This window comes from Ovis aries, chromosome 1 (genome assembly GCF_016772045.2).
Source record: "Ovis aries strain OAR_USU_Benz2616 breed Rambouillet chromosome 1, ARS-UI_Ramb_v3.0, whole genome shotgun sequence".
Classification (NCBI taxonomy): domain Eukaryota; kingdom Metazoa; phylum Chordata; class Mammalia; order Artiodactyla; family Bovidae; genus Ovis; species Ovis aries.
In genome coordinates, this window is record NC_056054.1 from 263,299,366 (window position 1) to 263,436,862 (window position 137,497).

The 137,497-nt window shown below is 47.4% G+C and overlaps 4 protein-coding genes across 5 annotated transcripts in view; 1 reads left to right on the forward strand and 3 right to left on the reverse strand.

Moving 5' to 3' along the window:
* Window positions 1-134, reverse strand: part of TFF2 (trefoil factor 2) — a 3,258-nt gene extending 3,124 nt beyond the window's left edge. Inside the window, exon 1 of the mRNA XM_004003362.5 lies at window positions 16-134. Coding sequence (XP_004003411.1) covers window positions 16-106 — 91 coding nt within the window. The 5' untranslated portion in view covers window positions 107-134. The remainder of the gene's footprint in view (window positions 1-15) is intronic.
* Window positions 135-12,331: 12,197 nt separating this feature from the next.
* TFF1 (trefoil factor 1) lies at window positions 12,332-16,767 on the reverse strand. Its single transcript, XM_004003363.4, has 3 exons — window positions 16,643-16,767; window positions 12,956-13,099; window positions 12,332-12,523 (listed from the first exon to the last, which is right to left on the reverse strand). The coding sequence occupies exons 1-3, from the start codon at window positions 16,716-16,718 to the stop codon at window positions 12,510-12,512; spliced, it is 234 nt and encodes a 77-aa protein (XP_004003412.3). The 5' UTR covers window positions 16,719-16,767; the 3' UTR covers window positions 12,332-12,509.
* A 27,855-nt stretch (window positions 16,768-44,622) lies between these two features.
* On the reverse strand, window positions 44,623-69,344 carry TMPRSS3 (transmembrane serine protease 3). 2 transcript variants are annotated; one of them, XM_060405839.1, is made up of 13 exons: window positions 68,793-69,344; window positions 67,311-67,455; window positions 61,996-62,106; window positions 61,047-61,163; window positions 60,543-60,666; window positions 57,695-57,820; window positions 56,274-56,317; window positions 55,533-55,698; window positions 54,665-54,834; window positions 52,410-52,505; window positions 51,196-51,338; window positions 50,403-50,555; window positions 44,623-47,343 (listed from the first exon to the last, which is right to left on the reverse strand). In XM_060405839.1, exons 1-13 carry the CDS (start codon window positions 68,808-68,810, stop codon window positions 47,326-47,328), a joined length of 1,431 nt encoding a protein of 476 aa, XP_060261822.1. In that variant the 5' UTR covers window positions 68,811-69,344; the 3' UTR covers window positions 44,623-47,325. The 2 variants fall into 2 exon arrangements, with proteins under 2 accessions (XP_060261822.1, XP_042093403.1); XM_042237469.2 differs by lacking the exon at window positions 68,793-69,344 and adding an exon at window positions 67,902-68,091.
* An 11,961-nt stretch (window positions 69,345-81,305) lies between these two features.
* UBASH3A (ubiquitin associated and SH3 domain containing A) lies at window positions 81,306-121,601 on the forward strand. The gene is made up of 14 exons (XM_027960765.2): window positions 81,306-81,436; window positions 83,614-83,667; window positions 88,038-88,224; window positions 90,725-90,923; window positions 95,366-95,535; window positions 97,004-97,212; window positions 106,673-106,799; window positions 110,000-110,099; window positions 111,645-111,767; window positions 112,750-112,842; window positions 115,094-115,238; window positions 115,852-115,958; window positions 118,398-118,507; window positions 119,958-121,601. Exons 1-14 carry the CDS (start codon window positions 81,324-81,326, stop codon window positions 120,093-120,095), a joined length of 1,875 nt encoding a protein of 624 aa, XP_027816566.1. The 5' UTR covers window positions 81,306-81,323; the 3' UTR covers window positions 120,096-121,601.
* Window positions 121,602-137,497: the final 15,896 nt, after the last annotated feature.

Genomic DNA, 137,497 nt, shown 5'->3' on the forward strand with positions numbered 1-137,497 from the left:
TGAAGCTCCGCTTACCTGGTTTCTGGGCCCCTGCCAGGGCGCACAAACCCAGCATGAGAAGCGTAGCCAGGAGCCAAGTGCCTCGGGGTCCCATGTTCACGTTCATCTGCACCCCAGGGCCACCAGAAGAGCGCACACTCCCCGCTGCCAGGGGTGTCTTATAAGCTTCTCTCTGTTTGCTCAGCAAGCAAGATAACCTCGTCTCTGCCTGTGGCACAATTTGTGGCCTTTGTTAGGAAAACGAGTTGCGTTGCGATAGCTTGGCCAGCAGGTGGGGGGGGGGGGGGTAGGAGTGACAGAGCAGAGCACTGGGCTCCCCGCAAGCACAACCAGGCCACCCCCCTGCCCCAGGCAGGGAGCCAGGTCATGCCAGGATGCCGACGTGGAAGATAGCACATGTGGCGCTGGGCACTCGCGGGGTTCCACCCAGGAAGGGAGAAGTTAGGGATTTCTCCTGATAAAGCACGCGGCTAACACCACAGGAATTTTTAAGTCCTGGGCCCAAGGCTCCCAGGGAAAATGAGCCAACTGCAGACAGAGCAGACCCCTTCTCCAGGAACGGGAGGATGGCAGGAGACCCTCCTCCAGGGCTCCTGGTCCCTGGTCTGTATCTCTGTCTTGGGGGAGGGATGGATCTCCATGGAGATGAAGCTGACGGGGTAAAATGAACAGCCTCAGATGAGTATAAAAGTGACAAGCTCATGTCAGCAAAGCCTGCATGCATGCTAAGTCACTTCATTCATGTCTGACTCTTTGCAGCCTTACGGACTGTAGCTCACCAGGCTCCTCTGTCCATGGGATTCTCCAGGCAAGAATATTGGAGTGGGTTGCCATGCCCTCCTCCAGGGGGTCTCCCCAGCCCAGGGAGCAAACCTGTCTCTCAAGTCCGCAGCTTGGGCAGGTGGGTTCTTTTCCACTGCTGCCACCATTTGTTTTCTTCCATGAGAACTGTCTGTTTTCTGAAAGATGGCACCTGTTAACCAGCCTGTGCTCAACATAAGATGCTCCAGGGGAAAGGGAAGTCGCTCAGTCGTGTCCGACTCTTCGTGACCCCCTGGACTGCAGCCTACCAGGCTCCTCCGCCCATGGGGTTTTCCAGGCAAGAGTACTGGAGTGGGGTGCTCCAGGGGAAGGGGTCTGAAAGTGGGACCCAAAGAGGCAAAAGAGAAACGGGGGGATGCACCCCAGGGGAACAGAGGGGAGATGGGGTGAGGTCAAGGAAGCTCACGGGTCCCCCAACTCTGGGGCACTTCTGGGAGCCACCAACCTGTCAAGCATGGCTTGAGCAGCCGGGAACTCGAAGATGTATGGGGTCTGGAACTCTGGGTCTTCGAGTCCGGAGAGCAGACCTGCATGCTCGGGGCTTCTGCCAGCTCCAGTTCCAGCGCCTACAGACTGGACCCCTGCCTAGATCCCTGCCGAGCAGCCCTGGAGCTCTGTCTTATCGAACTTTGAAAAAGTCACCTTTCCCCACCTGTGTCTCTGCCACCCTTCTTCACTACCAGGACACAGGACTCTGAGTCTTCTCTTCCAGCTTCTCAGCCCCACTTTCGTCTCTGCTTCTTCCCTCTTCCCAACTTCCCACTGTCCCATCCGGGCCTTTTCAGGATTCCTGCTGAAACCAGCTGATCCATGCCAAAGAGACGGCTCACCAGTCCCTTGGTCTCTGGCCTGCATCCTCCTTGGGAAGCTCCTTCTGCCTCCATCTGAGGTGGAGCTGCTCAGGCTCCCACCCAGGGCACCATCCGTCCACATGGTGTTTTTGCTTTTAGAAAAGGGCACATTTTCTTCAAGACAAGCTACTTCCACCTGTGGGGAAGTCATTATGGAAGATGCAGTGTCTACTGTGTGAGCGGCACCCACCTGAGTGTGGACCGTGTGCACAGAACAACCTCTAAGCGGTGCTGGGTGACTCTGATGGGAGTTGGGTGGCTCCCATCACCTGGGGTCAGGCTGGGGGTTGGACGCTGACCTTGAGCCACAGTGTCACCTAGGCTGTTTGAAGATGCATCTTAAAAAAAGATCCCGCATTCTGCAACTAAGTCAAACAAACAAGAAGAAAAAGAAAAAGTTTTACAGCACCCGAAGACGCACCGCAATCAGGGGAGCATGTTAAGAATTACAAGTGATCTCTCATCTGAAACAATGCAATATGGAAGGCAACAAAATGATATTTAAGTGCTAAAAGAGAAAACCTTGTCAAGTCAGAATTCTATACTCATGGAAAATTCCTTCAAAAATAAAGGCAAAATACTTTTTAAAAAATGTGTATATATATATTTAGAGTGGGTCTAGATTCACAGCCGAATTGAACAAAACAAACAAAATATAAATTTTTTTTTTAAGTCTTTTAGACAAAAGCTGTAGGAAGCTGTAACTTGCCAACCTATCCTCCAAGGAATCCAAAAGTGACTGAAGCTGCGGTGGTCTCTTGGTGCAGGGCATGAGTTCTCCTGTCTGCTGCAGCCACTGCCCACCTGGCTGGGTTTATTTAGCTCTGGCAGCTGTTGGTCTCTGTCAGCATTTGTGTTTGCAGCCCAGTCCAGTCTCGTGATATCTCCCTTGGTTTGTACAACTGTCTACTAACTAATCGCTCAGCCAGAGCTTTGTCCCCATCCAGACGTAAGTCTGCTGCCTTGATTACCTTTATAAAGGGACAGTACATGTCACTCCTCTGCCACCCCCTCACACCTCTCAACCTGAAGGGTAAAGCCCAAGCGTTTCCTGAGCGTGGAAAGCAAGACCCTTTATGAACTGGACTCCTCTTAGCCCCCACCCTCTTCTGATGTCAGGTCTCCTTCCTAATGTAATTATCTAGCCCTCTTGATGCAGCCTGACCTCTGACCCTTTGCCTGAATGTCATTGTTTCTCTGCACAACTCTTCCTCTACTCTTTGCCTTCCTAACTCCTGTCCATCCTTCAGCTCTTGCCTCAGGAGCCACTCCATCCAGGAAGGCCTCCTTCCCCTGAGAGAAGACAAGTGCCCTTCACCCCTCCCCTAAGCTCACTAGAGTCACCACACAGCCACATCTGCATTTTAAGTGGAGTTTTACTTTTCCGGCTCCTTTATTCTTTGTACTGAAGGTAACAGCTAAACCTGCAGGTTAATTTTGTGCCAGCTGGTATTCTGATGATTTCACATGCTACATCTCATTTAATTCTTACAACAATACAAAGGAAGGGTTAGAAAGATCAGCCCCATTTTATAGTCTATATGGAAAATTAGTTTTCCCAAACACACAGAAAGTATAGGGTGACATACAGAATGGGACCTATGCCTCTTTCATTTGGAAACCCCAGAACCTAACCCAGCATCTATACAAACTAGACCTACTTAATGAGGGTACCTGGCACCAGGGAGATAAGGAGCAGGAATCCACCACCTAATATCATGGATCACCCAAATTTCCTCCTGAAATTCTTAAAATAATATTTAGACCTGGGTATATGCAAATAAGCAAGGCAAGCCTCTTCTCCTCTCTGGACTAGTTTTCTCATCTGTGAAACAAGAGCTGAAATGAGGGTGTATTAAATGATCTCCAATGTCTCATATGCCTGGTTAAACCCTCACAAGGATGCTGACTAGGATAACATCTCACTTTGACACTGTCATTGGGGGAAAAAGAAAAATTGAATTACCAACACTTGCATGTTCAGTGTTTCTAATGCAATTTCTCTCCCCACCATTCCAACTTTCTGGAGTTTGACTGTGCTGATCAATAGAGTGGGTAAGTCACAGACACTTCCAAAGCCCAAGACTTAATTTATTTACTTAAAATAAAGTGGCCAAAGTGGGGAGGAGAAAGAAATAGATAAACCAACTATTGAGAATTTGGTACTGAGTTTGGGAGGGAGTGAAATTAGAGACTTTGATGAATTATATTTGGGGACATAATCAGATGGACATAAACCTTAGCATTTTTCTATATATTGTGCAGTGGAATTCCTCCTTGTACTACTTTGAAGGATTTTAGTCAAGATTTACATTCTTTCAAAATGTCTTTTTTGTATCCCTTTTTTATCTGAGTGGGAGCTGGGTAGTATTAAAACTTAAAGATACTTAAATAATTTAGGTTACCACATATCAAGGAAAAAAAATATAGTAGAGTTGGCAAATAATGACCCATGAGCTCATTGCCTATGTTTAAATAAAACTCTGTTAAAACACAGTCATACCCATTCATTCACACGTTGTCTGTGGCCACTTTCTAGCTACAATTGCAGAGCTGATTACCTGTGGCAGAGACCGTATGGCCCAGGAACCTATAATATTTACTCTCTGGTCTTTTAAGGAAAAAAAAAAAAAGTCTTTTCCTGTACTTTATTACAACTCTAAAGATAAATTTTAAAAAGTGGAAAGAAATCATTGTATTTTATTTTATATATGAAATGCTACAGAAATGTGCCTTAGTGTTTTTTTTCCCCTCTTCTGTTGTGAAAATGGTGTATTCAGTATTCTGGTTGCTGGGAGACAATTCCCTGTGAGTCTCTCATGTTTCCACATCTTGTGAATGAGGCACTAACTGTCCCAATGGTATAGGACCTAAAATTATAATTGAATGTTAAGTGCTGCCCTGACATCTGGTGAAATTGAGAGGCCTCGAGTGGCCTAACCACGAGTTCTCTGCCCCACTTGGCTCCCATAGATAGGGCCCCTTAGCCAAACAACCTCCTTATCAAGGGGTTGGGCACAGTTCCTGCTTGTCCCCAAGTAGCGGATTTTGCTTCCTTGCCAGGCTGCAGACTTACTCAAACAAGCCAATCACATCCTCTTGCAAGAATGAGTGGGCACCCCACCCTCCTGATACTACACGGCTCCTCCTGCAGCCCCTGCGGTTCACCTTGTTTCTTGTGCAACCCCCCATGGCCCTGCATGGCAGGAGGGCCTCCACTCCTGGGGTGAGCAATATGTGACTGGTAAACTGCTATCGTTCCATCTTTCCAGTGTCAGGCGTAATGGGTCTCACCATCCTTGTAGCCTTGGGTGGAAATCCCCCCCTCCCCAGTGAGTTGAATAGAGGGTGATCCAATCTGTCCTTTCTTCCAGGCTGTCTTTGCAAGGATGTTGGTGTGGCAACAACCTTGGAATATTTATAAGGTATCTCCCTCTGGAGCAGCAGGCAGGCAAGCTTGCGTACATGTGTGCTTACTCACTTAGTCCAACTCTGCAGCCCCATGAACTGTAAGCCCGCCAGGCCTCTCTGCCCATGGTATTTTCCAGGCAAGAATACTGGAGTGGGTTGCCATTTCCTTCTCCAGGGGATCTTTTCGATCCAGGGGTAGAACCTGGGTCTCTTGTGTCTCCTGCATTAGCAGGCAGGTTCTTTACCACTAGTGCCATTTGAGCTCCAGGAGAGGTCAGGCTTCCTCCCCTGTGATGCGACTCCGTGTGTGCTGACGTCCATCTGAGCTCATCTGTGTCACCCCTGGAGGATGTGGGGACAAGGGAACCAAACACGCTGCTGCTTACATTGCTAGCTATGCAGTGTAGTGAGGTCTTTATCTCTGAGCCAAGAGTCTCCTGTCCTCTGCCAGCATCCATAAAGCCATTAATCTGCAAATAAGGTGAACCCTCAGCCCTTCTGAGTTTGCCACACTGATGTGCTGCTGCTGCCGATGCTAAGTCGCTTCAGTCGTGTCCAACTCTGTGCGACCCCATAGACGGCAGCCTACCAGGCTCCTCCGTCCCTGGGATTCTCCAGGCAAGAGTACTGGAGTGGGTGGCCATTTCCTTCCCCACTGATGTACTAGATTAGATTTAAATGTAGAAAGTTCCACCAATATTTGCCTTCAGCATACAGGTTTCCTACTTAGAGGTTTACTAAGCTTCCCTGGTAGCTCGGATGGTAAAGAATCTGCCTACAATGCAGGAGACCTAGGTTTGATCCCAGGGTTGGGAAGATTCCCTGGAGAAGGGAATGGCAACCCACTCTAATATTCTTGCCTGGAGAATTCCCGTAGTCTGAGGAGCCTGGCAGGCTACAGTCCATGGGGCCGCAAAGAGTTGGACACAACTGAGTGAATAACACTTTCAAACCTCACTGTACCACATATATATGCTACATATATGTATATGTGAGTATGTCTCGTTTTTCCTAATTTAATCAGTTTGCTAACCCCAAAATGTCCAGCTCGGGGCAATATTAAGAGCTGAGAACAATTAAGAAATACCTTTAAAATTATACAATTTAGTTTTTCTATGTATATCTATGATGTGCCCGCTCGAACCTTTAAACCAGTGACTGTTTGATCCCTTCCATTAAGTCCCTATGCTGGGATTGGCCTGGGACATGTCTCTTCTTGGGTGATTATTCCTATCAGGCTCACAAGCTCTGAGTATTTCCACAACCTGTCCCTGCCCACACGCACAAAGAAAGGTGAGGGAGTTTCCTTAAGCTGACAGGACCCTTCCCAGTGACCCTACAAATAGGATCTGAAGCCACAACTTGGCCTCAGCAGTTGGTTCCTGGTCTGATCCTTAGTTCAACATATTCTGAACAGAAGTCTGTTGTTGCGAGGGCAATCATCTGTCAGCAGCGATAACCTCCATGCACACAGCCAACCGCAGGGTGGGAAGGCTTGCAGGTCCAGTTATGGTGTTTGAGCCACGCTTTTTAGTAAATCAGTCTCCAGCACGTGGCAAAAAGTGAGGGCCAGAGGTGGCAGGCTTGCACTTTGTGTGGGGTGCAAGCGGGTGGAAAGACTGGATCCCGAGTCCTGAGATGTCCTGTTCCTCTCTTGGACTTTCCATCAGTACATGGTGACAAGGACCAGAACTGGGGTCTGAGCAAAGGGCTAGGACATGGGCAGGGCCACCACACTCAGGCTCTGTTGGAGAGACTCTGGGCAAGCAGTGCTGGCCCAGCTGTACCCTCAGTGACCCACAGAGCAGCAATGTTAGTCTGTGTTTCTGGGGTGACACACAGGGCCTTAAATTGGACCAGCACAAGGGTCACCAGTGGGAACTTGATCAGGGATGATGGCACAGTCAGCCTGGAGATGAGTGGTCGGCTTCTGATGGGCTGGGTCCAGTCCCACCTGTGATGACATTCTCCCTGTTGCGTCCTCTTTGTCACGTAACACATCCCACGTGTGACCCACTCCCTCTCTGTTCTTAACACACTATGTCCTTTGTCCTTTGTGGTCACCGTGGTGGCTCAATAGTAAAGAATCTGCCTGCAGGAGATGCAGGTTCAATCCCTGAGTGGGGAAGTTCCCCTGGAGAAGGAAATGGCAACCCACTCCAGTATTCTTGCTGGGAAACCACATGGACAGAGGAGCCTGGCGGGCTACAGTGCACAGGGTCACACAGAGCTGGACACGACTTTATGACTGAACAACAACAACAACGACACACCGTATGAGTGTCACGCATGTCTCACTGTCTCCAGGCTCGCTCACTGTCTGTACTTGACATGCTCTCCGGCTCATGTAGTCCTTTTGTTTTCTTACCACCTGGAGCAGAACTGGCTAGTCCCAAGAGCAAACAGTCATGATCTCTGCCCTTTGGTAATTTTCATTGACTGGGGTTCCTTGGTTGCAAGAGATACCAACTGTTCTGGGTTGAATGATCTCCCCTAAAGTCACATGTGGAAGTCCATTAATTCCTTGGTTTACCCCAGGACCTCACAACGTGATCTTATTTGGAGATAGAGTCTCTGAAAGGTAATTAAGTTAAAATGAAGCCAGTAGGGTGGACCTTGGTCCAATAAGACTGGTGTCCTTCTAGAATGAGGAGGAGATTGGGACACAGGCTCACAAAGGCAACGCAGAGTGAAGACGGCTGTCTACATGACAAGGAGGAAGCCCTCAGAAGAAATCAACGCTGCCCACACCTGACCTTGCACCGCCAGTCTCTAGAACTTTGAGAATAATGTCTGCTGTTTACGCCGCCCCATCTGTGGTGTTTTGCTTGGCAGCCGACGAGAACACCAATGCAAGCTGATGAGGAATGGGGAGGGGGTGCCACTGGAACCCCAGGCTGGGGGCACAGCCAGTCCTGGGAGTGAGGACTTGCACCCCTGCCTTCCCTGCCAGGCCCCTCAGGCTGTGTGGAGAGCTGTGCTCTAATGGGCTCCTGGGTTATACACTATCACCCATTCCACTGACAGAGATGACCCCTCCCACCCCAGCTGTCCACCAGAAGACCCCCAACTTCCCCCGCCAAACACGAATCTCTCCCATGAGAGACTTCCTAAACTTTCATCTGAAGCTCTTCAAGGACATGGAAAGTTCTAGAAAGTTCCCCAAGTTGGCGGCTTCCAGGATGGAGAGAAAGAGCAACATGTAGGATGTCACTCAGCCATGCTGACCGGCCAGTTAGCCTCATCGTTTCACATGCGCAAAAGCCAGGAAAACTCTACACAGACACATCACTCCGTTGTACTGTTCTCGAGTTGAAGGCCTATCTTGAAAAACAAAGAGAAAACATAAAACTTCCCACTAACAAGTGATGTGTTCAGATGCAGGAAATAGTAAGGTGGCCTTCCCTCTTCTGGCAGAAATCCAGTGGGTTTGAGGCACAAGAGAGCTCATCCCCAACCGGTGTCCAAGGTTGGGGGCTGGAGGCACACAGACCCTTTTAGAGCCGTGTGTTTCTAGCTCTGTGTGTGCACACGTGCATGTGTGCGTGCATGTGAGAAGGTCCCCAAACTGTTAAAGGCTCCTCGGGCCTTATCAGCAGGGCTGTTTTCATTCAGGCACTTTATCAAGCAGCCTGCACTTTTCCCACCACCCCCGGATGCTTCAAGGCCTCCACGTTGGCTGTGAGAAGGCGCCCATTGCTCCTAAGACCTGCCGTCAGCTCTGCTTCCCTGGCCGTGGACTCCTGGCTGCAGCAAGGTGTGGGGCGGGGCAGTGGCCCAGACTCCCGGGAAACCCAGACTTCCCTCCCTGGGACCAACCAATCACCTTCATGGGGCAGGGGGTGCAGGTGGGTGCATGATGGGAGAGGCAGATGATGGGGGACCATGATGGGAGGGGTCACAGGGGCAGGCCAACCCTTGTGGGTTGTGGTCACTTCTTTACACTCCTTTACAGTGGTGAGAAGATATTTCACTCTCATAGGACCTCACCCTGTTCTGCCCCCCTATCTCCTCCCTCGTCTCCCACATCCTGGCTGTGAACATAGGAAACACTTGGCACCTCAGCTCCTGCCTCCCTCCCTCCACAGCCTCCCTGAGCACTGGGACACACTGGGACCTCCAGGACAGCAGAGGCTGGACAGCGTGGGCGGGCACGGGCTTGATCCCCTTCTAAGGACACCTGGTTTCCCAGAGCATCCTGCATCTATTCTGACAGGTCCTCCCAATGTGCTGTCTGGGTGCCTGCTCTCAGCTGCCTCCACTGTCAGAATTCTTATGGATTTTGTGATTCTTGGGGAGGACAGTGTGGCAGGAGCCAAGTGGAATCCTCTTTCCTGCCGGTGCATGGGGCTGGGCCATGTGGGGGTGCCTCTGCCGGAGTCCCCCACTTTGTCTTCCTCACACTGGTGAGCCCGAGAGGCTTGGTGTCCAGATGAGAGAGCCTCGAAATCACACATCCATGCAGGCGGACACCAGAGGAGGTGGTCCAGCCATCGTGGCTCACAGATCTCAGGTTTTTTCCGTGTAACATGGTGGGAGTGGGCAGGGGTGTTGGTTGAAGGCATTGGCCCTCTGTCATTCACTTCCTCAGTGGGCAGGAGACCCAGCTGGCCTCCTGTCACCTGGCCTCTGCTCCACAGTCTGGCGTATATGCCGGAAGGAAGGCACTTTCCTACCGGAAACCCTGATGCCAGGAGTACTTAGGGTTAAGGACCCCCAACCTGTGCATCACAGCCCCCTGGAAAGTGGTGTAACCCACATGGTGCTGTGCCTGGGGAAAGGAGTGTGCCTAGGTCATGTCCCAGGCCCCATTCTTGGCTTTCTGTTGATTGCATCTTTGAAATTAATAAACTTGGATTCAGGTGGCTCTCCATGTCACAAGAATCTGATGTGGCAGTCTGATCTGTGTGTCTTCTCACTTGGATGAGTTATTCAATGTTTCTCAGCTTCCAAATGGGGATGAAGATCAGAGTGAGACAACATGTGTAGTGGGGTTTGCTTTGAAAACTAAAGAAATGCCTTTAATTTCTCCTCACACGCATCTCCCTTTGCTCCTGATCACTCCTGATTCTGAGCCTAAGGTTCCTCATGAGATCCTAAGACGGGCAGATGGTAAATGAAAAGTTAATGACGCACTAAATGTGCTGGAGAGAGCGGATTGCCCACATCCCTTTAATAGATGAAGGGCCCAGGCTGAAGGACTTTGGATGAGGACATTTACCTTTGGTGAGAATTTGCCCCTATCCATGGTAGCTGGGATGAAGGCTCACTGCTCTAAGGTACAGGGAAGACACAGGCCTTGGTAAAGCACTGACAAGGAAGAGAATACTCAACCAGCGTTGGTTTAATCCATAAGAATATTCAGATTTACTTAACATGAAGTCTGGGGATGGGTGATGCTGGGGCCAAGTCAGCATTTCAGGGATAACAAGTTTCCAGTGCTGTGACATTTCCTCATTGTCACAGAATGGCTGCCTGAAGCGTTGCATCATGCCCTCGTATCACACAGCATCCAAAGACAGGCTGCAGAGGCCGTCCAGGACAGCTAGAGGGAGCTCTCCTCTCACCAAGGGGTAAAGCCTTTCCCCAGAGCCTTTAGGTAGATGCCCCCTTTGTCTCATGGGCCAGAAAGGAGCCCTGCTTCTAACTGAAAGAAAGGTTGGGAAAATGAGTCTTTCCATCATTCTTTATAGGGTGGAGTCAGGGAAAAAAGAGGGAAATAATGGATGGTAGTCATGCGGAAATGGGCCTGCTGTGTCCTGGGAGAAAGCCCTTTTCTCAGGGGCTGGGGGATGTGGGGAGAACAAGGAGCAGGGGACGGACCGGCCAGGCCTCAAGAAGGGTCTGACGAGGTCCCAGATAGGCCAGTGGAAACCCAAAAGTCTCCCTCAGTCCACAGCTGTGGGTGCTTGGTCCACTCCTCATCATCCACCCAGCTCTAAAGAGGGGCAGGAAAGTGGGGCAGGGAGAGGAGGAGGAGACTGGCTACTTACCCCCAGGGACCACAGTATTACCTACAGAAGCTGCATAATTTACAATCACACACTGCATTTCCAAAGGGGCCAACCGAATAGTTGTTTTTTACCTCTCTCTAGCAGGCAAAGAAGCAACTTAGCAGCAGCAGCAGCAGCAGGCAAAGATGTTGAAAAAGATCAGAGATGCTACAGATTAAAAGGAACAAAAGCCAACATGTTTCTGCACGTTCTCCAGTGAAGGAAGGCTACAGTGACCCTCACAGCACATTTGCTAGTGCAGGCACATGTCTGCTGCTGTGTGCGTGTGCTGGGGCCGACCTTGGCTGTTTCACGCATGCAGCGCATCTCCTGGCCCCCGGGACATCTGTGCTTGCTTGTCCTGGTGGCCAGGGCTGAGGGTGGGTGACAGCTCTTCTGGTAAATTTGGAAACAACAGATCAAGCCAAGAGCACTACCCCTACATCCCAGGAACCAGCTGGCTGTGGAGGGCCAGAGAGCTCCCAGGGCCCCACGGATCCCAGGGTCAAGCACCTGGGAGGGGTGGTGTCCAGGAGCGGGACTGGCTGGGCTGAGCTCCCTGGAGCAGGGCTGACTGCCCAGGGTGGATGGGAGGTCGGGGGGGAGTTTTTCTTGTTCCCACTGAGCAAGTGGGGCTGGGGGCACCAGAGGCTACTCAGGCAGCACTGCCCACCTGGGTGGGGGCGTCTGCTCAGGTCCAGGCAGGTCCAATTGGCTCCCCTCCATCTTTCTTGTGTCGGTGACGAGGGATCACTGGGGACTCTCGACCCTTCCCTTTTGTCCTATTTTCCAACTCGGAGCTCAAGTTTGGGGAACCAGGTGGGTGGGGGAGTTTCCTCAAGGGGTCAACTCATGCCGTCCTCCTCAATTGTTTTTATTATGAGTATGTTCAGGCACTTTGCTGTGGGTTTTATCTCCTAAGTCAGTTTCCATGTGAGGGACATGAAGAAACTGCAAGGCAATTTTTGTTACCACAATGAATATGTAAAGAATGTGATTGAATTGGAGCCTGTTTCCATGATTTGACAAGGGCGTGGCTTCTCTGAGGCTTTTTAACCCGATGGCCTGGTGCACGGACCCCGATGACTGACATCCACCGAGACAACCTAACAATGTTACAAGCCGCGGTCTCTGGCCCAAGATAGCCCGAGTTAATGTGTAATCCACAGCGAGAACCCAGAGGCACAAGTATCGCATTTCTCTTTCAAAGAAAGGAAAATTGTTTACATTTTTATAAGAAGCGCAAGCAGAGAGGACCATTCATCTCTTTTAATTTTTAGGCTAATTTGGAATACAGAGAATCTGAGCAGTCAATCCAGGCAGGGAGTTCAGGTTCATAGGACCCCAAGACATCCGGCCAGCGATGGGGCTGAGCCCCTGGCACCAGGCAGACGTCCTTCTCACTCCAATGCCATTTCCACCAGAAAAGTATCTAAAACTCGCACTCTGCAAGGGTGAAGTGTCCAAGAGAAGAGATTAGTAAGAAAAAGCATTTTCTTTCACTTTTAAATAATCACAGAGAATTTACTTAAAAACATCACTGGGAAAATTCTTTAGAAAACAAGGATGGTCTTTGTATCATAATTGTCACCCTTTGCAAGCCCCCACCCCAGGTGAGCCACGAAGCATTACCAAGGACAGTTCCTCACAGATCCCTGATTAGACATGTGAAGAAAAGCCAGGAAGAGTAGGGTGCCCCACCAAACAGGTCTTTCAGCTCTTTCCATCCCCCAGCCCTGGATTCACACTGATTTAGGCAAAACTACATCTTCCTAGTCACCCCGAGGCCATTACTCTGGGTGAAAACACAGATGGCAACTTGAATTAGGGTTCCGTGGTCCCGTGTATTCAGACTCTGTGGTGTCGACAAGGCCCTACCTTCCTCCACGGGCGCAGTTTGGAAGCACCATGGGACTCCGCGGACAGTGCTGTCAAAGCAGCAGCCTTTATCTTTGCACTCCTTAGCCGTGATGCCGGGGTGACCGCAATTCGTTCTTTGATGGGGTTCCACCTGACACGTCTCTGAAAGAATATGGGCCACGAGGTGAAAGTAAGTCATGGGCTGACTCCTTCCCTATTATGACCCACCCTCCACGTTGCTTCCTTCCCCAGTTAAATCAGCCATCAGACGAGCAGCCCATGGAGACCCAGAGCTCACTTACTGGCGCGGAAACACTGAAACTCAGGAACAATGCAAGGTGTCCGAGATTCATAGACTTTGCACCCACCCAGGCAATTTACCCATTTGCTCATTAACGTCAATGAACAATTATTAAACTTTAGTCACTAGATGAGTAAATATCTGTTGAGCACTGTTTGTGGGTGCTAGAAACTGGAGCTAGCACGGGACACAGACAGGAATCTGTTTATCCCCTCAAAGATCAAGTTCACACCAGGCCACGTGCTGGGTAACAGGGACCTGGAAATTGAAAATAGAGAAGCTGTTGTTGAGAAGCTAACAGTCTGATGGAGAAGGAAGCCAAATAAACATACGAAACAGCATAATACAGCCAGCCACAGGGCAAGCCCAGCAGGGATGATTGATTACAGACTGAATAAAGTGAAGAGGGCTTCCTGTTGGAGGAGGTTGGCCAGGTAAGAACGAGGCAATGGTTATTCCAAGGAGAGAGAGAGCAGAGTGTTCAAAGGTGGCGCAGAAAGAGAGCAAGGTGTGTTCCAGGCAAGAGGGGGAGGCGGGTGGGGCGGTATGGGGAAGGCAGGCTGAGGGCTAGGAGTGGATGATTGCAGCTCTTGAGCAAAGGGAGCCACTCAGACACTCTAGCCAGGTTTGTGAGGCCATTGACCCAAGGCATAGAACATGCAGGGAAGATGGGCAGCAAGTGCCCACGTGATCTAGATGCAAGACCTGTGGGGTCTGGACTTGGGGCTCTGAGAAGGAGCACTGCTCAGATCTGGTAGTGGACAGATTGAGGCAGGGGCAGAAGAGTCTGAAGCCCCTTCTCTCTCTTGGGATGGGAATGGAGAATGGGGGGCTCTTCTCCGCACCTGGTCTCAGGGTGCCCACGGATGAGGGCCATCAGCCAGGTTCCAGAGGGAGGCCTGGCTGTGCAGGTGCTCCATCCACTCCCAGACAAGTCTGTCCCCGGGGCTAGAGGGACGTGCAACGAGGCGTTAGGAGTGTGGGTGGTAAAGAGACGGGGAGGGAAAGAGCCCTGACCGAAGAGGAAAGAGAGTTAGAGAGGAGGGCAGGACCAAGATCCAGAGCAGACGCTGTCATGGGCTGGCCTTGACCTAGGGCATCGCGCTCGTTCTGAAAGACAATCCAGTCAAAGACAGGTAGGTGCAGGGCCTCTCCTAGACTGAGGGGCAGGAAGCCGCATTTGTCCCCCATGGAGTCCAGCTGAATGTCCTAAGTCAGGGCTCATCACACAAGGCGTCTGTCTTGACACAGAACAAAGGTGGTTATCACACACTCCACTGGGCAGGGCGGTGGGAAAGGTCAAGACGGGCTGTGTGTGCAGAGCTGGGACCACAGTTCTCATGTCCTTTCTCTCCCTAGAGGAGGGAGAGGGGCTACATTGCTGGATAACTGGATCCCCCCCACCGCCCCCGCTGTACCTGCTGCTATCCTAAATAGAAATTGAAGGTTTCCAAGGGTTCTGTCCACAGGAGTCTACCTTGCCCACCATTTTCTGTTGCATAACAGGACTAGACAGAAATGACTTCCATCCAAGGCTACACTTACACTGGCCCCCCACTCCAGTACTCTTGCCTGGAAAAGTCCATGGACGGAGGAGCCTGGAAGGCTGCAGTCCATGGGGTCTCTAGGAGTCGGACACAACTGAGCGACTTCACTTTCGCTTTTCACTTTCATCCATTGGAGAAGGAAATGGCAACCCACTCCAGTGTTCTTGCCTGGAGAATCCCAGGGACGGGGGAGCCTGGTGGGCTGCTGTCTCTGGGGGTCGCACAGAGTCAGACACGACTGAAGCGACTTAGCAGCAGCAGCTTCACTACAATTGGATGGAGTTTTCCGTTGTCACAGGATGGCTGACCTGTGAGATCCACATAGAAAGGCTGAGCCTTGGGCCCTAGGGCAGGGCCAGTGGGCAGCCAGCAGCAGCCTGGATGGTGGGGAACAGGGCTGGGCTACACAGCCTCCTGGAGCCAGGCTGTGCAGTGGGCAGAGCTAGGTGCTAGGCTGGCAGGGAAGACGCAGACGGGCCAGTGGGTATGGGCGGCCAGGCACAGACCACCTCCTCCATCCCCACAGCAGGTCATACCTCCTTTCAGGTCCAGCTCTCTCCCTCCTCCTTGCCTTAGACTGTGGCGCCCCCTCCCCTGAACCCCTGTGCCTGATCCTCTGTTCCTGAGTCGTGAGGTCCTTGGAAGGAGCCCAGAGACACATGGGAAACATTCTTTCCCTCACTTCAAACCTCTATGGGAATCCTCATTCCAAAAACTTTGGAAAATTCTTCTCCTGCCCCCTCCATTTAAAAATATATCTACCAGTAATAAATAACGTTTATATGGCACTTTGTAGCTTTTCCCAAATACCACTTAATTTTGTAACAACCCTCTAAAGCTGAAGACTGACTCCGTTGTGCAGACACAGGATTTGAGACAGACACATTCAGAGGAGGCAGTGGGACCTCCCGCCTTAAGTCCCTCACTTGGTGATGCCCATGGACTAGGCAGACAGGACACACACACCAGTGGGACAGGGTCTGGGTTCCACAGAGCAGAGGGCCCAGGAGCCCACGGAACCTGTTGGAGGGGTTCCCAGGGACGGCGACCCTCAGAATAGGCTCTTGGACGTTTGTGTGGACCTCGAGTGGGTCCAGCCCCAAGGGGGCAGAGTTTGGCTCAGACATCTGGAAGAGCTATTCTTATTCCCAACATTAAAGACAGCTCTTTGAAATGTGATACTTAAAAAGCAGTAGTACGTTCTAGCAGCGGTTCTGAAGACAGGGCTTTCCTGGGGGCTCTGTGGTAAAGAATTCGCCTACCAATGCAGGTGATGCCAGTTCAGTGGTTAGATAGTATCACCAACACAATGGACATGAATTTGAGCAAACCTCAAGAGTTCTTCCCTGCCACTCAAATGGTCAAGAATCTGCCTTCAATGTGGGAGACCTGGGGTCGATCCCTGGGTTGGGAAGATCCTCTGGAGAAGGGAATGGCAATCCACTCCAGTATTCCTGCCTGGAGAATCCCACTGACAGAGGATCCTGGCAGACAACAGTCCATGGTCTCACAAAGAGTCAGACTGAGTGACTAACACTACTACTACTACAGGAGATAGTGGAGGACAGAGGAGCCCGGCGTGCTGCCGTCCATGGGGTCGCAACAAGTTGGATGTGACTTAGCGACTGAACAACTAAATGCAGCCATCATTGCTTTCTTACCCCAGTTCCCAACACTTCCATGGACCCCTCTGCCCTCCCACTGTCCTCTATGCCATCCAAAATCTCTCCAGGGCTTAGAACAGCTCCTGGCACAAAATAGCACTTGGCTCAAAAGTACGTTATGAAGCCCTGACTGCTCCCAGAGGTGGGCCTCTGCCCAGCATGCACATTGTGGAGCAGGAAGGGGCTGTCTTACCGGTCTCGACCTGCGCCAGGCTGCTGAGAGCCAGTGAGAAGACCAGCACCAACACGCAGATCACTTTGGGCTCCATAGCGGCCGTGACCTTCCTGCTCTGTCCAGAGGGGCCCGCAATCCAGGATGAGAGTGGGTCCTGGCCCTCGATCTTATACCGCAGGCTCTGTTTGCTTTCTACAGAGGGCCAGATAACGTTTGCCTAAGGAGGGCCCCGAAACCTTTCATTCCAAGTAATCTCCGCTGATTAAAAGGTGTTTTCCAAATGCGGCCAAGCCAAACTGACAGGTTTGCTGATAGAGAATAATGCATTATCGTGCGGTCATCGTGACTGAAGGATTGGAGGTTCAGAAAGTTCCTCTCTTATCCTGTGGGAGTCTCCCTGGTCATGACCTCGTCCAGTGCCTGAGCTGTTCAGAGACCCTCCTGCTAAGCAAACAACATACTCACTGGAGGGTGATTCAGAGAGAGACGCCCACACCACACCAGGCACAGGGTTAGCAGTGGCCATGGGCTTCCCTCATCATGGTCCTACCAAGTCAACAGCACACTTACTTGAGGGTGATGCACAAGGAGAGATGCACATACCATGCCAGACACAGGGTCAGCAATGGCCGTGGGCTTCCCCCACAGTGGTGCAGGGAAGGGCAGGGGACAGGTGAGCCCCCCCACCCGGCCTGGTGTGGTCCTTTTCAAGTGAGCGTGCAGCTGTTTTCAACGATTTTCAAGATTCATGTCTCATGGAACAGCTGCGCCTGGACAAGAAGAGCAGAAAATACTAGGAGCTGGACTTCAAACTTCTTTTCCCCATTTGTTTGTCTTGTCAGACTTTCCCCTGGGAAAGTGGTGCATGCGCAAAGCACCCATAGGCTCTTTGACCTGGCCTTGTCCTGAGGGGCCCCTTTCCTGCTGGCATCCACATTGAAAACTCACATATGGTCAACCTCCTATTTACACTGTGGCATTGTAGGAGCATTTGTGCTTATTTGATCTTAATTAATTAAGGATAAATTACCTTATTTTTCTTCAAAATTATTTAAGATGATTTATCTTAAAAATCAGGCTTCTCTGGTGGCTCATTGGTAAAGAGTATGCCTGCCAGTGCAGGAGATGCAAATTCAATCCCTTCCTGGGTTGGGAAGATCCGCTGGAGGAAGAAATGGCAAACCATTCCAGTATTCTTGCCTGGGAAATCCCATGGACACAGGAGCCTGGCAGGCTACCGTCCATTGCAAAAGTTGGACAAGACTTAGAGACTAAGCAGCAACAAATCTTAAGAACTAATTAGCCTAGAAGAAATAAAAAAGAGTCAATATATAATGAATCATGCAATAAATGAGATCAGAAACATTCTGGAGGCAACAAATAGTAGAATAGCAGAGGCAGAAGATAGGATTAGTGAAATAGAAGATAGAATGGTAGACATAAATGAATCAGAGAGGAAAAAAGAAAAATGAATTAAAAGAAATGAGAACAATCTCAGAGACCTCCAGGACAATATGAAACGCTCCAACATTCAAATTATAGGAGTTCCAGAAGAAGAAGACAAAAAGAAAGACCATGAGAAAATCCTTGAGGAGATAATAGTTGAAAACTTCCCTAAAATGGGGAAGGAAATAATCACCCAAGTCCAAGAAACACGGAGAGTTCCAAATAGGATAAACCCAAGGAGAAACACCCCAAGACACATATTAATCAAATTAACAAAGGTCAAATACAAAGAACAAATATTAAAAGCAGCAAGGAAAAAACAACAAATAACACACAAGGGGAATCCCATAAGGATAACAGCTGATCTTTCAATAGAAACTCTTCAGGCCAGGAGGGAATGGCAAGACATACTTAAAGTGATGAAAGAAAATAACCTACAGCCCAGATTACTGTACCCAGCAAGGATCTCATTCAAATATGAAGGAGAAATCAAAAGCTTTACAGACAAGCAAAAGCTGAGAGAATTCAGCACCATCAAACCAGCTCTCCAAAAAATGCTAAAGGATATTCTCTAGATAGGAAACACAAAAAGGGTGTATAAACCCAAACCCAAAACAATAAAGTAAATGGTAAAAAAAATAAAAAAATAAAGTAAATGGTAACAGGATCATACTTATCAATAATTACCTTAAACGTAAACGGGTTGAATGCCCCAACCAAAAGGCAAAGACTGGCCGAATGGATACAAAAACAAGACCCCTCTATATGCTGCTTACAAGAGACCCACCTCAAAACAAGGGGCACATACAGACTGAAAGTGAAGGGCTGGAAAAAGATATTCCATACAAATAGAGACCACAAGAGAGCAGGAGTGGCAATACTCATATCCGATAAAATAGACTTTAAAACAAAGGCTGTGAAAAGAGACAAAGAAGGCCACTACATAATGATCAAAGGATCAATCCAAGAAGAAGATATAACAATTATAAATATATATGCACCCAACATAGGAGCACCGCAATATGTAAGACAAATGCTAACAAGTATGAAGGGAAATTAACAATAACACAATAATAGCAGGAGACTTTGACACCCCACTCACACCTATGGACAGATTAACTAAACAGAAAATTAACAAAGAAACGCAAACTTTAAATGATACAATAGACCAGTTAGACCTAATTGATATCTATAGGACATTTCACCCCAAAACAATGAATTTCACCTTTTTCTCAAGTGCTCATGGAACCTTCTCCAGGATAGATCACATCCTGGGCCATAAATCTAACACTGATAAATTTTAAAAAATCGAAATCATTCCAAGCATCTTTTCTGACCATAATGCATTAAGATTAGATCTCAATTACAGGAGAAAAACTATTAAAAATTCCAACATATGGAGGCTGAATAACACACTTCTGAATAACCAACAAATCACAGAAGAAATCAAAAAAGAAATCAAAATATGCATAGAAACGAATGAAAATGAAAACACAACAACCCAAAACCTGTGGGACACTATAAAAGCAGTGCTAAGAGGAAAGTTCAAAGCAATACAGGCATACCTCAAGAAACAAGAAAAAAGTGAAATAAATAACCTACCTCTACACCTAAAGCAACTAGAAAAGGAAGAATTGGAGAACCCCAGAGTTAGCAGAAGGAAAGAAATCTTAAAAATTAGGGCAGAAATAAATGCAAAAGAAACAAAAGAGACCATAGCAAAAATCAACAAAGCCAAAAGCTGGTTCTTTGAAAGGATAAATAAAATTGACAAACCATTAGCCAGACTTATCAAGAAACAAAGAGAGAAAAATCAAATCAATAAAATTAAAAATGAAAATGGAGAGATCACAACAGACAACACAGAAATACAAAGGATCATAAGAGACTACTATCAGCAATTATATGCCAATAAAATGGACAACGTGGAAGAAATGGACAAATTCTTAGAAAAGTACAACTTTCCAAAACTGAACCAGGAAGAAATAGAAAATCTTAACAGACCCATCACAAGCACGGAAATTGAAACTGTAATCAGAAATCTTCCAGCAAACAAAAGCCCAGGGCCAGACGGCTTCACAGCTGAATTCTACCAAAAATTTCGAGAAGAGCTAACACCTATCCTACTCAAACTCTTCCAGAAAATTGCAGAGGAAGGTAAACTTCCAAACTCATTCTATGAGGCCACCATCACCCTAATACCAAAACCTGACAAAGATGCTACAAAAAAAGAAAACTACAGGCCAATATCACTGATGAACATAGATGCAAAAATCCTCAACAAAATTCTAGCAATAAGAATCCAACAACACATTAAAAAGATCATACACCATGACCAAGTGGGCTTTATCCCAGGGATGCAAGGATTCTTCAATATCTGCAAATCAATTAATGTAATTTACCACATTAACAAATTGAAAATAAAAGCCATATGATTATCTCAATAGATGCAGAGAAAGCCTTTGACAAACTTCAACATCCATTTATGATTAAAAAAAAAAAAACTCTCCAGAAAGCAGGAATAGAAGAAACATACCTCAACATAATAAAAGTTATATATGACAAACCCACAGCAAACATTATCCTCAATGGTGAAAAATTGAAAGCATTTCCCCTAAAGTCAGGAACAAGACAAGGGTGCCCACTTTCACCGCTACTATTCAACATAGTTCTGGAAGTTTTGGCCACAGCAATCAGAGCAGAAAAAGAAATAAAAGGAATCCAAATTGGAAAACAAGAAGTAAAACTCTCACTGTTTGCAGATGACATGATCCTCTACATAGAAAACCCTAAAGACTCCACCAGAAAATTACTAGAGCTAATCAATGAATATAGTAAAGTTGCAGGATATAAAATCAACACACAGAAATCCCTTGCATTCTTATATGCTAGTAATGAGAAAGTAGAAAAAGAAATTAAGGAAACAATTCCATTCATCATTGCAACGAAAAGAATCAAATACTTAGGAATATATCTACCTAAAGAAACTAAAGACCTATATATAGAAAACTATAAAACACTGATGAAAGAAATCAAAGAGGACACTAATAGATGGAGAGATATACCATGTTCATGGATTGGAAGAATCAATATAGTGAAAATTAGTATACTACCCAAAGCAATGTACAAATTCAATGCAATCCCTATCAAGCTACCAGCGATATTTTTCACAGAACTAGAACAAATAATTTCAAGATTTGTATGGAAATATGAAAAACCTCGAATAGCCAAAGCATTCTTGAGAAAGAAGAATGGAACTGGAGGAATCAACTTGCCTGACTTCAGGCTCTACTACAAAGCAGACAGTATGGTATTGGCACAAAGACAGAAATATAGATCAATGGAACAAAATAGAAAGCCCAGAGATAAATCCACACACATATGGACACCTTATCTTTGACAAAGGAGGCAAGAATATACAATGGAGTAAAGACAATCTCTTTCACAAGTGGTGCTGGGAAAACTGGTCAACCACTTGTAAAAGAATGAAACTAGATCACTTTCTAACACCACACACAAAAATAAACTCAAAATGAATTAAAGATCTAAATGTAAGACCAGAAACTATAAAACTCCTAGAGGAGAACATAGGCAAAACACTCTCAGACATAAATCACAGCAGGATCCTCTATGATCCACCCCCTAGAATTCTGGAAATAAAAGCAAAAATAAACAAATGGGATCTAATTAAAATTAAAAGCTTCTGCACAACAAAGGAAAATATAAGCAAGGTGAAAAGACAGCCTTCTGAATGGGAGAAAATAATAGCAAATGAAGCAACTGACAAACAACTAATCTCAAAAATATGCAAGCAACTTATGCAGCTCAATTCCAGAAAAATAAATGACCCAATCAAAAAATGGGCCAAAGAACTAAATAGACATTTTCCAAAGAAGACATACGGATGGCTAACAAACACATGAAAAGATGCTCAGCATCACTCATTATTAGAGAAATGCAAATCAAAACCACAATGAGGTACCACTTCACACCAGTCAGAATGTCTGCGATCCAAAAGTCTGCAAGCAATAAATGCTGGAGAGGGTGTGGAGAAAAGGGAACCCTCCTACACTGTTGGTGGGAATGCAAACTAGTACAGCCACTATGGAGAACAGTGTGGAGATTCCTTAAAAAATTGCAAATAGAACTGCCTTATGACCCAGCAATCCCACTCCTGGGCATACACACCGAGAAAACGAGAACTGAAAGAGACACGTGTACCCCAATGTTCATCGCAACACTGTTTATAATAGCCAGGACACGGAAACAACCTAGATGTCCATCAGCAGATGAATGGATAAGAAATCTGTGGTACATATACACAATGGAGTATTACTCAGCCATTAAAAAGAATACATTTGAATCAGTTCTAATCAGATGGATGAAACTGGAGCCGATTATACAGAGTAAAGTAAGCCAGAAAGAAAAACATCAATACAGTATACTAACACATATATATGGAATTTAGAAAGATGGCAGTGATGACCCTGTATGCAAGACAGCAAAAGAGACACAGATGTGTAGAGCAGACTTTTGGACTCTGAGAGAGAGGGAGAGTGTGGGATGATTTGGGAGAATGGCATTGAAACATGTATACTATCATGTAAGAAACGAATTGCCAGTCTATGCCCAATGCAGGATACAGGATGCTTGGGGCTGGTGCACAGGGATGACCCAGAGAGATGTTATAAGGAGGGAGGTGGGAGGGGGGATCATGTTTGGGAACGCATGTACACCCGTGGTGGATTCATGTCAATGTATGGCAAAACCAATACAGTACTGTAAAGTAAAATAAAGTAAAAATAAAAATTAAAAAAGAAAAAAGAGAATGATGAGCCATGTAGGAAAAAAAAACTAATTAATACATTTTTTTGCTTTGTTCTTTTCTTTACAACGGAGTCCTTTTCACAGCGAGGTTGTGGATATAAGAGCTCATGTGACACTGATGACATATCGGGCTCTCCCTTAAGCGGGAGACCCGCATCTGGGAGGAGCTCCTTTGCTCGGGTCCTCCAGGTGTGGCCTCCTCTACTCTACACCCAAGGGGCCTCCTCTAGCCCCCGTGTCCCAGGTCCCTACCCTGCGCTGGCCTTTCCTGCCCTGCAGCTCTCACTACCTTCTAAGGGACACAGGGATTTGCTTGTACCCTGGGCTTGTTATTTATCGATCCTCTCCCAGCCCTCCAGCAGAGCAGAAGGTCCGTGACATGCAGGGCTTCACCTACTTGGTGTGCTCAGGTGGACAAGCACCTGGGGTGCCTTATTCAATAAATATCTGTTTAGAATGAATGAATGAATATCGGAGAAATGTTTTCTCTTCATTGAAAGAGTAGGCTCTGCGGAAAAAGTCAGGCCTTGGAGAGAGACTGATTTTTCTTGGGTGACCTGGTAAGTTTGCCCTGGTGGTCCCTCTGGGAGAGGAGTAGAGTCAGAACCGGGGCAGCCACGTTCTGAGTAAGGCTCACCCCCAGCCCACCCCCCTGGCTCCGGCTGCCAATCCCAAGACAGGGTGTCCAGGAGAGGCTCAATGTGCAGGATACACGGCTGTGTGTTACTCACTCCTTGTGCGTGTATGACTTTGACCTCCCGTGTAGGTGGTATGGCTGGCAGAGCCCCTGTCACTCTCAGGTCATCTCAGACTTGCAGCAATGACTCCAAGACTCCTAGAAGATGGGGCTAAATAAGATCGCAGAATTATAGGATAATTTATGGTTCTATTTTTCTTTTTTAATGACCACGTGTTGAAAAAGACAAGGCACTGAATTGAGTGTTGGTCTGCTAAGGGGTCGTGTCATCTTGTGTAAGTCCTCTGGGTTTCACTTTTCTTACTGGAAAATAAAGTGGATGGACCCCAAGGGAGCTGGAGCCTGATCTAACCTGCCATCCTCTCGTGCTAGGGTTCTGGGGTGGAGGATGCCCCTGGTTTTGCATACCTAGCAGATCTTCCTGCTTTGGAGATAAAGTTCTCCATCTCTGGGCCCCCTCCACCACCCTCACTGCCTGTGGTGTGACTTGGCCTGACTTGTCCCATCTCCTCACCCCAACACTGGTTCTGCTCAAGGGTCAGTGTCTGAGTTGGGAGAGCTGGGTGTCCTCTGACTGCCCATCCCATCAGCTCTCTGAGCCCCTGGGGGGTGGCGCTGCATTGGCTGTGTCCTGCCCTCATGCCCTCTGGCTTCTGGCCACTGTGGTGGAGCCAGCAGGACATGGGTCCTTGGGAGGAAGTCAGCAGGGTCACCCTGGATGGGCCGTGATCCCAGGTCCACCTCCAGCCCCAGTGGGCAGTGTTCTCCACACAGTGGTCTTCTCCAGCCCCCCAAAACTGATCCCTCTCCTCACTCCTCTGGCAGAGAGGTTCACAAGCCCTAAAGAGTGGTCAGCACTGTCCATCTAACTTTCCTTTAATTTCCTGGATTGGGAGTGACAGGCTGGCTGATTGACACAGAAATTGCTACCAACAGTGACCCTCTTTCTTAACAGATCCTGAAAATGAGACCCAAGTTTGGCTCCCCAGGCAGGTCTCCAGGCACAGGTCACAAACCCACCAAAGGTGGTGTGGAGTGAAGGCAAGGCAGGGTACCTGAGGAGGTGAGGCAGGGGGTGTGAACAGGGGGGCATCTGATTTCCCTGGTAACAGTCAAGTGATAAAGATGGGGTCAGTTGGCTTCTTCCAAGAGCTACACAACATTCAACAAGGAAAGAAGAAATGAAGGGCTGAGAGTGTCCTCCTGGGAAGGGACAGTGGAAAGGCTTTCCTGGCTAAGCCCCCAGAGTGGTAGGGCAGTGAGGGTGGGGCTCAGGTCCAGCCCGGATACTGGGTTTACAGCACCAATTAGATGCCCATCATTTCCTGCTTCCTTACACCAAAGCCTTGACACTGGAGAGCAAAGAGTTAAACTCTAAACATGAGATTGGGATGCTTGGGCAGAAAGATGAGAATGACAATTTGGGATACTGAGCAAACACCCTGACCCTTTCCCCCAGCAGAGGTGTTCCCTCTACCCTCATCTGAGACTGAGCATCTTTCCTCTCCATAAACACTTCCACTGACCATTGCCCAACCACAGACCCCACCCCCGCCCTGTACCAGCTCACACGGGATGCAGCCACAGGATGAGATCATCTCTACATCTCTGCATCACTTCCAGGTGCATGAGGCTGTGATGCCTCATAGCCCAGACAGAGGTACAGCCTGTGTCCAGGAGAGTTGCAGTGGGGCATCAGCAGGACTCTGGAAGGACAGGGTGTGGGGTGGTGGACCGCAGAGGATGAGGTGCCATGCTCAGAGGACTGGCATCATAACACTCCCCAAGATTTGGGAGAGATGTGCTGACCAAGCACACAACAGGCTGTGACCGTCTTCAGTTCAGTTCAGTTGCTCAGTCACGTCCAGCTCTTTGCAATCCCGTGGACTGTAGCATGGCAGGCTTCCCTGTCTATCACCAGCTCCTAGACTTCGCTCAAACTCGTGTCCATAGAGTTGGTGATGTCATCCAACCATCTCATCCTCTGTTGTCCCCTTCTCCTCCTGCCTTCAATCTTTCCCAGCATCAGGGTCTTTTCCAATGAGTCAGTTCTTCACATCAGGTGGTCAAAGTATTGGAGTTTCAGCTTCAATATCAGTCCTTCCAATGAGTATTCAGGACTGATTTCCTTTTAGGATTGACTGGTTGGGTCTTCCTGCAGTCCAAGGAACTCTCAAAAGTCTTCTCCAGCACCACAATTGGAAAGCATCAATTCTTCAGTGCTCAGCTTTCTTTATAATCCAACTCTCACATCCATATATGACCACTGGAAAAGCCGTAGCTTTCACTAGACAGACCTTTGTTGGCAAAGTAATGTCTCTCCTTTTTAATAGGCTGTCTAGGTTGGACATAGCTTTTCTTCCAAGGAGCAAGTGTCTTTTAATTTCATGGCTGAAGTCACCAACTGCAACAATTTTGGAGCCCAAGAAAATAAGGTCTCTCACTGTTTCCATTGTTTCCCCATCTATTTGTCATGAAATGATGGGACTGGATTCCATGATCTTCATTTTTTGAGGGTTGAGTTTTAAGCCAACTTTTTCACTTTCATCAAGAGGATCTTTAGTTCCTCTTCACTTTCTGCCATAAGGGTGGTGTCATCTGCATATCTGAGGTTATTGCTATTTCTCCCAGCAATCTTGATTCCAGCTTGTGCTTCATCCAGCCCAGCGTTTCTCATGATGTGCTCTGCATATTAGTTAAACAAGCAGGGTGACAATATACAGCCTTGATGTACTCCCTTCCCAATTTGAAACCAGTCTGTGACCATCCTGCTAGTGGGTAACCAAGTCCTGGGCTGGAAGTGGCCAGGAATCCATGCTGCAGAAATACTGGAGTCCCACCCTCCACCCCTCAAACAGGGCAACCTTGCTACTCAAGGTGGTCTTGGGTTAGCAGAATCCCACGCAGGGATCTCAGCAGACATGCTCCCGCCCAAGCTTCATGAGGTCAAATCTGCATTCTAGAAAGTTCCAGGCACTGCACAGGCACGTTAGCTGTGGGAAGATCAGAGATGAAGCAGGTACAGGGGTCCCAGGCTCAGGGAGGTTTCACTATTGGATGGACCTATGGTGTGAACCCTTCTCAACCACCCTGGGGTCCAACAACCCTCAACTCCACCCTCAACAATCCTCCCCAGGCTCCTGCTGATGCAGTACTGCAGTCTTTTGGGTACACCTGTCACTCAGGTGTTCATAACTGCCCTGAGGGGACACCAGCATCCTTCACAAGACCCATGGCTCCTTAGGGCTTTGTAGTCCAGAGTTGATGTGGAATCCAGAGTCTCTCAACAAGAATAAAGGCCAGTTCCCCTTGAGGAAGAGCCTCACAGTAAGGCCACAGATGCAAGTGCTGAGCCTTCCCCAGAGTGATCTGAGCCATCCAGTAGGCTCATTTGCTAGAGATAAATTATGTCCCCTCAAAAGATGCTGCAATCCTAACCCCTAGTACCCGTAAATGTGACAGTATTTGGAATTGATTTGCAGATAATCAAGTTGGGATGAATTTATTAGACAAAGTATTAAAAAGCAGAGGCATCACTTTGCCAACATAGGTCTGTATAGTCAAAGCTATGGTTTTTCCATTAGTCATGTACAGATATGAGAGTTGGAGCATAAAGAAGGCCAAGTGAGAAGAACTGATGCTTTTGAATTATGGTATTGGAGAAGATTCTTGAGAGTTCCTTGGACAGCAAGGAGATAAAATGAGTTAGTCCTAAAGGAAATTAACCCTGAATATTCATTGGAAGGACTGATACTGAAGCTGAAGCTCTAGTACTTTGGCCATCTGATGGGAAGAGCCAATTCATTCAAAAAGACCTTGATGCTGCAAAAGATTAAGGGCGGGAAGAGAAGGGGATGACAGAGGATGAGATGGTTGGATGGCATCACTGACTCAATGGACACGAGTCTGAGCAAACTCAGGGAGATAGTGAAGGAAGCCTGACAAGGAAGCCTGACATGCTGCAGTCCATGGGGTTGCAAGGAGTCGAACATGAGAGTGACTGAACAGCAACATAATCCATTATGACTGTGTTCTTATAAAAAGAGAACATTTAGACACAGATATACGCAGAGGGAAGGGGATGTAAAACATAGACAGTTAATACCATTTATGGCCAAGGAAACGCCTGAGGTTGACAGAAGCTGGGGGAGAACCAGGAACAACAGTCACCCTCAAAAAAGGAGCTGACCGCAGTGACAGCTTCATCTCAGACTTCTAGCCTCTAGAATGAGAGACAATAAGCTTCTGTTTTAAATTCAGTTTGTGGTACTTTATTACAGCAGTCTCAGCGACTAATACAACCAGGGTGACTATGTATTGGAGAAGGAAAAATAAGACTTTCTGAAGGTCATTAAATATTGGGTTTGAACTCACACCAATCCTCAGAGCCCAAACATCACGTGGTTCACCAAAGATGGAGCCAGTGGATTTCAGGTGCTGGTTGAGGTCTTGGCCCAAGTCTGTCTCACTGTGGGTCCAGCAATGTGACACAGGCATCCTCGGAGATCTCCGCAGGCCCAGAATTGATACATTTAGTAGGCACCTTGCTTCTCCGATTTTTGGAGAGGGTTATTATAGCAGAAGTCTCTCTCACCAAGACAGGGAATCAAAACCACTATCACAGTCCAGGAAAGAATTATAGAAATCAATGCCATTATCAAGGAACTGAAAAATTCAGGAGTGGTCACTGCACATGCCCTCTGAGTCCTGTGTTGAGCCAGTACTCAAGCCAGGTGAGTTATGGAGAAGGACTACAGAGCACACGCTCCTTATAAAGGGCCAGCCAGTGGATATTTGAGGCTTGAAAGTGAAAGTTGCTCAGTCGTGTCCAACTTTTAGCGACCCCATGGATTACACAGTCCATGGAATTCTCCAGGCCAGAATACTGGACTGGGTGGCCTTTTCCTTCTCCAGCGGATCTTCCCAACCCAGGTCTCTTGCATTGTAGCCGGATTCTTTCCCAGCTGAGCCACAAGGGAAGCTCTGTTTGAGGCTTAGTGGGCCACATTTGGTCTCTGTCACATGTTCTTTTTTAAATTAATTTTTATTAGGGTATAGTTGCTCATATGCTGTTTTTCATTACCCTTAAAACAAGTAGAAACCATTCTCAGTTTGCAAGTTGTATAAAAACAGGCCACAGGCAGAGTTTGGCCCACAGAGTGACATTTATCACGTGCCCTTTGTATAGAGTATCATACATTTATCTAAGTGTGACAATTTGCTGTTGAGGTTCTGGACATGATATTGTTCCTGGAACAAATGCCGTGGTATTTGACATGCAGCTACTGACCTAGAAAATATTTGATTTCCCCCCATTTCTTAGAAAAGATAATCAGAAGTACATTGCCTTTGCATGGTGGGAGCAGCAATATACTTCTGCTGTGTGAGCTTCGGTTATGCCAGGTCTCTCTGACATAACTAACACATTCAGAGGAAACTTGAACATTATGCTAAACATCCTGCTGGCTCATTACATTGAAGATTACATTGACGACATGATGCTACGTTGATTGGATTTGGAAAATGGGAAGTTAGAGGCCTTGTTAAAACACACTTGCAGCAGAGATAGGAACTGGAAAGGTTCAGGGACTATGAGTGAGGTGTTTAGGAGGTCTGGGGCAATTCTCTTAAAAGAAAAAGATAAATTTCTGCACTTTGTACCACTCATTCCCTCAAAATACTCATGGGGTTTTGAGGTAATATACATGACATTGGACATATTGTTCTGGCTTATTTTCCAGCTCACCAATAATTTTTCAGTTCTCAATGGAGTTCAGAGTCATAGAGAGTTCTGCAGCAGTTGCTCCAGGCTGTAATTCAAGATGCCTTGCCACTGGGCCCAGAAGTTCAATGGCTTGTGAAATATTCATGGCAGGCACAGATATTATATAACACATTTGGGAAGTCCTACTAAGAGAAATGGGCTTCCCTGGTGGCTCAGTGGTAAAGAATTCACTTACAATGCAAGAGACACAGGAGACTTGGGTTCAGTCCTTGCATCAGGAAGATTCCCCTGGAGAAGAGCATCAGAATCCACTCCAATACTCTTGCCTGGAGAATCCCATGTATAGAGGCCTGGCGGGCTACAGTCCATGGGGGTCACAAAGAGACGGACACAATGGAAGTAACTGAGCACACACGCATGCACCAGGGAAATAACCACATCCAGCTGGAGTGACAGCAGGTGAAAACAGGACATGAAATGGGAAGGAAGTTAAGACAACCCACTCTGACATCTTGACCAGCAACCAAAGCAGGTACTGTAGCAGCTATGTTTAATGAAAATGACAGAAAATGATAGTAGATATTCAACACATTTCTGGAAAGTTTAGGGGTTTCTAAGCCTTCTAACCATCCCCATGGAAAAGAAATGCAAAAAAGCAAAATGGCTGTCTGGGGAGGCCTTACAAATAGCTGCGAAAAGAAGAGAAGCGAAAAGCAAAGGAGAAAAGGAAAGGTATAAGCATCTGAATGCAGAGTTCCAAAGAATAGCAAGAAGAGATAATAAAACCTTCCTCAGCAATCAATGCAAAGAAATAGAGGAAAACAACAGAATGGGAAAGACTAGAGATCTCTTCAAGAAAATTAGAGACACCAAGGGAACATTTCATGCAAAGATGGGCTCAATAAAGGACAGAAATGGTATGGACCTAACAGAAGCAGAATATATTAAGAAGAGGTGGCAAGAATACACAGAAGAACTGTACAAAAAAGAGCTTCACGACCAAGATAATCATGATGGTATGATCACTCACCCAGAGCCAGACATCCTGGAATGGGAAGTCAATTGGGCCTTAGAAAGCATCACTATGAACAAAGCTAGTGGAGGTGATGGAATTCCAGTTGAGCTCTTTCAAATCCTGAAAGATGATGCTGTGAAAGTGCTGCACTCAATATTCCAGCAAATTTGGAAAACTCAGCAGTGGCCACAGGACTGGAAAAGGTCAGTTTTCATTCCAATCCCAAAGAAAGGCAATGCCAAAGAATTCTCAAACTACCGCACAATTGCACTCATCTCACATGCTAGTAAAGTAATATTCAAAAGTCTCCAAGCCAGGCTTCAGCAATATGTGAACCATGAACTTCCAGGTGTTCAAGTTGGTTTTAGAAGAGGCAGAGGAACCAGAGATCCAATTGCCAACATCCGCTGGATCATGGAAAAAGCAAGAGAGTTCCAGAAAAACATCTATTTCTGCTTCATTGACTATGCCAATGCCTTTGACTGTGTGGATCACAATAAGCTGTGGAAAATTCCTCAAGAGATGGGAATACAGACCACCTGACCTGCCTCTTGAGAAATCTGTATGCAGGTCAGGAAGCAACAGTTAGAACTGGACATGGAACAACAGGCTGGTTCCAAATAGGAAAAGGAGTACGTTAAGGCTGTATATTGTCACCCTGCTTATTTAACTTATATGCAGAGTACATCATGAGAAACGCTGGACTGGAAGAAGCATAAGCTAGAATCAAGATTGCTGGGAGAAATTTCAATAACCTCAGATATGCAGATGATATCACCCATATGGCAGAAAGTGAAGAGGAACTCAAAAGCCTCTTGATGAAAGTGAAAGAGGAGAGTGAAAAAGTTGGCTTAAATCTCAACATTCAGAAAACGAAGATCATGACATCTGGTCCCATCACTTCATGGGAAATAGATGGGGAAACAGTGGAAACAGTGTCAGACTTTATTTTGGGGGGCTCCAAAATCACTGCAGATGGTGATTACAGCCATGAAATTAAAAGATGCTTACTCCTTGGAAGAAATGTTATGGCCAACCTAAATAGCATATTCAAAAGCAGAGACATTACTTTGCCAACTAAGCTCTGTCTAGTCAAGGCTATGGTTTTTCCAGTGGTCATGTATGGATGTGAGAGTTGGACTGTGAAGAAGGCTGAGTGCCGAAGAATTGATGCTTTTGAACTGTGGTGTTGGCGAAGACTCTTGAGAGTCCCTTGGACTGCAAGGAGATCCAACCAGTCCATTCTAAAGGAGATCAGCCCTGGGTGTTCTTTGGAAAGAATGATGCTAAAGCTGAAACTCTAATACTTTGGCCACCTCATGTGAAGAGTTGACTCATTGGAAAAGACTCTGATGCTAGGAGGGATTAGGGGCAGGAGGAGAAGGGGATGACAGAGGATGAGATGTCTGGATGACATCACTGGCTCGATGGATGTGAGTCTGAGTGAATTCTGGGAGTTGGTGATGGACAGGGAGGCCTGGCGTACTGTGATACATGGGGTCGCAAAGAGTTGGACATGACTGAGCGACTGAACTGAATTGAACTGAACTGAAGTCTTATAACAATAAGATAAATGATCTAAATGTATATAAAAACATAGGTAGAGACCAATTTGACTATGTAAGATGTCTTGAACTTTGAGTATAAAACATTTTTAAATGTAAAATGTTTATAGTATATATGATAGACAAAGGTTTAGAAACTTATGAGGCTTAAAACTCTTACACAGAATGATGTTTAAATCCTGGAATCTTCCCACAAAGAACCAGAGAATATTAACACAAAATTTTTAGAAGACAATAATGAAATGCCCCCAAACTACAGGAAAAGTGAGAAAAGTTATTAACAATCACAGAAATAATTTGAAGCAACAATAGCAATATTCAAACCAATCAAATAGTCAGATTTTGTTTTTTTAATCAGGAAATTCAATGCTGGTGAATGACATTCTGGTGGAATGAATACTTATATCCATAATAAGTGGAAATACAGCATCACCTCTGTGGAAATCAACATGGTTCTTTGTACTTAGACTTTGAGAAAGCATAAACTCTCTGACTCAATAAATCTACTCTGAGGATGCCCTGAAGAAAGAATTCTAAGCACAGAAAAATCGATTTTTCCCCCAGGAAAAATCATTTTGCATGAAGATGTTCATCAAAGGAAAGCTTAGTAATAATTAAAAATTATAAACAACCCAAATTACCACAATAGAGAAATCACTAACGTGTTGGTTACAGCTGCAAGGTAAAATATCATGCAACCATTACTATTGGGTGTGCTCAGTCATGTCCGACTCTTTGTGACCCCAAGGACTGCAGCACTCCTGTTTCCTCTCCTATCTCCTGGAGTTTGCTTAAATTCATGCCCATTGAGTCGGTGATGCCATCCAACTGTCTCATCCTCTGTCACTCCCTTCTCCTTTTGCCCTCAATCTTTGCTAGCAATGGGTTCTTTTCTGATGAGTTAGCTGTTCACAACAGGTGGCCAAAGTATCGGAGCCTCATCTTCAGCATCAGTCCTTCCAATGAATACTCAGGGTTGATTTCCTGAATTTGGAAATTAGTAATCATGGAATTAGTAATCATATACAGAATTTTCATCTTGCAGTGTTAAATGAGAAAAAATGAGATCACAAAGCTTTACAAGAGCTCAGTAGAAAAAAAGAGAAAAAGGAAGCTGTGCCAGTGGGCGTCCCTGTGAAAGGATGAGTTCCATTGCTCTCCTTGGATTCTGCCTTCCTGGTCATTGAACTGTTTCTGCAATGAGTATAATTAACTTTTATGATTGAAAAATACTATATTTAAAAAACAAAGTGTAATGATTTTGCCCTCCCCAAAAAGAGAAAAAGAGGGGAGTTTCCATGCCTCCCCAACTCATCAGTGAGTCAGTGAGTGAGTCTAAGTGCAGGTATTTGACACTGGGGACACTACCCACAGTCCATGCCCCACTTACCTGCTGGCCCCCACCTTCCCTAAAGTTAAACACAACTCTGGGGGTTAGTGTGGACTGCCTGTAATCTCTTAGATTTCAGTAATCCCGCTGTGCAAATCTGCCCATGCCTGCTGCCAGAGTCTAGACCCACCTGGCAAACTCCAGAAGCCTCTACACAATTCCCCTCCCCTCTCTGCCCCCTTGCCCCGTGGGTCTCCCCCCACAGCCTCTGAGCCCAGGAGTAGCCCTCACCACCCTTCCTGTTCAGGGAGGTGGTCTCAAGACACAGCAATCTCTTTCAATGACCAAGGCTCCAAAAACCAACGACGTCCTAACCATGGCCTCTAAGTCAGGGAGCCCAGTACCTAATTCCTCACCCACAAGCCACCCTTCCCAGCCTCCCTGACTCTGCCAAGCAGCAGTTAAAACTTCCACACTCGTCTCGGCACCAGCCAGGTCTGTGCCTCCCAGGGAGTACTTCCGGATTCATCTGCCGCTTCCTCCCCTTGGTTCCAGGGAGCCTAGGGTGAGTGCAGGCCCAGTACATACACCCCCTGATCTGCACCTTAGTCCCCACAGTGAGCACTGGGCCAGCCCCTCTGAGTGATGCTTATTCTGTTCTTTTTCCTGCCAGCAGGCTCTGGCTGGAGTCTCACCTCCGTGGGCCTCGGTTTTGCTCCTCTCCTGACCAAGAGCGCTGACTGGTCCAGCCCAATGACTCCAGCTCCTGTGGTCCACCCTGTTCCCTCCTGCATCGCATTCCCCAGACTCCCAGATGGAGCCCTTTGATATGATCCTTTGGTTGATTTCAATCCCTGTCCACCCCAGACAAAGATGTGTGGTTGTTATTTCAGGCATGAGGACTTGCCATCTGGCTGGAACTGGTAAAGAACTGTCTTCACTTCAGCAAACCTAGCAGCATATTAAAAAGTAGAGATGTTACTTTGCCAAAAAAGGTCCATATAGTCAAAGCTTTGGTTTTTCCAGTAGTTGTGTATGGGTGTGAGAGTTGGACCATAAAGAAGGCTGAGCGCCAAAGAATTGATGCTTTTGAACTGTGATGTTGGAGAAGTCTCTTGAGAGTCTCTTGGACTGCAAGAAGATCAAACCAGTCAATCCTAAAGGAAATCAACTCTGAATATTCTTTGAAAGGACTGATGCTGAAGCTGAAGCTCCAATACTTTGGCCACCTGATGCAAAGTGTCAACTGATTGGAAAAGACCCTGGTGCTTGGGAAAGACTGAAGGCAGGAGCAGAAGGGGATGACAGAAGATAAGATGTTTGGATGGCATCACTGATTCAGTGGACATGAGTTTGAGCAAGCTCTGGGAGATGGTGAAGACAGGGAAGCCTGATGTGCTGCAGTCCATGCAAAGAGTCGCACATGACTGAGTAACCGAACAACAGCGACGAAAAGCACAGAACTACATGTAAACTGCCCTTAAGTAGAGCTGCCCAAGGATGGCAGTTACTGCCCCTGAAGCTGCTTCTGCGACACTATTTCACAAGCCCAAGATTATCCTGTGGTTTAGTGATCGGTCACAATTGATCAGTGTGGAGAGATTCATTTACTAGACCAAGGTTCTAGATTTGATCATCTCTAAAGTGGCTCAGGTGGTAAAGAACGCACCTATCAATGCAGGATATGTAGGAGGCGCAGGTTCAATCCCTGGGTTGGGAAGATTCTCCTGGAGGAGGAAATGGCAACCCATTCCAGTATTCTTGCCTGGGGAATCCCATGGACGAAGGAGCCTGGTGGGCTACAGTCCATGAGTTCACAAAGAGTCAGACACAACCAGATGATAACACACATGGGAGAACACATGTCTAAATAATTCACAGGTTAAAAAATAAGTTTCAAAAGAAATTTAAAAGTACATAGAGCTGAGTGAAAGTGAACACAATATATCAAAATTCATGTGTTTGTGTTCAGTCATTCAGTTGTGTCCAACTCTTTGTGACCCCATGGACTGTAGCCCACCAGGCTCCTGTTTTCATGGAATTTCCCAGGCAAGAATACTGGAGTGGATTGTCCTTTCCTTCTCCAGGAGATCTTCCTGACTCAGGGTTTGAACCCGTGTCTCTTATGTCTCCTGCATTGACAGGCAGGTTCTTTACCACAAGCACCACCTGCTAAAGCAGAGCTGAGAGGGAAATTCATTGCATAGACTTATTAATATATAAGAAATGGGAAAAGTTTTTAAATCAAAAAATTAAGTTTCTTTTTTAACATATTTAAACATTTTTTGACCATGCGGCTTGTAAGATTTTAGTTCCCCAACGAGCTATGGAACCCCATGCCCCTTGCTGTGCCATGCAGAGTCCTAACCACTGACCTGCCAGGGAATTTCCAAAAAATTGTTTCTACCTCAACAAATTAGAAAAAAATAAGAGCCAAATAAGTCCAAAGCAATGAGAAGGAAGAAAACAAGAAAGACAAGAGCAGAAATCAAAGAAATGGAAAAATAGGAAAACAATAGAAAAAAACTAATGCGCTCAGAAGCTAGTTCTTCAGAAAAATAGGCAAAATTGACAAACTTCATAGCTTCCCTGGTAGCTCAGGTGGTAAAGTGTCTGCCTACAATGCAGGAGACCCGGGTTCTATCCCTGGGTCGAAAAGATCTCCTGGAGAAGGAAATAGCAACCCACTCCAGTATTAATGCCTGGAAAGTCCCATGGACCAAGGAGCCGGGTGGGCTACAGTCCATGAGTTCACAGAGAGTCAGACACGACCAGGTGACTAACACACATGGGAGACCACATTTCTAAATGATTCACAGGTTAAAAAGTAAGTCGCAAAGAGTCGGACATGACTGAGCGACTTCACTTCATAGCAAAGCTGACAAAAATTAAAAGCAAGAAGGCACAAGTAACATCAGAAATGAAACAAGGGATATTACTACAGACCTTGCAGACATCTAAAGGATAATAAGAGAATTCTGTGAAAAATTTTACACTTATATATTTGACAACATGGAAGAAATGCATTAATTCGTCAAAAACCATGAACAACCAAAATTCAGTAAAGATGGACTAGACAATCTGAATAGCCCTATAAACATCAAAGAATTCTAATTTATAATATAAAACCTCTGAAAGAAGTTTCCACCCAGTTTTAAAAGAATAACAACAATCTTACATAATCTCTTTCAGAAAATAGAAAAAGGATAAATATTTCCCAGCTCATTTACGAGGCCGGTATCACCCTGATACCAAAACCAGTCAATGACAACACACACACAAAAGGAAACTAGGAACCAACGTCTCCTTTGAGTTTAGATGCAAAATTCCCCAACAAAATATTAGCAAACTTAATTCAGCAATATAAAAAAGAGCATTATATACTGTGGACAAATAAGGTTTATTCCAGGTATGCAGGGCTGGTTCAACATCAGGAAATAATCAATGTCAAGGTAAAGAGGAAAAACCATGTAATCATAACAACTAACACAGAAAACAAATTGACAAAGTCTGACAGTCATTCATAACAAAACCTTTCAGCAAGTGCAAAATAGTAGGATATTACCTCAGCTTGGAAAATGGAATCTACACCTAGAGCTGAGGTCAACCTTGAAAAAGCTTGATGCTTTCCCCCTAAAACTGTAGCAAAGCAAAGCTATCTGCTCTCATCACTACTATTTAATATGTCCTAGATCTTCTAGCCACTGAAATAAGGGAAGAAAAAGAAATTAAAAGAACACAGATGAGAAGGGAAGAAAAAAATCATTCATAGATGGCATGGTTATATGTATGAAACCCCAAGGAAACTAAAAACAAACTCTTAGAAATAATAAGAAAGTTCAATGAAGTCATAGGATTCAGGATCAATATGCAAAGATCAAAGGTATTTCTACACCTCTCAGTTGTTCAATCACTAAACAGTGTCCAGCTCTTTGAAAACTCCGTGGATGGCAGCATGCCAGGCTTCCCTGTCCTTCACCACCTCCTGGAGCTTGCTCAAACTCATGTCCATTGAGCCAGTGATGACATCCAATCATCTCATTCTCTGTCATCCCCTTCTCCTCCTGCCCTCAATCTTCCCTGCCTTCAAAGTCTTTTCCAATGAGTCAGCTTTTTGCATCAGGTGGCCAAAGTATTGGAGCTTCAGTATCAGTTCTTCCAATGAATATTAAGGGTTGATTTCCTTTGGGATTGATTGGTTTGATCTCCAGTCCAAGATACTCTCAAGAGTCTTCTCCAGCACCACTATTAGAAAGCATCAATTCTTCAGCTCTCAGCCTTCTTTATGGTCTAACTCTCAGTTAACATACACAAACTAAAATTAATGTGATACTATTATAACCACTTAAAATAAAAGAACACTTAGGTATATGTTTAACAAAACACTTTACAGAACTGAATGCTAGAAATGACAACATTCTGATGAAAGAAATCAAAGAAAATCTAACAGATAGGTTGGAAGACTCACCATAGTCAAGATGTCAATTCTCTCCAAATTAATCTATAGGTTTATGCAATTCCTATCAAAATCCCAGTAAGGCATTATAGGCATAGAGAAACTTACTTTAAAATTTATATGGAAAGGCACAAGCCCTTGAATAGCTAAAACAATCTTGAAAAAGAACGCAGTGAGATGAATCATTCTACCTGATAATATGGCTTTCTATCTAGTGGCGGTAATTGAAACAGAGGGATAGATGAATAGAACAGGACAGGGGACCCAGAAATAGACCCACATAAATATGCCCAAATGATTTTTGACAAGGGAGTAAAAGCAATTCAGTGAAGGAAAGACAACCTTGTCAACAAATGGTGCTGGGCAAATGGACATCCACAGGGGGAAAAAAGTGAACTATGACTTAAATCCACATCTTATACAAAAAATTTACTCAAAATACAGCATAGAATCGAATGTAAAACATAAACCTATAAATCTTTTGGAAGAAAATAAGTGAAAATCTTTGGGACCAAGAACTAGGCAAGAAGCTGTTTAACTTCGTACCATGAAAAAGACAAATAAAAATGGTGATAAATGGACTGTGTAACCCATTCCCCAAATTTAAAACTTTTGTTCTCTGGATGTTTGTGAGAGGAGAATGAAAAGACAGGCTACAGACCGAGGGGAAATATTTGCAAGCTACACACCAAACAAAGGACTTGTATCTAGAAGGTATAAAGAACTCTCAAGACTCAGCAGTGGGGAAACAATCCAATTAGCAAACAGGCAAAACGGGAACAGACACTCCACCAAGAGGATGCACAGATGGAAAATGATCACCTGAAAAGGTGTTGAACATCAGCCCTCTGGGAAACGCAAGTTAACTCCACGATGAAATACTGCCACACACCTATCAGAACATCTCCAATAAAACACAGGCACAATAGCAAATGCTGTCGAGGCTTCAGAAAATCAGAACTCTTGTGTATTTCTGGGCTTGTCAAATGCTGGAGTCGCTCTGAGAAAGAGGGCAGCATTTTCTAAAAATCTAGTTATGTGACTGGAGGATCCCCCAGCAAGTGCACGTCTGGGCATCTATCTGAGGGAAATGAAAACTGTCTGCTTCCTCTATGGGACATTTGGAAATGACTGTACTTTGGAAACGAAGAACAGACTAGTGGTTGCCAGAGATTAGAGAATAGGTCTGGGGTCGGGGGTGGGGGTGGTAGATTCATGAGGGAATTATTAATAGGTGGGGTTTTTAAAAGGGCAGAGGGGGGATCCTCACAGCCTTGAAACTGTTCAGTGTCTGCACCGTGGTGTTGGGTACACAGACCTACACAGGTTCGACAAGGTGAACAGAGCTGAGTACACACAGCACACACAGGCACACAGATACACACCACGTACACAGACACAGACACAGCCTGAGTATGCACCACCAAACACACATACTCACTCCACATACACACATATGCACATGAAAACACATAAACAGACACACGACACGTTTAACCAGAAATACACACATGTACAAACACATACATGTACACCCAGACACACCGCACACACACACACAAACCACAAATACATACATACATACACACATAAGCAGACACACCACCTGCACACACGCATATGTTGTGGCAATTCGAGCATGGGTTGGAAAAGAACTTCTAGACACAGAGGGAGTGAGTTTATTAAGAGCAAAGAGCAGAGATAATGAGGGCGCTGCAAGCACACCAGGTCGACCGCCTGCTAGATCAGGCAGAGCCAACCCCTTTTGTGGATTAGTGGCCAATTTTTATTGGGGAAGGAAGTGACAACCCACTCCAGTGTTCTTGCCTGGAGAATCCCAGGGACGGGGGAGCCTGGTGGGCTGCTGTCTCTGGGGTCACACAGAGTCGGCCACGACTGAAGTGACTTAGCAGCCAATTTTTATAGCCTCAAGACAAAGCAAATTCCTGCTAGAAGAGTAGGGTGTTATAGGGTGATTACCAGGGTGGACAGTTTTGCCTAATTTGAGGTCAGGAAGCTGGTTGTTAAGGATCGGGGGGTGTAGCCAGTGGTTACAGTGGGGCTCAGCCAGTTCCAGGGATGACCTTGGTCATCTCTGTGGCGCTGGGATAGGATTCCATATTATACATACCACATATACACAGAAACACACAAAACACATGCCACATACAAACACACTCAGGAGTATAAGGAAGTCTGGACACATCCAAATATGGTCAATGCACTTGCTCACTGTCCACATCCTGCCTGAGATGGGGTCCTATAGGTTTGTAAAATGTCATCATGAGGGAAAATGGGGCCACATTCACAAGAGACCCCTCTCTGCCTTACTCCTCATGCCTGCACATGATGCTGGAATGATCTCAATAAAGATTTCAGTTAGAAAATATTAGCCTGATAAGAAAGTTTTGGGAGGGACTTCCCTGGAAGTCCAGTGATTAAGATTCTGCTTTCCAATGCAGGGGATGCTGGTTCCATCCCTGGTTGGAGAGCTAAGCTCCCACATGCCCTTTGGCCAAAAAATCAAAACCCAAAACAGAAGCAACATTGTAACAAATTTAATAAAGACTTAAAATGGTCCGCATTTTAAAAAAGGGCTTCCCTGGTGGCTCAGCTGGTAAAGAATCTACCTGCACTGCGGGAGGCCTGGGTTTGATCCCTGGGTTGGGAAGATCCCCTGGAGAAGGCAAAGGCTACCCACTCCAGTATTCTGGCCTGGAGAATTCCATGGACTGTATAGTCCATGGGGTCGCAGAGAGTCGGAAATGACTGAGCGACTTTCACCACATTAAAAAAAAAAAAAAACCCTTTAAAAAGAATGTTTCAGAAATCATGGTTCTGCGGCTTCATTAAACCAAACACAACTAAAATATCATTGTCACAGTTATTTTTGTCAGCAACGCTCTGTGTGGTTGGCCATGGGAAAGTAAACGGAAACACCAGCGCTCCACCCAGCCCCACGCACGTGACTGCACCGGTAGATAAGGCCCCCCAGCACCCCCCACAAAGGCCCACGGGGGAACTCTTCCCTCAGCCTCAGGGAAGCTGGGGGCTGTGGGGGCTTCACGGCCGAAGGCCTGACTCAAGCCCTGGTTGAAGTGGGTGCAGACTCCCGAGTCCCCCCTGGGCCCTGCCATCTTCCAGCATCCCTTCTGGCTGGCTCTGACTGACAAGGGGCACCCCAGGGGTGGGGCGGGAAGCAGCTCTGGCCTGGCCGCCCTCTCACAAGCCAGGAGGAAGGTGAGATGTGGCACCATGGCCACAGGCCCAGCAGGCTCCTCCCCGGGGTCTGGGAGAGAGTCTGGAATTTCCCAGTGATCAGGAGTGGAAGAGAGTGGCTGCACTCCCCAGAGCCCCACCTGGCGGCCAGGCCAGGGAAGCGCCCAGGTTTCCTTTCCAGGAGGCTCTCTGAGGGCGGGTGTGATAAACCAGCAGTCTGGACCCAGGACAGCGCCTTGCTCTGTCCCTTCCCTTTCCTGGCCTTGTCCTCTGGGGCTGCGGGAAATGAGCACTAACTTCAGATACTACGCTGGGAACCAGTGATGTTACACATTACATATAGTGTGCCAACCTGGGCCCCCCGCCCCCGGGCAATCCCCTGGGCTTGAGGAGAGAGCAAGGGGAATCGTGCAGAGGTGGGTCTGCAGCCACTTCAAGGGAGGGGGAGTCAGCAGAGGGCAAGGCACTTCAGGGGGAACACAGCAGACCTCAGCTCTTCCTGCAATCCTCCCCCGCTGCTCTGACCCCAGCAAGGAAGCAAGGGCCAGTGGCCCTTCTAGTTTGCACCTAAGATGAAAAGGAAAGAAAGAGGGAAAACAGTAAAAAGATCCTGATAGAAAAAAGAAATCTGAAGTCCATTTCTTCAACTCTGAAAACGTGACATCAGAGCTCAGCAGATGGATTTTAAAGAGCACCAATATTGTTTCTTTTCATTCTTAGAGTAAATCCTCTATTTTGCCATTTCTCGCTGCTTGATAGTTTTTCTGTGAACTAGACTTGGAGTCATAACTTTTTACAGAATTATGATCATGCTATAGCACTCCACGATACAGCAGAGACATCTATGAGGATTGAGTCTTCACACAATGGGTGGTTACTGTGTACCTTTAAGGGGAGAGAAACGGATGGTTTTCTAAAGAGTCATAATTTTCAGTTATGAATGTAACGATTAGGTTGATTTTCACCTACTTTCACACGTATACGTCCTGGTTTATCACACAGGGGCATTCAGGCAGAGTCCGTAGAGGTGGCGTGTTTATTTCATGGTATCACTCAGTCCTCTGCTGGTGTCCTTGAGCAGCTTCTGGGTTCTGGGCTGGATGCTGAGATGTGCAGGTGAAGAAAACATAGCCTGAACTTCAGCCTAGATGAGAGGCAGGCTCAGAAACAAGTGAGTTTGTTGCTGTATAAATATGCTTCCATCTACGTGTGCACGCATGCACACACACACACACAGAGTGTTACAGGACCCCTGAAGAATGACCTCTCTCTACAGGTCCATGAGCTTTGGGGAAAATTCAGACCATTTCGGAACCCAGAAGAGGCACATGAACCAGAAGGCAGCGAGTCTCCAGAAGCTGCTCCCAGGCAGACAGACAGACAGCCCCATGGTTCTCGGTGTGGGGCTGGGCTAGGCACAGAGGACCTTGTGTCCCACCTCACGGAGACACAGCAGGCCAGCCAGGATTTCTTTCCCGCAATGAGGGAAAGATGAGTAAATTTGTATTAATTACTTGAGTAGAAGCCAATGTTGTTTAAGATCTCACAGCAGAAACTTGATCCTTCTTGGTCATCACCAGCACATCTGTTTGCTGGAGGCTGGGCCCTTGTAAAATGCATCTGCCAGTAAGCCAGAGCTTGGCTGCTACACACGTGCCCCAGTTCCACTGTCGTGCTTTGGAGACATTCTTGCCGAGGAGCTTCTGGACACTGAGACCAGTACAGCTGCACCTACGCCTTGAGCTTCTTCCACCAGCGGTGGCTCCTGGGCCCTCCAGGGTGCAGGGTGGGGAAAGCACAGCTAGGCCTTCCTGGAAGCTTCTTACACAATCCAGGTGGTCTCTCCAGGAAAGGAGCGGAGGAGATCAGCTCCAGCAGTTTCCTTGGCTCCTGGCAGAAGCCCTCCTGTTTAGGAGAGGGAGGCAACTGACAGTTTTTATGGCCGACTAGAGTATTCACGCTGTTGGCCACTTTTGTATACTGTTTGCAAGCTTTGCGTAATATTATTAGGTTTTCTGCAGTTCTCAAGTGTGCTCTCACGCCGCTGAGTTGTGTCCGACTCTTTGCAACCGCATGGACTGTAGCCCGCCAGGCTCCTCTGTCCATGGGATTCTCCAGGGAAGAATACTGGAGTGGGTTGTCATTTCCTCCTCTAGGGGATCCTCCCGACCCTGGGATGGAGCCTGTGTCTCTTACATCACCTGCATTGACAGGTGGATTCTTTACCGCTAGAGCCGCCATGGCCATATCAAATACCAAGGTAATGAAAGAGAGGGAGAAAGAGAGAGAGAGAGGAGCCATTTCTGGGATACTGTCCTGGACATTTGGGGTCAGGTGGCTCCCTCATCCACTCAGGACCTGAATGTCCCACAGCTGCTTCTTCAAATCTGAGTCACCCCACCAGCCCACCCATGTGGAAGACAGCCCACCCATCTATGAAGTGTTCCTCTGGCTGTGGTTGGGCTGCAGGTTAGAAGAGCCCAGCCTTCTCTCCTGGCTCCTACTCTGGCTGGCTGTCAGGCACGAGGTGAGTGCTAAGCTCTTTCCACGGGATAAAAGAACAAGATGGCAAACAGCTCCACCCATAAACCTCAAGCCAGCAAATATCTCCATTGGGACTAAACATTTCTAGGTAACAGAGAAGTTGGTTATGATTTTGAATCACTATTACATCTCAACTGAAGCTGAAACCCCAATACTTTGGTTACTTGATGTGAAGAACTGACTCATTGGAAAAACCCTGATGCTGGGAAAGATTGAAGGCAGGAAGAGAAGGGGGCGACAGAGGATTAGTTGGTTGGATGGCATTACCGACTCGACGGACACGAGTTTGGGCAAGCTCCAGGAGGTGGTGATGGACAGGGAAGCCTGGTGTGCTGCAGTCCATGGGGTCACGAAGAGTTGGACATGACGGAGCAACTGAATTGGGTTCAAGCTGGTGGTGCAAAGTCCCTCTGGACTTAGATGCCAAAGCATGCTTTACTTCCTGTAATGTACGCCAATGCCCCATGGATGGTCCTGGGAAAATATTGTCTGTTTCACAGCTTGCCTTCCTCACCTGCAGAGTGGGACTGTGAGTACCCCTGTGTCCCAGGGTTGGTGTAACCATGAAACAAGTCAGCACATGAAACAGGCTTAGAATGGGGCCAGGACCCACGACATGCCAAGGAACTGCCTGCCCTTAGTGTTACCCAAGACCTTTCGAAAGATGTAAGCCAGCAAATATTTCCCAACAAAATAGCAGAAAGAAACCACAATAGGCTTGAAGTACTTTTCTGGTGACCTCAAAGTCAGGTTTTCACAATCAAAATGATCACATATGAAATCTTTCATCTTTTCGCAACTTGGATCCTCAGTACTTGAGTTACCACTACTCTCTTTTTTTAATTAATTTATTTTTTTTGGAGTACTACTTAATTTCTAACAGGGTGATTTTAATGACACTGAGCTTCCCAGGCGGCACTAGTGGAGGCAGAGGATGAGAGAGTTGGGTAGTATCACCAGCTCAATGGACATGAACCTGAACAAACTCCAGGAGACAGTGAAGGACAGGGAAGCCTGACATGCGGCAGTCTGTGGGGTCACAAAGAGCTGGATATGGCTTAGCGACGGAACAACAGCAACAAATTTTAGTGGAGATACGTGGCTTTAGACCAAGAAATGCTCAAGTGCCATGATGCCATTATAGACCGAAATATGAAGAACTTGACGATTTCTCTTTCTTTTTTCTTATAGAACATTGTTTTTTATTGAAGTATAGCAGATACAATATTAGTTTCAGGTGTACAGCATAGTGATTCAGCATTTAAATATGTTATTAATTCTAAACAATCACTGCGGTAGGTCTAGTTACCATTCGTCCCCATATCAACCTGTTACTGTATTTTTGACTATATATATGTGCTGTGTATTACATCCCTGTTGCTTGTATATTTTATAACTGGTTTGTCCCCCTTAATCTCCTTCACCCATTTCACCCAGCCCTTAACCCCTTCCCCTCCGTCGACCACCCAAGTGTTCTCTGTATCTGATGGTCTTTTTCTGCTTCTTCATTTGCTTTGCTTTTTAGATTTCGCATGTAGGTGAAATATTTCCTTGATTTTTTTGTATTTGTCTTTGTCTAATTTATTTCATTTAGTATGATATTCTCAAGATCCATCCACCTTGTCACAAATGGCAAGATTCTGGGGTGTTTTTATGGCTGAATAATGTTCCATTGTATATGTATGTCCCATCTTCTTTATCCATTCATCTGCTGATGGACACTTCCATATCTTGGCTATTATAAACAAGGCTGCTATGAACACTGGGGTGCATGTATCTTTTCTGAGTAGTGTCTTTTTTTTTCAGACATATATCCAGAAGTGGAATTGCTAGATCAAATAGTAGCTCTATTTTTAGTTTTTTGAGGTACCTCCAGACTGTTTTTTATAGTGGCTGCACCAACTTACATTCCTACCAATGGTGCACAAGGATTCCACATTCTCACTGGCATTTGTTATTTGTGTTCTTTTTGATAATAGCCCTTCTGACAAGAGTGAGGTGATAACTCATTGTGGTTTTGATTTGCGTTTTCCTGGTGATTATTGATGTTGAACATCTTTTCATGTGTTTGTCAACCATCGGTATGTCCTCTCAAAAAAATGTCTATTCAGATCCTCTGCCCATTTTAAAAATTGGATTGTTTGCATTTTTTTGCTATTGAATTGTATGAGTTCTTTGTATATTTTGATATTAAACCTCTATTGGTTACATCATTTGCAAATACCTTCTCCCATTCAGTAGGCAGCCTTTTCATTTTATTGATGCTTTCGTTAGCTGTGCAAAATGCTTTTTAGTAAGATTTATTTTTGCTTTTCTGAGGAGACATGTTAAAAAAATGATACTAATTTCAAAGAATTTACTGCCCGTGTCTTCTACAAATTGTGTATTTTCAGGTTACATTTATGTCTTTAAGCCCTGTGGAGCTTGTTTCTGTGTACGGTGTGAAAGTAGGTCACTTTCATGCTTTTGCATTAGCTGAAGAGATTGTTCATTCCCCCACTGTATATTCTTGCCTCCTTTTTGTAGATTAATTGCCCATATAAATGTGGGTTTACTTCAGGGCTCTCTATTCTTTTCCATTGATGTGTACATTTTCATGCCAGTACCATACTGTTTTGAGGACTGAAACTTTGTATTTGATATCAGGAGAGTGATACCTCCAGCTTTGTTGCTCTTTCTCAAGATGCTTTTGTGAGCTACCATTGCTTTCAAAGAGAGCTGGGCAGAAACACTCAAAATAAAAACGGTCTTATCGCTTTCTGACGTGCGGAGAGATCTGTGCAGGAACTCTGATGCAGTGAAGTGCATCCTAGCAGTTTGCCTGAGCTCCCCCTCATATCTTCCTCCACCCTCCTCTAAGACATGGACCAGGAGGCTCCCTGGAGCTGGCCCTTCCCCAGGCACCTGGACCCATCTCTGATCTCCTTGGAACTCACCCATCTTTCCCACTGTTGCCTCAGGGCAAAGCATCAGATTCCTATTCTAACAAAGTCACTTGTGGTAAAGCACCACTGGACAGTGATTACTTACCAAAGAATCTTCCTCTGTTATGCGTGCGTTATGGGGACTTCAGAGGATGCCTGGGTACCAGGCGGGGCCTCTAACCTGCAGCCATGCAGGAGATTGAACAGGCCCATATGGAGAGGTAGAGAAACCCTAGTGTCTTAATGACATGAGACTGTCTAGTTGGCCTTCGGTAACAATGTATGGGAGTTGGGTGGTCCTGACTTATTCCTTTCTCTTCTTACTCTGCTTCTGACTACTCTGATGTAATAGGGGATGATTCTGATCTCCCAGTAAATCCGTTCCAACAGATCAAAGCAATTGAGCCTCTTGAATTAAGCTTATATGAGCAATCAAGATTCATTGAATAAACTCCGAGTGATGAACTTGCTGTGAAAGTCTATGTCCTTCGGAAGCAAGAGACAATGATACATCGAGGACCAAAGACTACAAAACTATAATCACCTACAAGTCCCCACGTGTCAGAAGAGATCCTGGTACAAAAAATCGGTTTGGTTCTGGTACCTGTATAAAACATGTGGACAGCTGTGTCTACGCTGACAGCACTCCTGTAGGTCCTGGCTGCGTATCTTTGCTGAGGGGCTTTGCAAGGGAGGAAACCAGATAGAAAAGTGAAAAAAGGTAGCACTTTGGAGGTGTTCCTGCTTCTGTTCTTGGGAAGATGAGAAAGGAGGTTCAAGATCGTTTTGTTCTGATGCCCCTCTGGCTTGTCAGAGATGATAGAAGAAAATTGTTCTCGATGTGGAGGGATGAAAAGATGCTCCTTCATTCGGCTCTGCTGTTAAAATCCGTGGAAAGACGGGAATGTCTCCATCTTGGCAGGAACTCATGGTGGTAACTTGCCTCTAACTTGTCAAGTTTTCAGGTCCCTCTAGAAATGAAAACGTACATATTACATTTTTCATCATGTCAAGTCATCTCCCCAATATTAAGATAAAGCATGACGTGAATGCTTGCCCAGTCGTGTCTGACTCTTTTCAATCCCATGAACTGTAGCCTCCCAGGGTCCTTGGGATTTCCCAGGAAAAAATGTCACAGTGGGTTACCATTTCCTCCTCCAGGGGATCTTCCCCACCCACAGACTGAACACACATCTCTTTGTGTCTCCTGCATTGCAGAGGATTCTTTACTGCTTGAGCTACTGGGGAAGCCCAAGATCAAGTGAGTACCAGCATTTTGCCCTGAGGAGGGCGTCAGCAGTTCACAATTAATGGGGACAAAATTGGTCTCTGTTCCATGTGGACCCCAGGTAAGTGTGAAATAGTTTGCCTGCCCTGTGCACCTCCAACCAGTCATTCCCCACCTACTCCCATCTCCAACCTGAGACTTTTCCACCATTTCCAGCTCTTAGCATCAGTGTTCCTGTGTCCTGCTCTGAGCTGTAACAATGATTCGAGCTCCCAGTAGGAAGAGAAAACTAGTGGATGAAAAATGACGCAGTAACCTTTAGCATCAGAGAAAAAAAGATGGGCTGATTCCCCTCGAGGCATGTGAGCTACTGGAAGGCCCTCCCGTAGATGTTCAAAAGAAACAACTAAAACGGCAGGCGTGCTGGGAACCTCTCGTGGAGGGAAGCCTCTTCCGGGTTGCCCCCTGAGACATTTGAGGGGACGTGACCCACGGAGGCCTTCAGGGGCCAGGGCAGCCCTGGTTGATATGCTCCCCAGGCCTCAGCGGAGCCATCCAGCTGCCCAGAAGAGCCTGCTCCTCCAGTTCTGGGAGGAAGGGGAGCCCTTTCTAACCATCCCACTTCCCCCAGCACGCCATGGAGCCTCCTGCATCTGAACCACATGCCTGATGAGAACCTCTGGAACAGGTCCTGGGACCCTCAGTGCTAGCAAGCAGCTGAGGGAGGTGCTCTGCACCCCAGGGTGGAACTCATCACCATGCTGTGCGGTGGGTTTGGGGCTAGGCTCTCGGAGCTGGTCAGACGCAGGCTCTGCCCCTCATTAGCCTGGGTGGGGGCTTATGAGGGTCCTATCACCTCTGATATGGGGGTGGTCCCGGGGCCCAACAGCCAGGGCAGTGCCGGGGGACACGGGCTGAGATATGAGGGCACCTCCCTTCAGAAGCTCCCACAGTGATTTTGGAACCCTGCGCCTGAACTGCACTCCGCCCAGCTCAGGACTGAGCCAGGCTTCTTCAACCTGCTGCTGCGACAAGCCTCGTCACACAGACCCTCTCACCCCGCGAGCACCCTCATGGGGGTGCACCTCTGAGGCTCCCTGGGTGAACGGGAAAAGTCCTCTGCCCCACCTTTGTCCACTTGGCTCTCAGCCCACGTGACCCTCCCGCTCCCCACCCACATGTCCCTCCTCCCCCACCCTCCACGTGGCTCTCAACCCCTTTAGTCCTGTTCACAGGCCGTCTGCAGCCACTGCAGTGAGGAGGCTGTGCTTTCAAATGTCTGTTTTCTGAGGGAGTGATGAGTTTGGGCTGAATTTTGTGCTGAAGAGCACCGCATGGCCCTCAGCACTGGGCCAGGCAGCCAGCTCACAGCCAAAGGGCCCCAGCAGTTTCCCCCGCAGCCTGTCTGCTGCCTCACCCTGCAGTGGGCTGATAGCACACAGCTACACAACAGCAGGGCTGGAATTCTAACCAGGCCCAGGCCCAGGGCCTCAGCCCTGCCCTCCTGATTTAAGGCAAATATTCAAGGAAGGAGTGGAAATTGACATCAAGGCACTTGAGCAGTTTGGTGCCCGTCTTAGCCAGCTGCTTTAAATGAAAAGAAAGTGAAGGTCACTCAGTCATGTCTGACTGTTTGAGACCCCATGGACTATACAGTCCATGGAATTGTCCAGGTCAGAATACTGGAGTGGGTAGCCTTTCCCTTCTCCAGGAGATCTTCCCAACCCAGAAATTGAACCAGGGTCTCCTGCATTGAGGGTGGATTCTTTACCAGCTGAGCTACCAGGGAGCATTTTAAAAGGTCTTGATCCCCCAGGACAGAAAGTAGATTACTGGCCACCAGAAGATGAGATCCTGGCAACATGGAGTGACGGCTTCATGGAGTCTCATTTCCAGGAAGTGAAAATGTTCTGGGTATATGTCAGGCAGCAGCAACACAACATCCTGAATGGGCTGAATGCTGCCAGATTTGCACGTTAGGATGGTCAGCTTCAATCAACGACAACAAAAAACCCCAACAAAACCAAAAAACCAAAGTTCTTTAAAATTGGTCCAAGGCCTGACATGGGGCTCAGCCTGGCGATCGAGTAGGTAAACATTTGCTGCATGCCCGTAGGGTGGAAGGCAGGCTGTTGAGGCTCCTGCTCCTGGGGAGGGTGTCACCCCATGTTCACTAAGCCATCACGGTCGGACCTGGAGTCACCTGGGCACTTTCTGTCCCTGGATGCTCTGTTCTTCCTCCCACCATCTCCAGGGCTCTTCCAGCCTGCGCTGGTCCTACCAAGCCAACCTCACTGACCCGTCTCCCTCCTCCCACCCCTACTGCAGGGAGGCCCCCAAGGCACAGAGCCACCCAGGCCCCTCCTGATGCCAGACACTCCATCCCACCCTGGTTCCCCCAAAGTCAAACTCCCCAGTGGGCTCTGAGGGCTTCCAGTCCAGACCTCTCCCACCTGTCTCCATGCCCGCACACGCCCACCTGCCTGATCTCCACCCCCAGGGCTGGTCCTCAGTAGCCCCTCCCCTTTCCCCATTTGGCAGAAGTACATGGTCCTCCACGTCCCAGCCACACTCGCCCTGTGTGTGACCAGCCCACCAGGCCCACCCTGCCAGGGCCTTGCTGGTGGAGTTAACCATGCCTAGTTCACACCCAGGAGCACAAAGTCACTGCTTAACAAATGAATAATGAATTAGTCACTTCCTGGCTCCAGATAGCAGGACTGGGGGCCCACAGAAAGGATGCTAGAGCTAGAATGATAGGCACCAACATGAGCTGCAGGGGTCGTGGGGGCTGCAACCCACCTCCATCTGCTCGTGAATCCAGTCCAGGAAGGAAGTGATGCGTGTGTAGACTCCAGGCTTGTTCACCTCGGCACAGCCGATGCCAAAGCTGGTGGCTCCCACCAGCTTCCACACCCTCCGCTCCTGACACACCAGGGGACCCCCGCTGTCTCCCTGGATGGCAAGGAAAGAGCAAAGGGCAAGGGCACGGAACAGACATTGCCACCCTGTGTCCCCTGTCCTGGTGACAGGACCCTGCTTCACCATATCACAAAATACAGCGTGTGGACGGAGCTGCATCCACCACCTCCCCCACTGCCCTTCTGGAACTGACTTGCCCTCCTGAGGGTGGGGTCCTGGTCCTTCAGGGATGGTCCCCCTCCAGCTGTCTCCCTGCCAGGGCTCATTGTCCTGAACCCACAAAGTCAAGGCAGCATGGGGAGCAGAGGGGTGCTTTCAGAGGGAGGATATGCCTGGCCAGGGGCTTCAGCTGAACCAGGCAGTGTTGGAGTTTCATCCACTGTGGCTGTGCAGGCTAGATTCACTGGTTTCCCCTGCCCTCTGCCCTTTTGGACCCCCTGGAAACTCTGAGACCCTCCTTGCCACCTCCGCCCAGCACTCAGGCAGAGGGGAGCGTTGAGTAAACACGGGCCTGGCCAGACAGGAAAGGGAGCGATATCTTAAGCAAACTTCTTCCCACACCCTGTAAATTTGCTTTTCAGTCGGTCATAGGGACACGCTGAAGGTAGTCTGTCCTGAGGGCTGGGTCGCCTTGCCCACGGCGTGGCCCCCAGACGTCACTGGGTGCCCCTACCTGGCAGCTGTCCACACCGCCTTTCAGGTAGCCAGCGCAGAGCATGGACGGGGAGATGATGCCACCGTACACATCCCTGTGGTTGCAGACCTTGTTGGAGATGAGAGGCACGGCCGCGTGGTTGAGGACTGGGGAGGCATCACCTGGGTCAGAGCAAGGGGATGGGGCCTCTGTGTGGTGAGGGGGCCCCACCGGGAGCTCAGATGACTGCCTGGGGGTGGGGTGGCCTGAAGGTAGACAACCTTAGAGCTCTGTCCCCTTGTGAGCGGGCTGGGGGAAACCCTGCTTCATCCCAGGGCCGCTCATTTCCCTAAGTCACCAGTGTGGGAGGATGGGGCAACTATAGCCAGCAGGCGCCCCTCCCCCAGGGCCCTTCGTAGACCAAGCACTCAACCAACACCAGCCCATTTAGTTCCCTGAACCCAGGTAACAGGAGGAAACAGGCTCGTGAAGGTCCCACACACAGCCTTGGGGTAGAGCCTGGGCATGGTCAGCAGAAACATGTCCTCCAGGCCCCAACCCTCGGAACCTGGGGCCCTGCCACCTTCCATGGCAGAAGGGCCTTTGTGGATGTGATAAGACCTTGAGATGGGGATGCCTGCGTGGGTAGACCTTAAATGTAATCCCAAGGGTCCCTCAAAGGGCTAGAGAAGGAGACGTGATGATGGAAGCAGAGGTCAGAGAGGAGAGAGAGACTGGGGGACACTCTGCTGCAAGGGGGGAGGAGGAGCAGGAGCAAGGGACACGGGGGCCCCAGAGCCTGGAAAGAGGGGCACAGATCTTCCCCCAAAGCCTCGGGGAGGATGGCAGCCCCCACCCTGACACACTGATTTACAGCTTCCAACGGCCACAACTGTGAGGTGGTCCCCGAGTGTTGCTTTAAGCCTCTAAGTCTGGGGTCATGAGTTGCAGCAGCGACCAGAAAGTAACAACATATCTGCGGTGGTCCAGCCTCACCCCCCTCACCCAGAGGGATGGACCCCCTCTAACTCCACCTGTTTGTAGACTGTGACCTTCATGTCTTATGGGCTCACCGCAGGGCACACCCCGCCTCTCACTCCTCTCAGGTCTCAGCGTCCAGCTGAGGGTTTGTGCTCCCCCCTGACCATGGCATGTCCGGGGGACATTACACTGGGACACCAGAGGGGAGCAGGCACCGGGGCCTCTTGGTTCTGGGCACACTGGAAGCAGAATCTTGATCTCAGACCACTGACCTCCATCCTCTGTGGCCCCCCAGCCTGATGTCCAGCACAATTTTCCATCAGGAAAGTTCTCTTCAGAGTTGGGCAAACAGACCGGTTGGGTCATCTCTGTTTGGAGAGGAAACAAGAGAGCTTAGGCCATGGAAGCTGCCATCTGAGAATGCCGCCACTTGGTGTCTGCCTCTCGGGGCTAGCGGTTGGGGTGTCTCCCAGAGAAAGCCCAGGTCCCTGGTCATTTGCTCAGACTAGGGACCTCTCCCTGACCAGAGCCCCAAAACAACCCTAGATCATGGCAACATGGGTGAGTCTAGACCACAGGTCAACCATAGACCGTGGCAATGTGAGTGAGTCTAGACCAGAAGTCAACATATTTTCTGTAAAGAGTATATATTTTCTGTAAATAGTATATATTTTAGGCTTTGTAAGCCATGTGGCCTCCATTTCAACCCTTATCTCTGCCACTGTAGCATGAAAGCAGCCACAGGCAGTGGTGAACAGGGCGGGCTGTGTGCCAATAAAACTTTACTTAAAAGGAGACAGAAGGTCTAATTCAACCCATGGGCCCTAGTCTGCCCACTCCTGGTCTAGACTGGGGGCACACTGCTTTATGGAACATCGTTCTGTGAATCTTCCCATCCCTCCTGACACATCTGGAGGCAATGAGCCTGCCTGTCCATGTGGGCTGTATCACATAAGCCCTCCACCAGAAGCTGTCCCAGGGCCTTCACAAGGCTACATTCTAAAATATGAACTAAGCTTTCCAGGTAGGACAAAACTGGAAAGGTGGAGAAAGGACAAGGGCACTCATTTTCAGTTTTATCAAAGTGCAAGTGTTGGCACCTCATTTTTTACAACCAAGGATCATTAATCATAATTAGCAAAGGAACACCACCATTACAACTTCTCTTTGTTTTTCTAGAAATATTTGTCTCAGAGAGTGACGCATAGAGAATTCCGTGTGCTGTGTGATAAATGCATTGATGACTCTACCAGCTCCAACCTGCTGTTGGTCCTGAGCCAGCTTTCTGCTCCAGCAAGGGCCGTGTTTGTTATACTCTACCTGATCTCTAAGCTGCTCTAGTCCTTGGGAAGAAGAAGGGGGCTTTTACTGATTTAGGCGGAGGCTCATGTGCTCTGTCATAACGGCAAGCAGCTGGAGAATTCTGTCCTGTATGACTTCTCTGGTGTTTTTAAAACCTCCAATCATTAGGACTTGACATTTCCATGGGTAAACAGAGCTGCTGGACTCAGCAGCTGGTTGTGAGAGAATATTTCTGAGTATTTCCAGGAGTTGGAGATGCCCAGTTTATCTTCCAGCTTATAAAGAAAGGGCCACAGAGAAGATCCCACCCCAGCCAGCTGGCCAGCCTGAGACGCCTTCTCTTCCTCAGCCAAGGTCAAGATACCAGGCATCTGGGTGGCACTGGCAGAGCACCTCACCAGAATAAGCACCAAACAAGGAAAATCTCTTTGTCCCCACGGACCTAAGACCCTCTTCTACCACCCACAGGTACCAGGTGGCCTCCTCTGGGGAAACCCCTTTAATCTCCAAGAGGCATTAACTGAAAAAAAGTAGCTCAGGTGAGACCTCAGTGGCCCCAGGAAAACCAAGTTGGCCAAATTAGAACCACAAAGACTCTGAAGTCAAATAGCCATCAGAACCACAACCCACTAAAGTAGACCAAGAGCTGCACAGGAAACTTGAACAGGGTGACTGTCTGTTAAAACTGAAGATGTCTGTCTCCTAACACGCTGGCCCAAATGTCTAGGATGTGACTGAAAATTTCTCCTCATACCAAGAACCAGGAAAATCACAACTTTAATGCAAAGAGACAATCAGCTAAGAACAATCAACACTGAAATGAATCTAGACATAGGACTAGACATTGGAATTACCTAGTGGAGAAGGCAATGGCACCCCACTCCAGTACTCTTGCCTGGAAAGTCCCATGGACGGAGGAGCCTGGTAGGCTGCAGTCCATGGGGTCGCTAAGAGTCGGGCACAACTGAGTGACGTCACTTTCGCTTTTCACTTTCATGCATTGGAGAAGGAAATGGAAACCCACTCCAGTGTTCTCGCCTGGAGAATCCCAGAGACAGTGGGCCCCCATCTATGGGGTCACACAGAGACGGACACGACTGAAGCAACTTAGCAGCAGCCGCAGCAGTGGAAATTGTAAGGCAGCCTTCATCAACATGCTTCAACGAGTAATTCAAATTCTCGTGAAACAAATGATAGCAGGAAAATAACAGATCCCCGGACGTACCATTAAAAGTGACAGGCCCGGCCAGCTTCATGAGGGCGATGTCATTGCCCAATCTCTTCGGCTTGTACTTGCTGTGGTAGATGATTTTTTCCACCAGATGCGAGGGGGCTGGACTGTCTAGCAGGGAAACAAGGCCCACCTGGATGGTCCAGGACTTGGGGAGGTAAAGACTGAAATGAGAGAGCCCCAAGCACTTTCACCCACAGATCACAAGTCTCCCGAGAGCCAGTGCTAAGGAGATGGCAGCAGATGCCCCCACAAGCCCTGCAGAAGCTCAGATCCACCCATGCGTCCCCTAGACAGGCCTTGATCTCTGCACCTCTGGGCATTTGAGAAATGAACTCACCTTTCCATAATGGCCCATTCTCCATCAGAAATCGAAACAGAGGCAGGTGGAAATAACATGGACACTTGCTACTGTGTTTGGAACTATTTTCTGTGGTTTTCTTCCACGCCAAACCCCCTAACAGGGGGGTTGCTCTGGGGAGCCCCCGCCCACCCTGCACCATCCCTCTCTCTCTCAGTCACTACATGGTCCATGGGAATGAGCTATAAGGAGGTCTAGGGGATTTGCATTGCTGCGTTTCCTATACTTGAGAGTTTCCTTCCCCTCTTTCTATCTTTTCTGTAAGAGCTGAAGGTCCCTAAAATGATCCTCGGGTCACCAATCCCACCCAGCTGATGGAGCCGGATCCACAGTGAGAAGGGTCTGTGGACCTTACCTTGTGACAATACAGTCCGTTTTCATGCTTTCTTGACCCGCCTTGCTGCTGACCACCCAAATCAGCCTTGTCCCCATGTAGCCTGTACTGGACGGGGGTCTGTGGGAGATGAGGATGCCCCCCACCAGGAGGTCAGGAGAACTCACTCATAAACACAGTGGGCAGCAGTGACAACCCACAGCGGGGTGATGACGGACCCTCCGCACAAGTGGTAGCCCTGGAACTGCAGGCTGGCCTGCCAGGGCCACTGCGCCAGCGAGGATGAGTTTCCACCCACGATGCGGGGACTGGAGCCGGTCCTCAGACCACAGGCTGCAGAGGGAGAGAGAATGGTGGGGCGGGTGCCTCGGGGGAGGGGAGGGGGCAGGTCACCTGAGACAGGGGATGGGCAGGGTGCTGCGGGGTGCAGTGGGCACAGCCCGTTAGAGCAAAGAGCTGGGAGCTAGCATCAATCTCCGCATGACACTCATGTCCCCAGGATGGTGACAGCGCTCCAGGAGCTGGGGAGCCTCATGAATGCAGGGGCTGACTTCTTCAGCTCCAGCTCCTGCAACAAGAGCCCCCTGCCAGGAACAAGGGGCTCCTGCCCAGGCTGGGGCTGAGGGGTTGGACTGAGCAGGCTGTGCCCACTTTCTGGTGGGGGGAGGGGAACCGTGAGTCAGGCTGTTGCAGCCACCGCGGAATCACAGAGCTCTGTGCACTGTGGTCCTGTCTGCTGCTGAGCAGTCTCTCTAGGCTGCCTCCCCTGACCCGGCAGGTGGGGTCACAGAGCTCCCACCTGGCACACAGGAGGAAGGGCCTGGTGGCAGAGTGGTCCAAGCAGAGGGGACAGGAGCCTGTGAGCCACGGCTTCCCTCTGTTTCTCTCTGCAGTCCTGCCACTCTCACCTGAGCACTTCAAGGTAACCACGTGGCCCGAGGTACATCCCTCCCTAAAATGGAAAAAGAGTGTGTTTAATGAAACATCCCAGGCCTCAAAGAGTCAGGTACCACTGAAGCGTCTTAAGCACTCACACACCCGAGGCCTGGGAACCAAACACTTTTTACCTAAATCTTGGGCTAAAAATAAATAAGTAAATAAACTCTATTCCCCCACTCTTGAATACGGATTTCAATTTTTAGTCTATTAAAAAACAACCAAGTCATTAACAACCAGTGACCACAGTGAAGTATGGTGTATATGTGAACACGGTTGAGTATTTCTAGGCTTTGTATAGCTAACCATGAGAGACATATAAAGAGCTATATTAGATAAACATATACTGGTATCATTTGCTTGTCCATTTTACCTTGATGTCCTTCACTGGCCCCTGTGGGACACAGAATGTCCATCGGATGGCGTGACAGACTCGCCTGGCACCAAGTCCTTGCAGCCCAGGACACACGCACGTCAGACAGGAAAACCCACCCTGCGAATCCTCTGTAAATTCCTGCCTCTAGAGCCCAGTCCTGTCATTCAATCATGCAAGAAAAAGCTAATGTCACCAGCCCAGGGTTTTAGGACCCAAGTAATGAACTGTCCCTGCAAACTGCATGTGGGTCCAGGGGGGCGATTGTCAACTCCACGACGGCAGGCTGAAGACTATTGTGTTTTTTTTTTTTTTTTTGAAGACTATTGTTTCCTGGAGCAAAGGGTATACTCCTCTTGGGGTTTGGTCCAAGAAATCAGGAAGAGTATGGAATGTGGGTTCAGAAAGCCTGTGGTACCTCCTTGCATCAGGCAGGTGACCCCTCTAAGCTTCGGGCACCTGTCATTTATGGATACCTCATTTCACCTTCCTTAGAAGATCTCCTGGAGAAAGAAATGGCTACCCTCCCCAGTATTCTAGCCTGAGAAATCCCATGGACAGAGGAACCTGGGAGGCTGCAGTCCATGGGGTCGCAAGGAGTCAGTCACACGACTGAGCGACTGATTGACAAGTTATTTGGGGAAACATCTAATACAAATGGTGAACATTTAAGTACTTTGTAAATAAAGTTAAGTTTCTTTCTTAATTCCTTTCTTTCTAATATTTTCCCCTCCTTCCTTCCCTCCCTTCTTTCCCCCAAACACATCTGCAGCGCCCACTATGTGCCCAGGCAGTACCGCACTTATCTGCATCAGGTGACCCCTTCATCATCCTTCCTCCGTTTCTCTGCTGGGCTCTATCTGCCTGGTTTGGGGTTAAGTTCCTGTACTCCAGCCTGGTGTGTCCACCCTATCTAACCAAACTGGCCAAGCCCTCAACTTGCACTTGGAGAACACAACCTCATGCTCAAACTCGGTGCATGACTAGACAGAGTGGACCCAGCACCCCCTGGTCACTAACCTCACGTACACCGAGTGGTGTAAAGCGGTCACTTTGTCATCTGGCAAGAGGTAATTGATGGACACGAAGTCCTCTCGAAACTGCTCTTCGAGCGAGTCCACTCTGAGGGTGTCTGAACTCACGTAGCTGCAAGCACATTGGAAATGCAGATCGGACCTGAGAGATTCACTCTGTGCCCCAAATCAATCTGGGCTCAAGTCATAGTGTTAGAGGTATCACACTGTGTAGGGGGGACGGAAGGTCCTGGCGTGCTCCCAAACCATCAGTGGCTTCCTTCTGCCAACCTAGCAAGGCATTTCAGACCTGGAAGAGTCTGGGACAGCCCCCTCCCTGAAGCCCATTCACCCACCCTTGGCTCCAGGCACATGGGAGAGAGAACTACTTCCTGATGTAGCTAGGTGGACCCCCGCCTTGATGCTGCCTAAAGCAAGTCCCAGAGGGGACAGAACATGGAGCTCAGTGGGGTGTTTTCAGGTGGGCACCAAAATGGGGTTGCTGAGAAACCCAGGTAGGAATGGAAGATTTTCCCAGGCTGCCCAGAGCTGGTGGGGCTCCTGTTACAGAGAGATGAGCAGTAGACAGAGCACTTTGTGGGGCTCCAGGACAAGTCAATGTTTGAAGGGCCAATGGAGAATGATGAAGAGGACATGATTTTCTTCAGATCAGGTGTTGGAAGAGTTATGACATAGCAGGACTTGGAATAAGCAAAAGACAAAGTCACTGACTTGCTTCACTATCGAACTCACCTACTTATCACACAGGATTTCATCAGGTCACTGTAAATGCAGAGGGGCGGGGCAGGCATGGGATACAAAGTGCAGCCGGATTTGGTTTGGAGGAAAATGTAATCAAGGCCGTGGCACTGACCCTCCCAGCCTCCCCAGGTATTGCTCAACCCGCTGATACGGCAGGTGCCTGGTGAAAGAGCCACTTGTCACCAAGATGGAGGTCCCAGTGTAGGTGGGCTGGGCTACAGGCGGGGCAGTAGGGATGATGCAAAGGGATCCCAAAGGCTGCTACTGAAATCCCACAGATCACCAGTCTCAGTGGCAACAATAGCCATGACCACGGGCTTACAGGGTATCCCTGTGGTCCAGGCTGGCTTTGAAGCACTAAGACACTTGAACCTCACGGCGACCCTCTAAAGCGGGTACTGTTATTCGCCTCAATTTTGAGGCCCAGTCACATGACAGGGCTGCATGTGTACTGGGACTTGGACCCAGGCAGTCTGAGCTGTCAGTCCATCTTTTCTTTTTACCACAGACCTCTCACACGGGATCAAAGGAGGGCTTTCAATAGAGACGTAGAATAAACAAGAATGGATACAGAATAAATCTTAGAACTGGAGCAAGAGATAGGGAAGCAAACAGCAAGTTTAGAGGGAAGAAGAATGGACACCCTTGAGGTGACAGCCCAGAACCTTGGATCCACTGGACTTACCCTCTGAGAGAGCAGGGCATGACCGTCCTGGCAGATGGGGAGGGGTGAGCAAAGGAATGAGGGCTGCCGGGAAGTGTTGGAGCCAGGGAGGGGGGTCACTGGGCCCTTCTGCTTGATGGAGAGGAGGTCAAGGATTCCAGAAGGGGAAGTATTCCAAGAGGGAGAGGCAGGGGAGGCAGAAGGGAAGGGGAAGGGACGCCCCCTAGTGAGGCCAAGAAACCACCTACCCAGGAGCAGAAATGTCCAAGGGAAGCTTTCAGCTGTGAGCCATGGTGGTGGGTGTGTGTCTGTGTAATTGGTGCGAGTGTGTGTGTGTGCGTGTGTGTGTGTGTCTGAGATACGGTGTTGCGTCATATGGTATATGTATGGTGTGTAGTGTGTGAGTATGGTGTGTTTGCAGTGTGTGTGTGGTGTGTGTAGTGTGTGAGTAAGAATTGCATGGTGTGTTTGCAGTGTGTATGTATGTATGCGTGTGTGTGGTGTGCAAGCTTCCTCCAAGTCTATGAGGAGTCGAGCTTATGTCATTTGTCATTTCTGAGGGCAATTGTGGGAGTGATTTGCTATTGTCATCAGCCTAGAAGTGCAGCTGATTCCTGAATTCAGGTCATTGCTGGAGAAGAGGAGGCGGGTCTCAGGGATACAGGCTGGAGGGCAGGTTTCACCGGTTTTGGAGGAAGGAGCTAAGAATACCATACTTCACATTTTGCAAGTCCAGGGTCCCTGGATTCAGAGCACTGTTTTGATGCCCATTTCCTTGGGTATAAACAGGGATGCTCACGTTCTGTGAGTAGTGTGAGCACTCAGAGCCCGCATGCTCTTAATCCTGAGACTCCAGAGCAAAGGGGAGCAAGAGAGATGTCCTGGGCAGCTGCTTGGGAGTCTAAAGGAAGAAGCCAGGAGAGGAGAGGGGCTGCATCAGGGCCAAAATATGTCATCGCAGTGCGAAAAGTCACATGGGCAACACAGAGAGCTGAAATGCAGAGATGTTACTGCAAGCGTTCTTTTTCCTATTTAGTGCTAAACAACTGTTTTAAATGATTAGACTTTCATTAAATTACTGACTTTTCAAACTTGACTCTCTGGGGTTCCTTGGGAAGTGGGACCAAGCAGGGTGGTGGCTGGAAGCTTCCCTGCAACTGTGGTCAGAGGAACCGGGGGTTCGGTCTCCAGCTCTGAAGCTCTTTACTGAATGCTTGCATCTAGGGTCCTGGCCTGAGATGCCCCCCAAACACGCCACGTCCCTTAGTGTGTCAGGACCTTGGATTGCGCACGCACCAGTGATGTCAGACATCGTGAGGTTGCCAACATCGTGATGTTGAGGAGCCCTGTGGGTGCCCAGATAAACAGCAGCTGTCTGCCACTGTGACCACTGCTTGTGTCCTGCCTACCGCTGGACGCTCTGAATTACCTTGGAAACCCCAGCTGGGCGCAGGCAACAGTCGCATGGTGACTCTTCCAGTCCTCAGCGCACACGGTCCTCCATGTGGCAGCCGTGAACACCTGGAGCACGGCGTTCTGGCCGCTCACACGGACTGGCCAGCACACAGGAAGACAGGTCATTAGTGCCCTGAAGGGCCCTGAGACCCGGCAGAGTTTCTCTGAAGCCCGCCCAGACCCTCCTGTGCTGAGTCTGACCTTCCCCTGACCAGCATCCCACCCTCACAGGGCAGCCACAGTTCTTATCATCTGGACCTGAGTCTCTTCCAATTGCTTATGGAGTCCCCCCAGCTTAATTTAAGGTCCATATAAGGCCCTCCCTTAACACCCAGCCCAGAGTTTCCTGGGGTGAATGCCAGTTGGGTCCCAGGTCTTGAGAATGGCATTGCATTCGACCCATTTCACAGATGGGGAAGGTCAAGGCAGAATTTTACTGAAGTCCTCATGCTTCTGCAGTGAAAAGGCATGACTTTACCACATCGGTATTCATCCTCCCCGTCTCTGCAGTCTGACACCCCGTCGCATCGAGCCGTCAGCTCAATACACTTAAAAGACGACCGGCACTTGTACTTCCCGGAGCAGTCAAAGTGGACTGAGGAAAGGAGAGGGGGTGTCAAGGAAGGCCTGCTTCAGTGCACCCCACGGACAACCGTGCACCTGCCACGCAGCCTTGAACTTGCTCCAGAGTGATAAAAGCTGCATTGAAACTACCACCCTGCCAGCAACCTGTTCCCCTCAGCCCAGTTTCTATTCTGGATTCCAGAGGGTGGGGCAGCTGCACCCCACTGTGTCTCCCTAAGTGGCCTCAAGCCACAACTTAAGGTGAATTTAGACTCTGGAAACTCAAGGTCAACAGAGAAAGTGCCTGGCTGTGGCTGACTGGCTGAGCCAGTTGAGTGAGGACCCTGGCCTCCAGTCTACCTCCTGTCATCTCTGACCCTGGGTGAGAAATGAGGGAACTGTGGACCCCAATGGCGAGCACGTGGAGACTTAAACTGATCTGAGAGCTCCTTATTTGAGGAGTAAATGAGAAGTTGTTCCCTATCAGAGACCATTCAAATGATTCACTTTCTCAAAAGCCGCTTGCACCTTATTTGAAACCTGGCTTGGCCTGGCATGAATGGCCTCCTTGTCTCCTCCACCGGCTCCCACCTCCTCCTGCCTGTGGGTTCAGTTTCATCAGCTGCCTTTGGACACATCTATCAAGGCAGGCTCCTTAGTGACAAAGCCTCCAGCATGGCCAAAGGCTCTGACTGGGGCCCTCCAGAGTCCTGCAGGCAAATAAAGCTCAAATCAGCAAACCCAGAGAGTGTTTGCCTCAGTAATTAAGGCTGTGCAGTGGCCCTGGGAGGAAAGGGGACCTTGTGAGAGTCTAAATGCTTAACAAGTATTTGAGAAGCTACTAAATAATGAATGGTACTCACTGCCCAGACCGATGGCCAGCGCTAATATCAACGCAATAATCCCAATGACAATGATGGGAAAGAACTTCAATGGCAGCAGAGACAGGATCTGGGCAGCCACTGCGTCGGCATCTAGAAACCAAAAAGTGGGGAGGGAAGAGCAAAAGGCCATGAAACCACAAATTTGAATGAAATAAAACAAAATTTAGCTATTCCTCCACCTGTCCTCAATGCAGCGAATGTTCCAGCCAAAGAAAGCTGACACAGAGAAGAGACCGCCTACCAGGGGCACATTCTCTAAAATTTGAGCCTTACGCTCCCTGACTCCAACCCAGTTCTATTCATCCTCCATTTGGGGCTGCTGTGATGGGTTTAACTGTGTCCCCCTGACATGCTGACGTGTTTATGTTCAAACCCTCATAACTCAGAATATCATCTTATTTGGAAATAGAGTCTTTACAGAGAAGATCAAATTAAAACAAGGTCATCAATATGGGCTTTAATCGAAAATGACTGGCATCCTTATAAACAGGGGAAATTCAGACACAGACCCATACACGAAGAGGGAGGATAATGTGAAAAGACACGGGCAGAACGCCACGTGAAGATGAAAGCAGAGACTGGAAGGCATGATTGTCAGCAACCCCCGTAATCTAAGAGGCAAGGAAGGATTTCCCTGCAGGTGTTGGGGGGAGCAATGCCCTGTCATCACCTTGGTTTCAGACTTCTAACCTCCAGATGAGGAGGTGATAGATTTCTGTTGTTTTAAGCCAAAGAGTCTATGGTGTTGGTGGCCCTAGGAAATGAATACAGAGGGGAGGTAGGACCCCACTTCCAAGGATGTTTTCCTACAGAAGAGGGCAACATGTAAAATCCAAACAGGGTGCTCTCAGGAGAGGAAGAGCTGGGACTTTGGAGAGGGTCACCAGATGGCATACAGGTCATTCTCCACCAGCCATGGGTGCAGACACCGATGGCCTTCATTCCAGATCATCTCTTGGAGAGTCTCCCTGCCTGTGCTTGGAAACTCACAACTTGAAGTGAAGAGAGTGAAAGTGTTTGTTGCTCAGTCCTGTCCAACTGCCTGTGACCTCATGGACTGTAGCCCACCAGGCTCCTCTGTCCATGGGATTCTCCAGGCAGGAATATTGGAGTGGGTAGCCATTCCCTTCTCCAAGGGATCTTCCCAACCCAGGGATCAAACTCGCGTCTCCTGCATTGCAGATTCTTTACCATCTGAGCCATCTGGGGAAGCCCCCACTGGCAATAAAGACTGTGGTTGTAAAATGATCAATAGCATTCCAAGTTGCCCAAAAGAGAAGAGAATTGGGAAACAAAAATGAGGAGGGGTGAGGAAATAACAGGAAAGGAGAAAAGAAAAGGGCACAGGGAAGGTCTGGGGAGAGAAGAATGAAGGGACAAGAGAAGCACACTAGGCTTAGTGCCAAGGGTACAGAGCAGGGTGGAGGGACCATTGGCACGGCCCTTGTTTAGCCTTGGATGGAGGAGCAGGTGGCTTGTTCCAGGCTGCACTCTCAGCACCCAGAACAACAGTGGCCATACTGCAGTCCTCAATAAATGTTAGTAGATTGACGGGAAGGAGGGATGGGCAGATGGATGGACGGATGGATTGTTTCAGGATAATGAAAGTGGTTTTATCTCAGGGTCAGAGACCAGTTCTTTCCAGGATGATCAATTCACTGTCAGCAAAGCAGACTCCTTCCTTCTCCCTTCCCTGCCCCAGGAAGCCTGTCCCAAACCAGTCAGTCTCCCCACTGAGATGCCCACTCTCCAGTCTCACTTACAACTCAGCGGGAGCCCTGAATGGCCGCTCATCCTTCTAACTGTTCTGTAGCTAAGAAGGAGATTTAGGAAGTAAGCCCCAACTGTAGATTCAAAAAGCAAGTCATTCAGTCATGTCCAACTCTTTGCGACCCCGTGGACTATACAGTCCATGGAATTCTCCAGGCCAGAATACTGGAATGGGTAGCCTTTCCCTTCTCCAGGGATCTTCCCAACCCAGGAATTGAACCCAGGTTGGCCACGTTGCAGGTGGATTCTTTACCAGATGAGCCACAAGGAAGCCCAAGGATACTGGAGTGGGTAGCCTATCCCTTCCCCAAGGGATCTTCCAAACCCAGGAATCAAACCAGGGTCTCCTGCATTGCAGGTGGATTCTTTACCAACTAAGCTATCAGGGGAACTCCAAAGAAAGTGAAAGTTGCTCAGTGCTGTCTGACTCTTTGTGATCCCATGGACTAGTTCTTGAGGCCAGATTACTGGAGTGGGTAGCTTTTTCCCTTCTCCAGCAGATCTTCCCAACCCGGGAATCGACCCGGGGTCTCCTGCATTGCAGGCGGATTTTTACCCACTGAGCTATCAGGGAAGCCCCTGCAGATTCAAAGATTGTCCCCATCTGTAGATCCAAAGATTCTCCTTCAGCTAAAACCTTTGTATCAGCTCATGTTTGCCCCTTTACAGCTCCTCAGCCACATGCCCTGTGGCCCTGTCCTGGCCCCACCCCCTCCTCCTTGAGCTGTCTTTGAGGGCAAGCTTGGAATAAAAAGCAAAAGGCATAGTATCTCTCCAAAGAAGGAATGCAAATGATAAACAAGCACAAAAGAACCTTCAATCTCTTCAGAAACAGAAAAAAAAAAAAAAAGCATATTGGACATAATTGCGTATCAACTTTGCAGTGTATTATTAGTATTACTCCTACTGAAGTCCAAGTGAAAAGGAATAGGTCTCCACTTAATAGTCAACAGGAGTATAATTTGTGTAAACTTTTTGAAGGTCAAACTGGAAATATGTATTGGTAAAGAATCTGCCTGCAATGCACAAGACCCCGCTGGAGAAGGAATAGGCTACCCACTCCAGTATTCTGGCCTGGAAAATTCCATGGACTGTATAGTTCATTGGGTCACAAAGAGTCAGACACAACTAAGTGGCTTTCACTTCACATTAAAAAGCTTAAAAATGGATAGAATATTTGACCTATTAATTTCACTTCTAGGAATTTATTCTAAAAAGTCATCAGAGATGTACACAAATCTCTACAAACAAGTACACTTAAAGGAATGACCTTGATAATATTGATACATGGGCACATGAAAATAGCCTGCTGCTGCCGCTAAGTCACTTCAGTCATGTCCGACCCTGTGCGACCCCATAGACAGCAGCCCACCAGGCTCCCCCGTCCCCGGGATTCCCCAAGCAAGAACACTGGAGTGGGTTGCCATTTCCTTCTCCAGTGCATGAAAGTGAAAAGTGAAAGTGAGGTCCCTCAGTCATGTCCGACCCTCAGCAACCCCATGGTGCCCCCAAAAAAGTAGCTGGTGAAATAGCAAATTGTATAGAAATGCTTAAAATGATAAAGAAGAGGACTCGGCAAACTTTTTTGTGAAGGACCCGATATAAATGTTTTCAACTTTATGGGCCATATCGGTCCCTTTCACCATTACTCAACTCTATAGCTATACGTGACAGAAGCCAGACAAAATGTGAATAAATGGATGTCTGTGTTCCAATAAACCGTAATTTATAAAAACAGATGATGGGCCAGATTTGGCCCAGGAGCCATTGTTTGACAACCCTAAAAGGCTATTAATTACTTAATGCCATGAAAAGATGAACATGATATTTTTAAGTTTCAAAAAAGCTTCAAAATTGTACAAATAGCATAGGCAGGCCTCATTTTATCACTCTCTGCCAGCCAATATTGCAGTTTTCATGAACTGAAAGTTTCATAAATTGAATGCTGTGTAGTCAGATAATGGCTAATATTATTTAGAAATAAGTTAACTGTTTAATTAAGCTAAAACTCAAGTTTTAACTAGGTATTATGTACATTGTTTTATAACTAATGCTGTTGTACACCGAATGGACTACAGTATAGAAAAAGTTTGACTTTTACATGTATGGGGAAACCAAAAAATTAATATGACTCAATTACAATATTCACTTAATTGGTGAATTAGGTGGTCTGGAACCAAACCCAAAATGTCTCTGGGTTCTCCCTTTATATGTCAGTTTCAAAGGGAAATACAGATATGTTGATAGGATAGGAAAAAGGCAAGAAAACCTATAAAATGCTATAGTGTTATCTCTGAGTAAGAGTATAAAATTGTGGGTCATTTCAAAAAATCTTTTTGATTAACTCCATTTCCTAAATTTCTATCATGAACAAGGCATTGACTTATTTAAAAAGAAAAGTTTTTAAAAGTTTTTACTCTTTCCTGAAACTAGGAATTAATCATGGAGAAATTTTCAAAAATTAGCAGAAAAGAATATGTACACTGCTATTGGTATTCATACGATATATATATTATAAAGTATTAGCAACAATTATATGTCAAATGATGCCAAATGGCCATGTAGATTATACATCTACTTGATGCAAAGTTGTAATTTTATTTAAAAAAGGGGGCGGCCTGTTTATAAAACCAAGAAAACACATGAACAATACATGTCTCTCTCTGCACTATAGATGAGCATGTATTTATAGACAAGGACACAGAGAAAATAAAGAAGATATAAAACCCAGCTAAACGTTGATGGTCAGGTGATTGCAGGGCACTTTTTTCTTTCATTTGCACTGATGCTAATTTTTGAAAAGTGTTTGTAAATTGTGTATCTTTTGCCTTACTTCATACCTCTTCTCCCACCTCGCATTTGTTTACATCAATTAAGGAATCATATGACAGCCCCCCACACCGTGCTTTCTGGAACATGTCGCTCTGCTCAGCCCCCAGTTCAGTCTTCCTGACCACATCCAGGGCCAGGAGCCGCAGCTTCCTGTGACAAGTTCTGATAGGTTCTTACCAACAGGATCCTAACCAGGTATTAAGGAGCCCGCCATTTGTCCAAGCGTTTATGACCCACTTACAAAACCAACTTCCCTTCCTTTAGTTGCTAGAAGCAACTCCGTCACCTGCTGTTGAATTTTAATCTAGGCATCTGATACTTTCAGGGGATCCAGCTTATTTGAAGTTTTCTGGAGGGGCTGGTGACCACTGATTGTCAGGACTTCCTGGAGAGCTCAGAGATTTCCTGGCCAGGATCTGACCCCTAACTCCCCAGGAGAAATTGGAGCTTCAATTTCTGAAAACTTCCATCCAGAAAAATACCACTTGTCTCCAGGAAGTTGTTCAAAGAGGCCTGAACAAAGTGATGGCCTTTTTAATGCCCCTTCCCGCTGGGATTCTGCAAACCCGAGGAAGTGGCCTGTGGATGTGAAGACTCCTGGGGAGATATTTCTACAGGGGACCTTCAGCCACATGGATCATCCGTATCTGGGGGGTAAGGTGGGGGCAGACATCACACCTGGTCCCACTTACCTGGTGCAACAGGACTTATTTTCAAATCGTCAAGGCCGAAAAGTGATCTGAAGGAGAAGGGGGCTTCAGCGGCAGGCGGGTCGTTCTCCCCCATCGTGACTATTTCAGGACCTCGGAGGCCGGGCTCCACCTCCACCTCCACCTCCTTCTCGGGAAAGAGCAGAGAGTGCTTGCTTCTCTAGAGTATTCGCATCAAAAGAATCTTTGTCGAGAGAAATCTTTGAAATCTGACAATCCACATAAAACGCACTTGGTCCCGATAAATCAAAACTATTTGTCCGGGGAGAATGCATCTTTTTTTTTTTTCCTGAGCCCCAGCAGATAACAGAGAAACGTCGAGAGAGAGCGAAAAACTATGAACGTAATTCTTCCAAACATGATTTTCCCAGTTTGCTCAACCAATTTTCAGCTCAATTGAATAGCATGTCATTAGAGATATGCCGGTTTATCATTTAGAAGTCAGTGTGCCATTATTTTTCAGAAGATAAATTACTTTCAAATACTTTCCTCCTCTCTTTTGTCCCCCATAAACTTGAACTTTTGCCTGCACAGGTGATAACACGTACCGTAATCATAAGTTTTGATACTTACATTATGTCCATGTCCCTAAAATGCAGACAGCACCAGGGAAGGGACGGTCATCCCCAGTATTTGGAGCTTCCCATAAACACAGCCCTTTCCTGGCTCACACAGGCTTGACCTAATTAAGGATGGGAGTATCCTTGGCCTCTGGGTGCCCAGTCCCCCCCTTCCCTCGCAAAGGGAGGAGTGGCTGGGCACTGACCACAGGCTTGCACCAAAGCTACACTGGGGCTCTGTTCCCTGCAAGAGAATTCCACTTGTCACGATGCTGAACAGGTGAGAAACCTTTGGAAGTCATTTCCGGTAACTCAAAGAAGGATGGAGGGGGCAAGGAAGGGGCCTAATGTTCCCAACAAAATTCCAGCTTACTCTCCCAGGACTCAGGCATGAGTTCCCCAGGAAGCTGCTTCTGCAAAGAGCTAAAACCTAGAACATTCCAACAGTCGTATAAACACAGATATGTAGATCACCCATTGTTATTTTCTGTTTACGTGTAACATTTGAAACTCAAAAGGGAACTATCAAGCCACTTAAACTCTGTCTTCATGACATTTCTCGAAGTTATGAGAAAATCTAAGCAAGAGTTACACGTTAAAAATGTTTATTTCATTTTCACTGCAAGAGAAGCTTCAAACTGTATCTTAGGAAACTAATCAATTCACACTCAACATTTTTTACTTTGATGCTTGCTGATACATGCTGCTTGCCATCAGCTTACGGCAAATTCCACAGCGCAACTTTAGAACAAGCATAAGAATGAACAGCAAAATGCTTTCCGAAACAGGGAACCTAGGTAAGGAAGTCCCTTCCCAACAGGCCATGACTGGGAGGTTTCCACTGAGAAATGTTGAGGAGTCAACTTTTAGAATCATCTTCTCTCCACCCACCCACTTCACTCACCATTTCTGGAGCCGCCATCCTTCAAAACAGAAATAGCTTCCTTTTTCATTATAAATGCAAGCGTGATGATAAGCAGGCCGCCAACAGCTTAGTCCAACCGGGAAATATTTCCACCGAATCACTCAGCCTTGTCGACTCAATCATCGCAGCAAATGGCAAGATCGCGGGCCTCTGTGTAACCCTACCTGGCGGCAACTATCAGGTAGCCACTGGGGGTTGACTGCAGAGACCAGGAGGGGAAAGTGTGGCTTGCCTTTAATTAGTAAGTGAGCAACCTTTTCAGACACTTTTCATCCGAGAGGCTTTGGGTCACAAGCACCCCTTTTATTTAAAAGAACTGAGAGGTCCTGCCCGATGCTGAGCAAGCTCACCCAGGGGGCAGGGAGACGCTTTGGTGGGTGCTTCTAGCCCCCTGTATGCCTGAGCCTAGATTTAGACTTGCAGCCACTCTGCAGACAAAAGACAGGGGACCCGCGGTCAGCACTGTGCAGACACTTTCTGGCTCGGTCGTGCAGGGGCCTCTGCCTCCCAAGAGGCTCCCGCACACAATACAGCTCAACTATGTGTAACCACAGAGCCCTGCTGCTGTGCGCCGGGGACTAGGAGCCCCTTTGGAAGGCTGGGGAGAATGTGAGCTAGATGGAAATCAGGCATTCATTGATTCACGGGCCATCTGCCATGGGCCAGCCATCTAGACGCAGAACAGATGGCAAAGGGGTCAAAGTTTCAGGTGAAGATGAATACTGGGAAGAGATGGGGCTGGGAGAGGCTTAGAGAATCGTGGGACAGGGTGGTGGAGTAAGGCCTCCAGGAAGAAGTGACGTTTTAGCAGAGCACTTGATGACGTGATGAAGCGGGTCTTATGAGCTTGATACCAACCAGGATTCTTGACCTCCTTAATAAATAGAAATAGATAAGAGGCCAGATGAGAAATTCAGGCAAGGCTTTATCAGAGCTCCTATGGCCCCAGGAAGGAGCAAAAACAAGGAAGAGTTTCCCTTGATTGCTCCTCGAGGAGGCTTGAGCTGGTTCCTTACGCAGGTTGAAGGTGGGAGTGGGTCCAGTGGTCAGGCCAGAGGGGTGGCTTAGGTGGTTTGCCCACTCCTTGGGTCATGATGAAGGCAGGGGGCACGGGCAGTACCCTGCCTTGGCTCCCAGCTCTTCAGAAGTGGCAGTTGGGTGGTTTTGTTTTGGTCTTGTATTTTTTGTATATTGTCCAGAATTTGTCCCCATTGTGCATGCTTGCGGCTGGTTTTAGTCCCTTATACTTTCTTTGTATTTTGTTGCTTAAGGAGATGTTTGTCCAGGAGCAAGCACTGCAGTAACCGTCTCAGATCCCAGCAAAGAGGGGCTCTCTAAGCAGGGGAACATCAATGCCAAAAGCCCAGTGGAGGGAGTGAGCTAGTGGTGCTGGAGAAACTCAATAAATCCTCTGTGCCTGGAGAGGCTAATAGGCAGGTAAGGACCTGGGCCCCTGGAAGGACTCTGGTTTGGCATCTGTGTGAGGGACAGGCTGGAGGAGCTGAGCAGGGTCAGGTGGGGATCTACCCATGTGTGTAGGGTCAGGGCTGGGTGTGCAGAGGCAGGAGGAGGCTACTGAAAACCTGGGCCCCTGCAGCCATGACCAGGTGCTGGTGGCGCAGGTGGAGATCAGGGCTGGATTTGATATCATTTTTATTTGTTTATGCATATATTTGTGGCTGTACTGGGTCTTCGTTGCCACGCAGGTCTTTCCTCTAGCTGTGGCGAGGGGAGACTGTTCTTCATTGTGGTGTGTGGGGTTCGTGTTGCAGCGGCTTGGGCTTCAGGAGTTGTGGCATGTGGGCTCAAAAGTTGCAGTTATCAGGCTTTAAAGCACAGGATCATAGATGCAGCTCACTTTCATTCTTTCTTAACTATCATCTCCAGTCCCTGAAGGGATGAAATGGAAAGTGAAAGTGTTAGTCAATCGTGTCTGACTCTGTGCCACCCCATGGACTGTAGCCCTCTAGGCTCTTCTGTCCATGGAATTGTCCAGGCAAGAATACTGGAGTGAGTTGCATTCCCTTCACCAGGGGATCTTCCCGACCCTGGGACCAAACCCGGGTCTCCTGCATTGCAGGCAGATTCTTCACCATCTGAGCCACCAGGGAAGCCTCCTTGAAGGAATATTTGCTCTTAAAGACAATGATAGGAAACTTAGAACTTCATCCTTTCTTTGCTTTTACCCAGATGTCGCAGGCACTGCTCCCAAGTGCAGTTCAATCCTTGGAGGACAGAGTCCAGAATGTACTTCTGGGTGTCCAGCACAATGATGAGTGTATGATGGGGCTCCATGTATACGAGCTGATTATAAACAAAGGTGGATGAACAATACTGAATAGACATGCAGGAAACAAAAGCAATCCCAAGGTCATGTTAACATGTGTACACATGTTGGCACGTGTGTCAGATGAGGTCAAAGATTGAGACAATTCACCAAGGGAGTATTAGGAAAAGAGCCCATGGAGGTAGCTGAACTTCTACCACCATGAAGTCACCTTTCAGAAAGGTAATTTACAATTCAATTTCATCAAGCTCAAGATAAATGTTAGGAAAATAGAAATCAGCATACCCAGGGCTGGCATCTGGTATTCACCAAGCCGATGTCTTCAGAGGTCTTGGTTTGGAGGTGTGAGAAGGGCCATCCTCCCCCGAGGGCGCCCCCCAGGCTCTGTGAAGCTGTGGCGGCCACCTGCAGACAGCTGGAGTTACAGGTGTGGTCGGTTTTCACCTTGATTCCTTTGGTGGTGAGTGAAGGGAAGGGTCAGTCACAGTAGAGACAGTCAGTCAGGAAGCATCAGTCTTCTCACTCTTGGCCTTTGAAGATAGCTTTTCATTCTAAGAAAAGTGAGTTAACCTCGATAAGGCATTTCCTGGTATACGGAAGTAAGTTTTTTTTTTTAATAAAAAAGATAAATATATATTTTAGTGTTATAATCATCATTGCTCTAAAAGTGGTTCACCTTTAGAAGAGAAAAATATGTTTGAGTAGAAGCTGTATTTTAGAGTCCAAAGCTGCCTTTTTCCCTTTGGGTAGCAAGCTTTGTCTCTTTTCAGATGTTCAAATGTAAGATTTGCAATTCATTTGATTTTGAAATGATTTCATCTTTTGATGTCCTCAAAGGAAGAAGATAATACTCTAAAATATAATTCTTACATTTCACACTTAAAGGTGAAATACGAAAGCCTTTTCCCCTGAGGTGGAGAACAATACAAGGAGATTCGCTACATAGATATATATCATACGTATTCAATATTTGATGTCCGAGCCAGGGCAATAAAACCAGAAGGAGGGGGTGGGAAGGAGGAGGAAGAAAGAATAAGGAAAAAAGAAAAAAGATGAAAGAAGAGAAGAAAAAAGAAAGGAATGGAAGGAAAGAAAGAGAAAAGGAAAGAAGTAAGCAAGGGAGGGAGAATTTTTAAAAGAAAATATGTACTGGTTAATGAAATAAAGCTATTATTGATTGATAGAAAAAATTATTTTGCACACAGAATATCTTTAAAACTCTAAAGATAAACTATTAGAATTAACAAATTAGTCAAGCAAGACTGGTGAATATAATTTAAATATAAAATAATGTGAAACCAATAGTATTTTGATCTCTGAGCAACAGAATCAGAGCATGAAATTTCAAAAAGATATAATTTACAGTGCATCAATAATAACCATCTAAGAATAATAGAATCAGTATTGCAAAATGTGAAAATTCATAGAGGGAAACCAAGGCAATGGCAACCCACTCCAGTACTCTTGCCTGGAAAATCCCATGGACAGAGAAGGCTGGTAGGCCACACTCCATGGGGTCACAAAGAGTCGGACACGACTGAGCGACGTCACTTCACTTCACTTCATTAAAATGGAATTGGGAGGCCAGAAGGGGGCGCTCTCGCAGACATATAGGTAGAAATGCCGATTACAGGACGAACTGTCAATAACAGAGACCCCAATAGAAGAATCAAGAGGAAAGAATTACCAGTAATGAGGCACCAGCAGGAAAAGAGGCACACTGCATCTTCTTCAAGGAATTGACCAACCCGGTAACTCAGCCAATGAGAAACCATCATCACCATGCACTCTCACTTTTCTCCAAAAGACTTACTTCAAAATAAGCCCTCCCAACCTCCTCTTTTTTAACTATAAAGTAATGTCACTGCAGATGGTGATTGCAGCCATGAAATTAAGAGACGCTTACTCCTTGGAAGGAAAGTTATGACCAACCTAGATAGCATATTCAAAAGCAGAGGCATTACTTTGTCAACAAAGGTCCATCTAGTCAAGGCTATGATTTTTCCAGTAGTCATGTATGGATGTGAGAGTTGGACTGTGAAGAAAGCTGAGCGCCGAAGAATTGATGCTTTTGAACTGTGGTGTTGGAGAAGACTCTTGAGAGTCCCTTGGACTGCAAGGAGATCCAACCAGTCCATCCTAAAGGAGATCAGTCCTGGGTGTTCTTTGGAAGGACTGATGCTAAAGCTGAAACTCCAGTAATTTGGCCACCTCATGTGAAGAGTTGACTCATTGGAAAAGATTCTGATGCTGGGAGGGATTGGGGGCAGGAGGAGAAGGGGACGACAGAGGATGAGATGGCTGGATGGCATCACCGACTCAATGGACATGAGTTTGGGTAAACTTCGGGAGTTGGTGATGGACAGGGAGGCCTGGTATGCTGCAATTCATGGGGTCGCAAAGAGACATGACTGAATGACTGAACTGAACTGAATTTTCCTCTCCTTTATTTACTGGACTTCTCCATGATTTTTACTTTGATTTGCTTGTCCCAAATTTGCAATTCTTTGTTATTCTTAAATGAACCTATTTTTGCTGGTAAAATAACTGACTTGTATTTTTTTAAGATCAACAATCTGGACACAAAAATTATGTAACGATTGGAAGTGCCTGGAACTTGAGCAGCTCGCATAAGATGGTCAAATTCCTTGAAAATCAATATGAGTAAACAGGAGAAGATTAGTCCTATACTACTTAAATAAATTAAACCTACAGTTTAAAGTGAAAGTGAAAGCACTAGTCACTCAGTGTGTTTGACTCTTTGCAACCCCATGGATAGCAGCCTGCCAAGCTCCTCTGTCCATGGAGCTTCTCCAGGCAAGAATACTAGAGTAGGTTGCCATGCCCCTCTCCAGGGTATCTTCCCCACCCAGGGATCGAACTCAGGTCTCCTACATTGCAGGCAGATAGTTTACCATGTGAGCCACTTCACCCAAAAGAAAATTCTAGGCTCTGATGACTTCAGTGATTAATTTTTTCAAATATTCAAGAAAGAAACTATATCAACCTTACAAAAACTCAAGAACCTGAAAAGAGATAGCACCTACCAACTCATTTATGAGAGCAGAATAACGCCGACACTTAGGGTGACCAACTGACCCCTCATCTTCCTGGCACCAGGGGGGTTTCCAAGGACGGGAACTTTCCATGCTAAGACCAAGAAATTCACAGGTCAGTCAGAATGAGGTGATCACTCTACTGACAAAACCTGGCAAGGAAATTATAAGAAAACAACTGGCCAAGCTAATTTACAATTACTGATGCAAAAATTTTAAGCAAAGCATTAACAAATTGATTCTAGCAATCCAGGTGGTGCTAGTGTTAGAGAACCTGAGAACCCATATAGGAGACATAAGAGAAACGGGTTTGGTCCCTGGGTCAGGAAGATTCCCTGGAGGAGGAAATGGCCAGCCACTCCAGTATTCTTGCTGGAAGAATCCCATGGAAAGAGGAGCCTGGCGGGCTAGTCCATGGAGCCACAAAGAGTCGGACACAACTGAGCATGCACACACCAATATATACAAAGGGTAACATACTATGGCTAAGGAGGTTTTATCTTTTTTTATTTTATTTTTTAAAATAAGATCATTTTAACATTCAAGAGTCCATTGGTATCAAACTCTCTGAAGCCAGATTTTCTTCATATACGTCAACCAAAACAACAAATATTGATGCTGATTTGAATGCAGAAGCAGAAGTGAGAATTCAGGTGTCTTCTAATGTTACGTTGGATATTAAAGAGATTTGCAAAAATGTAAAACATGCCAATCTTATCAGTAATTTTTGTTTTGTAAAATGTAGTTTTCTGTCACCAAAATATGATATTTACATTAACATATAATGGTTTATTATTGCTATTTTAAAGTGGATTAATAAAATCATTTTAATTTGTCAGTTTTTTAAAGTCAATTGGTATAATTATCGAATAAAGGAGGAAAACAATATGATCACCTCAACAGATGCAGAAAAATCGTAAGGTAAAATTTAATATCTATTAATGACATTTTAACACATTTCAGTAAACCAGGAGTAAAAAGGAATTTCTTTTATTTGATAATGACTGCCTACCAAAAAGCCACTTTTATGGAGGTCTTTGCCCCACAATATGGCAAGAAAAGGAAATAAAGTTCATAAATATTAAATAAATGAATTTTATAAATATTAAAAAGTGAGGGGGAAACTGTCCTTATTTGAGGAGTACATAATTGTGTACATAGAAAATTCAAGAGACTCTACAAATATTAGAATTAATAAGTGATGTCATGTCAGTACATAAAATAAGTGATGTGATGTCAGTACATAAAAATCAATCATGTTTTTATACACAGGCAACAAACAAATGTAAGTAGAAATCATTTTTAAACAATAGTACCAAAAACAAACAACATGGAGGAATGAACTTAATGACAGAAGTACAAAGCCCTGAAAACTACAAAGCATTACTAAGAGAAATTAAATAGAGAGATATACCATATTTATGGAATGAAAGACTCAGTATTGTTGAAATTGACCTACAGAGTCAGCAAAATCTCAAACAAAATCCCAGCAGGATTTGTTTTTTGTGTTTTCTGATGGAAATTGGCATACTGCTTTTTATTGTCCTTTGGATTCCTTGTCTTTCCTTTTTTAAAATCAGTTTTATTGAGGTTTAGCTTACACACTATAGAATGCATCCATCCTAAGTGTTAGTTCAGTCATTCTAAGTGTTTAGTTCAGACCTATGTGCCGGTATAGTCACCACCAAATCAGGAAACAGAACATTTCCATTACCCTGCAAAGCCCCTAGATACACTAGTTTCGGTCAACCACTTAATCTGCTTTCTGTTTCTATAAACTAGTTTTATCGTTTTTAAGATTTCATTTAAATAAAATCATATAGCGTGATTTTGTCGCTGGCTTTTTTAGCCAACATAACGTTCTTTTAAATTCATCCATGATATGGCATAAATCTACAGTGTGTTCCTTATTACAGATAAATGTTATCTCATTGATTGAATATACCATAATTTGTGTATCCATTCACCAGTTGATGGACATTTGAATTTTTTCTGGTTTGAGTCTCCTGTGAATAAAACTGTCATGAAGGTTCATGTAAAGTTTTAGTGTGGACATACATCTTTATTTCTCCCTGGAAAATTGCTAGGAATGACTTGGTCATATAGCAAATGTATGTTTAACTATAAGAAACTCAAATGTCAAAATGTTGGACAATTTTGCATTCACACCCACACCATACAAGAGTTCCAATTATTCCACAGCCTTGCCAATACTTGGCACTGTCTGTCTTTTCAAATTTAGCTCTCCTAGGAGGTGTATTTGGGCTTCCCTGGTGGCTCAGATGGTAAAGAATCTGCTTGCAATGTGTGAGACCTGGGTTCAGCCCCTGTGTTGGGAAGATCCCTTGGAGGAGGGCGTGGCAACCTACCCCAGTATTCTTGCCTGGAAAACCACCATGGACAGAGGAGCCCGGCGGACTATAGTCCATACAGATGCAAAGAGTCAGACATAACTGAGTGACTAAGCACAGCACCGTAAGTGTATCCGGCATCACATTGTGGTTTTAATTTACATTTCCCTGATGACTAATGATGCTGAATAGCTTTCACGTCCTCAGGAGCCATTTCTGTATCTTCTTTTGTTAAGTGTTCATTTAGATCTTCTGCCTATTTTTAAACTGGATTGTTTCTTTTCTTATTATTGAGAAAATTATATATATATACAAAGAGTGGGACACAACTGAATGACTAACACTACCATACCCACAGTAGATACATATACAATTATATTATATTATATTATATTCTGGATTTAAGTCTTTGTCAGGTGTGTATCCCTGGGTCAGGAAGATCCCCTGGAGAGGGAAATGGTAACCCACTCCAGTATTCTTGCCTGGAGAATCCCAAGGATGGAGAAGCCTAGTAGGCTACAGTCCATGGGGTCACAAAGAGTCAGACACGACTGAGCGACTTCACCTTCACCTTCACCTTCAGGTGTGTATATGATGATATCTTATCCCTGTCTGTTCATGGCCTTTTTATTTTCCTTATGATGTCTTTTAAAGAGTAAATGTTTTCAATTTTGAAGCCAAATTTATCAATTTTCTACTTGTATGATTCATGCTTTTTATGTACTAAGAAAACTTGGCAATCTCCAACATAGGAAAGATTTCTTGTTTCTTTTAGAAGTTCCACAGTTTTAGCTTTTACATTTAGGTCCATCATACATTTTGAGTTAATTTGGGGACACGATGTGAAGACAGTGTTGAGAGTCATACTTTCTCCATACTGATATGCAGTTCACAGCACTGTTCGTTGAAAGCATTATCTTTTCCCCTGTGAATTACATTGGCTTCCCTGGAGGCTTAGACAGTAAAAAAATTGGCCTGCCAATGCGGGAGACCCAGATTCAATCCTTGGGTCAGGAAGATCCCCTGGAGAAGGGAATGGCAACCCACTCCAGCATTCTTGCCTGGAGAATCCCATGGACAGAGAAGCCTGGCAGGCTATAGTCCATGGGGTCACAAAGCTTTGGACACCACTGAGTGACTAACACTTTATGAATTACATTGGCCCCTTTGTTGAGAACTAGTTAGGCAACATATGAGAGTCTTTCTGCACCTTCCAATGGCTCACGACAGCAACTTGACTTTTCAATTTATATGAAAAATCAAGGGGTGTCAAGGAGCAAGACAACCTTGAAGGAGGAGACAAAATCAGAGGGCTCAGTACTACAGTAATTAAAATAGTGTAACGTGGACACAAAATTGATCAAATAATAAAACATAATAGAGTCAGAAACAGGCTGATACATATTCAATCAACTGACTTACAGTAAACATTCTACTGCAATTCACTGGGCAAAGGATAGTCCTTTCAATAAATAAAAACCAGGGGAAATAAATGAACTTTCACCTCTACCTCCCAACATATATAAAATTAATTCAAATGGATAGTAGAGCTTAATGTGAATTGTAAACTTGGTAAAGTGCCAAGAAGAAAACATAGGAGACTATCCACATCCATATTGTATTAACAGTGATTTCTTCAACAGGATGTAGAAAATCCTAACAATGAGAGAAAAGATTGCTAAATTAATCAAATGTTGTTCCACCCAAAGACATTACTAAGAGATTTTAAAAAGCAGACCAGAGCTTGGAAGAAGTTATTGCATGTGCTCAGGTGCTTCAGTCGTGTCCAACTCTTTGAGACGCCTCTGACCATGGGGATTCTCCAGGCAAGAATACTAGAGTGAGTTGCCATGCTCTCAACCAAGGGATCTTACCGACCCAGAGACCGAACGTAAGTCTTCTGCTTCTCCCTCATTGCAGGAGGAGTCTTTACCCACTGAGCTGGAAGCCCAGAAAAAGTTATTCAGTTCAGTTCAGTTGCTCAGTCATGTCTGACTCTTTGTGACCCCATGGACTGCAGCACACCAGGGTTCCCTGTCCTTCACCATCTCCTGAAGTTTGCTCAAACTCATGTCCACTGAGTCAGTGATACCATCCAACCATCTCATCCTCTGTTATCCCCTTCTCCTCCTGCCTTCAATCTTTCCCAGCATCAGGGTCTTTTCTAATGAGTTGGTTCTTCACATCAGGTGGCCAAAGTATTGGAGCTTCAGCTTCAGCATCAGGCCTTCCAGTGAATATTCAGGACTAATTTCCTTTAGGATGGACTGGTTTGATCTCCTTGCAGTCCAAGGGACTCTCAAGAGACTTCTCTAAAACCACAGTCCAAAAGCATCAATTCTTTATCTCTCAGCCTTCTTTTTGGTCCAGCTCTCACATTCACACATGACTACTGGAAAATCCATAGCTTTGACTAGACACTTCTTTGTTGGCAAAGTAATATTTCTGCTTTTTAATATGCTGTCTAGGTTGGTCATAGCTTTTCTTCCAAGGAGCAAGCGTCTTTTAATTTCTTGGCTGCAGTCACCATCTGCAGTGAATTTGGAGCCCAAGAAAATAAAGTCTGTCACTGTTTCCACTGTTTCCCCATCTATTTGCCATGAAGTGATGGGACCAGACGTCATGATCTTCATTTTTGAATGTTGAGTTTTAAGCCAGCATTTTCACTCTCCTCTTTCGCCTTCATCAAGAGGCTTTTTAGTTCCTCTTCACTTTCTGCCATAAGGGTGGTGTCATCTGCATATCTGAGGTGATTGATATTTCTCCTGGAAATCTTGATTCCAGTTTGTGCTTCATCCAGCCCAGCATTTCACATGATGTACTCTGCATATAAGTTAAATAAGCAGGGTGATAATATACAGCCTTGATGTACTTCTTTCCCAATTTGGGACCAGTCTATTGTTCCATGTCCAGTTCTAACTGTTGCTTCTTGACTTGCATACAGGTTTTTTGGAAGGCAGGTAAGGTGGTCCAGTATTGCCATCTCTCTAAGGGTTTTCCACAATTTGTTGTGATCCACAGAGTCAAAGACTTTAGCATAGTCAATGAAGCAGAAGTAGATGCTTTGTACATGTATACACCGCTATGTATAAAATAGATAACTAATGAGCAAAGGGAATTCTACTCAGTGCTCTGTGTTGACCTAAATGGGAAGGAAATCCAAAAAAGAGGGGATATACGTCAACGTATAGATGATTCACTTTTCTGTACCACAGAAACACAGCATTATAAACAATTATACTCCAATAAAAAATCTTTTAAAAATGATAAAACACTAAAAATTAATTAATTAAAAATAAAATAATAAATAAAGTCATCCAACAAAAGATTCGTCTCCAGAGTTTCCACAAATGGATAAGAAAGCCCAAACAACCCAATTTAAAAATGGCGGACCGCTCGAAGAGGCCCTTCCCCTAAGAGGAAATCCAAATGGCCAGTAACCCGTCTCAAGGTGCTCAGTGTCATTGCCCTTTGGGGAAATGCAAATATAGAACCACAGTGAGATACCACGACACACCCCCAGATTGGCTGCAAGACTGATAACATCAAGTGTGGGCAGGAACTTCAATCCACTGCTGCTGAGGGGGCGAGCTGGTACGACTGCGGAGTGAAATTGCTTGGCAGTGTCTGGTGAAGGATGAACAAGTCCTGTGATCACACAATCCCACCCTGAGACAGGTGCCTAACAGAAATTCGTGCGTCGGGTACTCAAAGAAATATACCAAGAATGTCTGAAGCAGCAAAATTGAAAGGCACCCAAATATACATCAGCTGAGAACCAGCGGAATCAAGCATGGTGCATTTATCTGCTGGAACACAATACAGTGAAATATACAGCAATACATTGAAATGTGGTTGCTCTCAACATGGATAAACTTCACGCTCATGATTTTGGGCAAAAGGAACAGGCATAGAAGAGAACACACCATACGGTTCTGTTTATGTCAGGTTCAAAGAGGAGCAAAATTAATATACAAGTGAGAGCAACAGCTACGGGAAAGGAGGAGGAAACTAGGAGGCTGGGCGAGAGGCGCTGGGGCCGGGGGGCTTCCAAGGTTCTGCTGATGTTTCGAACAGAGGATCTCAACTCTGGCACTGCTGGCATCTTGAGCTGGACCCTTCTTTGCTGCAGCGTTCCTGGCCTCCCCGCACTAGGCACAGCTAGCAAACACTCCCTCCTCTGGTGGTGACAATCAAAATATCTCCCAACAATGCCAGTGGTCCCTGGGAATAGGGACCTGGGAAGAGGTCCCAGGTCAAGGACCTCTGTTTTGCTGCTGGTCCTGGAGGATTAGGGGGTGTCAGTTCACTATGAGCTCTCCACGTAGGATTCATCAGCTTTTCTGCATGCGTGTTAAACTTTATATTTTTACAGGAAAGAAAAGAAATCAATGAACAACTAAAAGAGCCAAAAATTTCAGAACTATGAGGGACAACAGATACAGCGTAGTTTAATGTCTTCTGCAGATAGGGAAACTAAGATCCAGGTGGCTCAGGGTTCTGCCACCAGTGGGACCCAGTAAAGAACCCCACCCCGGATTCCCCTCCCCCAGCCTCCCTTCCCACCCATACCAGGCAGACTTCTCCCAGCCCAAGTCAGAACCAAGCCGATCCCATGACCTCCTGACCCCAAACCCCACTGTAGAAGGGGCTTGGTGGACCCTGCACCCACACTCTGCAAAGAGAACTCTGAAAAGCAGTATCTCATGCAAACAGGATATTAGCTTTGTCAGAAAGATCAGAAAGGGCTTGAGGTTTTCTTCTTAGCCTCAGCCTCTCAGCTTTATCTGCTCGCTTCAGTCTGCAGCAGGAAGCGATGGCAGCGGGCGAGACCCAGCTCTATGCCAAGGTCTTCAACAAACTCAAGGGCCGCAGCAACCCCTCCCTCCTGGACCCCCTCCTGGGCATGGGCTTCCCGGCGCACACCGCGTGAGTACCGCCCGGCCTGGCCCGGCTTCCCGGACTCCGAGCTGACCCTGCTGTGGTCACAGAACTGCGGGCAGCTCAGAGCCCTGACTTCCTGTCAAGGGGTGCACCCTGCAGGCCCGGGATTCATCTCAAAATGAGGCCTTTTCTGCTTTTATAAACGACGCGTGCTTTGCCTTTTAAAGACAGACTTTGCTCTCTGGTGATGGTGGGATCCTGAGGTTTGTGAAATTGGAACCAGGGTTTGGAGATGCCTGGCTGACCCTCTCTATGGGCAGTTTGGATAATCACAGATGGCTTTTGAGACTTTTGAAAGCCCCTAAGTCGGTCAGGGGCGGTCTCTGATTCTGGGACCTGTTGAAATACACAGGAATGTTACTTCTAAATGCAGAGAAACCCCTTGTGGGTAAGGATTCTTGATTGTGTGATAATGATAATGGTTAAGGAAGCCCCCAAGCAGGGAGGATGTGATCTTAGGAGAAGGGCCACACAGAGACGACTCCACCCTGAGTATCCCCACCCGAGAGGGAAGGTGAAGGTGTTAGTCAGCTAGGTGATGTCAACTCTTTTGCAACACCATGGACTATAGCCTGCCAGGCTCCTCTGTCCATGGAATTCTCCAGGTAAGAGTACTGGAGTGGGTTGCCATGCCCTCCTCCAGGGAAGGATCCCCCCTCCAGAATGATGAGCTTTGAGCCTGGCAGTGGTGGCAGCTTCCACGTTGTTCTTAGATCTGATCCTTTTCGTGCCCATATTCATGTGAGAAATACATCAGAAGTCCCCTTAGGTGACTGTGGATGGGGAGGGGGCAATCTCACCCTAAACAGATAACAAACCCCTGCCCAACTGCGTGGAATGAATGAGGCTGGACCCCTCTTCTCCCCAACCCAAATCAGGACTTTGTTGTCATGTGGCATTCACAGTAAACCGGGAGTCTGTGAGACAGGAACTGGATCAGGCATGTGCGTGGCTGCCTGCCGTAGGCTGGACGCCATCCTGGGCACCGTCCATCAGGTGCAGATGAGGACGCAGAGGCACGAAAGGGAAGGTAGAGGAGGGGCAGGGCTGGAACCGCAGTCCCGGTGCCTATAAAATTCACTCTTCATTATGTGACTGAAGTTGCCGTTAGACACATACTTAAAATTCCTTCCAATTTAAGGACTTTCCTGACGGTCCAGTGGTTAAGGCGCCATACTTTCAATGCAAGGGGTGTGGGTTCAGTTCCTGGTTGGGGAGCTAAGATCTCATATGCCGCAAGGCGTGACCAAATTAAGCCCAATTCCTTCCAGTTTAAACATTAGCTATGTGTTGGTGTTGGAGAGACATGTTTGAAATGTCTCCCTGGGTGGGAGCACCCCAGTAAGTCTCCTGCTAACCTCTCCAGGTGGCCTCAGCCCCACCAGCATCCTCTGAAATAGCCCCACTGGGCAGTGGCCATCTCAGGTTCCTGGTGATATCCAGGCTAAATTTGAGGATGAATTGCCTTCATCAAACTCCATTCTGTCTAGTTGGGCCCGTTCGGTTAAAACTCAATTCACTGTACATACATCCCAGTTTCAAGGATGAGTAAGACACAGTTAAGCCCAGGGAGCTCGCAGATGGTTGGACAGGCAGGCGGACACGAGTCCATTGAGATGAGGGGCAAGGTGGCCATGTGTGGTGGGGAAGCACAGGAGAGCTGCACGTGCACTCTCCTTGAGCACTTTAGGGAGGGCTTCCTGGAGGAAGAACACCTGAGCCTAGCCTGGAAGACCCTGTGCCATTTCCCCCAGGGCATGTGGTCAGGGAGGCACGTGTACAAGCCAGGGCCATGGCCCTGCCTGGCTGCCTTGAAGATCTGAGAGTGCATGGGGGAGGATTAGCGAGGTGGGATTCAGGCAGGGGTGAACCTCAGGGCATGAACCCTTGGTCTCCATGCCAGGGACTGGGGGTGGGGGCCAGGGAAGGGAAACCATGGGTGGGAGTGGAGAGATGCAAGCAGTCTGTGTTTCCAAAACCACTGTGATGTTGCACAGAGGGTGGAGGTCTGGGCACTGCATCACGCTCTGAGGTCTAACCATCCAGCTCCCTGGGGTCCCTCCTGAAGGTCCGATGTATTGTGGAGACACCCCCCAACCCCGACCTTTTCCAAAGAATGAAAGTTAGCGTTCTGAGAGCTCCTTGCGCTCTGCCTCCCACAGGCTCAAGGCATTGGCAGCCACTGGAAGGAAGACGGCAGAGGAGGCATCAAACTGGTGAGTGGGGGGCCTGCAGGTTGTAGGGTCTCTGCATGGGAGCTGGGAGGTCCCCAGGATCCCCTGGTGGGCGGGCACCTCCATGCAGCCCACGGTGCCCAGAGAAAGCAGTAAAAAGCCCCCAGCTAGAACAGAAAACAAAAGAGAAAACTCTGAACAACGTTTTCTTAAGATTTCTTAAAATTCTGATATGATCCCAATGTGGCTATCAATGAAGAGAAACATTCATGTGGTTTGCTGTTGAATAAACAAGAAAGAGACATTTTTGCTGATGTGAAATCGAGGTCGCCACTCTCTCCACTTCTGATGGAGTGAGAACTGGCAGGTGGTGGTGAGAGCCCCCAGGCCTTGGCACGTTGCACCTTAAGGGTGCCAGGTGCAGGGGAGCTCTGGGTTCCAGGCGGCCCTGCCAGCCTCTAGCTCTGCGGCTTTGCCAGCCTCCCACTGCTACGAGCCTTGCTCTCCTGCCCCAGGAATCAAAGAGGACGCCCTGTTCTCTAAAACTCGGGCCCGCCCGCATGCGCAGTGATGCCATCATTCTGTCCCACGGTGGGAAATCCCCTCGAGCTCCACCCTGGAATAGCTGCAGAAAAGCAAACAGAAAGCCCAGGTCCCACTAGCTAGGGGGCTGTTCCCAGAGCAGGATGTGGAACACTGGGGGCTCAGCGTGTCCTCAGCGGAAACCCCCTCCTCCTCCAAAAACTCTGGGCCAAAGGAAAAAATGCAACCCCTGTAAGGGAAAAAAGGAAACACCCAGGACCCTCTGGACTAGGCTGGCTTAATTTTATTTTATTTGAATTGCCAATTTTTTTTTCTTTTTTAAATTTATTTTAATTGGAGGCTAATTACTATATAATATTGTGGTGGTTTTTGCCATACATTGACATGAATCAGCCATGGGTGTACATGTGTTTCCCCATCATGAACCCCCCCTCCCAACTCCCTCCCCATCCCATCGCTCAGGGTCATCCCAGTGCACCAGCCCTGAGCACCCTGTCTCATGCATCAAACCTGGACTGGTGATCTGTTTCACATATGATAATATACATGTTTCAATGCTATTCTCTTAGATCATCCCACCCTCACCTTCTCCCACAGAGTCCAAAAATCTGTTCTATACATCTGTGTCTCTTTTGCTGTCTCACATATAGGGTCATTGTTACCATCTTTCTAAATTCCATATATATTCATTAATATACCATGTTGGTGTTTTTCTAACTTCAATCAGTATAATAGGCTCCAGTTTCATCCACCTCACTAGAACTGATTCAAATACCTTCTTTTCAATAGCTGAGTAATATTCCATTATGTATACACAGCTCTCTTATCCATTCATCTGCTGATGGACATCTAGGTTGCTTCCATGTGCTGGCTATTGTAAACAGTGCTGCGATGAACACTGGGGTACACGTGTCTCTTTCAATTCTGGTTTCCTTGGTGTGTATGCCCAGCAGTGGGATTGTTGGGTTGTATAGCAGTTCTGTTTCCAGTTTTTAAGGAATCTCCACACTGTTCTCCATAGTGGCTGTACTAGTTTGCATTCCCATCAATGGTGTAAGAGGGTTCCTTTTTCTCCTCACCCTCTCCAGCATTCATTGTTTGTAGACTTTTTGATACTAGCCATTATGACCAGCATGAAATGGTACCTCATTGTGGTTTTGATTTGCATTTCTCTGATAATGAGTGATGTTGAGCATCTTTTCATGTGTTTGTTAGCCATCTGTATGTCTTCTTTGGAGAACTGTCTATTTAGCTCTTTGGCCCATTTTTTGATTGGGTCATTTATTTTTCTGAAATTGAGTTGCAGGAGTCACTTGTATATTTTTGAGATTAATTCTTTGTCAGTTGCTCCGTTTGCTATTATTTTCTCCCACTCTAAAGGCTGTCTTTTCACCTTGCTTATAGTTTCCTTCATTGTACAAAAGCTTTTAAGTTTAATTAGGTCCCATTTGTTTATTTTTGCTTTTATTTCCATTACTCTGGGAGGTGGGTCATAGAGGATCCTGCTATGATTTACGTCCAAGAGTGTTTTGCCTATGTTTTCCTCTAGGAGTTTTACAGTTTCTGGTCTTACATTTAGATCTTTAATCCATTTTGAATTTATTTTTAAAGTCAGTGGCCAAATTGGAATTAAAAAATAAATGTACTGCTGTGAGAGTCGTGGTTGGTCCCTGCTGATGGTGACTCAGCCAGACACACCAGCAGACCCGCCAAGGATCAGGGAGACTGGGGGTGCCCTGGACTCTGCAAGAGTGGCCCAACCTCACTGTTAATCAGAGGGGTGCAAATTAGGATGCTGTTAACAACAAAAGGTAGCTTCAAGCAGTGGTGAGGATGAGGGTATGGTGGTCTCTCTCTCACTTTCTTGGTTGCAATTTGGGGTGAATATAAACACTGAAAATGTGGGTACATGCTGCCTGGCATTTCATGTCTTAGTACTTTTCTTGGAGAAACACAAAGAGCCTAAAAAGAATATGCAGGGGAATTCCCTGGTGGTTGGTCCAGTGGTTAAGATTCTGCGTCCAAAGCAGTGGTTGCAGGTTCCATCCCTGGTCAGGAAACTAGGATCCCACATGCCCCGGGGAGCAGCCAAAAAAAATAAAATAAAGAATGTGAAAAGATCTTAATCACAGTGCTATGAAGGTTTAAAAGAAGAAAACAATTTAAATGCCCATCAGTGGCATGGATGGATGATGTACGAACTGTTTTATAGCCCTTAGAAGGTTCACTCTGACACACTTAACCAGATGTATGTGTATCAACAGGGAGAGATTACAAAAACATATTGCTGAGTAAAAAATGCGAGTTGTAGTATAATTTGAACAATAGCTTTTGATTTAAATAATACACACAAGTGCTACCTATGTACCTGTTACCTAAATGTCTATGAGGAAACAAAGCAGATTGAGAGTTGAGATTTCCTCTCCTAGAGCTGGTAAGTGAGCTCTGATAAAGAGAGCAAAGCTTCCTCCTCGGTGTTTTTTTATTGTTAAGAAGAAGGTATTTGTGTGTCTCTCATGTCTTCTCCAGTGGTTGTACCCTGATTTCTAAATTTAATGTTGTATCACAAGCACTCCTCTGAGCCATCAAAAATTATTTGAATCTGTCATTTCCAGTGACTACATGATAAAGTTATTATCACTTTTCGAGTCTTTTCCTTCTTTCCTGTTATAAATAATGGTATAATAAATATTTTATACATGCAGAGTTATCTACACTTTTTGCCTTGAATACATTTTTGGAAAGGATTTATTAGTTCAAATGGAAGGGGTATTTTAATGCCCTTGATACATCTTGACAAATTGCTTTAGGTAAAGTTTGTAAAAATTCATCCTTCAGTCTCTGGGCACCTTTGACAAAATGAAGCATATCTTTTATCCTCTGAAAGGCATTCTGGTAATTTTACAAGTGAGAAAAGTGGTATCTCATGGTTGCCTCAATTTTATTCATTTTTTATTATTTGCGAGCGTGATCCTGACTTGGGGGCTGTATGTCATCTTTCATAGTATTTTAAACAACTTTCTGGGACTTCCCTGGTGGTCCAGTGGTTAAGAATCCACCTTGCAACGGAGTGGATGCACTAAGATCACACATGCCTAGAAGCAACTCAGCCCACGTGCCGCAAATACTGACACCTACACACCGCATCGAAAGACCCCACATGCCGTAACTAAAGCTTGCAGCAGCCAAATAAAAATAAATAGCTTTCTGAACTGAAAGAAAATAGACTAGCTACCTAAGTTCTGTCTAGGTCTTTGCGGCTTTGATGTTTATACTTAATTTGAAGATTGAGATAAAATTAAAATGCAGGTTTTTCCCAGAAAACTGCAACCCTAAGGAGACACCTGACCGAGAAGGACCATTAGAAAGCCAGGTTTTGAGTATTTTGGTCACCTTCTCACCTTGTCTTGGTTGTTAGCCTGGGACTCAGACTAGCCAGGGTCTGAGACCTGGATTCCCAGGTGGCGCTAGTGGTAAAGAAACTGCCTGCCAATGCAGGAGACATAAGAGACACAGCTTCTATCCCTGGGTTGGGAAGACCCACTGGAGAAGGAAAGGGCAACCCACTCCAGTACTCTTGCCTGGAGAATCCCATGCACAGAGGAACTTGGTGGGCTACAGTCCTTGAGGTTGCAAAGTCAGACACGACTGAAGTGACATAGCACAGCACAGAGACCTGGGTGGATGCCCAGCTCCTCTGCGATCATACTCAGCCTTGTGCTCGGTGAGTTCTGCCTGGGCACAGACACCCTGGTGCTCTACACACGGCTGGCTGTTCTGAGTCATCGTCGGCACTGCCCTCTGCCTTCCCTGGGAAAAGACTCATTTGGCCACAGTGCCAGATGACAGGGTCCCTTCCTCTCTTGCAGGCTACGCTGCCATTGCAATGACCCTTCTCTGGACGACCCCATCCCCCAGGAGTATGCCCTGTTCCTCTGCCCCATGGGTCCCCTGCTGGACAAGCTTCAAGAGTTCTGGAGAAAGAGCAGGCGGCAGTGCGCCAAGAACAGAGCCCATGAGGTCTTCCCTCATATAACGCTCTGTGACTTCTTCACGGTGAGTTGGCCCAAGGCACATTTAATTCTTCTTAACATAGCAGCTGAGTCATTTCCTGCAATAACTAGGTGGTGATGGCGGAAAACTAAGGGGTTTGTTTTCATAGAGTGGTCCACAGCAGTGATGTTTGCGTGAGATAGCCTTTACTTCCTCATCTTCATCTGGTCAACTCCTATTCATCCTTCAGAACCCAACTCATTTATCCTCTCCCTTTTTAAGTTTTCCCCACCTCCCCAGGTGGGCTTCCCTGATGGTTCAGTGGTAAAGAATCCACCTGCAATGTAGGAGATGCAGGTTTGATCCCTGGGTTGGGAAGATCCCCTGGAGAAGGAAATAGAAACCCATTCCAGTATTCTTGCCTAGAAAATCCCATGGACAGAAGAGTTGGATGGGCTACTGTCCACGGGGTTGTAAAAGAATCAATGACTAAGCAGCAGCAGCTCCCCAGCTGGAAGCGTTGTGCGCTCTGTGCTCCCACCATCCCTTTGCTCTCTAACTAGTGGCTCTTTCCCTGTTGCACGGCAGTGTGTCAGTGGCTCTTTCCCTGTTGCACGGCAGTGTGTCTGACGCAACCTGGCATCCCTCACTGGACTGAAATCCTCAAGGGAGGGAGGAGGCTTTGCTCACTATTGTGCCCACAGAGACTAGCAAGTGCCTCAGCCTGAGTGGGGGCTTCACGAACCTGTGATGGGTCAATTAATGAACAGATTGGCCAGCCACAGATGCAGGACTTCTTCCTGTCCTGGGGACCAGCTCTCTGGCTCAGAAGAGGTCAGAGAGGCCGTTCTACAGGCTTCCTGTAGAAGGAAGGTGAGAAGTACCTGGACTGCTCAAAGACAAGAGCGAGGCACAAGAATGAGAGGAGGGAAAGATACCACTGGGGCTCCTGACAAGAAAAACGTAGAGAGGGCACACTCCGCACCATCCTGGCTCTGCTGTCAGCAAACTCTCAGCGTCCCACTGGGGCCCAGGGAGTCCTTTGTTACAGGCTCCTCTGCATTGCACAGAAAGGGGGCTGCAAACCTGTGCAGGATGGTTTCCAGAAGATGCCCAGGAGAAGCAGTGCCTCCCAGAGCCCCTGATAAACACCCTCATTTGCCATGGGGTGAGGAGAGATTCCCAGGTTTTGAATCCAGAAGAGTCTCAGGTAAGCTGGGTGAGTTGGTCACCCTGCTTGGACATCACTAGCATTTGTGATGCCAGCGACTGTGTTCCTTTACGGCTTGTCCTGGGAGCTCATCAGGGAAATGAGTGGCAGCCAAGCCAGCCCTGAACATGACCTTAGAAATGGATGTGCCTGGTCATGACCACCGGGAAGCTGACCTGGGCTCCAGCTCCTCCTCACAGCCCACTGAGGCATGGGCACACGTGCACACACACACGCATCACGCACACAGTTCCCTTCTCCCAAGAGAGCTGCCCCGCTTTCCCCCACCCTGCCCTAGAGGCTGAGAGTCCTTTTCTGGCAAAAGAGTGTAACAGGAATTCACTCTTTGTCTGATTCTAAGAACATACAGCCACCAAATGGTGGCGTCAACTACAGCTCTGTGTATAACGTGGCTCCATGCTCCAAGGTGACATGCTTGAGGCCAAGAAATACATGTGAAGAGATGTTCATCCACGTGGCGGTTACGAGTTGAGTGCCCTGTGGGTATATCCCATGCCTTCCAGGTCTGTGAAGGCTGCAAAGATATGGCAGGGGTGAATTTAGTGAGCTCCTGGTTAGTGGGGAGCTGTGGGTGTGTGTTAACAACAATGATAAGGTTCACAACTCAGAAAGCAAGGGGGGCTATGGGAAACCCAGAGGGAGCCTGCTGCTGGGGAGAGGAGGGATCAGCCAGCTCCCCATGGGGGTCACTGTGTTGGGGTTCACTGGGGTGCCCCATGGCCTCATGGAGTCTTCCTCACTGAGCCAGGAGCTGTGTGGCCAGAGAGTGGGTGTGTGGGTGACAGTGGGGATTGATGGGGAGCTTATAAGTCAAGACCACTTCAGAGGAGACCCTTGTAGGCAAGGACGGTTCGATCATCGGCCAAGTGCGAGGCCTGCTGCCCAGTCTGAAGGCCAGCAGCCAAGGAATAGGCTACAACCCTCCTCAGTAGGTTACGTTCTGAGCAGCGCACCCCAGGGCTGCCTCAGTGGAGCCTACAGGAACCCCCAGAAGCCAACAATGCAGTGCTGAGCATAGCTGTGCTCCACGGGAGTGGGACAGGGGCTCAGGATGCAGTATGAGGGGTGCTGGGTCAACTCAAGAAGGAGTGAAGGACGAAGTTCAAGGGACCCGGGGTTTCCTGCCTGGGCACTTAGAGGCTATTCCATTCCAATAAGAGCTTGACCTGAATTGCCTAAGGAACTGGGGACCAGATCCATCATCCCAAACACTGGGACCAGGCAAATTGTGTTACAGTGTCGTGAGCAGAAAGGAGGTTCCCACGGTTCTCAGGCTCTGCCTGGTTCTCATCAGTTAAGGTAACATGTGACCGTCCTGTCTCTGTCCCTCAGTGCGAGGACCAGAAGGTGGAGTATCTATACGAGGCACTGAAGAGAGCCGGGGACAGGACCCTGCACGCATTCCCCTCGGCCGTGCCTCTGGTTCTCCACTCTTCCATCAGCTACCTGGGCTTCTTTGTGAACGACAGCCCCGCAGACATCATCCGGGAATTTGCTGTGATGTTCGCCACAGAAGCCTCCATCTTGGCAGGTAGGCAGCCCTGCGGCGGTGGTGCACGCAGAGCCCTGGTTTACAGAAGGGAGTCCCTTTGCACCTGGGGCTGGGCTCTCCACACTCGGATGCTGGGTGGAGCCCAGGGCAGCAGGAGTGAGGCTGTTCCCCAGTGCAGTGATGGTCAGCCTGCGGGCTAGTCTGATGGCAGGACACGGGGGTGCCTGCACCATCACCAGGCCACTTCCCCCCGACCTGGCCCTTTACGGCCAACAACTATGACTTAGCCTTAGCCTGAGGCTTAACAATTACCTAGAACCTCCATGAAATCCCAGAATGTCCTTCAGAAACCTGAGTAAAGTAAGTTAGACAGAGAAAGGCAAACACCATATGATATTGCTGATCTGTGGAATCTGAAAAAAAAAAAGGCACAAATGACCATATTTACAAAGCAGAAATAGAGTCACAGATGTAGAAAACAAACTTATGGTTACCAAGAAGGGGGAAGGGATGAACTGGGTAATGGGGATTGACATATACACACTGCTCCATATAAAATAGATAACTAGTAAGAACCTGCTGTATAGTATGGGACTTCCCATGTGACTCAGTAGTTAGCAGGAGATGCAGGCTCAGTCCCAAGGTTGGGGAGATTCCCTGGAGGTAGAAAAGGCAACCCACTCCAATGTTCTTGCCTGGGAAATCCCATGGGTGGAGGAGCCTAATGTGCTAAAGTCCATGGAGTTACTATAAGAGTTGGACACGACTCAGCGACTAAACAAGTGTAGCACGGGGAACCTACTCAATACTCTGTAATGACCTATATGGGAAAAGAATCTGAAAAGAATGGATACATGTATATGCATAACTGACTGACTTTGGACTTTCCAACCAGTCCATCCTAAAGGAAATCAGTCCTGAGTATTCATTGGAAGGACTGATGCTGAAGCTGAAACTCCAATAACTTTGGCGATCTGATATGAAGAACTGACTCATTGGAAAAGACCCTGATGCTGGGAAAGCTTGAAGGCAGGAGGATAAGGGGACGAAAGAGGGTGAGACGGTTGGATGGCATCACCAACTGAACGGACATGAGTTTGAGCAAACTTCGGGAGATGGTGAAGGACAGGGAAGCCTGGCATGCTGCAGTCCTTGGAGTCGCAGATAGTTGGACACAATGGAGCAACTGAACTGAACTGAACTGATATGCCAAAAAAATTTAATTTTTAAGAAAAGTGAGCAAGTAGAAAGACTCCAAGCAAGCAGAGGGCTCTTCTCTAAGTGAGAATAGCCTTGTTGCATTGATGACGTTTTTCAAAACACTCAGCTGCTGGGAGACGGCCCCAGGGGGTCATTGTGCAGCGATGTGATGATGGGGATTGTAGGCTGGCGTGCCTCCCCCAGCTCCACATCCCACCTGGGACGCCTGTCCTCAAGGGGCCAGCGCTATGTGTAAAACACAAGTCCTAGTTGATTTCTTGAAATTTTTTAGGTATGAGCATAGTCTAGTTTCCTTGGCCTCTTGGTAGGGGGATGGAGTCTAGGTGCATTACCTAGACTAACTTTGAGAATCAGCCAAATTCCCTTTTCTCAACCAGCAGCCCTGGTCTGGGGACTGGGGCTCCAGCTGGGGTTTAGTGGGAAGCATTCTGGACTTGAGCTCAGGTGTGAATTTTCCCTCATTCCTGGTTAGTGATGTGACCCTGAATCATGTCTTCTGACCCTTGAGTCATCTTTCTTTTCGAATGACTGGGCCCACCCTTCAAAGAGTGCAACCTGTCTGGGAACGTCCTCGTGGTCCTGGAACACAGAGGTGCTCAGCACTGCTGTGTTTGCTGTGTCTGAGACACAGAGAGACCATAGCGCCCTGATGGGAGGACGCCCCTCTGCCCCCAAGATGGGTATGAACTTCGATCCTGGCCACATGAATGGTTTCATCAATCCCAGATTTCCACCCGGAGGCTGGCTTGGCAAGTCTGGGATCACGTGTTCTAGATAGATATAAACTTAGCCATGCCTTGAGGAGCACGCAGTTGCTCAGTGATGTCCGACCCTCTGCAACCCCACGGACTGTAGTCCACCCAGCTTTGGCGTCCATGGGATTTTCTAGACAAGAATACTGGAGCGAGTTGCCATTTGTGAGGAGCGGTCTCCTTTATGTAAACCTGAGTTCAGGTAACGATTCTGGCATCCCCTTGTCTCTAAAAGGATGACGTGGCTCTTACCAGGCTGCAATGTGTCAGCTGCCAGCCTTCACACAGAACCAGTGCCTCACTTACTTCCACAACCCCCTGCTCCCGACCAGAAGTGACTCCCAATGCCCACTCATTTTAACAGTGGAGTGACCAAGGGCTGTGAAGGGCTGTGACCCGCCCGAGGTCACTATCTTGAGTTGAAAAGTGTCGCCTAGAATTCATATCTCCCAAAACCTCCGAAAAGGACTTTCTTTGGAAATAGGGTCTTTGTAGATGTAAGTAGTTGAGGTCACACTAGTGAAAGACAGGCCCTAAGTCCAGTGACCAGTATCCTTGTGAGACGAGAAAACACAGGGACACAGAAGAGAGGCCAGGCATTGAAGTGAGGCGGCAACGAACCAAGGAGCTGAAGGAAACAAGGAGACACCCTCCCCGAGAGCCTTCTGAGGGGGTGGCCCTCAACACCTTGGTTTTGGATTTCCAGCTCCAGAACCATGAGAACAAATCTCCATTGTTTTAAGCTGCCCAGTGTGTGGTCATTTGTGACATCAGCCCAGGAAACCAACAGAGTCCTCAAGCACTCAGTGAGTGTTAAGGCTGGCCCTGGAGTCCAGCCCTCTCCTGCTCCACCTGGGTCTCCTGCTGACTGGCCCCACATCCTGCGAGAGCTGGTTTTGACCCCCTGTCCATCACCCAACCCTGAGCTGGTTCTGCTCTGCTCTCCATGGCCGCTGCCCCAGGCCTGACCCTGTTGGGTCGGGAGGGGTCAGTCACAGCTCCAGGAGGCCTCGCTGGCATATGTGTCCCTGCCCAGGGCACAGTCCTCAGGGGCATGGGCCATGGAGAGAAGATACACAAGTGCCCATTCAGAAGGCCAGTGACTCAGTGATCTCTCGGATGACTACCATGCCTGGCCCTTCCCAGGCCGTGCTGACTCACCCGCGGCAAGACAGCCCTCCCCGCCACAGCTGGAACACCTGAGAAGAGGAATTTCCCTGCCGCCCACACACTCTCTTATTTCAGGCGCCTCAACCCCCGCAACTTGCGGCATGGAGACCTCGGCGGTTTCTCTTTTGCTACCAAAGGCTCAGACAGAGGATAGAGACGTTGGTGGGGCCGCCAAGTCTGGGCTCCAGGAAGTGCGTCATTGACGTTGCTTGGTTGAGGACAGGTCCTTGTGTGCCGCTCAGTGTGGCCCGTGGGTAACTAATATCCGGGCTTCTCAGGAGGCACTACTGGTTAGGAACCCGCCTGCCAATGCAGGAGTCGTAAGAGACGCAGGTTGGATCCCAGGGTTGGGAAGATCCCCTGGAGGAGGGCATGGCGACCCACTCCAGTATTCTTGTCTGGAGAATCCCCTGGACAGAGGAGCTACAGTCCACAGGGTCGCACACAGTCGACAAGACTGAAGCAACTGAGCATGCGAGCATGCACGCAACTCATATCTACTGCAAGTCTCTGGGGGACCTTACAGTTAAGAGGCTGGTTTCCCAGGCCAGCCCAGCAATCCTCACCCTCAGGTTGTCGCTGTTGAAACTGAAGCTGAGTCAGACCAAGACGCTCCCCAAGGTCACCTACCAAATGAGGCAGGTGGATCTAAAGTCAGGTCTACCCACTTCCCAAGTCTGTGCGGTTCCACTGATCACCGCCTCCCCAGAACAGAGCTGCTTTGTGACCTGGCTGAAATCAGATCCTGGCTGCTTCGGGGACACTACCACCCACTGACCTGAGGGCCTTGGAATGAGGACCAGGAGAGCTGGGGCCCAGGGTACCGAGATCACTCAAAAAGGCCAGGGCCTGGCAACTCCAAAGTCTTCCTGCTTCACAAAGCCAGCTGGATATGAGAGGTGCTGGGGTGTTTTCTTCCAGAGACTCGGCAACTGAACAAAAGGCCACCAAGTAACGTGTACATCCCAGGGGACGAGGGAGATTTGAATCAATTGTTGGAGCAACTAGCTTGCAAATTGATAGACCCCCCCCCCCCAGGCATGTCCCCTAAACCTGTATCTCTGCTCTCTCTGCTCACCTGCTTCCTGGTCAGATGTGCACGCTCCCAGCCATCTCCGTCACAAACTGACCTCCATGCTGCGGCCCATCTGGGCCAAGTCCTCACCTCGTTGGGAAAGCGCTGGTGCAGGGGGCGGGGGTGGGGATGGGCAGAGATAGGAAGACCCTGTGTAAAGGCATTTGCACTGCCACCCTGGTCGCGTAACCGCCCTGGACGGGGAGCCCTGGGAGTACGGTGCGGCCGTCTGGGTCAAAGTGCCCGTGTGCCTCCTTTCACAGACTGCACGGTGAAGCCTTGCACCAAGCAGCTGCATCTCACCCTGGCCCACAAGTTCTACCCTCACCACCAGAGGACGCTGGAGCAGCTGGCCAGAGCCATCAACCCCGGCCACAGCTGCCAGTGGACAGCCGCGCTCTACTCCCGGGACATGCGCTTCGTACACTACCAGGTGGGTGAGCCCAGGCAGGTGGCTGGACTGGGCCCCCCAGCCTGGGATCCGGTGAGCGGCTGCCTGCCTGACACAGCCCTGACCCCAAGAGCCCTTGGCTGGAGGTATCTCAGTAGAAGGAAGAATTTGAATCCCTTCTTGAAAATCATTTTGTTGCCTGCGTTTTGGAATTAACATTCTTTTGTTTATGAGTTGCAGACATCCAGAAATTTGGAAGGGAAAGAAGGAACATTTCTGGTGTTAAAAGTGGACTGTTGCAAAGATTTATGAATACATTATGTTGGCTATTAATTTGTTTAAATAGTGACTTGAGTGAAGGCTCAGTCCAGGACTCCCTCCCTGCATGACTGGTATTAAAAATGGACTGTTGCAAAGATTTATGAATGCATTATGTTGCTTATTAATTTGTTTAAATGATGCCTCAGTGATTTAGTGACGCCTCAGTCCAGGACTTCCTCCCTGTGGAATTGATTGGTTTAGAAGGTTTTGTTATACTCCTTTTCAGACCCATGGAACAAGTATGAATCCACTGTGTTCCTTCACGTGGGAGAAGCTGTAAATAACCTCACTCCAATGGGGGCGAATGTGACATCTGGTTATGCTTTGAGATTTTTCATATAAGAAATAAGTAAACAGAGATAGATAGGTAAGTAGGTAGACAGATAAATAGATAGGTATAGATAGATAATTGATACAGGATAGACAGGTAGGCAATGGCAGCCCACTCCAGTACTCTTGCCTGGCAAATCCCATGGACGGAGGAGCCTGGTAGGCTGCAGTCCCTGGGGTCACTAGGAGTCGGACACGACTGAGTGACTTCACTTTCACTGTTCACTTTCATGCACTGGAGAAGGAAATGGCAACCCACTCCAGTGTTCTTGCCTGGAGAATCCCAGGGACAGGGGAGCCTGGTAGGCTGCTGTCTATGGGGTCGCACAGAGTTGGACACGACTGAAGTGATTTAGCAGCAGCATCAGACAGGTAGGTAGATGTTTAGTAGATGATTAATAGATAGATAATAGATACAGAAATATAGATGATAGGTAGATGATTGGTAGATGTTAGATAGATGATAGATGGGTGGCCCTAATGGTAAAGAATTGCCTGCCAATGCAGGAGATTCAGGTTTGATCCCTGGGTCAGGAAGATTCCCCCGGAGAAGGAAATGGCTACCCACTTTTGTATTCTTGCCTGGAGAATCCCGTGAAAAGAGCCTGGCAAGCTACCACCCACAGGGTCACAGAGAGTGGGACATGACTGAGTGAGCACAAATACAGATACCTTGGTAGATAGATGAGAGAGACAGAGACGTGACAGGTGGATACCAATACCCATTTCTAAGTCTCTCCAAAGAAGTCTGTGCATCCTTTGGTCACATTCCACTGTCATCAGCCAAAGGCTTGGGTGTGTCCTAGAGACACAGAACCCGCCCTTACTCAAGACCTGAAGACTCCTGCCTCCTTTCCAGACCCTGCGGGTCCTGTTCCAGTACAAACCCCAGAACGTGGATGAGCTGACGCTCAGCCCCGGGGACTACATCTTTGTGGACCCCACGCAGCAGGAGGAAGCCAGCGAGGGCTGGGTGATCGGGATCTCGCAGCGGACGGGCTGCCGGGGCTTCCTGCCGGAGAACTACACAGAGCGAGCCAGCGAGTGTGACACCTGGGTGAGACACAGGTGAGTGCCGCCCCCGCCCCGCAGCCCACACATCTCTCCTGCAGTCAGAGAGTGTCTGTCTGGAAAGAGTGTTCACAGCGCTTGTATGCTTCTAGATCATTCCACCATCGGTGAAATGGCCTGCTCCGGGCTGGCAGCATTATCCCTGTAGGTATCTGGTAAATGTCTTGACCGATTCATGGCTTTTCACTGAAAACATTCAGAAGACATCAGTTACTCTATAAAACTTTTCGGAGACCATAATCCCCAAAGGACTACAAAATACACTTCCTTATTCTGAGCCTGAAAAATCATGGAAGCATGCAAGTACTGTGGAAGAGATAATTAAATTGAAAATGAGCACCTGAACTCAACTATGATACACCCATACAATAGAATACTTGAGGTTTTTAAAAATGATCACAAAGAGGTATTTATGCACTGATATAAAAAAATACACGGTAAATTGCAGAAGAATGTGTATAGGATAGTACTAACTGTGGGGAACAGATGAATTAAAACATGATCATCTGTACTCACATATGTTTATGCAAACGCAAAATGATAGGATACTGAAAGAGGAACTCCCCAGGTGAGTAGGTGCCCAATATGCTCCTGGAGATCAGTGGAGAAATAACTCCAGAAAGAATGAAGGGATGGAGCCAAAGCAAAAACAACACCCGGTTGTGGATGTGACTGGTGATGGAAGCAAGGTCCGATGCTGTAAAGAGCAATATTGCATAGGAACCTGGAATGTCAGGTCCATGAATCAAGGCAAATTGGAAGTGGTCGAATAAGACATGGCAAGAGTGAACTTCGACATTCTAGGAATCAGCGAACTAAAATGGACTGGAATGAGTGAATTTAACTCAGATGACCATTGTATCTACTACTGTGGGCAGGAATCCCTTAGAAGAAATGGAGTAGTCATCATGGTCAGCAAAAGAGTCTGAAATGCAGTACTTGGATGCAATCTCAAAAATGGCAGAATGATCTCTGTTCGTCTCCAAAGCAGACCATTCAATATCACAGTAATCCAAGTCTATGCCCCAACCAGTAATGCTGAAGAAGCTGAAGTTGAACAGTTCTATGAAGATCTATAACACCTTTTAGAACTAACACCCCCAAAAAGATGTCCTTTTCATTATAGGGGACTGGAATGCAAAAGTAGGAAGTCAAGAAACACCTGGAGTAACAGGCAAATTTGGCCTTGGAATACGGAATGAAGCAGGGCAAAGGCTAACAGAGTTTTGCCAAGAAAACACACGGTCATAGCAAACATCCTCTTCCAACAACACAGGAGAAGACTCTACACATGGACATCACCAGATGGTCAACACCGATATCAGATTGATTATATTCTTTGCAGCCAAAGATAGAGAAGCTCTGTACAGCCAACAAAAACAAAACCAGGAGCTGACTGTGGCTTAGATCATGAACTTCTTATTGCCAAATTCAGGCTTAAACTGAAGAAAGTAGGGAAAATCACTAGACCATTCAGGTATGACCTAAATCAAATCCCTTATGATTATACAGTGGAAGTGAGGAATAGATCTAAGGGACTAGATCTGATAGATATAGTGCCTGATGAACTATGGAATGAGGTTCGTGACATTGTACAGGAGACAGGGATCAAGACCATCCTTGTGGAAAAGAAATGCAAAAAAGCAAAATGGCTGTCTGGGGAGGCCTTACAAATAGCTGTGAAAAGAAGAGAAGTAAAAATTTGCAAAGGAGAAAAGAAAAGATATAAGCATCTGAATGCAGAGTTCCAAAGAATAGCAAGGAGAGATAAGAAAGCCTTCCTCAGCGATCAATGCAAAGAAATAGAGGAAAACAACAGAATGGGAAAGACTAGAGATCTCTTCAAGAAAATTAGAGATACCAAGGGAACATTTCATGCAAAGATGGGCTCAATAAAGGACAGAAATGGTATGGACCTAATAGAAGCAGAAGATATTAAGAAGAGGTGGCAAGAATACACAGAAGAACTGTACAAAAAAGATCTTCATGACCAAGATAATCACGATGGTGTGTTCACTCACCTAGTGCCAGACATCCTGGAATGTGAAGTCAAGTGGGCCTTAGAAAGCATCACTAAGAACAAAGCTAGTGGAGGTGATGGAATTCCAGTTGAGCTCTTTCAAATCCTGAAAGATGATGCTGTGAAAGTGCTACACTCAATATGCCAGCAAATTTGGAAAACTCAGCAGTGGCCACAGGACTGGAAAAGGTCAGTTTTCATTCCAATCCCAAAGAACTGAGCAATGCCAAAGAATGCTCAAATACCGCACAATTGCACTCATCTCACATGCTAGTAAAGTAATGCTCAAAATTCTCCAAGCCAGGCTTCAGCAATACGTGAACCATGAACTTCCAGATGTTCAAGCTGGTTTTAGAAAAAGCAGAGGAACCAGAGATCAAATTGCCAACATTAGCTGGATCATTGAAAATGGAAGAGAGTTTCAAAAAAACATCTATTTCTGCTTTATTGACTATGCCAAAGCCTTTGACTATGTGGATCACAAGAAACTGTGGAAAATTCTGAAAGAGATGGGAATACCAGACCACCTGACCTGCCTCTTGAGAAACCTATATGCAGGTCAGGAAGCAACAGTTAGAACTGGACATGGAACAACAGACTGGTTCCAAATAGGAAAAGGAGTACGTCAAGGCTGTATATTGTCACCCTGCTTATTTAACTTCTATGCAGAGTACATCATGAGAAACGCTGGACTGGATGAAACACAAGCTGGAATCAAGATTGCCAGGAGAAATATCAATAACCTCAGATATACAGATGACACCACCCTTATGGCAGAAAGTGAAGAGGAACTAAAAGCCTCTTGATGAAAGTGAAAGAGGAGAGTGAAAAAGTTGGCTTAAAGCTCAACATTCAGAAAATGAAGATCATGGCATCTGGTCCCATCACTTCATGGGAAATAGATGAGGAAACAGTGGGAACTGTCAGACTTTATTTTGGGGGGGCTCCAAAATCACTGCAGATGGTGACTGCAGCCATCAAATTAAAAGACGCTTGCTCCTTGGAAGAAAAGTTATGACCAACCTAGATAGCATATTCAAAAGCAGAGACATTACTTTGCCAACAAATGTCCGTCTAGTCAAGGCTATGGTTTTTCCAGTAGTCATGTATGAATGTGAGAATTGGACTATGATGAAAACTGAACGCCAAATAATTGATGCTTTTGAACTGTGGTGTTGTGAGAGTCCCTTGGACTGCAAGGAGATCCAACCAGTCCATCCTAAAGGAGATCAGTCCTGGGTGTTCATTGGAAGGAATGATGCTAAAGCTGAAACTTCAATACTTTGGCCACCTCATGCAAAGAGTTGACTCATTGGAAAAGACTCTGATGCTAGGAGGGATTGGGGGCAGGAGGAGAAGGGGACGACCAAGGATGAGATGGCTGGATGGCATCACCGACTCAATGGACATGAGTTTGAGTGAACTCCGGGAGTTGATGATGGACAAGGAGGGCTGGCGTGCTACTATTCATGGGGTCGCAAAGAGTCGGACATGACTGAGCGACTGAACTGAACTGACATCGGCTGATGCCTAAAAGATCCCTGGAAGGGAAAAACCTCTAGAAACTTCCAACAGAGCTACCCTGCAGGGTTGAAGGTGGAGTTGGGAGAATGGTCTTTTATGTCTCTACAACTGCATAATTTTAAAAATTTTTGAAACTTAGAAATGCATTGCTTCTTCAAAATGTAAGTAATCAATTTTAAGTTTAAAGAAAAAAATATAAAGAAGTTGGGTCAAAGGGAGAGAAGTCAGACAAGCCTGGGGCCAACTTTGTACCCACCATGCAAGCTGTGGGACTCAGGCTCCAAGCCCTCCCACACCCAACAGGACACAACTTCCACAAAACCATCACGGTCATACCGGGCACAAGGACACCAGTCATTCCAGAGAAGCACAATTTTTTGGATGTGGCTATGGCCATGGGTCCAGTAGCCAGAACAAAATCACAGCACGTTGGTACCACGAGGGACTGCAGAGATAACTGGCTACAGCATCCTCTCTGAGAGGTGAGAATACTTGGGCCCAGGGAGCTGGAGGGGCCAATTCATCATGCAACTAAGGAACCACTTGGTTCCTTGTAGAACCAGTTCAGGCAGTCCATTTAAGGAGTAACAGGAGGAAGATGCTGCTTCCACCCTAACTGACCATCTGAGGTCCAGGAGGCATGGGCTTCCATCTGGCTCCTGTCTTTAGCAAGTCTTCCAGTCCTTGCTCAGGACAAAAGAGCTTCACTGGCACCAGGCAACTGGCAAGCTGGATGTTGCTAGAACTCTGCTGCAAAGACTCTATAGAAAATGAGCTTATGGTTGTTACATTTTTCATCTTACAGTTAATCTGTCAGTCACCTGCCACCAAAACAACCATTCCAGCTTTTAGGCTGGACATTTCTGGGACTACTCCTTCTAGAAGCAAGTTTCCTTTAGAAGTGAATAAGTATTAATAAGAATCACAGCAAAAGAAGAGAAAACTGAGTGTTGAGCTGGGCTGGGGGTATCTGATGACCATGTTTTGGAAGCTCCCCGTTCATGCTGGGGAAGACACATGGCAAACAGTGGCCTGTGATCATGCTCAGAAAGGCAGAGACCCAGCTCTGCTGTCAGACTCAGCTGTCCTGGCTACGTATTTTAAAACGGCCGAAAGTGTACTTTATTAAACATTCAGAGCTCTTTAATCAGAAACCGGCCCCAGAATGTCAGGACACATCGTTAATTGCTTAAGCAGAAATTAAGAAATCGCAGTTCAGTGACACTGTCCCAAGGCTACCTTGGCCACGGGCAGACACACTGTTGTTCAGACAGTGGATAAATATCTTGGAAAGTGTCAGCACAGAATTCACACTTGGCACCTGCAACCCAAGCAGGAAAAGTTTTCCTGCACCAGTGGCCCATCTCCAATACGACAATTCAGTCTTTGTGCCAACAGTTCAGTGTCTCTGGATTCACTTGGCCACAAAATGACCATTACTTTGTCCATTACTTTGAAGAAAAAGATCAGATGGAGTTCATACATGAATCACAGCAGTTCTCAACCCTCCGTGGAAAAGGAGGATGTAGTGTAACTGTCAAACAAGGAGCTGGGAATATTAGAGCTCAGAGAACACATCCTCTCTGAGCCAGGATTAGAGTCCCAACCTGGAAGCAATACACGCCTGTAAGTTTCCAAAACCACAGAGCAAGTTGGTGGCAAGTAGCTCAGAAGTTATAAAGGTGTTGTCATGAGCTGCACTGGGTCCCCAAAATTCATATGTTGACATCCTAATCCCCAGCACCTCACAATGTGACTATATTTGGAGATGAGTCTTTAAAGTGGTGAAGAAGTGAAGTTGCTCAGTTGTATCCGACTCTCTGTGGCCCCATGGACTGTAGCCTACCAAGCTCCTCCGTCCATAGGATTTTCCAGGCAAGACTACTGGAATGGGTTGCCATTTCCTTCTCCAGGGGATCTTCCCGACCCAGGGATCGAATCTGGGTTTCCTACATTGTAGGCAGACGCTTTACCGTCTGAGTCACCAGGGAAATTCTTTAAAGAGGTGATTGAGGTAAAAGATGATCTCAAGGATGAGCCCTGATCCGTCTGACTGGTGTCCTTATATGAAGAGTAAGAGATAAGGACACAAACAGACACGGAGAAGGATGATCACACCTGGACACAGGGAGATGGCCATCCACACGCCCAGGAGACAGGCCTCGGGGGGCCAGCCTCGACCACACCTCAGCCTTGGGCTCTCAACCTCCAGACTGTGGTTCCTCACTCTGGCATCTCTGGAAGACACGCTGGGACACAGTCCACACAACCCACAAATGGCAGCTTTGCCCCTGGTAAAAGTCAGGGAGAATTTAAACGCATCTATCTCTGGTGTAAGTTAAGCATTAAGTAGATTTCTGAGGTTTAAGAGAAAAACAGAAATATCGAAATGCTACGTTCTTTCCTTTTTCCTCTCATTGCCAACATCCCCGTCATAATCTAGGTTGTATTTCATTTGACAGACTAGCAAAAAAAATTCAATTTTTCTCTCTGACTATAAATGTCACAGATGTTATTTATAGATAATGCCGCTTCACTACCTGCCCTGTGGGCCACAAGCAGGGTGTGTAGCGGTCGGCGGGGGGGCCCACCTCACCCTCAGGAAGGGGAAACCAATCAGCGTTTCCTGTATCAATGTGAGGCTCTACAAATACTGAGAGCGTGTTCTCTTGAAGGGGGAAATGTCAATGGTCTGAGTACGTGGATCGTGTTCTCATCTGCTTACCACCAGCTAAAGCCCTAAATGCTGTAAGAATACGAGCCAAGTAAATCTATTTAACCTGAACCCCTCCAGTAGGATTTACCGCTCGAGACAGGAGAGATAACACGGAAAGAGAAGGTACAACTCACAGACGACTTCAGAAATGCTTTCACTACACTGAAACCCCACGTGGGCACTGAGTGTATGGCGGTGAGGATGAAAGGAGGGTGACCAAGCCCATGGGCCCCTGAGATGCAGAAGAAATGGTCCCACTCCCAGCTCAGGACCCGGTGAGGGTCTTGGGATGCAGGCCTGGGAGCCATCAGCCTCACAAGAACTAGAGGGCTTGGGGCCTCTCTGAGAGAGAAAGGAAACCATTTACCAATAGGCTGAATAAGTAGAAACACACCAGGTTCAGGATGGAGCAAGATGAATCCTGTCAGAGTCATTTCCAAGTTTAGTGAAGTACCTTCTAGGGCAATCCCAATGGGGTCATTTGTTGGAACTTCACTGAATGTGCGAAAAATTTATCTGGGAGAATAAACAGGAGAGAAGAGCTGAGAACACTTTGGGAAACAAAAGTGATGGGAAGAGACATCTACCTTACCAGATATTAAAAGCATGTTAGAGATCTATGATACGGTACTGATGAGGGAGAGAGAACAGATGGCAGAGCAGGAGGCCTGGTATGTTAGGGTTTCCTATCTGATGGGTGCATCAGAAATAGGAGAATAATTGGGTGTAAAATAGATGGTATTCTGTATGATCGTATAGCATACACTGAGTTGAGTTAACAGAAAATGAAAATTATTTTTAAATAGAAGGCAAAAAAAAATAGAAGGAAGTTTAAATGATGGTATTTCTGATTTCTGAACTGGGTAGAGTTTGAAAACAGAGAAGCCATGGAACATGTCTTAAGTGAGATGTAACAGAGCCATCTTTGGGGGCTCCCTGGTGGCTCAGATGGTGAGGAAGCGACCTGTGATGCAAAAGTTCGACCCCTGAGTCAGTAAGATTCCCTGGAGGAGGAAATGGCACCCCACTCCAGTCCTCTTGCCTGAAGAATCCCAGGGACAGAGGAGCCTGGCGTGCTGCAGTCCATGGGGTCGCTAAGAGTCGGCACCACTGAATGACTAAGCACTGCACTGCCTCTTTGGAGCAGTCTCTCAGAGCTATCTAAGGTGCTGTCTCCTGGGCTGCAGACTCCATCTTTATTAATGATTATTAAATGCTTACATTGTAAGCCTTCTCTATGTTAAAATCATAAACAAAACTACAATTTAAACAGCAAGGTGATAATGCTTTTCAGAAAGTAAATAGTAATAAAGACGATGCTCCCTTACCACTCACTCACGTGAGAGGACTGTCTGCCTCCTTCTCGCCCACCATGAATCCCAGACACTCTGCTCACCAGCTGCCTGGTGACTGACTTTTTCATCTAGTCCACAGGCCGCCTACTGCATTCTTCACTCCTATCCGCTACGAGAGGTGAACGTTGGGAGAATGTCCCCAGCTCTGGTCACCTGCAGCCTCTGGGCCACTTACCCTTCTCCCCTCGTCACACTGTGGTGCTTGGGCCCAACTCCTAGCTGAGGGTGCCCGTTTGTAGTTTGTTTTATTGCACACCTCCTGGGCATCCTGCATCCTCCAAGGGCATTGTACCAGCATCATCTGTCCTCATGAGACCCTCCCCAGTGGCTCCCACCAGCAGACAAAGATGCTGTCATCTTAAAATCAAGCACAAGTTCTCTTTTTACTCTGTTTTCCTCTCCAGCTACTGTTCATTTTTTTGCTCTGAATGTCTATGTCTTTTGCTCAACCCTGTTTGAAACTTGCCCACATGCTATAAAGCAGCCTACAGGCCCCATGAGTGTAACTGGTATAACTAGTTATATACTTATACTCCAGTATAACTAGTCCTTCCCTCACAATCACCAGGACCCAGGTTCAGGTCCAGTAAGAAAGGGAACCAAGAGATGACTGTGGGTCATTCTTATGTGTGTGCACGCTCAGTCGCTTCAGTCTTGTCCAACTTTGTGTGACCCCATGGACGGTAGCCTGCCAGGCTCCTCTGTCCACGGGATTTCCAAGGCAAGAATACTGGAGTGGATTGCCCTGCTCTGCTCCAGAGGATCTTCCTGACCCAGGGACCAAACCCATGTCTCTTGCATCTCCTACTTTAGCAGGCAGGTTCTTTACCACTAGCGCCACCTGGCAAGCCCAGATCATTCTTCCATACAGTTTGAAAAGATGACCTTCCCTTTATAGACTGAGTTTCCCCTGGGGGAACCTGGCAGTTTCTTGTCATTGGAGGATTTCCACGGCCATTGGCTCTTAGTTCCTCTTTCACGCTGCTCCTCTGGCCCCTACCCTGTCCTCTACCTCGGCACCACCACCCGCTGGCCTTCTGGGCTTCTCACAGCTCTTGTGTGCCCTTGGTGGTCCTCAAAGCTCCCAAGCAACTGCCCACCCAGGGCAGCTTTCTTGATCCCCTGGACAAGCAGCCGCCTCCACCCTGTCTGCAGCTGCTTGGGTACTGAGTTTGCCCACCTGCCCACTTGTGCATGGGTGCCTTTTCTGTGTGTTTCTGTGGCACTGATGTGTCTGTTCCGCTCCCTTAGCCCTGCATCCCCACCACGAGCGTCTTCATGCCTTTGGAAGGTGAATCTAAGAGGACAATGCCCTGGTTGCCCAGTGACAAGGCAGCACAGACGGGGCAGCTTAAACAGGTGTCCCTCCTCTCACAGTCCTGGAGGCTGGAAGGCCAAGCTCAAGCTCCCGAGGCCTCTCTGCTGGGTGTACAGATGGTCGTCTCCTCTCTGTGTCCCCACAGGGTCCTCCCTCTGTGTCCTGATCTCTTCTCAGAAGGACTCGGGCAGGTTGAATGAGCACCCACCCTGGTGACCTCATGTTAACTTCATCCGCTCTTTAAAGGCCCTACCTCCAGACAGAGTCCCATTTGGAGGTCCTGAGCATCAGGACTAGACATCTGGGGACACACTGCAGTCCACAGCAGGTCGTGATGGGGAAGATAAACCAGTACCAGCCCTCTGGATGCCATGCATTTGGGCACAGAGCAGTTTTGAACCATTGTTTTGTTTTACCCTCAAAATGACCCCATCCACCCATCTGGCCTCCTGCGTTCTCAGTCACATTATGACCAGGTACCTCCCAGTGTCCACGTGACATGACATCCCTTTCCTCTCCCACAGGACGTACACCTTCAGTGTAGCCCCTGACCTGAGCTCCAGAAAGGACGGTGAGCTCAGCAGCAGACGGAACGGGGAGCCCAACCCGCCATCCTCGTCCAGGAGCCTCAGCAGCCTGCAGTCCCTACAGGTGACGGGGCCCTCGATGTCAAACGAGCCACGCAGCCGTGCCTGGGTCAGCTCTGGGGAGACTCGGCCCCCCAGGAGCAGCTTTCATTCAAACACTGCTTCCCGGAGCTCAGGCCTGGGTGGGCCAGGAAAGGGCGCATCCTTCTGCTACCACACACTCACATATACACATACACACACTCACATACACACACATATACACACGCATATACATATATCCCTCTGCTCTGTCCACCTCGGAGAAGAGGGTGACCCCCCCCACACATACACATATACACGTACACACACTCACATATACACATACACACACGTATACGCATACACACATATACAAATACACACACACATACACACACTACATACACACGTATACACATATACACACTCACACGTATACATACACACACTCACATATACACATATACACACATATACACACACATACACACGTATACACATACACAGACACATACACACATATACATATATATACACACATGTACACATATACACACTCACACATACACATACACACACTCACATATACACACATATACACATACACACACATACACACACATACACACTACATATGCATATATACACATACACACTCACATATACACACACATACACATACATACACATATACACATACACTCGCATATATACATATACACATACACATATACACATACACACTACACACACATACACACATATATACACATACACACATACACATACACACACATACACATATACACACACTCACATATACACATACGCACACACAGGGCTGTGAACCTGTCCAGTGTCCACATACAGCTCCTGTCCAAAGCTCGGTGCTCGCGACCAAAGCTCAGTCACTCACGTTGTGAGAAAGGAAAACTGGCTACAGGTGTGCTAAACCAATCATGTAGTGGGCTGAACAACGGCCCCAAAGAAGTGAGATCTCAATTCCTGCTGCCTGTGAAAGTTACGAGGAAACGTGTGTCTGCCTGTGGGGCTGAGATGAGGATCTCAGTGGAGAGGTTGTTCTGGATTATCCCGTGATTCTAAACTGAATCACCGAAGGCAGGAGTGTGATGTGCGCAGAAGAGGAGATGCAGCACCCAGGGAGAAGCCATGTGACCAGGAGGCACAGCCTGGAGCCACACACCGAGGCGGCCACGTGCCAAGGATGCTGGGGCTGCCGGGAGCTCAAAGAGGCAGGAAGGACCCTCTCCTAGAGTTTCTGAGGAGAACTGGCCCTGTGATACCTTCATTTTGAGCCTTCAGAAGCAGAAGGGAACAAGCTACTTTTGTTTTCAGCCCCTGAAGTGGGTGCTATAACATCCCCAGTGATCTCAGCCCAAACATCCCTGGTGACCTTGAGTCATGCGTCCTCCGTGGAGTCCCCCCAGCCCACCTCCTGCACCATCAGCTCTGCTCCCCCACCCCATCCTCTGCCATCTGTGGCTCAACTTTCCATGCTTGTCCTCAGCCCCAGTGAGACCCCCTAAGTGGGGCACCTGTGGACGACACCTTGTGGCCCAGAATCAGGCACAGGTGCTCCGGATGCTGACGGCACAAGTCGCAGGAGACCACGGGCCAGTGCTGATGTGGAATTTCCCATCCTGCTCTGGAACTTCTGTTCAGTTGCTCAGTCATGTTCAACTCTTTGTGACCCCATGGACTGTAGCCCGCCAGCTTCCTCTGCCCTTGAGATTCTTCAAGTGGGTTGCCATGCCCTCCTCCAGGGGATCCTCCCAACCCAGGGATCAAACTCGTGTCTCTCTATATCTCTTGCATTGGCAAGTGGGCTCTTTACCACAAGTGCCACCTGGGAAGCCCCTCTTGCCTGGTTACTCACAGCTAAACATATACCCTGACACCAAGCAAAGAACCATCTTTAACATGCCAACACCTGGGTGGTCCTGGAGGGCCCCTCGGAAGAGGACAAGTGCCAACAACAGAGGAGACTAGGATGGATGGATGAATAAATGATAGATAGATAATAGATACATAGAAGATACATAGATAGATACATTAGATACAGATGGTCCCCAACTTACAAGGTTCAAATTATAATCTTTTGACTTTACGATGATGTAAAAGCAAACTCGTTCAGTAGAATTTTAAATACTTGAATTCTGCCCTTTTCCAAGACTAATGATGGGTAGTCCAGTCCTCTCTCTGGTGCTTGGCAGTGGCAGCAGAGCCCCATTAGCCCTTGATCACTAGAGTGAAATACTAATACACTGATAACCGTGCTGTACCTAGACAGCCGTTCCATTTTTCACTTTCAGTACCATATCTAGCAAGTCACAGATGTTCACAATTATAAAATACTCTTTGTGATAGATGAGTTTGCCCAGCTGTCACCTAATGTAGGTGTTTGAGCACGGTTAAGGTAGACTGGGCTGAGCTAGATGTTCAATAGTTTCGATACATTAAATGCATTTCTGACTTAAGACATTTTCCACTTATGACGGTTTTATTGGAATGTAACCCATCACAGGTTGCAAAAAGATCTGTACTTATCTACATATCATATATATACATCTATTATATCATATAATATATATTTTATACAATTATGTTAATACTATAGATTATGGATTTCCCTGGGGGCTCAGAAGGTAAAGAATCTCCCTGCAATGAGGGAGAACCAAGTTCAATCCCTGGGTCAGAAAGTGTTTCATTCCAGCAGCCTGAAGGGACAAGACCAGGGTAGGTACTTGGAAGAAGAGGGAAGGTGGAAAACCAATGTGCTGAGGGGTGGACCATTCATTCCACTTTCCATTTCCTGTGTGCACTCTAGTGCCCAGAACATTAAAGGCTGCAAGAAATTACAGATGATTCCTACTCCCATCTCATTGTAAAGGCCCAACAGGCTTCCCAGGTGGCACTAGTGGTAAAGAACCCGCCTGCCGATGCAGGAGACACAAGAGACATGGGTTCAATCCCTGGGTTGGGAAGATCCCCTGGAGGAGGGCATGGCAGTCAACTCCAGTATTCTTGGAGAATCCCGTGGACAGAGGAGCCTGGCAGGCTACAGTCCACAGGGTTGCAAAGGGTCGGACACGACTGAAGCGACTGAGTACAGCACAGCATAACTTTTGAACAAGGACAGGAGGGATGCCTTGGAGTGGGGGCCGGGGGCAAGTCTCAGGACGCAGTGGTAAACCTCAGGCGCCTCTCCTCCCCCCATCCCAGGCCACGATAGTGAGGAGAAGCGTCCTGGTGGTGCGCCATGGGGAGAGGGTGGACCAGATCTTCGGGAAGTCCTGGCTGCAGCAGTGTACAACACCTGATGGTAAGTACAGTCCTGGCAGGATCCAAACAGAGGAATTAGAGCTAACACAGATCGCGTCTCAGTATTCTTAGTCAGAGCCCTGGGGCACCATTCTTTACTCAGACTGAACTCCCATCAGAGCCTAACCTCCTCCCAGATCCTCGGCTTCTTTGGAGCCCTGCCCTCTGCCTCGCAAAGTGACCACAGATGAAGCATCAGTGAGGGCAAAAGACCTCAATAGAATAGGTTCACATCTGGGGAGTCATAGATGCTCTTGAGAATATGATAAAAGTGACGGACCTTCTCTTTGAATGGAAAACAATTACCACCTTCCGTGCAGACTCAGCTAACACTTTGGCATTTAATAAAAGCCTTTAAGGCTTCCAGTTCCAACAAGTCTCTGTCAATGGAAATTCTGGGGAGGTGGCTTCTAGAAAAATCTTGCATGGAACCTAAAAAGACAAGGCATGGTAAACAGCCGCTACCTCTCTCTGATTGGTGAACTGTTGGAAGGCTGGGCTGGTGTGTTCACGCACCAGTGACTGACCAGCCACATGACGTACATAGAGCAGATCTCAGGAGAGGAATTTGGCTGCTAGAATCTATTGTGGCCAGGACGTCTTGGGGACATGTGAGAGGATGTGAGGGCTTGGTGCGTTCCGGAGTCCTCTGTAGGGATCACAGATAATCTGAGGATGAGATCAGACCTAACCCTGCTGACTATTTACTCTGAGCCAGGCTCTGGGCTCCAGGCATCCTCTTACTGACTCATTCAAACAACTATATCGTCAGCTACATTTTACAGATAAGGGGAATCAGTCAGCTGCCCCTAATACACAACTAGTCACTGGTGGTGCCAGAATGTGCACCAGACCATCCAAGCATAGAGTTCAAGGTCAAACTCAAGGTGAACCAAAGTGCTCTGAGCCTCTGAATGGATTGGGGTGAAGGCAGGGCAGTCCCAGTGAATCCCCCTGACGTCCACTCCCCCCTGAAAACTGAAAGTGAACATGAAGTTGCTCAGTCCTGTCGGACTCTTTGCAACCCCGTGGACTGTAGCCCACAGGCTCCTCTGCCCATGGAATTCTCCAGCCTGAAGCAATTGACTCATAACACACAATGCAGGACCCGCTCCTGCCATCTGTATTCCGGCCCACAGGCAATGTGACACCTTAAAGCCATGGAGATGGGTTGAATTGCACCTAATTAATTAATGCCAATTTGAGATTCGTATTGAGTTAAGCTAAGTCAGTCATGGAGATGCTTATTCTTAATCAGGGCAGTTGCGCGAGTGTATCTTTGGGAGGGGTTTTGAGAGGATGAAGAAGGTCTGGTGGTGCCTGCAGATGAAACACGGGTTTTCTGAGTTTGAGGAAATGTGTGCTGAGTAGAGTAGAATTTCCTCCTGAAATTCAATCTACATCGCAGGGTACATTCAAGAAAAAACACCGTTGACAACAGTTTAATTACTGTGCTTCAAATGTGGGTCTTGATCTTAAGCATTTAGTGGGGCAGGTATGACCTAACTTAATGGAATTGAACAATTGGCGCTTATTTATGCTGTAGGAAGATATTACCGGCCAGACCTGAACTTCCCTCGCAGCCTGCCCAAACGGAGCCGCGGCATCAAAGACTTTGAAAATGATCCACCATTATCGTCTTGTGGAATTTTCCAGTGCAGGATGGCAGGTATGTTAGAGGCTCAACCTAGGAGGAATGGGGCTTCCCAGGTGGCTTGGTGGTAAAGAATCTGCCTGCCAAGGCAGGAAATGAAGGGTTCAATCCCTGGATTGGGAAGATCCCTTAGAGAAGGAAATGGCAACCCACTCCAGCATTCTTGCCAGGAGAATCCTATGGACAGAGGAACCTGGCAGGCTACAGTCCATGGGGTTGCAAGAGTCAGACATAATTTAGCGATTAAACAGCAATAACCAAGAGAATAGTAACTGATTCTAGCAGTGATTATCAGTCACTTGCACTGAGCCCTTGCCACGTGCTTTGAGGGCAGTAATAGCATTATCCTCACTCTGCTGATGAAGAAACTGAGGCCCAGAGAGGTTAAGTACTTGCCCAAGATCACACAGCAACCCAAGATCACACAGCAAGTAGGAAGCTCAGAGACTTGACCCAGGAATGGATTGGTGGGGAAGTCAGGAGGAATGAAAGGGACAAAAAGAACAAGAGAGAAAAGGAAAAAAAAAATCGGTGACCACTGTGTACACTAAGGATGTTATTATAAAAATTGAAAGATACATCCTGTCTTTGATTTTATTTCAAAATCTGTCCCTTTGGGCTTTTGTTTTGTCTGAAGTTCTGGTTTCACATGATTGACCTTGTGGAAGAGAAGAGGCCATTGAGCTCATCTGGTCTGCATTCTATGAATTAAGAAACTCAAATCTAGAATCGGAAAGGTTCATGGGCTCCTCAAGTCACACACTGGTTAACTGGAGGAACACACTAAAACCAGCTCCTCCCTGGGTGCATGCTAGCTGACCTTAATCACAGTTTCCACCCACTCATCAGGCACAATTGTACGGGGTGCATACACTGGGGGTGGGATCATGGAGCTACAAAAAGCTTTCCTGCCACAGGTAGTAAGCTGCCCTCCGAAGTTGCCCCCTTGAGTGGCTACAGTGATAAAGAGGGCACATTTCCCACTGCTGTTTTCCAGGGGAAGCTCTGCTGGACAGTGGCATCAGGATCGCCTCGGTCTTCAGCTCCCCCGCCCTCCGTTGTGTGCAGACGGCCAAACATATACTGGGAGGTCAGTGAGAATTCCAGCGACCTTCTCACGTGGCTGTGACCTCATGGTTCTTCTCTGGGGGGGAGAGGGCAGTGAGCAGAGGTGCAAAGAGAGTGGATGGCTGTGAATGACAGTCTAAATTTACAAGACAGTTGTGAACCCTGAGAACTGTGAGGAGGCACTGAGCCTGTTAGCATTTCTGGTAGGTCAAAATTTTAATTTGCCTTTAACCAACTTATGCATGCGTTTTTTTAAAAACCTGGGGGTGAGTTTCTTCCCAGAGAACTGGGAACTGCTCTGGTCCCTTCTAAAGTACATTTAAACCAGTTCTAACGAGGTGGATGAAACTGGAGCCCATTAACAGAGTGAAGTAAGCCAGAAAGAAAAACACCAATACAGTATATTAACACATATATATGGAATTTAGAAAGATGGTAACGATAACCCTATATACGAGACAGCAAAAGAGACACAGATGTAAAGAACAGACTTCTGGACTCTGTGGGAAAAGGCGAGGATGGGATGATCTGGAGAAAAGTATTGAAACATGTGTATTATCATATGTAAAACAGATCGCCGGTCCAGGTTCGATGCATGAGACAGGGTACTCAGCGCTGGTGCACTGGGATGACCCAGAGGGATGGGATGAGGAGGGAGGTGGGAGGGGGGTTTCAGGATGGGGAACACATGTACTCCCATGGCTGATTCATATCAATTAATGTCAAAAACCACTACAATATTGTAAAGTTATTAGCCTCCAATTAAAATAAATAAATTTTTTTTTAAAGTCTAAAATGCAGGCCTCCCAGAAGCAAGGGGAGGGGCTCCTGGGAGCTGTTCAGCGCTGTCAAAGCCTGCTGTATGTTAGGAAGCCAGCGGCAGACCCTTCCATATGAGTGTCTACCTACAGGAAGAAGCAAGTCCCTGCCAGAGGGGCAGCTGCCCTGGAGGCCCCAGTTCAACCCCCACCCCAAATGGGGAAGAGGGCATGAGACCTGGGTCACCCTAGGAGCATGGCAGCGATGTGACCTAGAACAGAGTGCATGGATACAGGGGCGGGAGTGAGCAGGGGGCTTGCCGCCATGTTCTCAGAGACACAGAAGTCAGGTCACCAGGTGAGCACAAGGCAGGAGGCACTGAAGTTGGGACACGCCAATCAGGAAGGGGACTGGGACGGAAACGTGGAAGTACAGGATGACCACATGAGACCACGGGCACGGCCCGATGTCAAGACCCATCAGCTGGGCTGGGGCAGGTGGGGGCAGGGAGGAGCCAGGCTAACCCCGGACAAGTCTAAGAAGTGAACACAATAAAACAGGGAAGGGCAAGAGATGCTAAGAGTGTACAAAGGAGGGCCAAGGAGACAGAGCTGAGATTTTAAGCTGCCTAAGAGGGGAGTTAGAGGCTGGGGAAGGTGAATGATTCAAAGAAAAGAGTGGGCTCCATGGACCAAAATCCCAGGAGGCAATAGGAGGGCTGGAGTCAGATACGAGAGGGAGGAAGCTGCAGAGAAAGGAGGGTTGGCTGGACACAGAGGAGAGAGAGGTTGGTGCTGAGCTTAGAAGAGTTGGTGGAAAGGATGTCATTGGAGGAGGAGTTACCAAAGGTGTGAAAAAAAATTCAGTTTATGGAATATGTTTTTCTATAGCAAAAATATGTACTATTTTTGGCAAAACAGATCATGACTTCCATTTCCAGTTTTCTAATTTACAATAGAAAGTGGAGCTTTTTTATTGTCTCATTAAAAAAAAATCCTAGGGAAGGGTGAGTTGGGAGAGTTAGAATATTCTAGATGACTCCCATCCACCCTCTGCTTTGGCTCGGTCTGGGCTAAGTGTTTACCAGGATGGCGCTTCTGTGTGACTAACAGGCTCCCCGGTTGTTCGTCTTTTCCGAGGATCAGTGGACCGGCCAAGTCCTCGTGGGTGCGCTCCTTCTTAACCTGAGAATGAGCCCAGGGGCCGTGTGCAGTGGGACATGCAAGGATAGGATGAGCACCAGGGTGCTGCTGGTGTCTCCCAGATCCCAGGAGACTCTGGTCCTTCCTGATGGACAGAGGGTCATCCTGTTAGCCTCCAACTGCCCAGTGGCTCTTGTCTGAGAACTAGCATGACTGTGCATCATCACAGAACAATATTCACCAAGTGAAATAAAATCACATTCCGCCCCCCCACCCCCGCAAAGGGTTGATTTAGACCTAGAAAGAGACTTATTTACAGAAAGCCAAAATAAACCCTGAAGATGATAAATACTTGTGTTCTGTTGAATTCAGAGTTCAAACTGGAGAAAAAAGTTAAGATAAGAGTGGAACCTGGCATCTTTGAATGGACCAAATGGGAGGCTGGCAAAACCACGCCCACCTTCATGACCCTGGAAGAGATGAAGGAGGCGGATTTCAACGTCAGCCTGGATTACAGGTGAGCCGCCTCATGATGTCTGCAACTAGGCTTCCTCCTTCTTGTTAAAGATAAAGATGAAGGTATAATTCACGAGGAACCACTGCATTGGGGCGTGCCAAAAGAAGAGAGATGGGACTCCTCTCCAAATACAAGACCCAGTGGGGATTTTTCAACCAGGAGAGGGGTGGGATAGGCAGTTCATATAAGAATAGGGCGATTCTTGCAGACCTTAAACGATCCTTACTGCAGACAGGTGGGGGACAGACACGTCTGGAGGTAGAGGGGGAGTCGAGTTTGCTCGGGTATCCAGGGTGGTCAGATACAGGGGGTGAGGGGTTCTAACTGAACTCGGTCCGCAAGGTTGGACGTGAAGCCTACAGGTCAGGCCCACTGAGAAGAGGGTCAGGGAGCCCAGCTAGCATCTGTCAGCCAGAGAACCGCCCGTAGCTGGCTCTGCCATCACAAGCCTGTGTGACAATGCAGGCTGCAGCCCCCAACACCAGCCCTTTGCTGGTTTTGGGCACAAAACTGGAGGCTCACTGCTGACCGTGAGCCCTAGCTAGAGGCAGAGCCATCTCGCTCCTTCTGGTGACACATGGGCCAGAATGGCAGCTCCCCTCTCCTCCTCCAGGCCCGCCTTCCCCCTCGCCTCTCTCCTGCCGGCCGAGAGCTATGATGATTACGTGCACAGGTGTGCAGCGAGCATGGAACAGATCGTCAGCACCTGCCCACAGGATGGTAAGTGCCCCAGCGACCTTGGTACCAGCAGCGGGGGCCGGGGTCCCCTACCTCTTAGTTGGAAATGGCTGATTTTGAACCTAGGAATGCCCTGACCTCCCCTCCAGTTTCCCCACCTCCAGAATGCTAGACACTGCCTCTGTAGAGACACATGCCCCCCAAACCTGGGGCCCCCAATTCTGGAACCAATGGGACCCAGGATAGCAGGGTCAACACAGACCACCCATGCCTACTTCCCAGGAAACAAAAGTAGAAACTAAGAACCAACTACCAAATGTTGGGTCATGACTAAATGACAATTCAAACAAAACATCTGTTTAAGCTGATGGCTGAGACCATTAGAGAAATTTAAATATCGAAGATGAATATGGAAATATTAAAAAAAAAAACACTGTTAATTTTGTTAGTGGGGTAATGGTATGGCAGTTGTATAAAAATGAGAAGTCCTCATTTGGAGATGCAAACCATGGTACATCCTGCAAAGTAGCGTGATGTTTGGGCTATGCTTTAAAAACTGCATTAAGTGTCCATCATCCAATCAACAAATTAAGATGAGGTACATATGTACAATGGAATACCACTCGGCCATAAAGAGGATGAAATTTTGACATCTGTAGCAACATGGATGGACTTGGAGGGCATTTTGCTAAGTGAAATAAGTCAGACCGAGAAAGACAAACACGGCACTTGTATGTGGAATCTGAAAATTCAACAAACTAGTGAATATAGCCCAAAAAGAAGCAGACGCAGAGATACAGAGAATGAATGAGTGGTGGGAGAATGAACCAGTGGGGAGAGGGAAGTAGGGAGGGGCAAGATGGAAGAGGGCAGTAGGAGATACAGACTGCTGCTGCTGCTAAGTCACTTCAGCCGTGTCCGACTCTGTGCGACCCCATAGATGGAAGCCCACCAGGCTCCTCCGTCCCTGGGATTCTCCAGGCAAGAACACTGGAGTGCGTTGCCATTTCCTTCTCCAATGCATGAAAGTGAAAAGTGAAAAGTGAAAGTGAAGTCGCTCAGTCAAGTTCGACTCTTAGTGACCCCATGGACTGCAGCCTACCAGGCTCCTCCATCCATGGGATTTTCCAGGCAAGAGTACTGGAGTGGGGTGCCATTGCCTTCTCCAAGGAGATACAAACTACTAGGTATAAAATAAGCTGCAAGGATCTACTGTGCAATACAGGGAAAATAGCCAATATTTTATAGTAACTATGGATGGAGTATAACTGTTAACATTGCAAATCACTATATTTTATGCCTTATATAATACTGTACATCAACTATACTTCAGTAAAAATAAAAATACCTCACAGGGAAGGATGTCAGGTAACAGACAGATGATACCAGATGGGCAGAACGTCAACAACTGTTGGAGCTCCCTGATGAGGACACGGGGATTCATCAGACCTGCCTTTGGGGTATATATGAAAATGTCCATGGTGAAACATGAAAAGCCAATCCTATAAGATTTAAGTTAGCAAGTGTGAACATCAGCTATGTGTCTGGCATCAAATAGAACATCATGGGAAAATCTCAGTGAAGAAGACGCATAATCTACCCTCAAGGGATTTGAATGTTGTTAGAGGAAAGGGGCAGATATGTCTGAAATAGCGGGAATGTTATGGGCTTCACCTGTGACTCAGTGGTAAAGAGCCTGCCTGCAGTGCAGGAGATGCAAGAGGTGGCCTCCAAAGTCACGATGCCATTGCAACCCCTTGGACTGTAGCCTGCCAGGCTTCTCTGTCCATGGGATTCTCCAGGCAAGAATACTGGAGTGGGCTACCTTGCCTTCCTCCAGGGGATCTTCCCGACCCAGGGATTGGACCCTTGTCTCTAGTGTGTCCTGCATTGCAGGTGGTTCTTTACCACTATGCCATCTGTGAAGTCCTCACAGTCACGTTAGGGCAACCCGAATGGATCACTCTGTGGGCCAGGACTTTCCAAGGAAGCTCGGGTTCCAGTTTCCTCCTCAGGTGGTGCAGTGGGTACAGCCCCAGGGTCTCCCTGACTCGGCAGCAAGTCTAACTCCCCAGCCTGGCTCCATCCCAGCCTTGGCTGCCCATACATGTTGCCCTGGACTCTGGAGGTCCTTCCATAAAGTGAGAGTTCTCTGTGGTCCATTGTGATGACCAGCTGATCAAGCTCAAGTTCACAGGCCTGGATGACACAGCTCAGAGCATGGCACTGTCCCATCCCAGAAGCTCGAGGGCAGGTATGTCTGTGCCGGCCCTGTGTGAGGATGTGACAGGCTCAGAAGACCTTACATGCAAACCAGAGGCCAGTTGCCAGTGTCATTAACCTGTTATCAACCACGCCTGCCTCCACCCGGGGTCGCCAGGGCCTCGGGGCACCACAAATGTATTCCACCCGACCACTTTAAGGCCCTGATAAGGGGCATCCTCTGTGCCTGCCCTGACTCGGGGTGCTTTCCTTCCACAGTGGGCGTCATCCTGGTTGTGGGCCACGGCTCGGCGCTGGACACCTGTACTCGCCCGCTGCTCGGGCTGCCGCCCCTGGACTGCGCAGACTTCGCCCAGCTCGTGAGAAAGGTATGTGCCCCCTCTTTTCTCTTGGAGCCACGGAAGCAGGCAGCCTGAGGATGCGGGTCCCCACACCCCCTTCTCAGAACAGAGACAAATGTCCTGAACAACCCAGGGCAGCAGGAACCACCCCCCTCCTTGTCCCCTGGCTCTTGTGCAGAGAGTAGCCTCAGGCAGGGGACTGTCAGAGGATGTCTGTCATCTTTATCATCACAGCAGCTTTGGCCATTTGCTGCCAAGTTAATATAAGCAACAAGACAGAGGACTTTTATAATCAGGTCATATGATAAGTCCTTACCACTCTAGTAGTCGAGCACATGATCCATTTGGCGAGGGTAGGTGCGGGGGTTGAGCAAATTAAGAAAGAAGAGAAAGAGCAGTTACTGGGCTGGCTTGCTCCAGGGATGGGGTGGGTGAGTGGGGAGGCTGGAGACAGACAGGAAGTAGCCCCTCCCTCTAGCCTTTGGAGTCATCAAGCCGTGGAACATAGGAGCTTGTTTAAGCTGTCAGAGTGCCCACCGTCAGAGTGCCCGGTGCTGGGCCAGAGTCAGCTGTTGATGTCCAGTCATGAACTCTCTGGACCCCATGGACTGCAGCACACCAGGCTTCCCTGCCCTTCACTGTCTCTGGGAGTTTGCTCAGATTCTTTTCCATTGAATCGGTGATGCCATCCAACCATCTCATCTGCTGTCATCCCCTTCTCCTCCTGCCCTCAACACATACTGAAAAATCAAGTGGGTGATGGATGTATAGAGAAGGATAACAGGTGGACCAACCTGTGGAGCATCACCCAGCGAAGCAGAGATGGCTTTCCTCCCATTGGCGAGATGAAGGAGGCAGGCAAACTCAGGACTCAGCCCTCCCCATTCCCTGCCCCAGAGCCCTACTCAGGGACAGACTTGCCCTCTGCCCTTGTCCTTTCATCAAGTTAATCAGTTGATTGACCAACAACCTTGAGGCTGGGGGTGCAGCAGTGCAGATAACACCTGTGATGAGCAATAGGTCCCTGAGCTGGTCACAGCACCATTGCTGGCCACAGCTTGTTTGCTGCAGGTGTGGGCAGCAAGGTGTCCCTGAGACCCCAAGTGGCCTGGGGACTGCAGAAGAGTAGACCCCTGGCCTGGCCTGGCCCAGCCAGCACCTTTCTTTTCTGTGCAAAGCCCTTGGGTCTCTGAGCCCCTCCCTGCACTGCCAGGAAAAAATACAGTCCTCCATCACCCTGAGATGCCATGGCACCCCCAGTTGTGACATTCAATGAGGTCTGCAGACACTTCCCACTGCTGTGGGAGGGGCAGGGAGTCCCCCTGGGGGCCGCTGTGTTGGATGTTGGTGCCAAGTTCAAGGTCACAGTGCTAGCATGGATGTATCGTGCCAGGCTTCAAGGCTGTTGGCTTGAGAACAAGTCTAAAATCGATCGGCCTGGTATGGAATACTAATAACTGATTTAACTCTGCTCCAGATCCCGTCTCTGGGTATGTGCTTCTGCAAAGAAAACAAAGAGGAAGGAAAATGGGAGTTGGTGAACCCACCTGTGAAGACACTGACTCACGGCTCCAACTCTGCATTTAACTGGAGGAACTGGATCCAGGGCAACTGAAGGCACCTCTGTGTTTACATGACTCACATTGGCGAGAAGGGACTCCGCAGAGGCCGTGAGACACTGCTATCTAGAAGGGATGCTGGTCTCCCTGAAGTGATCCGTAGAAGCACAAAATGCACTTTCAGACACCCGAGTGTTGGCCATCTGCCAACCGCCACCCTGCGAGCTAGGCTGTGGGGACACCATCTTGTACCCTGTGCACCGGCCGTGCCACTTGGTGAGGGATGAGGACCTGTGACTCTGGTTCCAGGATTTAAAGACCCACCCCAAGCCTACCCCAGGGAAAATTCCACTTTATATGTTTTTGTCAAGTTCCCAGCTATTTTCCCTTTTTCTGTTTCAATCACTTTGGGGCTGTTTCCACACAGGCTGAAGGAGGTAAAATATTGAATAAAATGGTGCAAGGAAACCACCTACCAGATCAAAACCAGGAACCGAGCTTGGTGTCCACAGACCAGGTATCTGTGACCTGCTGCTGCTACAATGAGTAAGCCCACGGTGGTGATTAGAGACCCAAGTTTACTCTGTTGCCGCCCAGCAGGTCAGCAGTTCTGAAATGGGCCAGAGGAGTACTCTTCTTCCACAGCCCTCAGGGAGAGTCTGATTCTCTGTTTCTCTGGCCTTCAGAGGTGCCCACACTCCGGCCCCTGGCACCTTCCTCCATCCTCAAAGGCAGCGGTGGCGCCCCTTCAGATCCCCTGCTCCTCTACCTACACAGTCACGTCGCCTTCTGCTGCTGACTCTCCCATCTCCCTTTTGTGAATTCCCTCAGATTATACTGAACCCACCCAACAATCGGAATAACTCCCCATCTCAAGACCCTTAACTAATTCCACCCGCGAAGTCCCCTTCGCCATATCATGTGACACAGCCGCGGGACCAGGGACCAGGGCGTGCATCTCTCAGGGGCCGCCCTTCAGCCCATCACCCCCCAGTCCCTCAGGGGCCGCCCTTCAGCCCGTCACCCCCCAGTCCCTCAGGGGCCACCTTTCAGCCCATTGCCCCCAGTCCTCCCAAGTACATTGGGCTATTTATACAGGGGCCAGGGTGGAAGGGGTTATGACATCCCCTTGGTGCAGGGTTTACTCAGTTTCTCTTTTTCTCCATTTTGATCAAGTGGAGCTGGGAGAACAGCTTTGAAAAATGGAGGGGGTGGGCCCTGCCCGCCCCGCCCCGCCCCGCCCCGCCCCGACTATCAGGAGAGAGAAACCAGAGAGGACCCCCACCCAGGCACAGTGAAGCCTCCAGGGATGGTGCATCCAAGGGTGGTCTGACTTTGAACAAGCTGGTCCAGGCAGTCAATAGAGGGGGCACTCAGCTGTGTCCTCTTACCCCATCCTTGCCCAAGAAGAAGAAATAGCCCTCAGAGTGCTCAGAGGGAAGGTGCGGTCATGCTGAGACACACTGCCCGACCCCAACACCTTTGTTCTTTTCTGGATACACCAGTGCCACACTGACGTTCCTAATCATGATGGTGAATAAAAATGTCACAAGTCAAGCTCATGGGATTTACACTGTCGCCACTTCTTTGGGGTGGTCCCCAAGACATCTGGGTTCACCCTCTGCAGAGTGAGGCTTCTGGGTCTCATGGCCTGAGTGATGAAGGAGGCAGACCACCACCTCCTCCTCACTGGACTACCTGTGGGGGTCTACACCAGACAGCAAGATGGGTCTGAACCTCAGAGCTTGAGGTCAAGTATGCAAGAAGCACTGTTCTCTTTATATCCTATAACGCTGGTTGACAAGACCTCCTTCTGCGACAAAGATAGAAAAGCCCTCTTCTGTCATTCTTAACTTCTAGAATGACCCTCAAGTAGGGGGTGGGAGGAGTGGGTGGGAGAAGGCTGGAGCACAGAACTATGCTGGGGAGGGGCACGGAGTGAGATGACTTTGGAAGCTTTTCATTATTTGGCATACGCTTTTTGTGAACTAATAAGCCAAAAAAAAAAAAGAAAGAAAGAAAGAAAAAGTTTCTGAGCACTTTCTTCTTTCCTTTGGCCCTGCTGGTCCTCGGGGTTCACAAGCCTCATTTGACCCCCTGCTGATATCATCTGGAAACAGACATCCTGTTCCCACAAGCTCCCACCTCCAACCCTCCCCTCACATCATCTCTTCGATGTCCTCACCTATAGACAGGAACAAAACTGGAAAGGAACCCTCCAGCGTGGTTTACTCACATCCCCGACTCAGCAAACGCTGTCTATGAAACTGGGGGCGCGATGACTGGGATTCTTCCCAGCTGAGCTTTCTCAGAAGGGAGGAGGCTGAAACCGGAGGAGGAGCTGGCCTAGGGCTGGGTTGCCGAGGAGCCGGGGATCTTGAACTCGTACCCGTGATGGAGAAGCACTGAGCCGCAGATTCTGGGGCCACAAGTCCCTGCTAAAATGCTAAGTTTCTCTGAGAAGGAAGACCCGTCACGTTCCACTGAAGCCAGTCTTATTTTAGAGCCAAATATGAGAAGCTTCAGCTACAAGTCGTGTTGCTGAATCCTGTCTTCCCTTCCCAAAATTCGTTAAGATGAAGTCCTAACCCCAGCACTTCAGAATAGGATTTTTTTTTTTTTTGGATGGGCCTTTAAAGAGGTGATAAAAGTGAAATGCACTCATTGGGGTGGGCCCTAACCCAAGATGACTGATGTCCTTATAAGAAGAGGAAATGAGGACCCTGACACACACAGGATGACCATGTGAGGACACGGAGCAGATGGCCACCCCTATGCCCAAGAGAGAGGCCTCAGGAGAACCAGCCCCACCCACACCTCTGCCTTGGATTCCCAGCCTCCAGAGTGTAATACTGTAATTAGCAACTATTTTTTGAGCTGCCCAGCCTATGGCACTTTTTCAAGGCAGCCCCAGGACACTAATACTGAGCGTGAAAACACTGATGCAAATGCCAAAAACAGATGTTTCTGAAGGGCTGGACCAGCCAGAGGCATGCAGCTCCGCACAAGGAAGATAATAAAAGTCACACCAACTGAACCCATTTAATGCATCCAGATTCACGCATGACCTATTCTGACTCTTTCTGTACCTATTTTCAAAGAGCAAACACAAAAATCTGACTCCCTGTGGGCAGCTCTTGCAAGGAATAAAGGCAAGAACCCAGGCCACATAGAGATCCTCTCACGCTGGTCCTGGGGAAGAATGAGGTCTGGGGACATTGTGTCAACACCCTGAGCTCCTCTCCCCCCATCCCATGTATTTCCCAGAGTCCCCAAGGGAGCACGGGTGCTTGAGGAGGGGTCTGTGGGACACTGCCCTTCTCAGCCCCCAAGTTCATGAGCCTCTGGTGTCTTTGCCAACCTGCCACCTAGAGGAAGGCCAGGCACCCACCTAGGTCATGGCCAGGGCTCCCAGAACCTCTATGCAGAGAGACAAGTTGGGGTTCTCACCTTCTCCTAGGCCCTTTATTGCTTGGACTCAGGGGCTCACAAAGGTCTACAAACAGCTCTAACTGCTCCTCCCACTGCATCCATATCAGCACAAGGAGCCATGGAAGATGAAGTGGGAACAGAAACATCCTTCCCACCCATGCACGTGCAGAGCCCCTGCTCCTTCCAGGCAACTGTCACATGGAAAGCCAATTGTCAGTATTTGCAGATGCCTGGACCACAAGCCTGGAACCCCATGAAACAGACTGAAATCCTCACACCCCAAGAAGCGAATTCAGCAACGTGGCTGAGTTCAAGGGTGAATTCAGATGGCAATAGCTTTTCTTTATGGCCACATCCTTAGGGGCTACAATGCAGGCAATGTCCTGTTTGCATGGCTGTGATAGCACAACGTAAATGCCTTAGGAATACACTTACAGGACTGGTGAACACAGCTTCTCCCTGAGGGACACAGAGGAGGCTGGGGTAGCTCCCACACAGAAAGGAAGACTCAGCATCCACAAAGATGCTGTCTCCTCAGTGAACCCACGAGGGATCACAGCCAAATGAAAACTGTAAAAATGACTTTTGAGGGAGATGAGTGGAGCTGAAAGTTCATGTGGAAAAACAAACATCCCAGGAACAATGAACAAATTCCAAAGAGAGTGATGGGGGAAGGAAGGGAAGTAACCCCAAGAGATAGTAAACATGCTATAGAGCTACTGTAGTTAAAACAGTATGGCAGACATGCTGGATTTCAGGCAGAGAGAGCAGAAGTATAAATAGAATACAGGGGTTTATGTTTGTTAAACTGGGTGATGAGATGACTGGGGGTAATTCGATGGTTAAGTCAGTGATGTTGAGACAATGGGGTCACCATCTGGGGAAAGGAAAGGTGGGGTCATCCCTCACTCATCGCAAAAAAAAAAAATCAAAGATTTAAATGTAAAAAGTGAAATTGTAGAAGTACTAGAAGATACCATGTGAGAATTTTTTTTTAAGTATTTCAGAGTATGAGGAAAGCCTTTGTAAAACCATGACACAGAAATCTGGAACTGTAAAAGGAAAAAGAGATAAATTCAACTAAAACATTTTTCAAATCTGCTTTAAAAGGCACCTTCAACAAAATTTAAAAGTACAAGCTGGAAAAGCCATCCGCTGCTCCCTACCTGCAGCCCCCTCCTCCCAGGAGCTCTCCTGCTGTCCAACCCTCCCAGCCTCTGCCTTCTGTACCCCAGGGACCCCCATGCCCTGAGCCATGCTCTGCCTTGCCCTGCTGTTTGCTGTCACTTGTTTGTGTAGACATCACTTGTTTCAGAGGGTGCAGTAGTGACTGGGTGCCAAGTTCATTGTAAGCCAAGGACCTGGGCACAGAGTGGCACCCAGCCACCTCTGAGACAGTGATGCACCTGCCAACCTGCTCCATTCACATGGTCCAGGGTTTCCCAATCTTGGCTCTACTTATACTGGGCAGGGTCTATGGTTTGCTGTGGGGGAAGTGCCCTGCACATTGAGGGACATTCAACAGCATCCTTGGTCTAGACCCAGTAAGATGCCAGAAGCACCCCTCCTCCCTATTACAATAACCAAAAAGTGTGTGTGTGTGTGTGTGTGTGTCTGTGTGTGCTTAGTTGCTCAGTCATGTCTGACTCTTTTGCAACTTCAAGGACTATAGCCTTCCAGGCTCCTCTTTCCATGAGATTCTCCAGGCAAGAATACTGGAGTGGGTACCCATTCTCTTCTCCTGGGGACCTTCCCAACCCAGGGACTGAACTCAGGCCTCCTGTATTGCAAGCAGGTTCTTTTTACCATCTGAGCCACCAGGGAAGCCCCCAAAATGCCTCTGGACATTGCCAAACGTACCTGGGAGCAAAAGAGCCCTGGTTGAGAACCACTGATGCATTCCTTTGGCAGAGATGCTGAATACCCTGGTCCTGGGTGATGACATATCAAGGCACTCAGGCTCCCCAGGACCCACACAGGTATGCCAGCAGAACCCCTGCTGGGTACACATGCTACTATGGAGACAGAAGTCAGAATGAATAGGACCCTTCTTGAGCAGAGCAGCTTGTGATGATGCGAAGCGCAAGAGGTGCCCGTGAACAGATGTGTGAGTGGCAGGGATACGCTGCTCTGACAGGCGCCTGAGACCAGCATGGATAAGCTCTGTCCAGTGGCCAGAGCTTTCTGTCCTGGTGGCCAGTCCTGGTGACAGCCCAGCCTTGCTTCTAGTTTTTTAGTGTGTTTGACTGAGTCTTCCAACCAAATTCTAGATCTTCAAAGTCTGTTTGTTTGTTTCTTTGTTAATTTTTAACTTTGTATTGGAGTATGGTTGATTTACAATACTGTGGTAGTCTCAGGTGTATAGCAAAGTGATTCAATTATATATATATAATGTATCTCCATTCTTTTTCGGATTCTTTTCCCACATGGGTTACCAGAGTATTGAGTTCTCTGCGCTGTACAATGTGTCCTTGTTGATTACCTATCTTAAATATAGTAGTGAAGTGAAAGTGAAAGTGAAGTCACTCAGTAGTGTCCGACTCTTTGTGACCCCATGGACTGTAGCCCACCAGGCTCTTCCATCCATGGGATTCTCCAGGCAAGGATACTGGAGTGGGTATATGTTAGTCCCAACCTCATGATTTATCCCTCTCCACCATCTTACCCCTCTAATAAACATAAGCTTGTTTCCTGAGTCTGTATCTGTTTTGTAAGTAAGTTCATTTGCTCGCATTTTTAGATTCCACATAAAAGCAATACCATATGAAAGTCTGCCATGAACACCCAAAGGCTGTAGAGTCCTTGGAACCAGCACATGATCCTAAATCAGAGTAATCTTCTCCTCAGTTCCTCCCTACACTCCCCTCTCCCCAAGTCCCAAGGGCCAGCAGAGAGTGTGGATGCACAAAGATTAACAGAATTCCTTGAAATAGGTTCCATAATGAAGGCGACGGTAATTACTCAACGTGTATAAACATCACCTCCAGCATTGTGTATAAACATTTCCTCCAGCAGAGGAAATGTATGGGGTTCGAGGGATCTAGGTGTGAGCTCCAATTCTGTCTTTACTCATGAGATTGAAGACACAATCTCCGTGTGCCCTGGGCTCACCATTGTGACACCAGCAACGTCCCTCACTGTTCTGGAGGAAGCCTTATTCTCTTACCGGGGCGGGGGGGCGGGGGACTGATCGGGAGTGTCGCTGATGTTTGTTAATTTCCGTGGGGCAAATACTCCTCTCACCTTGGGTGATTCTGAGCCACCACCAGTGTTGTAACAGTTGATTTACAAAGTGCCTGAGAATTTCAAAACCCACTCTCTTGATCCGGTGTGAACTGGCTGAGCGCACCAATGCTCCGTTGGCTTAGTGGGAGGGGCTTTGACCGGCTTGTGGGCACTATCACAAGTGCATCAGGCTGGTGCCCACTTCCTGCAGAGGAAAACCAGTCTCTTTCACAAAATGGGGAGAGGCAGGAGGAAGGGGCCAGATCAGAAGAGACCGTGGCCCTGGGCTGGGAAGATAGACTCAGAAGAACTGGGCCTCGGGTTCAGAGTGAAATGCTAGCTTCCAAGGTTCTCTCTTTTGGGTTCCCAGTCCAGTTGGCGACTCTGGCGCCTGCACCCTGCCTGGAAGGAGCCCTTCCCCTTGCCTTTACCCAGCCACCCCATTCAACTGGATGCTACCTGCTTCCACGCCCCCCCCCACCCCGACCTGCTGCCTCCCCCACACAGGAAACAGACACACTTCCTCCGAGTCAAGACAAAGCCAAATACTCCACACGCTGAGTGAACTCTGGGAGGTGGAGGCGTCAATCTACCAACTGAGCTTGACTTTTAGAGAGTTTGTAGGTTTTACAAGGCTGCTCCATCACAAAGGAAGCCAGCTGTGTCTAAAGGTTTTTGCAAGTGTCTGCAGAAAATTCCCAGAATCCTTAGCTTCTCATTGCTGTCTGGTTCCAAGGAAATGCCATTTCCAGCTGTTGGGTACCATTTTATTCTAAGACTTCAGGCTCCCAAAATGCTAGACACCAAACATACACACACACACACACACACACACACACACACACACACACACACACACACAATCTTCTCAGTGAAGTAAAGATGTCCTGGAAAAAATCATTCCCCAAATGAATGATCTGGAAATCTCAGATTTCTCCTTCTCCCTCCAAAAATGTCTCTTTCAACTCATAACTCATTATCTTTCACGCTGTTCCATTCACAATAAGATGAGGATCTGTTAGTGCAATAGGCCAAATACTGCAATTTCCAAAGAAACTATAGCGCAAAAGCGAAAAAATCCCCAAAGAGAGGTGCTCTAAATGAGCCATAGGTAAGCTCTCCCCTAGAACCCTTCCTGGAAAGAGAGTCCAGCTTATTTTAGCAGCTGATTCTGGAAAACATGTTTTACTACCTTCAGTGGTCCTTAAACAAATTTTGCTCTTCTTGGTCTGGGTGCTAACAGAAGGGCAGACACTGTACCCTGGCTCGCATCATCATTATTAAAAAGCGGGGATCTCAGAGCTTATAATCTGGGGAAACACAACCAGCCTTTGAGGAAAGCAAGAAACTCTGAATAAACCATCTAACCTCTTGCTTCTCAAAATTGTGGTAGGATGGACGTCACCTGGGAGCTTGATGGAAATGCAGAGTCTGCATCAAAAGTGAATGAGTCCTAAAGGTAACTTGTTATGGGACTTGCTTTCTCACCATGAGCAAAAATATATGAAGTAGAATTTTTTCAGATGTTGGATAAGCGGCAGTATGAGACTGTGATGATTGAAAAGGAAAACAAACAAACAAAAAATGAAATGAGCCCTAATATCATTGCAGCTTTCTACCTAGAAGTAATTTCTAAACCAGAATGCAGGGAGGGAAATACAAACAGAATCTAGAGATCTTCCACAGTTGAGTGATGGATGAATCAGATAGAAATGGTAGGACAAGGAACACAAAAGGAGGGAGACACAGAGAAAGAGGTCTAGAATCTACATGGAGGTTCCCTTGAGTCTCTGGCTGAATTCCCATCTAAGCAAGAGTAGAGAGAAATTCCACCAAGTCGGGCAATGAATGACCACTGAACCATAAGCAAAATACTTCTCAGAGGTTACATGTGTGTGAAACACTTAAGTTCCACCAGTCAGCATGCAGAGGTCCTCACTGAGTATGTAAGGCATTCAGTAGGGGCCAAAAAAACTTACATGTTAGTGACAAACCTAGATAGGGTATTAAAAAGCAGAGACATCACTTTGCCAGCAAAGTCCATTTAGTCAAAACTATGGTTTTTCCAGTCATCATATGTGGATGTGACAGTTGGACCATAAAGAAGGCTGAGAGCTGAAGAATTGATGCTTTTGAATTGCGGTGCTGGAGAAGACTCTTGAGGGTCCCTTGGACTTCAGAGAAACCAAACCAGTCAATCCTAAAGGAAATCAATCTGAATATGTATCGGAAAGACTGATGCTAAAGCTGAAGCTCCAATACTTTGGCCACCTGGTGTGAACAGCTGACTCATTGGAAAAGACCCTGATGCTGGGAAAGACTGAGGGCAGGAGAAGAAGAAAATGACAGAGGATGAGATGGTTGAATAGCATTACTGACTCAATGGACATGAGTTTGAGCCAACTCTGGGAGACAGTGAAGGACAGGGGAGCCTGGCATGCTGTGGTCCATGGGGTTGCACAGAGCCAGATACAACTTAGCAAATCAGCAACAACAACAACAATAAATCAGGATACCACCCAATAATTTGAACAGGAACATTTAACATAAAAAATTGTGAACTATAACAGGGGAGTAAGTATAAAAATTGAAAGAGAATACTAAAAAACAACTTAAAGCTGAGGGACAATATCCAAGAATGGACAACTGTGGGAGGAGGGCTTCCTCCCTGTGGCTGGGGTTCAGACCTCATTGGAGACAGTATTTGCAAGTCACTGGGTGCAAAGAACTTTGCTAGACTGTGCAATCCAGAGTTGGTTCACAGCAACCATGGAAACAGGAAACACCCTGCAGGTACAGATTGACCAAAGCTGGTGAGCCAGTGTGTGAAGAGGAATGGGACATTGGAAGTCTACTTCCCAACAGAGTGGCATGAAGCCTGGTGTCCATGTCTGAAGGGCCATATCCAGGTGGTGATCAGACTGTGTTCAGCATTTAAAAAAAAAAAAAAAAAAAAAGACAACATACCAGAATCAGAAATAGAAGCTCTTTCCTCCTGAAATTTCCCTCCAGCACCCTCTGCTGACAAAACTTAATATTGTGCTTTTTGAAGAGGAAGAAGAGTCATGTCCTACTCTTTCCAATCCCATGAACTGAAGGCTGCCAGGCTCCTCTGTCCATGTAGTTTTCCAGGCAAGACTACTGGGGTAGGTAGCCAATCCCTTCTCCAGGGGATCTTCCCAACCCAGGGGTCAAACTCAGGTCTCTGGCATTGCAGGTGGATTCTTTACCATCTGAGTCACCTGGGAAGTCCCACTGAAGACGAGACAGGCTTAAAGCCTCATTACTGCAGCACAGGAGAATCACTGGTGGAGCAGAAGCTGAGAGGCAAACAACTGATAAATGACATGAGTCACATCTTAGCTGTGGGACAAATACAGAGTAAAAGGACACTTTAGACCTGCTCCAAACAAATATAAAACAAAAACATCAAGCCAGTCTTCAAATATCTTAACTGTGAGACAGAAAAAAACTCCAACAGTCTTCAATGAAGTACAATAAAACCCAGAGCTCAGTATCAAACTGACAATGTCAGACATGTAATCAAAAATTACTAGACAGGAATTCAGCCTTTGGTCAAGATGGAATTAGAGGGATTGGCTTTCCTTCTTGCTAGAAATGGAAATATATACATAACGTAATGGTTATTGAGCTCTTTTACACCAGGTAACAGAGGACAATGAACTCTGGGAGAGAGAAACAAACAAGGTAGGCCAAACAATTGCCTGTCTTACTGCCTGGGGACAGAGGGTCAGATAATAGTACAGAGAGGGAGAGCCTAGGTAAGCCCAGCAGGCTGCCTGAGTAGATGAGATGGGGTGAGAGGTTGTAGTGACAAAACAGCAGGAATTCACCAGTACCAGACAAGAAAGTTGCACAGAGAGAACTGCAGGGACGTGTGGATGGTAAACTTCAATTATTCAGCGGTGCACTTATTCACTTCTTTGGCTGTTTCAAGTCTTAGGTGCAGCACATGGGCTCATTATTGCATCAGTATACCAAACTTCATCGTGGCACACAATCTCAGGAGTTGTGGCGCACAGGCTTAGTTCCTCGGCAGCATGTGGGATCCCAGTACTCTGACCAAGGATAGAATCCATGTCCACTGCACTAGAAGGTGGATTCTTAACCACTGGACTACCAGGGAAGTCCCCAACACACTTACTTAAATCAAGTATCTTGAGATGAAAACTACAATTTTAAAACTGAGGCTTAAAAACACACTGGATCAAATTTGTGGTCAATTAGACATTGCAGAAGAAAAGATTGGTAAATATGACCACATAACAATAAAAACCAACCAAATAAAAACGGAGAAAAATGACTGACAACAAAATAGAACACTAGTAAATTATAAGAAAATCTTGAGTGGGCTGGTGCCTGAAGAATTGGAGTTCTTGAAAGGGGAAGGGGAAAAAATATTTTTGAAAAGCAATGGCTGAAATGTTTCTAAGTCTGATGAAAAGTACAAACCCACAGCCAAGAATTTCAACAAACTCCAAGCACAAGAAATATAATGAAAATTACATGAGAAAAAATATAATCAAATTGTTCAGAACCAGGAATAAATAGAAATCTTAAAAGTAAAAAGAGTAAAATTATACAAAACATACAGAGGCATAAATTTAAGAATGACTGCAGACTTTGTGTCTGAAATAATACAAGTAAGAGGAATGTGAACAAGGATCTATAAGTATTGAAGGAAAACCTGTCAACATAAGGTTCTATACCAAGTGAAAACATGCATCAAAAAAAAAGTGAAATAAAAACTTTTTCAAATATAAAAAGCTAAAGAAGTTTATCACCAGCAAAGCCACATAATAAAAAATATAAAGAAAATTCTTTATCAGAAGGAAATGATGCCAGATGGAAATCTGAATGTATACCCAAAAAATAAAGAATATCTACCGTGGTAATTGGATGGATAAGTACATAATATTTATTCTTATTGTTATTTTTGAGACCATGGGCTAGAGAGACAAAAATAATAACAATGTAGGATAGGGTTTGTAATACCTGATGAATTAAAATACAGGGCAACAATAGACTGGAAACGAATGGAAGGATTATATTGTAGGATTCTTATACAACATAGGAACTAGTATCCTATCACTTGAAGGCAGACTGTGAGTATTTAAATATGTGTACTATAGATCCTAAAACAATTGCTAAAAAACAAGAGAAAAAATCACATCTAATAATCTAAGAGATAAAGGAACCATAAAAGTAATCCAAAAGAAGACAAAAAAGAAGGGAAAAGGCAATAACAGTTGGCTTTAAACCTAACCATATCAATAATATCAATAAATAATACCAATAAATATCAATAGTCTAAACATACCAATTAATGTAGTTCCCTGGTGGTCCAGTGGTTACGACTGGGCACTTTCACTGAAGTTGTCTGGGTTCATTCTCTAGTTGGGGAACTAGGATTCCCCTGAGCCACAAGGCATGGTCAAAAGAAATAAATAAAATAAAAAATAAACATACCAGGGCTTCCTCGGTGACTCAATGGTAAATAATCTGCCTGACAATACAGGAGACACAGGTTCAATCCCTGGTCTGGGAAGATCCCATGCTGCAGAGCAACTAAGTCCTTTCACCACAACTCGGTGCTCTAGAGCTTGGGAACTACAACTGTTGAAACCCTCATGCCCAAGAGCCCATTTCTGCAACAAGAGAAGCTACCACAGTGAGAAGCCCTTGAGTTGCAACTAAAGAGTAGGCCCCACTCTCTGCAACTAGAGAAGGCCCACAAGCAATGAAGACCAGAACAGTCATAAATAAATAAAATTATTTTTTAAAAAGACATACCAATTAAAGGGGCTTCTCTGGTGGCTCAGATGGTAAAGAATCTCACTGCAATGCAGGAGAGCCAAGTTCAATCCTCCTGGGATCCAGGAAGATTCCCTGGAGGAGGGCATGGCAACCCTCTCCAGTATTCTTGCCTGGAGAATTCCATGAAGAGAGGAGCCTCAAGGGCTACTGTCCATGAGATCGCAATGAGTTGGACATGAGTGAAATGACTTAGCATGCTTGCACACACCAATTAAAAAGCATAGATAAACAAATAAGATATATAATTAAGACCTAACTATATGCTACATACATGAAATATCTTTTGTATGTATTTTTTAACTTATTCTAATAGAAGAATAGAGAAAGAAATACCATGCTTGCTCCATTCAGAATAAAGCTGGAATGGCTATTTTAATATTAAACATTTCAGAACAGTAGAGTTATTAACAGAACCCTAGGGTTCAATCCCTGGATTGGGAAGATCCCCTGGAGAAGGAAATGACAACCCACTCCTGTATTCTTGGGTGGGAAATCCCATGGACACAGGAGCCTGGCGGGCTACAGTCCCTGGGGTCACAAAGAGTCGGATACAACTTAGTGACTAAATAATAAGAGCAACAACCCCTTGGCCACCACCCACCCCTTACTCCCCAGCCCCACTTGCACACACCTCCCTGCAGTGTGCACTTCAGAGTTATTCAGACACGTGTACTCCTCACTGTGATGGGATATGGATGGGACATGAGCTACCCATCCTGTGCGTATTTCAAGCAATATTTTGATCACAGTCCATTCTGCAAATCGTGGTCATGGAAAAAGCAAATAAAAGAATCCCTTGAGTAGAGTGGCTTATAATTTTATTTCAGTAGTTGGTTTTATTGTGGTGATAAACCTAAAATAGCCCACTTACAATACATTTTATGACTTTATATAGCTGATGACTTCATAATTTTGTGACACTTATGAAAAATATTTTTATATTAAACTTGCAAAAGGCAATACAATCCAGTAATTTAGTGTAAGTTGTTTCACATACTTTCATCTAAATTCTAGAATATTGTTTTCAAATAAATTTATTTCATTCAGCAGATATATTCTGGATCACTGGTGTATAAAAGGAATGTGAGTGGACTTAATCACACAGCTACAGTAATGACTGTTCATCATGGTACATAACCATATTACCTACATTTTCTCATTCAATCCTCAAGGCAACTCTTTGAGATATACAGTGAAAAAAAAAAAAATAAGTAACATGCAGCGATCATGATGCCAGCTGGCTGCAAGGCTGGTGTCTGAATTCTGATGCTTGGGACGCATCTGCCTTCGTCCTGACCACCATGACTCTGAGCCGTGTTATAAGTGCCCTAAGACAGTGGTTCTCAAAGTGTGGTCCCTGCGTTAGGAGAAGCACATTGACTGAAACTGCTCACCCTGCCCAGGCACCACAGTAACCATTTGCGTGAGTCATTTTATGACAGGCAGTACTGGTAAGGAACGTGGAATTAATAAGCCACCACCAACCGGAAGAACTGGGGAAAGGTCAAAAGGAGACACCTCATGTCCCACCACCTCCCAGAATCCTCCTTGCTGGCATCCGTCTTGGCTGAGCAATGCAGGCACCACCAGGAAGCACCCTGGGTCAGAATGATTGGCCAGAGACAACCGGAAACTAATGCCATCACCATAAAACCCGAGCGTAGGGAAAGAGCAAATTAGCCAAGATGGCATGGTCAGGCTCTCTCGTCCCGTGGCCTCTCGCTCTTGCCCCCGTTTTGTAAATAATGATTATGTAACAGCAGAGATCCCTTATAGCCCTGGGAATGCGTGTCACAAGGTACCTGCTTGGTCACAGCTGCCTTGGGCTGTGTGCCTGTGTGAGCTCTACCTAGAAAGCAGGGGCGATTGCTGCTGCGTCACAGCTGTGTCTGTTGGGTCAGCCACGGGAGGAGAGAAGATAGCATGTCTACTGCGATGACTGCTGCGTCAGTCAGGAGAGAATAAATGTGTCTGCAGTTCCTATGGCTCCTCGAGTCTCCTTCCAGCCTCTTAGCTCACACCTTGCCTACCCTGGGTTCAGCAAACAGTGTGAACCCCAAGACGGTCGGCACTGTGAACAGGATTAGCAATACACCGAGACTGTGAGCCACGTGGCAGAGCAGTCCTGGGTTCCCTTACCCTACTGCTCTCCACCTGGGTGCCCCTTCCCAATAAAGTCTCTGGCTTCATCAGCATGTGTGTCTCTTCAGACAATTCATTTCTGAAGGTTAGACAAGAGCCCCCTTTCGGGCCCTGGCAGGGGTCCCCCTTCCTGCAACACCTGGACCAACAGCACCTGCATCCCCTGAGAACTTGTGACAAACAAACACACTGGGGCCCACCGCAGACTCAGTGAATCAGAAACTCGGGTGGAGAAGGGTAATCTGTTTTTACAACCCTCCAGGAGATTCCAGTACACACTGAAGTTTGAGAACCACTGCAGTGAGGGAATTTAGCTTTGTAAAAGAATCCCATTGCAACTCCATTAGGAAAGCTGGCCCTTTGAGGTTGGTGATAGGTATCCATGTCCCATTCTGCCCAGGACCCACCCACCACCTCTCACACCCCCAGCCCTAGAAGAGAACTGAGGCCAGCAGGTCAGATTTGCTCAAAGGCAAGACACTATATGACAAGAAAATGGTCTCATGACGTGACATATATATGCATACATATACATATATACTTATCGTGTACATCATGTATTTACATATGTGCATATTTGTTCCTTCTTACAATTTTGATGAAGAAATAACAAGGTCTTCACTACATGGAAATTCAAAAATGCACACACCACCTTGCAGTCTGAGGCTCTGCACTGCAATGACCCCTCTCCCCAGAGAAGCTCCTGGGACCCCATCCACCCTTCATGGGGGTTCCTGGGAGTTTGAGGATACTCCCAAGAGCTCAGTAAAGACTAACCAGTAAGTTGTTCCTGCCAAAATTCAGTTATGGGAAAATAAATTACTGCATACTTACCCGGATTACAATAATTGTAATCCGGGTAGTTACAATTACAATATTGCAATTGTTAAAGCCGTGTTTGATGAGCCTGCAGGAGGCCAGCTTTGTTTTCACAGGACCAGCATCAACACGTGGTCTTGGCGAGAGGCCCCCTGGGGACTGCCCCCAGGCCGCGGGGGAAGGGTGCAAAGATTTTTGCTCCCGGATGGGACTCCCAGGGACCCAACGGAAAGTGGGGCTGCTTGGGTGGAGCCTTAAGCAAACCACTTATTCCTTTTTTTCTTTAAGTCTCAGCAAAAGAAGACCCTGAATTTAGGGAAGATAGCTTCCCTGGTGGCTCAGAGGTTAAAGCGTCTGTCTCCAATGCGGGAAACCCAGGAAACCCGGGTTCGATTCCTGGGTCGGGAAGATCCCCTGGAGAAGGAAATGGCAACCCACTCCAGTATTCTTGCCTGGAGAATCCCATGGACAGAGGAGCTTGGTAGGCTACAGTTCACGAGGTCACAAAGAGTCGGACACGACTGAGTGACTTCAGTTTCACTTTCTTTCAGAGGCATAGACCGCATTTCAACTAATGGTCATTTTCTTATCTTCCTCCAGATGTCTGAGGAAGAAGACAGAAAGACAGACGACCAAGTGGAACGCAACCGGCAGCAAGGAGCCTGAAGCACGCATGCGCAATGCTGCTTCGGGCCTGCCTGGGTAGGTGGGACGGCGCCTGCGCTGTGGGGCTCCTAAAACAACTCTTGCCCAAACCTGCAAGGTTGACTGTTGCGTGTGCACGTGGTGCCAGAGTCTGTGGTGAGGGCTGGGTTCGCAGGTGCAGAGCTGGATGTCTCTGACCTGCGTGGACCCCGCTGGAAGCTCCACTCGCCTTCTCCTCCCCCCAAGCCTCGCTCCTTCACTCCTGTGTGTCCCTCCCTTAGGGAAGCCAACCTCTGTTCTTAAAGCCTTTCAGCACTTGCTGGGGGCAGGTGGCTTTGCAATCTGATGGCTGTTCTGCCCAGGACCCACCCACCGCCTCTCACGCCCCAAGACCTAGAAGAGAGCTGAGGCCAGCAGAGCCCAGGGAATGAAGCACAGGACACCCCCGCATACACACTGGAGCGGGGGCGGGAGATGGCACCCCCAGGGAGAGGATCACAGGTCCACCTGGTGCCACCAGCAGAGCCTGGGGGGCCACGTGGACGTGGAGTCAGACTACTGGACCAAGTGGATGGAAAAACACCTATATTTGGCTGGAATGTTTACAGGTTCTCTCATCTGGGGTTTGCATTTGGCTCAAGCCCTGAGAGGGTGTTTAATAATCTACCAGGTTGACTCACTGAAGCCTGAACATGGGTGGTTTAGAATTAATGAGGTAAAACTGCTTGAAATCCCTGGCCTGCTGTGCAGAACAGAGGCCAAAGGCTCAGGGAAATAGAACTGTGGAAATGGGTCTGCTGTTCGAAGCTGACTCAGCCAGCCCCTAATTGCAGCCCTCTCCCTAGAGGCCAGATGGCAAAAAAAAAAAAAAAAGCATCCTTAAGGAGCTGCGGGAGTCTGTCCTCTCCAAGCTGGAAGTGAAGTTGGGGCTGAATTCCCCATCTTGGTGGGAATAATGGGGCCCCCATGAAGAGAGCAGTGCCCAACCACCAGGGAGGAGGCCCAGGGACAGCAGGGCAACCATGTTGCTGGCTCCTTGCTCACAGGGTCCCTAGACCTGCAGAAAAGAGATGCCTGCCTGCTAAGTCCTGCTCAGCAGATGAAGGCTTGGAAATCCCAGGACTGCAGCCCAGTTCCTGGCCCTCAGTCAGTTCCCTGCACCCCTCAGGATGGTCCTTTGTTAGGTGTGCCCTCCAATGATCCTGTTTTGAAAGAGCCATCTGTTTCTTTCTGGGATCCTGATCTCAGAGGGCTGTGCACTCATGGCCTTTCATCTCAGTGGGGCTGATGGTCATTCCAAAAGCAATTATTTAAAAATTCATCAGGAAGTTCTCCTGACCACAAAGACAGTCCAACT

Excerpts from the sequence above, each read along its gene's own strand:
- TFF1 (XM_004003363.4), bottom strand. The coding sequence starts at position 16,718 with ATGGAGCCCAAAGTGATCTGCGTGTTGGTGCTGGTCTTCTCACTGGCT. Across the intron at positions 13,100-16,642 it reads CCTGGCGCAGGTCGAGACCG|AGACGTGTCAGGTGGAACCC; the intron begins GTAAGACAGCCC and ends ATATTCTTTCAG.
- TMPRSS3 (XM_060405839.1), bottom strand. Across the intron at positions 62,107-67,310 it reads AATAAGTCCTGTTGCACCAG|ATGCCGACGCAGTGGCTGCC; the intron begins GTAAGTGGGACC and ends TTTGGTTTCTAG. Across the intron at positions 50,556-51,195 it reads GCGGTGTGGACAGCTGCCAG|GGAGACAGCGGGGGTCCCCT; the intron begins GTAGGGGCACCC and ends CTTGCCATCCAG.
- UBASH3A (XM_027960765.2), top strand. The coding sequence starts at position 81,324 with ATGGCAGCGGGCGAGACCCAGCTCTATGCCAAGGTCTTCAACAAACTC. Across the intron at positions 97,213-106,672 it reads GACACCTGGGTGAGACACAG|GACGTACACCTTCAGTGTAG; the intron begins GTGAGTGCCGCC and ends CCTCTCCCACAG. Across the intron at positions 115,239-115,851 it reads AACGTCAGCCTGGATTACAG|GCCCGCCTTCCCCCTCGCCT; the intron begins GTGAGCCGCCTC and ends CTCCTCCTCCAG.